Genomic DNA, 144179 nt, shown 5'->3' with positions numbered 1-144179 from the left:
TAGCTAGCTATCTAGCGTAGCATCCCGTGTTATCGGCCTATTCAACAGCGTTTAAAAAATACATTACCTTCAACAGTGTTATGTTGTAATCAAGCCATCAACGTTTTGTGATTATTGGTCCGTTAAAATGTTAGCTAACGGGTTAGCAATTAGCATGTTTAACATTTCAGTGTAAATACTATATTCTTGTCCACAAACTGTGATGACACAGAGGACCTTTTTGTTGAGCAAGAGCAGTGGCAGCCAGGGAAAGTGTTGGGAAAATACATTTGTGACATCTTGTGGTTAATCATTGTTTAATAGTGTTTAATTTTTAAAAAATGAATTTTTTCAACTAGGCAAGTCAGTTAACAACAAATTCTTACAATGACAGCCTAGGAACAGTGGTTTAACTGCCTTGTTCAGGGGCAGAACGACAGATGTCAGCTCAGGGATTTGATCTAGCAACCTTTTGGTTATTGGCCCAAAGCTTTAACCACCTGCCGCCCCATTTTGTGTTACAGCCTGAATTAAAATGATCAAAATCTCAAAGTTAAAAGTACACTTTTGCTAGATCATCAACCTCTGCCATATTGACACATTGATACAACGTGATAAATTGCCGGCCATTGCTCTTTCACACCAAGGATGGTTGATTGTCGAAGGGGAGATTGTTGGAAAGATGTTTCAAATAGCTTACTAGCTATTTGAAACATGATCAGGACAGAGAAACAAGACATATGCTCATTGCTCACATGCACTCAAAACAAAAGACAATGAAAGCATTTACAAATCTAGTAAATGATGGTTATGAAATAAATCAAGATTTGCTTTGTTGTGAACTCTGAAACCAATGTTTCCATTCCAAGAATGAGAACGGTAAATTACTAAGTAATACATGCATTAACAGAAATTTATATAACCAAACAACTGGGATTAACAGTATTTACAGTGCCTTCAGAAAGTATTCAAACCCCTTGTCTTTTTCCACATTTTGTGTTACAGCCTGAATTTAAAATGGATTACATTTAGATTTTGTGGCCTACACACAATACCCCATAATGTCAAAATGGAATTATGGTTTTCGAAAGTTCTACAAATTAATAAAAAAATCAAAAGCTGAAATATCTTGAGCCAATAAGTATTTAGTCCCTTTTTTATGGCAAGCTTAAGTAAATGTAGGAGTAAGAATTTGCTTAACAAGTTACATAATAAGTTGCATAGACTCACTCTGTGGGCAATAATAGTGTTTAACATGCGTTTTTAATGACTACCTCCTGTACCCCACATAAAATCTGTAAGATCCCTCAGTTGAGCAGCGAATTTTAAACAGATTCAACCACAAAGACCATGGAGGTTTTCCAATTTCTCGCAAAGAAGGGCACCAACTGGTAGATGAGTAAAAATAAAAAAGCAGCCATTGAATATCCCTTTCAGCATGGTGAAGTTATTAATTACACTTTGGATGGTGTATCAATACACCCAGTCACTACAAAGATACAGATGTCCTTCCTAACTTGCCAGAGAGGAAGGAAACCGCTCAGGGATTTTCACCAGGCCAATGGTGGTTTTAAAACAGTTAGAGTTTAATGGCTGTGTTAGGAGAAAACTGAGGATGGATCAACAAAAGTGTAGTTACTCCACAATACTAACCTAAATGACAGAGTGAAAAGAAGCCTGTACAGAATAAAACATGTTTGGAAACATGCATCCTGTTTGCAATAAGGCACTAAAGTAAAACTTCCAAAAATGTGCCAAAGAAATTCACTTTATGTCCTGAATAAACAGAGTAAAAACTGGTTTAGTCTGCCTTTCACCAGACACAGGGATATGAATTTACCTTTCCGCAGGATAACCTAAAACAGAAGGAATTCAGTCTGTAACACAGCGAAATGTGGAATTAGTCAATGGGTATGAATACTTTCTGAAGGCACTGTAATACTGGTGAAATACAGTGCATTCGGAAAGTATTCAGACCCCTTGAATTTTTCCACATTTTGATACATTACAGACTTATTCTAAAATTGATTAAATAATTTTTCCCCTCATCAATCTACACACAATACCCCATAATGACAAAGCAAAAAAAGTTAAGACTTTTATGCTAATTTATAAAAATTACAAAAATGAAATCCAATTTACATAAGTACTCAGTACCTTGTTGAAGGACCTTTGGCAGTGAATACAGCCTCGAGTCTTCTTGGGTATGACGCTCCAAGCTTGGCACAACTGTATTTGGTCTGTTTCTCCCATTCTTCTCTGAAGATCCTCTCAAGCTCTATCAGGTTGTATGGGGAACACCACAGCACATCTATTTTCAGTTCTCTCCAGAGACCTGAACCTGTTCAATCGGGTTCAAGTCTGGGCTCTGGATGGGCCACTCAAGGAAATTCAGAGACTTGTCCCGAAGCCAATCCTGTGTTGTCTTGGTTGTGTGCTTAGGGTCGTTGTCCTGTTGGAAGTTGAACCTTTGCCCAGTCTGAGGTCCTGAGCGCTCCGGAGCAGGTTTTCATCCAGGATCTCTCTGAACTTTGCTCCGTTCATATTTCCCTCAATCGTGACTATTCTCCCAGTCCCTGCTGTTGAAAAACTGCATTTATGCTGTCACCACCATGCTTCAATATAGGGATGGTGCCAGGTTTCCTCCAGACATGGCGCTTGGCATTCGAAGAGTTCAATCTTGTTTGCAATCAGACCAGGGAATCTTGAAACTCTGGAGCTCTGTCAGAGTGACCATCGCGTTCTCCCCCGATTGCTCAATTTGGCCAGGCGGCCAGCTCTAGGAAGAGTCTTGGTGGTTCCAAACTTCTTCCATTTAAGAATGATGGAGGCCACTGTGTTCAAGGGGACCTTCAATGCTACAGAAATTTTCTGTGCCTCGACACAATCCTGTCTCGGAGCTCTATGGACAATTCCTTTGGCATCATGGCTTGGTTTTTGCTCTGACATGCACTGTCAACTGTAGGACCTTAAATAGACAGGTGTGTGCCTGTCCAAATCATGTCCAATCAATTGAATTTACCACAAGTGGACTCCACCTGTTTTCAATGAGTTAATATGGGGTATTGTGCGTAGATTAATGAGAATGTATTAGTATTTCATCGATTTTAGAATAAGGCTATAATGTAACAAAATGTGGAAAAAGTCAATGGGTCTGAATACTTTCTGAATGCTCTGTATATAGATAATGGTGTGAAATAGACAGTATATGAATAGAAAAGGTGTGTACAGCAGTAGTTATATAAGATGAACACTGACTAGAAAACAGTATATACGTGGGTAAAACAGTATGTAAAAATTGACCAGTGTTGAATGACTACATACATAGGACAGCAGTCTCTGTTGGCTAGTATCAGTGATTAAGGTTCAGGGCAGGGTACACTAGGCTAATGTTGACTATTTAGGGTGGCAAGTAGCCTAGTGGTTACAGCATTGGACTAGTAACTGAAAGGATGCAAGATCGAATCCCTGAGCTGACAAGGTAAAAGTCTGTTGTTCTGGCCCTGAACAAGGCAGTTAACCCACTGTTCCTAGGCCATCATTGAAAATTAGAATTTGTTATTAACTGACTTGCCTAGTTAAATAAAGAAAAAATAAATGTAACAATCTGATGGCCTCGAGAGTCTTTTTTCCAGCAATAGTCATTTAGTTCAGCTACCTTTGCTTTCTTGGGTACAGGAACGGTGGACATCTTGAAGCCAGTGGGGACAACAGACTGGGATAGGGAGAGTGAATTGATCCGTAAACACTCCGCCAGCTTGTCTGCACGTGCTATGCGGACACGGCTCTGGAGTCCCTGCCACATACATCTTATGTCTGAGATGTTGAATTGCAACTCCACTTTGTCCGCGTTCTGTTGTTTTGGCTTCAAGATGTCCACCATTGTTTCTGTTTGTATACGTGTTCCCAGTCAACTTATCGTGTTTAAATACGTTGGTTCAGACTTTCAGTTTTGTGCGAATGCTGCCATCTATCCACGTTTTTTGGTTTGGATAAGTTCTAATCGTCACAGTGAGAACAACATCCTCTACTCACTTCCTGATGAACTCAGTGACAGAGTCAGTATATACGTCTATACTATTTTCAGAGACAAACCGGAACATTTTGATTGGTCAGACCAATGTTGAACAGTCCTTACTACGGGTACTTCCTGTTTAAGGTTCTGGCTGTAGGATGGGAGTAGAGAATGAAGGTGCGATCTGATGAGGGCGGGGAAGGTCCTTGTAGCCATCGCGGAATGGCGAGTAGCAATGGTCAAGAGTGCTCGATGCGTCAGTAGAACATGAGATGGGTTGATAGAACTTCGGGAGATTTTTCCTCAGATTTCCTTTATTAAACTATATTAATTTATCTACACAATAACTTCAACTATCAAAAACAGACTTTTATCCAGCTGAAGAAATCTATGATGTGTATGATATGGTGTGAGTTTTATAGTAGATCCATCTACATAAGCTGTATGGTGTCCCTTTTGCCCTCAGAACAGCCTCGATTCGTCGGAGTATGGACTTACAAAGGGTCGAAAGCTTTCCAGAGGGATGCTGGCCCATGTTGACGCCAATGTATCAAATGCCGAATGCGCCGAATACCGTGAAATGCTTACTTACAAGCCCTTAACCAACAATGCAATTCAAGAAATAGAGTTAAGATAATATTTACAAAATAAACTAAAGTCAAAAATAAAAAGTAACACAATAAAATAACAATAATGAGAATATATATAAGGGGTACCGGTACCAGTTAATCGAGGTAGTTAGTCCCACAGTTCAATCGAGTACAGGCTTAACTGAATGGTAAGAGAATGACATGAGACAGTATATAATAAGGAATTTTATTGAATAGTTTGGGGTAGGCCTCGTCTCTGAGGAATGCTCCTCCGAGTCAGATGCTGATGACAGGTTGCCCTATGCTGGGCAGCTGGAATCAAAACCCCCTCGCTGGGGGAAAGGTGTTCCAATGTCAGGCCTTAAGGTTATTATGCTGGTGGTAGTGGGGAAGTGGAAGGTCATTGGAAGACTGTTGCTGCAAAACAACAAGTGGGAGGCAAGGTTTGAGTTGACATATAAATACTCCTCTAGATTCATGCCCATTGGTTGAAAGAAAGGATAGTGATTATTGCACGAGTGAGCCAATTGGTTAATCAGCAACCATGGTAGAATTGCATTAGTGTGCCATTGTCATAGGCTGCAGTTTATTATGTGAATGACATTCCACACGCTTGCTAATAGGAAAGAAGGAAGAGAGACGTGATTCTAAGCTGACGAGGTAACATTATAGACACTACCATACAAATACCAGCTATGCTGAAGAGTGAAATAGGAAGTCATGTAAATTATGAGTTTTACGAGATTAATGAAAAGTGACGATCCATTCAGACCAGCCTTACTGATTTGAACTTTCGTAACTACACTGAACAAAAATATAAACATAACATGTAACCGTTTGGTCCCATGTTTCATGAGCTGAAAGAAAAAATAAATGTTTCATATGCACTAAAAGCTATTTCTCACATTTTGTGCACACATTTCTTTACATCCCTGTTGGTGAGCATTTCAATCAAATGCATTTATAATCAAATGTATTTATAAAGCCCTTTTTACATCAGCCAATGTTACAAAGTGCATTTCTCCTTTACCAAGATAATCCATCCACATAACAGGAGTGGCAAATCAAGAAGCTGATTAAAAAGTATGATTGTTACACAGGTGCACCTTGTGCTGGGGACAATAAAAGGCCACACTAAAATGTGCAGTTTTGTCACACAACCCAATGCCACAGATGTCTCAAGATGAGGTAATGTGCAATTGGCTTGCTGACTGCAAGAATGTTCACTAATAATGTTGCCAGAGAATTGCATGTCAATTTCTCTACCATAAGCCGCCTTCAACGTTGTTTTAGAGAATTTGGTAGTACGTCTAAACGGCCTCTCAACTGCAGACCATGTGTATGGTGTTGTGTGGGCGAGCGGTTTGCTGATGTCAACGTTATGAACAAAGTGCCCCATGGTGGCGGTGGGTTTGTGGTATGAGCAGGTATAAGCTTTGGACAATAAACACAATTGCATTTTATTGATGGCAATTTGAATGCACAGAAATACCATGATGAGATCCAGAGGCCCATTGCGAGGCCCATTTTTGTTTAGGAATCTGTGACCTGCAGATGCTTGTCTGTATTCCCAGCCATGTGAAATCCATAGATTAGGGCCTAATTAATTTGAAATTGACTGATTTCCTTTGAACTGTGCCTCAGTAAAATCTTTGACATTTTTGCATGTTGCGTTTATTTTTTTGTTCAGTATAAAGTACCAACTATACAGTACCAACAATTTTAATGTGTATTTACCAACGTTTCAGCATCAGGATCTGAGGAAGGCACAGTGATGCCAAAACGTTGGTAAATACCCATTAAAATTGTTGGTACGTATAGTTGGTACTTTATACAGAACAAAAATATTGTTACACATCTGTGGCATTGGGTTGTGTGACAAAACTGCACATTTTAGTGTGGCCTTTTATTGTCCCCAGCACAAGGTGCACCTGTGTTAATTTAATGGGTATTTACCAACATTTCAGCATCACTGTGCCTTCCTCAGGATCTGAGGAAGGCACAGTGATGCCAAAACATTGGTAAATACCCATTAAATTGCTGGGAGATTATACATGGAGTGAGTGACTTTATTTTGATAGTTTATAGTTTATTCACCGTTAGTCTGCACCTTCAACACAAACTATTATTCTGGGTGTTTTTTTTTTGTTATTCAAAAGTCTACATTGTAGAATAATAGTGAAGACATCAAAACTATGAAATAACACATATGGAATCATGTAGAAAGCAAAAAAGTGTTAATCAAATTCTTCAAAGTACCCACCCTTTGCCTTGTTGTTGTTCTGTTGCAATGAACAGTCGTTCTGATTGGATATAAATGGGAAAATTAAATAAATGGGAACGAGACGACACAACTAGACATAGTGCCTGACTAATGTGATTCGCCTAGTGTGTGATATGCTGACACTGGGCCTATGAGTCAGGACCCCTAAAGATGAACCAGTTATCCGTAACCTAAAACCGATTAACTGCAGACTACTAGTCTAAAAATTCCCCTAAATGTACATTGATGGGAAGCGTCTGTAGTAAAACCGTACTCAGAGCCAAACTAGGGATGTCAAACTCATTCCACGGAGGGCCGAGTATCTGCGGGTTTTTACTTTCACTTAAGACCTATCAATCAAATGTATTTATAAAGCCCTTTTTACATCAGCAGATGTCAAAGTGTTATACAGAAACCCAGTCTACAACCCCTGCAAGCAATGCAGATGTGGAAGCACGGTGGCTAGGAAAAACTCGCTAGAAAGGCAGGAAGCTAGGATGTAACCTAGAGAGGGACCAGGCTCTGAGGGGTGGCCAGTCCTCTTCTGGCTGAGCCGAGAAGAGATTATAAGAGTACATGGCCATTAAGGCCAGATCGTTCTTCAAGATGTTCAAACGTTCATAGATGACCAACAGGGTCAAATAATAATCACAGTGGTTGTAGAGGGTGAAACAGGTCAGCACCTCAAGAGTAATTGTCAGTTGGCTTATCATAGCCAACCAGGTGAGGGGAGTTCCTTACTAATTAGTGACCATTATTCAAGTATAAGGGAAGAGAGAGAACCTGCAGACACTTGGCCCTCCATGGAATGAGTTTGGCACATGTGGTCTAACCCATAATGAGATCTGAAATCAAGCGATATTGCAACATGATCATAGAAACTGTGGGACCAGCCTTAAAAAAGGCACTTGAGTAAAGGTGATATAAAAAAACGGAGTGCTACCCAAACCCGTGCAGGTGCCAGATGAGCGGTAGCAGTATAGGAAACAGAGTGGTGAACCCATTGCTACATAGCCTTAATTTTTAAGGTGGCGGCTATGGGACCAAACCGTTGTTAGTAGGGCAGGATGTTTGAAGCTTGTATAAAGAAGCATTTCCCCCTGATCAGTTCGGCAAGGTGTCACCTGTTCTTACGGGACTGAAGCTCCACCTGTAACAAATAATGACAAAACCGTGAAATTGAATTAGTAAGCTACGCGCAACATAACTGAAGCTGTAAGCCACCGTTCTTAATTGACATATTACTGTTGATGACCACCCTGCCACATACATGTATAGTAGTTTGCTGCTAAAGAATATTGCCATTATTCGAGATAGAACTGATTACACGACATATCAAGTAAACAGAATACATTTAGTTTATGAGGAGATGAAATACAAATAAAATAATAATGCCAAGAGTGAAGAGTTTTAAAGGCAGTAGTAGGTCTACTGAGCTCATAAAGCATGGATGACATATTCCATATAAATCACTGACGAATCAATTGATAAAATTACTAATGTTGCGAAGCATCACTTGAGCAAGGCTACGATTATGTAAGCCAAATTAATATCAAATATAAATTACTAGCTTACAGACTTATGAAACATGTGGTCTCTGATTATTATACATGCAATGGATTGTTGGAGAGGCCATTCCATATGAGCTCTCGAGATCACCTTAGTAGAGTTCAAACGCCATTGTTATATGGCATTCCATATGTGACCCACTGCCAACAGCATAGATGTGCCCTTGTCCCTAGAGGATAGCTAAATTGCAAAAGAAAGTTTGACACAAGACAACATGTTGTTCAGCAAACAGCCATATTAAAGCTGCAATATGTAACTTTTTGGGCACCCCGACCCAATTTACATAGGAATGTGAGTTATATTTAGATGGTACAATGATTCTTTACACTATAAATTGCTTGTTTTTTCACACTCCCATTTGGCTTACTATTAGAATTTGAACAACCAGGAAATGGCGGAGCGATTTAAAGATATTCATTGTAATGGTGTTGATTTTGCCCGTCTTGACCGCAGAGGGCACACTTGTTATTTTAATGGCCTTAGTTAATTGCCGCACCCTAGTTGCAAGTCATTCGGTGGGGGGGCTCAGCTCCCCTGAATGAGATGTTACCTCCCCTAAATGCAACAAAAGTTTAACTTTGTGGAGTCGCTAAATAATGCTAATTTACCTATTCTCCTACTTCAAAATACAGTGGTAAATATGAAAATAAAACCTCTCAATTGAAACGCACACCCCCACTTCATTCCAATGCATTAGATTTATATGTTGATTTATTATTCTTTGCTTTTGTCAATCAGCTGTTTAGAGCACTCATTTGTTATTCAGGTGCGCGCAGGTACTGGTGTTCTCCGTGCCATTGTTTTCTATCAATATTTGTTTTCTTTCCTGGATCAGCTGATGTTCGACAATATCACTAGACAACTAGGCTACAGCTTGACACCAATTTTCATCCACCCCATCCAACAAGTAGACTACTGTATGTTAATGACAGTAGGCCTAAAGAGCCCTACACAATAGAGTCACACTCGAGTCCACACCTCTGTCAGATACCCTTGCAAGTGTTGTGTGATATGTTTGTTGGATATGTAATAGTGAAACAAAGGTTTTAAATATGCTTCAAACTACAGATTTAAGGGCTTTGACATGGTAAACAATGGTTTAAAAAGCATTAAAGAGGAGAAAATATATTTATAATGGTTCTCTGTATTAGTATTACCCACATCCGCCCATTAAACCACCTAGGTAGAGCAGAGAGGACTTAGAGCATATGGCTTTGCAACACACATGTGTTTCATCTCAACACGGGGATGATTTTAACAATGCAATACCACGCAGGTTGGAGGGTACCAGAAATAAATAAATAAATAAAAGCAGAAACTAATGAAAGAGTAAACAGACACAAAAAATATCCTTGGCATCAATACTTTCAACTGACTCGGCTCGTTATTACAGCACCACCAATTTCTATTTATTAAAGGTGGATAAAATTCCTATTGAGAAAGGCTGGAAACAACTGACAAATTGACCCAAGTCTGCCAAAAGTTCCAGTTTGTTTGTTAAATTGAAAATCAGTAGATACCCCATTTGTTTGAACTCATTTGCAAAAACCTGTTACTGTCTAGCCGCGTGGTGGTGGTGAAGATGATGATCATGTTGAAGTAGAGGATGGTAGTGGCAGCACTGATGATCTGCAGTTATCGAGAAGAAGTAGTGCATGTCATAGACCAACAGGTAGACTGCCATGAAGAGATGTTCAGGAAGGAGTGCCACCACCAGTGAGTCCTATACAACACACTCTTTAGGTTTGGCTCAATAGACATTTTTGACATTAGTGAGGTCTAAGTGCTTGGATCAATGAGCAGAGAAATTGGAGTGATATGAGAAAGAAACAGTTGCATTATTTGGTATGTTTTCAAAAAAACTAAAATAGATTTACTGTTAACACGAAGACTTCACACTTGGTATCTTAAATAAAATGCACAGATAATCTGGAAATGTTGGAAATCCATTTTACAGGTATTACACAATGAATTTACATGCAAAGAGAGCACAGCATGCCAATATTGTGATAACCATATCCATGCATGTATGGCTCCACCCACAAGTGGAAGTAGCACAGCAGGATGGTGCCCTTGGAGTAGGTGATGAGGAAAATTATGAACACCAGGAACAGGAACCCAAACCAGATACTGTTGAGGATGAAGATGTAGCCGAAGGGATGGATGTCTCCATGACGATACTGGGCACGGGCTTGGTAAAGAAAGAATGTTCATGGACCTGCCAAGGGATCTCCTTGGTTCTCAATGGCTGCTCAATCGTCTTGAGCACAGGGAGTAGCATAGAAATACATTAGACGCTTTTTAGTGTGCCATGTTTTCTCTGTTATGCCAGTTTGAAAGAGGTTGCAAACACGAGGGAAATGCACATGATGTAAGATGACCTGAAAGAGTTATTCATACAGACCTATTAATAGGTGAAACTCACAGGCCTCTTGATGCCAAAGTAGGCTAGCCGCCCACAAAGTAAAGGGCACGGAGATGCCAAACCACAAAGCCAAGATGGCCTCCAGCGTGCCGAAGGGGATGGCTGCCTTGAAGCCCTCCACCCACAAGATCAGGTTAACCAGGAAGAAGTCTGCAAACAAGATCCTGAGAGGGAAAGAAAATGGTTGGGATAGGGGTGGGACAGTCAACATCTCACTGAAAAAATGGGCAACCACATCACCCAGTGAAGCACATTGCCATGATGTCTAGAAGCTGTTATTGACGAAAGGGAATATGAATCATAAATACATGGAAAACTTTGTTGTTCCATTTACAAGAGATCGAGGTCTATTTCTTAGAAAAGGGAGGGGCGGCTTCAAGGGGGAAAAAAAGGTCACGCCAACATAACACAGACCAGCCGCAAACACAGGACCAAACAGTCCGGAGAATACAAACATGAAACCACAACCAACAACAGAGTAACAAAAAACAATTCCGTCAAACTACTACTTATAGGGAAGCTAATTAAACCAAAATACACACAGGTGAAACTAATAAGAGAAAACCAACAGACAAACGAAAAAGGGATCGGTAGCGGCTAGTAGGACGGTGACGACGGCCGCCAAAAAAAGCAATACTCCCCATCCAACCTGACAGAGTTTGAGAGGATCTGCAGAGAAGAATGGGAGAAACTCACCAAATACAGGTGTGCCACGCTTGTAGTGTCATACCCAAGAAGATGAGGCTGTAATCGCTGCGAAGGTACTTGAGTAAAGGGTCTGAATGCTTTTTCTATTTTTTCTATTTGTTAAAAAAAAGTTTTTACTTTGTCATTATAGGGTATTGTGTATAGATTGATGAGGAAAACAGAACAATTTAATCCATTTTTGAATAACGCTGTAATGTTACAAAATATGGAAAGAGTCAAGGGGTCTGAATACTTTCCGAATGCACTCACCCATTGAAGTTTAAATTTAAAATGGGTAAGGCAAGGTTTAAGGTTAGGTTATGGTTTAGGGTAGGGACGTCCCACGGATTTCCAATAGCACTAACCCTTGAGTGAGTGCTCGGCTTGTTCTTGAAGCTGTGGGCACCCGTGTGCGCATTGAAATCTACACCCACCGTGAGGTATAGCACAGCCCACTGGGTGAAATGGCATGGAAATTTTGTGTCCCCTGACTTAACTGTGAGCATGGCAACCGCACTCTTGCCATGGTGATGTGGGGGAGGAGTGTGGAGGCAGGGACGGACTACAGCGTACTCCCAACATTCCTCCATCTAAACCTCTTGACATAGAGGATCAGAGGGCTATCAAGGATTCACTCTTGACATAGGCTACGGAGATTAGTTAATTACCTTTATTTATTCCTCCACAATTCCCATCGAGAGACTGTTATGAGTACCCTGCTTCAGCAGAGCTCAAAATCTGTTAATTAGCCCCAGTAAGCCAGAACAAAAGTTAAGGTATTTTGGAGGATTCAGATTACTTTTTTAAATAACCCCTTTAGGGCATTACAAAAATAAGATTGTTTAATTAATTTTAAAATAACCTCATCTCCAACTCAAGTGTGTAACCTGTGTGTGGTGTGAAATGGGAAATGTGTTTTTTGCATATCCCACTCACCTTCGGAGAGTGGGGTCACAGCCAGGGATCAGCCATTATTTAGACCCGGGAGCAATTAGGGTTAAGTGCCTTGCTCTCAAGGGCAGATCAACATATTTTTTCACCCTAGTCAGCTCGGGGATTTGAACCTTTCGGTTCATATTTAACATTTTGTGAAATGTAGAGATGTTGTCCTTTGTCTTATTATCCCTATTATTAATGCTGCAGAATGATACTAAGGCCAAGATTCAATCCGATCAGTGGTAGATCCACTTAATAACACGTTGACAGCTCTCACTGCTCAAGGTTAAAGGCACCTTTACTTTTGGAGGATTAGTTGGAAGTGCAGTAGATCCACATTCAGAGAGTTGGGAGAAAAGACAGGTTGTTTTTGCAAAGGTGAGGTTCGGGTCACTTGTGGTCTTAGGTGATCAATGATTATTTGACCCATGGACTTAACGCTCAACAATGATTTTAAGGCAATGTGACAGCTTTGTAAGTCTTATGTACAGTATACACACAGTTTACACCGTACGTACAGTATATCACAATTGTATCTACTAATGCCCTCACAAACCAGATTGACTCTTCACACACAGACATAAATACTTTACACAACACACAAATGTTCTTTGGTCAATATAACACTATAACAATGTCCTATGGTTGTAGCAACACCATAAGTGCTGAAGTAGTTTATTTCACCCTGAAAATAGTTTAGCATGGAACAGAAGATAATACTGTCAAACATTGGAGAAATTATCACATAGTACCGCATACAAATACTGGGTATTAAGACAGGAATGCTAGAAAAATACAATAGTCCTTTGAAATTGACTCTCCATAAATATCAAAACACAGACTCTATACTCTCTCTACTAGTACCACATCGGAAGACTTGATTGACACTTTAGAATGGTTTAAATTGGCTAGTATACATTACACATGTACAGGCAACTTCCAAAATAAAGGAAACACTTGAGTAAACTAGGGATTTAAAGTATATTGAAAGCAGGTGCTTCCACACAGGTGTGGTTCCTGAGTTAATTAATAAGCAATTAACATACCATCATTTGTATTTGTATTTATTAGGGATCCCCATTAGCTGCTGCCAAGGCATCAGTTACTCTTCCTGGGGTCCAAACACACCAAAGCAAAATTATATATAAAACAAAAGATAAAACAGTGAACTATGTTTGTACTGAATGAGCTAAAGATAAAACAGTGTGTCATTTAACATCCCTACACCATCACATATCCTCAACACAAAATGTTCAATACCACCATACAACAATATCACAATGTATGCATGTCTCTTCACAGTCCCTGTTGTACCAAGGTGAAATTTTTACCTGTTTTTTAAAATATAATTCTACTGCTTGCATCAGTTACTTGATGTGGAATAGAGTTCCATGTAGTCATGGCTCGATGTAGTACTGTGCGCCTCCCATAGTCTGGTCTGGACTTGGGGACTGTGAAGAGACCTCTGGTGGCATGTCTTGTGGGGTATGCATGGGTTTCTGAGCTGTGTGCTAGTATCATGCTTAGGGTCATGTAGAAAAAATGACCAGTTGCCTATTATTTTGGCTACCATGGCTCGAAGATATCTCAGTGACTTTGAAATAGGGGTCTCAAAGGAGCATAGGGGTTTTAAAGTGTGAAGTTCTGGCAGTTCCTGGTGGCCCAACGTCCTTTATTTTTGCTGTTACCTGTATATTGCGATACTCAAAACAACAATGGACAGTTACTCCTATTTTCTTACATATAAATTAAATATTGCAATAATTAAAGGATTATAATGAGTGTAAACACTGATATGCATGTGTTAGTGTGTATTAGGGGAAAGCAGAATATTTTAAGTGGCATCTAGTCAAATTACTTATTTGTTTGAAATTGCATTACAATCTGTTGACAAACATCTCATTGTCGTCAATTAATGTTACACAATAGTTTATAGGGGCAATCTGTGGTTGTATCCATTTTGGGACTTTTAAATGAATGATATATTGGTTTTAAAAGAGTTTAACTTACAAATGGCCCATTAGCTTAGTTTGACTGTCATACCCCTTCAGAACCCAAAATATAAGCTTGTTTTACTACATTGCTTGTCACAATGTAATTGTAAACAAACACTCTACATCCTCAAAACATGGTTAAAACTATAATTGTGATATCATGGATGGTCAGTCCTTGCATCTGTATCCCTGTCTATGAATTTGAGTAGAGGGGTGGAGGGGGATGTGCTGCAATCGTTTGAACTGCAGATTTCCCCTTGTTTGTTTATAGGGAGTATACATAGAGTAGTCATATTGAAAATGTACCTGATATGTATCCCAATAGTTTTAGGGATTTTTTGGCTTGATTCTCAGAAAGCCCAAAGGCTTTTTCTGTCATAATACATTTACCCATTTTGTCATGAGTGATGATGTAGGCTGGACTATGGTCAATTGGGAATATGGGGGCAATACAATAGGTAACATATATGGGTCTTTTTCTTTTATAAACTAGGGCACCAGTGAGGATTTCCTACACTGGACAACTTGTTACAGCTGTTGATAAGTCATTGATAATAATCTGCCATTTTTTCCCATGCCATTACATGAAGATATAAGGGGGAATCATAGCTATATTCAATACAATTAACGAGTTGATTTAAAACCTATGTTTAACCCTTTATGGTTGGTGTCTTGACGGATTTGTCCAAAATCGTGTGACATAAAACATTACTTTTCTGGCCTTGCATTTACGGCTGTGTATCATATATTGAGAATTAAGCAGTTAAGTGGAATTTTGAACTTGAATCCAGGATCCAGCTGTCTGACAGTTTCTTCTATAAGGATTTCAGAAATGCAGTGTAACTATGTAACATTTTGTGTCTCTTTATGTTAGGGGGTGAACAGTTTATGGGCACATAAATCCAAAATAATGTATGCATTGCAAAATCAAATGCTTCTAACCAAAAGTATCCCCTTACCTTGATACTTAAAACCTAAATCGATACTGTCATTAATGTGATTATTCAATAATTATGCAGCTGATTAGTTACCCCATGATATTTTCACACATCATCTGATCCAGGAAGAAATGTTCAGAATGACAGTCAAGTGAAAACTGATGTTGTGATAGGGCATGTGGTGCAACAACAGCCCAAGTGCTGGAAAAAAGGTGTTTGCGAGGAATGTCCAGAATATTTTTTTGTCTCATTTGTTACACCAGTGATTGTGCCTGGATCCACATTGGATCTAATATCCCTAGTTAATTGATGTTCATCATCTGTTGTTGTCTGCTTGATTTTACAGCAGGGTCTCGTTAGATTTAACAGAGAAAGAGTCAAGTTAATGAGTTCATGTTTTTACATGTTTTTGTGCCATGGATTGGACACTGAGTCTACTGTGAGCAATTGTATAGGATAGATTATTGAGCAACACGCAACATTATTAATTATTCTGGATATAATGACAAAATGACATAGCCTAGTGGGCTTATTCACAAAATGATTTGGTAATGAAATAACATGGCAAATACATGTGCATGTCTAATTATGTGTGCCTACGTCAGCCACATACTGTAGGCTACAGAAAAAAGCCTACTTTTTTAAAACAATTTTTGCATGCTTTTTGTGGGGAGGGGGAGTTCTATATTAGGCCCTATATGTACAATTATATAACATTGAGGTCCTTGAAAATAACAATGAAGTGCATGAAAAAGTCCATGAAAATCCTTGAATTTGACTTGCCAATGTCTGTAAGAACCCTGCTTAGGATGCATAGGCCTATGTTGTTGTATAGGTGGAGTTGTGGGCCAATTTCTTCTAAGTACCATTTTTTTTTTATATACCCCAGGTTACCAGGACTGAAGATTAACTATATACACAAGAGGAGAGGCAAGGCAGGGAAACATGTTCCAAAAGCATTAGGGAAGTAAAACATTTCATTAAGCAGCTTAAGTTGCCAAACATGTCAGGATGCGTTCATAACAAGTAAAAGGTCAGACAATATACATTATATTTGGAGCTTAAAATGGAGTTGCCTTACACGCAATACCTCACACAGCCATTTTAGATCAAGTTGGATGAATGGAAAACACATTTTGGTTAACGATTAAGTACATTATTGTGATTGTTTAAATTAAAATGGTAAAAAAAAAAAAAAAAAAAGCTTCTTAGAACTGTCTGGGGGTGGTCTGAGTTGGGAAGGGAAAACTAGCTGTTATTGGCAGAGAGGTTTGGAACTCTTTCTTATTGGTCTATTACCAAATTACGACCTGGTGACGTCACCAGGCAGGCCAAAACTCCAGCCTACCAAAACAGGCTGAAATTTCAAGGAGTCTTTTCAAACAGCTCTTACGCTAAATGAGCAATATCATACTTTTCACAATTTCACAGTATTATTCCAACCTTAGAGTGTGTTATTAATATATATAAAACACTATATCATTTTTGACTGCACTGGGTCCTAAAAAAGTATCAGATGTAGTCCATAAAAGACATAGTATTTCTGTTGTATTTTTATATTGTTATATGTCAACTGTGAAATGTACACTACGTACAATTTGTCTCATAAGTTCATTCAACTAGAAATTATTATTTTGGCATCTTACCTAAAAAAAGGCGGTGGAACTAGTTACACACACACACACACAGTACCTTTAACATATTTTCAACTTACATATTTGACACATTGACGTACAATGCATTCGGAAATCTACACACAATACCCCATAATGACAAAGCGAAAACAGGTTTTTAGAATGTTTGCAAATACCTTATTTACATAAGTATTCAGACACTTTGCTATGAGACTCGAAATTGACCTCAGATGCAGCTTTCTACAACTTGGAGTCCAATTGATTGGACATAATTTGGGAAGACCACACCTGTCTATATATGGTCCCACAATTGACATTGCATGTCAGAACAAAACCAAGTCATGAGGTCAAAGAAATTTTCCAGGAGCTCTGAGACAGGATTGTGTCGAGGCACAGATCTGGGGAATGGTACCAAAATACTTCTGCAGCATTGAAGGTCCACAAAGAACACAGTGGCCTCCATCATTCTTAATTGGAAGACGTTTGGAACCACCAAGACTCTTCCTAGAGCTGGCCGCCCGGCCAAACTGAGCAATCGGGGGAGAAGGGCCTTGGTCGGGGAGGTGACCAAGAACCCGATGGTTACTCTGACAGAGCTCCAGAGTTCATCTGTAGAGATGGGAATGTCCTTGAGTGGCCCAGCCAGAGCCCGGACTTAAATCCGTTCAAACATTTCTGGAGAGACCTGAAAATGTCTGTGCAGCGACACTGCCCATCCAACCTGACAGAGCTTGAGAGGATCTGCAGAGAAGAATGGGAGAAACTCCCCAAATACAGGTGTGCCAAGCTTGCAGCGTCATTCCCAAGAAGACTCAAGGCTGTAATCGCTGCCAACGGCACTTCAAGTTCAAGTTCAAGTTTTTGTTTGTAATAATTTTGCAAACATTCCTAAAACATGTTTTTGCTTTGTCATTATGGGGTATTGTGTGTAGATTGATGAGGGGATTTATTTTTATGCATTTTAGAATAAGGCTGTAACAAAATGTGGAAAAAGTCAAGGGGTCTGAATACTTTCTGAATGTACTGCACATGCTTACATAGTGCATGTTCATTTATACATGAACTATTATTCAACATGGCATTCCGATATTCCTGCTATGCCACCATGTTTGTGTCAGTTATCATTTAATCTGACTATTCTCTCATCATTAATTTGATTTACTTATTTAAGCAATTGTAGGTTTTCTGTATAGTTGTCAAATGTTGGTAGGGCATATTACTCTGTTTTGATGTTATTCCTTAATCAGTATTATAAATAAAATAGTTTTTCTTGTGTACTATTAACAGAACATTACAATAAGGAGAGGTTATAATTTTTGTGGGGGTATGATATTTGTGCATATGTAACTTTGTCAATCATCATTATTCACGATACATTCAGGATTATCCGTAGTCATGGTAGCATCTATTATTATTTACAAGTGACACATAATAATCTGAAACACAACCAAAAGAAACAGCAAGTGCATCCAACAAATTTGAGGGGTTACAAGCTTGATATAGTCATTGCATGCTATGAATATGGAACCAAATACTTAACTTTTTCACTACTTTAATACACATAAGTGAGTTTGTCGCAATACTTTTGCTCTCCTAAAATGGGGGGACTATGTACAAAAAGTGCTGTAATTTCTAAATGGTTTATCTGATACGGATAAAAAATAATGTCAAATTAAAGCTGACTGTCTGAACTTTAACCCTAGTCAGTGTTTGATTTTAAATGCAAACTTCTGAAGTATAGAGCCAGAAGAAACAAACTTCACTGTCCTAATAATTACAGTAAGTACAGTAAGTTGAAAACATTGTATGTTAAAAGCACAGTGTGTGTGAGTGTACTTCCACAGCCTTTTTTTTCAGTAAGATGCCAAAATAAGAATTGTTAATTGAATGAACATATGAGACAAATTGAGAAAAAATTTTGATTGACAAACATTGACAAAAAAATGTACATATGTTTTCGCAAGTTTGGGCAAACTAAAAATGTTACGTTCACTGACTGAAAAGTGAAGTAAACCAAAAAAAGCTGAGGAGCAGGGTAGCCTAGTTGTTAGAGCTTTGGACTAGTAACCGGAAGCTTGCAAGTTCAAACCCCCGAGCTGACAAGGTACAAATCTGTCGTTCTGCCCCTGAACAGGCAGTTAACCCACTGTTCCTAGGCCGTCATTGAAAATTAGAATTTGTTCTTAACTGACTTGCCTAGTTAAATAAAGGAAACATAAATAAAAACTTGATAATAATTAGGTGAAACTAGATTTTCTTTTAGTGTACATTACACACGTGTTGAATTGAACACCTGCTTATAACTTCAACATAGCCATATATTAATAAATATTTTCTAAATGAGTAATTGCATTTCCCTGAGCAAGCTGCATAGCAATATTCATGTTGAGCTTATGTATAACTGAGATCTGAGGCCTATATGACTATACACAAGTTCAGGAATGTGTAACACGTAATAAAAAGTGCTTGATAAATACAAAGTTAACCTGCTTTTATATTTACTGATATCTACTGATGTACAGTTATAAGTAGAGATCCCGCCTAGACTGTACTTCTATGATTGGTGGCTTATTATCCAAATCAGAGAGCCTTGAAGTTGTTTGTTGTGAACTGAAGCGTCAGTTGACAGTACATATTGCCCAGCACAGAACCTAGCTAATTACTTGTACTGGGTCTAGTCAGTCTGTATTGTGTTGCAAAGTGTTAAAGGGATAGTTCACACAAATTACATGTTGCTAAGTAAAACCAAAGCATGGATTGCTGTCTTACCTTGGTCAATGACTGCTTACAAGGTATGTGAGTTTGTAATTTGGGTGACCCTGAAAGAGAGAAGATCATGGGGACCTTCTTCCCAAGCCATCCATCTACATGTAAGTTGACAAAATAAGGAGCAATTAGTCAGCTACAGTACCATAGCTAAGTGTGAGCTAACTGGTAAAGCTACTAATGAGGCTAATGTGTGTCAACTACAGCAGACCATGACTATTTCCCTTGACTTTAAATCAATGGCATGCTGATCTTTACACTTCAGGTACGTACTGTGGATAGAAACCCATCAGACAGAAATGGGCAACTTTCAGGCTTCTAGTAGCCTTCATATGTTACCCTAAAACATTGTAATTGGCAGTTTTATTCTGAAATTCAAAACACACAGAATAAAGACATGATTCAGAGGTTGATCCATTATCACAGGTTTTCAGCGAGCACCCATAGTTCACTGACATCGTGTTGCTTTTCGATGAGCCATGGTGGAGCCAGGATGGTAGGTAGGAATGGTAGCTTTTGCCTGACTCATGAGCCATTATAATCATGACTCTCTCCTTCAGGTTACATATGGCTGCTGATTGCCCTCTTCATCCCTCTCCCCACGATGCTGCACATTTTGTTTGATCATTTAGTCTGAAATGGAAGAGGAAAAGAGGATTAGATGATACAGTGGGGAAAATCAACATCTGTGTTACACAACAAATGCAAATTCCATTGTTTCAGTATGAAAAACCGTACATTTTGCTCACCCACTGCTGTTGGGCAGAAGGTAAAACTGGGTCAAATTTCCTAGTACATCAAAGAACATCAAATTCAGCCATATGGACAATAGTGGATTTTCATTGCAAATGGCATGAATGACTTGTCGCTCTGCAGCTGCGAACGTGTTGGAATGTTAACATCGGGTCAAAGCCATAAAATTAAGTCATTTTTGCTCATATAATGAATTCACTGAAAGCTGCATATTTGAAAATGGACCCCCCCCCCCCCCCCCGACGGTAGTTATTCAAATGGCAAAGGAGTTTTAAACCTTAATTAAGTGCATTATTACTGCATTAAACAAAACCTACAGGGCAGACTTTCGGGGGGGGGGGGGATTTGAGGAAAGGTGAAACATGCTGAAGTGTTTATCAATAACATTTGAGGAACTATGTCTCTTTGCTGGACTCTTTAGTTGGTTTCAATTGGAGATTTTGTAGGGGCACAGATGGATAAGGTCTTGCCTTTGGCTGTTAAATACATACCAATAATGCTAATCATCATGCCAATCATTGGGTGAAAGTGGAGACCTAGAGGACTGAAATAAAGATTGTTCATTTAAAAAAAAAATACAGCTGTATATAGGGCCCAAAGTTTTCCCTTGCATGTGACGTGACCAGCAAAATCCCTAGTTCCTAATCATCACCAATCCTACATTACTATTAATACTGTGAAGAGCCCACTAATGGTACACCCTAATGAGAAAACCATTATACACTTAGCTAATCTACACACCAAAGTACTAAATCTACACACCAAAGTCCACAAAGGACTTCCTGCCTCAATACCAAGGGTTGGAACCGGTTCAGGGAACAGAACCGAAAACTGTAAAAGAACGTCATTTTGATATACAGAAACGAAAACTGGGAACGAAAGTGACCTATACTGTTACAAAACAAAAATTCAGTTGACTGCCTAGGCTAAAAAAAACTATAAGTTGCCCCCTGCATAGCAAGCTGCTCTACCTGTACTGACTGGTGAAGTAATTTAATGTAGAGCTAATAAAATAAATTAGAGGTTTAAAAAGGAATGAAAAAAAATTGTACTTTCTTTGGGTTCGAACCGGTTTAGACATTTATTTTATACCTCGGAATAGTGGAACGGAATGAAAAAAAAGAATGGTTCTGTTCATAACGAAAAGATTGGAAAATAATTTTGGTTCCAACCCATGCTTAATACAGGTAGCAAACCACTATGACTTTGCTAATTACAATATGCTTCAATAAAAGCCGTATTTGAATAGGAAGACAATAACTATGGCATTGTAAAAAATAAAAACTTGATAATATTCTATTTTCACCTTGGGACCAGGACATTGCAAAGATACTTTCAGGGCTACCGGAACAGAGGTTTGAAATTTGCCTGGAGTGATGAGAAAAAAACATGTCACACACACACTTCCTGAATTCGTCTTAGAAAAAAAGCTACCTATACAGAAATACGATACAGAAGCCACACTTCATGTCAACTTCAATTTCATGCACACAAAAGTTTTCTGACAGATAAAGGTGCCAAGAACATAACACATATCAGTCGTCGGGCCATTGAATATCTAACCTTTCAGCAAACTACGGTACAGTGAAGGGTGTATAAAGATTTTTTTTTAAGTATTCTGCTGCTATTAAAACAACAAGACATAAGGCAGAAACTGTTCATAATGAGCAGTTCTGTAATAGTCTAAAACAGTGTGTGGGTGATTCTGCAACTTTGGCTACTTTGGCCCTACAACCACTCAGAAATTAAAACTTATTGAAACCATTTTACCAGTATTATAATTGCTTTAGATTTGTCTGATAATGACTGCGATCGTACTATTCAGGAATGTATATATTTTTGTCATTTTTGTCAGACAGCCATAGACTAATTTTATTTCCATTACGTCATTGAACATTCATTATTGTTGAAAATTAAAAATATCATACAATAATTTATAAAATTTCTTATACATTTGTACATGAACTTGTATAGAATGTTATTTTTAGGGATTTTTAAGGTTTTCCTAATATTAATAATTCAGTATGACCCATAAATGTATAAACTTGACTTTGTGACAGCTGAAAACATTTATTTATCGTGAAAAATAAGATATTTCCAGCCAACCATATGATTTCCATATCTAAAACAAATCAAATGTAAATTATACATAATATACAAATGTACCTAAAATTATGGGTGTGGTGGAAATTACATGTAAAATAAAAAAGCATGATTTTACAGTACATTTTGAACAACAACCATTGTCTTATATTAATTAAATGTTTAACAAAGTTCGATTCCAAAAGTAGCCGATGGGCAGAGCTCAAGGACGTAGGATAGTGTTTTTGAAAGATGGACCCAGATAGCAATGAGGGTCATCTGCATAGAAGAGCTCAGTGAGCAAAGTGAAACTGTATAATTTGTGACTTACCACCTGGATTCGTTCTTATGTAGCAACATTTCTGTTTTTTACATTGGATAAAAGTAGAGACTCAGAGCTACAAAATGGTATATCATACACTGTCTTTGAGGAAACAATGGGAAAGTAATTCTGCTTTGAAAGTTGATCAACTTGTAAACTCACTTTTGAGAAAACCGTCTTTCAATGTTTTGGTACAACTATTGGAGAGCCCTTCTTTGTCTACACCCATTCAGCATTGTTCACACCCTCTTAACCTTTAGCCCCACCCATCTCTTTAAGGGTTGATCAGTGAGTTCTGTACTAACTTCCCAACTACTACCAGACATTTAACCCTTGTGTTGTCTTAAGGGTCAAACATTACCCGCCACTATGTTTAACAGTAGAGAAAACCCCCTAAATTATACTTTTTCAAGTTGAAATTTGATGACGTTTCCTAGAGTGACCTCAACATTAGAAAAAGTCGCCATTATTCATTTTTCCATGAAAGCTGAACATCACCAGGGTACAAAGATTGTCTTAGGGTCATATTTGACCCGGCAGTTATAAAATCATTTACACACCACAAAAACCACAAAGACACACACACAATTAGAAATTGAGATTGTGTGCCACTGATTGAACTGAGACAAAACTAAAACGTTCTTGTGCATGTGCAGCATCTACTCTCCATGATCCCACACATGACTCAAGTTCACTGACAAAATAAACAACATTTCAGATAAAAGAAACATTTCTTGAAAGCATTATTTACTAATGGGGAATGCAGTCAGAGGCTATAAAGGTGCTGCAGATGACAGTCCCCCCAGTTCTCTCTTTGCCGAAGTTATGAGTGCACGTTTCAGTGCCCAAAAGGTCGTAGATTTGATTTTTTTAAATCTCCAGAAGTGACAAGGGAACAATGATTTAGAAGAGGAGGAGGTATTTGAAGAAGAAGATGGGGAAGAATATAACCTAGAGTACGATGAAGAAGAAGTCCCCCAAGCTGAAAGAGAGACATTTTTGTCAAAGAACAGCAAAATAACATGGTCCTTGTCACCATATGACAATCAGGTCAGGATTGCAGCACAAAATGTCATAAGAATTACCCCAGGACCCACAAGACATGCAGTTGCCCATGCCCAGCACATCTCCTCAACATTCTACTTGTTCATCACGCCAGCCATCGAAAAAATCATCCAGGAGATGACAAATCTGGAGGGTTTCCGTAAATATGGAGACAATTGGAAAGGAAGGGTGAGATTGACCTGCGTGCCTACATAGGGCTGCTAATCTTAGAGGGTGTGTATAGGTCCCGAGGCGAGGCTATATGTAGTCTCTGGGATGCAGAGAGTGGAAGGGCGATTTTTCCATGCCACAATGCCACTGAAAGTCTTTCACACTTTCGCAAGAATGCTCCGATTTGATAACCGTGAGTCAAGACCTGCAAGACGTGTGAGAGAGAAACTGGCAGCCAGAGGTCTGGGAGAAATGGGGTGGAGCATCTGCCACACCTCCACAACCCTGGGCTTGAAGTAACAGTGGATGCTCATTGTAACTGGTTCCATTCAGAGGTGCATTTTTATTTTCATATCTGTAATGTAAGTGATTTCCACTGTTCCACAATTTTATTATGTATTGCTGTAATATCATTGATGTATGTGATTTGTTTTCTGTGACACTGATACTAATCTCTTTTTTCAAAAGTTCGCTGTCCTTTCCGGCAGTATATACCAGAAATGAGGCCCAGAGAAGAACCATGGGATTTGTGCTTGATGAAATAGATGGACTGAGGGGGCACAATGTCACGTGTGACAATTTCTTCACCTCTTATGAACTCAGCCAGTTCCTGAAGTGGAAGATCCCCATGGTTGACACAGTTAGAAAGAACAAGCCTGAGCTCCCCCCTGCACTCCTCGCAACAAAGGGGAGACATCATCAAAGTTTTCCTTCACCCCCACCACTACTCTAGTTTCTTACTGTACCTCCCAAAGAGGAACAAGAATATGGTCCTCCTGAGCACACTGCACAAAACGGCTGCAGTCAGTGATCGTGAGAACAGGAAGCCAGCATCATCCTGGACTACAAGAAAGGAGGCGTAGACAACCTGGACAAGGTGATTGGAACTTACAACTGCAGGAGAATGACTGCCCTCTGGCCATCTTCTATAACATCATTGATGTGTCCTCATACATTGCCTTCGTGATATGGAACAAGATCAACCCTACCTGGATCACTGATAAGCGGAACAAGAGGAGGGTGATACTGGAGGAGCTGGGAAAGGCACTTGCAACCACACACATTCAAAGAAGGGAGCGCATCCCCTGCACAGCAGCCTCTGCAGCACTTGTGAAACCTGTTCAGGGAGCTGAATTTTGTCCTGATCCACCCGATGCTGCAGCTAGGGCAGGCAAGAGAAGGAGATGCCTATTCTGCCCCCCAAAGAAGGACTGTAAAACAAATACTCTGTGCTGCACATTTGAGAAATACATCTGCAAAGTCAGTGCACACACACTTGCATACTGTCCTACATGTGCTAATTAGAGTTGAATGATTTATGTTCTTCATATTTTAGTTTTGTATCTATTATCTAATTTTATTCTTATTTATTGTTGTTGTTTATACACCATGTGGGTGGGGGCAATGGTTTAAAAAATGGGGGAAGACTAGTAATTTGTAGTTGAATTCCTCAGTATAAGTATAAGTATATACTTATATATAAGTATAAGTACAGTATAAAAGAGTATATCACTAAGACTGTTATTTTTTCCCTTCAATAAAATGCATTCAAAACTACTTTCTGCACATTTCTGCTACTTTCTTAAGCCATACAAGTGCTATATCTTGCTAAAAATATTATGTTTACACCTATGCAGTACCTTTAGCAATAATAATAATAAATAACAATAATAAACCTATATTTTAGTAAAGAAAACAATTATGACAGGTGTGTTGTAATTGAAACGAGTTGTGTCCACTGATTAAATGCAGTCTTTCTGTATTGTGAAGAGGGAAAAACCAGATATTCACAAAGTTTGTGATGAATGGCTGGTTATTTCTTCATGCAAAATAGATTTGGGGTTTATTTTACATAGTGAAGGCAGGTCATTTTTTACCCTTAGGACAAGGAGAGTATGCAGACTGTTAAGACTCCACAAGGGTTAAGAGAGAGAGCGTTCAACTCACTGAACATTACTCGCCCTTGCAGAGCTGGTTAGGCTGTTACTGTATGTTATCCAGAGCATTGGTGACTGTAACTGTGCTGTCAGATTGTCCGTTCGTAAATGCAGAGTGTTCCGTGTTTAGAGCACACACTGGACCTCACAATGACAGTCAAGCATCCAAGCTAACTGGCTAACATTGGCTAGCTACTTCCAGACACATAATGAGAGAACACCCCACTCTGACCCCACTCTGACCACCCCACTCTGACCACCCTAGCAGAGCTGGTTAGGCTGTTTTCATGTTATCCAGAGCGTTGTTGACTGTAACTGTGCTGCTGGCAACAATTTAATTACGCTTTGTTGACGTTTACTGACACCAGACTTATTCAACAGGTGTTGAGCGTTCAATAATTAATCTGTTATTCTGCGCTCTGGCACACTAAAATGAGAGTATTTTGTTTTAAACAATGTAGATAGATAGCTAGCTAGGTAAACAATGAATCCCAACGCATGACGTAACGTTAGTTAGCGAGCTAGCCAGCTAACATTAGCTAGCTAGCTAACAGTACACTAACTTGGCATGAAAATACTCTAAATTAGAAACGCGTAATATCTGAACATGTAGCTAGCTAGACTATGGTCTGAAATCAGAGTAGATAGCCAGAGCGAATTTACCAGCTAGTACGCCTTATCAACAGTTGCAATGACATTCTATTGGAATGGATACTTGCATAGTGGAGTCTTTTGCTAAGACATGTAGCTAGCTAGCTACCACTTTCTGTCAAAATTAGAAATGTGTAATATCTGAAAATTTTGCTAGCTAGACTATCTTACATCATGGTTGGATGCGTCTCATGTCTGATGCCATGCATGGTTTCCCATAGTTTGAAGATGTAATCCAGACTGGTGTTCTCTCCATCTCCTTAGTTATCATACTCGAATTCCACTGATTTCAAAACTCAGTCCTCCAGAAAATGGAGAGCATACACATAACGTTAGATAGTGAGCCAGCCAGCTAACGTTAACAGTACACTTTAACTTGACATTAGGTTTATGCAGTTTTACTACATGATACATTTAAAAAGGAAGCTGTGTTTGACACGCGTGCTATAAGGCAGACCAATCCAAACCCATCTCTCGGCATGTCCAGACCACTCATTATCTCAGCCAATCATGGCTAGCGGGAAGGTTACTCTCGTTTTCTGTGGCTAAACCAACTAGGCTTGTAATTTAGCAATTTTATCAGTCTTTACAGATGGCATACAAGTTTGATATTAAGGTTCACATGTTCGAGAAGGCATTTCTGCCATTTTTTTTTATAAATACACATTTTTTACATTCAAACGGCTCTCCTGTGACGTCGTGAATTGCGACATACCCCTAGTTTCCTGAATTGGGTCACATTTGTGGTATATCCAACACAGGTGTGGAGGGTCACCTACTTGTGAGAATCACCTAAGTGAGTTGCCTGGATTTCACTGGTGTGTTTACACAGGTTGTCTCTGCAAAATCCAATATGCATGATGATCTCCTCTTTCCGCAGATTATCTTTTAATTCTCTCAGTTTGGAGTATTGGTGTCAATTGTTGTACACGTGTTTCCCCAACTTCTTTTTCAATCATCTTACATTTGAGTCATTTAGCAGACACTCTTATCCAGAGCAATTTACAGTTAGTGCATTCATTTTAAGATAGCTAGGTGGGACAACCACATATCACAGGCATAGAAAGTACATTTTTCCTCAATACCTTAGCTGTCAGTAGTCAGAGCTACTGGTGGGGTGGTCTAGTGCAAGTGTTGGTGTTATTTTCGAGGTAAGGAGGAGGATTATTTAAGATACTGTTTGAAGAGGTGGGGTTCCAGATGTCCTAGCTTCAGGGGGAAGCTGGTTCTACCATTGGGGTGCCAGGACAGAAAAGAGCTTGGACTGGGCTGAGTGGGAGCGGCCCTCCCGTAGGGGTGGCAGAACAGAGTGCTCGGTTGGAGAGTGCTCGGTTGGGGTGTAGGGATTGAGTATGCTGTTCCGTAGGTAAGCACCATGGTCTTCAAGTGGATGCAAGCTTCAACTGGAAGCCAGTGGAGTGTCAAGGAGCAGAGTGACATTAGAGAACATGGGGAAGGCTGAATACCAGGCGAGCTGCTGCGTTCTGGATAAGTTGCAAGGGTTTTATGGCACAAGCGGGGAGCCTAGCCAACAGTAGTCCAGAAGGGTGAGGATAAGTGCCTGAATTAGGACCTCTGCCGCTTCCTGTGTGAGGTAGGATCATACTCTACAGATGTTGTAGAGCATGAACCTACAGGACTGAGTCACTGCTTTGATGTTTGCAGAGAACTATCCTCTCCACGTCACCTGGTAGGAGCAGCCTGCCAGGTAGGATGCAATCCAAGAGTGTGTATAGCCTGAGACACCCAGCCTTTAGAGGGTAGAGAGGAGGATCTGATGGTTCACGATGTCAAAGGCAGTGGATAGATCTAGGAGGATGAAAACAGAGGGGAGAGAGTCAGCTTTGATAGTGCGGAGAGCCTCCGTGACACAGAGAAGAGCGTCCATCCTGAAGCCTGACTGGTTAGGGTCAAGAGAATCGTTCTGAGAGTGATAACGAAAAAGTTGATCAGAGACAGCACGCTCAAGTGTTTTGGAAGGAATACAGATCTATCATTTTTGACGTCAGATATGTCTAGTGTTGGTTTCTTGAGGAGGGGAGTAACTCGGGACATTTTGAAGTCAGAGGGGACGTGGCCAGTGGTCAGGAATGAGTTGATGAGGGAAGTGAGGAATGGGAGAAGGTCTCCAGAGATGGTCTGGAGAAGGGAGGAGGGGATGGGTTCGAGCGGGCAGGTTGTCGCGCGGCCAGGCCTCACTAGTTGCAGGATGTCATCTGGAGAGAGAGGGGAGAAAGAGGTCAAGGTGTAGGGTAGTTCTGTGTGAGTGAGACCAGTGCACTCAATAGGCTGAATGAATGAGCAGCAGATGTGGTCAACCTTTTTTTCAAAGTGGTTGACAAAGTTGTCTGCAGAGAGGGAGGGGTAGAGGATTAAGGAGGGAGGAGGTGTAGGAACTAGTGAGAAGTATAATATTTTTGTTATCTGTTGTGGTAGAGTTCCAACTCTTTGCTAGCTAGTGCCATGTACTTTAAGTGCTGCCTATTTTCCCAGTGGTCTACTTGGTGTGTAAACGGCTGACTGCTCATAATTTGCAGATAGTTGTTGACACATCAACCAGGATCAAGGGGCAGGGCATTTTGTGACTTTTTTTTGGTAACCAGTGTCTGTATTGGGGGGTGAAGGGTTTCACCTCTCCTAGGCAATCAGCAATTAGTACAGGGAGGTGTGCTCTCCACCTCTGCTAGGCAATTAGCAATTATTGTTAGTTCTTCAGTCTCCCCTCTACCCTTCTAAGGTTACATTTGCAAAACCCTTGGTTAACATAGAGATTCTGGGAACGTCAGAATGTGGGAGGAAATGAACTATATTCTGGTAATCCGAACAATTGAACATATGCGGTGGTACTTAATGAATATGATTTCAGTTCCGTTGTCATCTGAGACATTTTCATCAATGATAAGATGACATAAACTCTACAGTGGAAAATCTACACATCAGAGTTATCGGATTCACATGGAATTGTTGTTCAATTTAAATGTTTGAATATGAAATTATTTGTGATGGGATGAACTGTGATTTTAGCTTCTAAAATGTGACATTTGGGTTTTCATAAGATAGGGTACTCAATCAGTGGCCCTCCCCTGTGAATGGACAAGGGCTATAAAACTTTTCAAACACACCCTCCTCTCCCTTCCTATATAAGCCCTTGATGACAACATAACTTCCTGTTCCGATGATATGAGGATGACGGTCCTATGTCAGAATGGTTCAGATAATAACTACAGAATGAAGCCAACATCAGTGAGCTTTGGTTGCGAATGGTATGAACTTTGAACTCTTATTCACTACAGAAGTGATACCTCCTAGCCGTTGAGTTAGCAACCGCAGCTGCAAACGCAGGTTAGGAAGGAACAGACAGAGTATCCCGTCTATCACACAACGACGTTACTACAACTTTTCCAATTGACCACCAGAGACATTCTTCAAAGGACTCGGTTTGGCAACACTGTCTTCCATCTACCACCAACCTCCTGAAGAGCAGCTCAGAGTAAATATGTATTGCATTTTCCTTTTCCAAATGGGCGGTAATTTATAATGCATAAGATACTGTATTTACGATAGCACAGCTTTTTCCCTTTGTTCCTCAGTCTCCCGCTCTTTCACTCACCCTTTTCCTTTGTGTAACAAGCTGTCATATCTGTTCTGCCCGCTAGGGACGTTTTCCTTTATGACATAATTTGTAATAAAGTTATGATTAATTGTGTGTATGAGTAATTAGTTAGGTATTTAGTAAATAAATAATTAAACCCAATTTGTATTGCTGATTCAACTTGTTAGCCAGGGTTCGTGCAGATAAAAGGATTTACAACTTTCAGATGAGACTGAATTAAGATTGATATTGACTGCTATTGATGTAAAATATTACTAGGTCTTTAAGAGTTTATTCGGAAGATAACAGCTCTATAAATATTATTTTGTGATGCCCGACTCTAGTTAATTACATTTACATGATTAGGTGATATTAATTACGGATAAATTATTTTGTAGAAGAGCATGTTATATCACTTAATCTGGCATAGCAAAGACACGGCACTGCTTTCAAGAACAGTGAGTTAATCTCAGCCTATGCTACCCTTCTGTCCCTTGACGTTTTGGCCCTGAGGAAGACATGGATCACCCCAGAGAACACTACTACTCCAGCTGCTCTTTCTCTCATAGTCCAAGAGCATCTGGTCATTGCAGTGGTGGCACGTCTACTAATTTCTCCGAAGTGGAGATTTTCTTTTCTCCCTCTGAGTCAAGACCGGGAGGGGGACAAGGTGTTTATAAAACATATGGATGAGCTAATTAAGAAGCTGAGATTGAAAGTAGGCTTCTTTTATAGAAAAATAATGCCTCTCCCTAAACAGCAGGAGGAAGATTGTACAGTCAACTTTCCTGACATTTCTTGACTATGGTGACACCATTTATAAGAATGCAGCAGACCTTAAACCTTTGGATGCCGTCTACCATCAGGGTTGAGGAGTAACAGATTACATGTAATCCTCTACGTTAAAACAGCTAAAATATTGTAATCAGATTAGATACTTTTGAAAACTGATTACTTTTACTTTCAGATAGGAAGTTTCCTATTGAAAAAAGTGGGGCTTTTATTGCTCAATCAGAAAAGCACATTCTTTTGTCCATTTAAAATAACATCCAATTCATCAGAAATAAAGTGTAGACATTGTGTTGTAAACAACTTTTGTAGCTGGAAATGGCTGATTTAAAAAAAACGATAATAATAACACAACGTGCCATTGAAACACAGGAGTGATGGTTGCTGAGTTTACTTGTTATCTTTGTGTACTATTTAAATGAGTTTGATCTGAAACATTTAAGTGTGACAAATGTGCAAAAAAATAAGAAATCAGGAAGGGGGCAAATACTTTTTCACAGCACTGTATATAGTACCAGTCAAACGTAATAGTACCAGTCAAAAAAAAAGAAGCTGTGTTCGACACGAGTGCTATAAGGCAGACCAATCCAAACTCATCTCTCGGCATGTCCAGGCCACTCATTATCTCAGCCAATCACGGCTAGCGGGAAGGTTGCTCTCGTTTTCTGTGGCTAAACCAACTAGGCTTGTAATTTAAAATTTTTACTATAGAATAATAAAAGGGGTGTTCAAAGAAAATAGTCTTGAGGCCATTTGATTAGTTGTTCAGCAGTCTTATGGCTTGAGGGTAGAAGCTGTTAAGGAGCCTTTTGGTCCTAGACTTGGCACTCCGGTATCGCTTGCTGTGCGGTAGCAGAGAGAACGGTCTATGACTTTGGTGACTGGAGTCTTTGAAATTCTTTGGGGACTTCCTCTGACACCACCTATATAGGTCCTGGATGTCAGGAAGTTTGGCCCCAGTGATGTACTGGGCCGAATGCACTACCCTCTGTAGCGCCTTACAGTCAGATGCCGAGCAGTTGCCATACCAGGCAGTGATGCAACCGGTCAGGATGCTCTCGATGGTGCAGCTGTAGAACATTTTGAGGATCTGGGGACCCATGCAACATATTTTAAATCTCCTGAGGGGGAAAATGTGTTTTCGTGCCCTATTCACAACTGTCTTGGTGTGTTTGGACCATGATAGTTTGTTGGTAATGTGGACACCAAGGAACTTTTGACCAGCTCCACTTCAGTCCTGTCGATATTAATGGGACCTGTTCGGCCCTCCTTTTCCTATAGTCCACGATCAGCTCCTTTGTCTTGCTCACATTGAGAGATATGTTGTTGTCCTGGCACCACACTGCCAGGTCTCTGACCTCCTCCATATAGGCTGTCTCATCGTTGTTGGTGATCAGGCCTACCACTTGTCGTCAGAAAACTCAATGATGGTGTAGGAGTCGTGCTTGGCCACACAGTCGGGGGTGAACAGGCAGTACAGGAGGGGACTAAGCACGCACCCCTGAGTTTCCCCAGTGTTGAGTGATCTCTGTGGCAGATGTGTTGTTGCCTATCCTTACCACCTGGGGTCAGCCCATCAGGAAGTCCAGGATCCAGTTGTAGAGGGAGGTATTTAGTCCCAGGGTCCTTAGCTTAGTGATGAGCTTTGTGGACAGTATGGTGTTGAATGCTGAGCTGTAGTCACTGAGCAGCATTCTCACATAGGTGTTCCTTTTTTCAAGGTGGGAAAGGGCAGTGTGGAGTGCGATTGAGATTGTCATCTGTGGATCTGTCATGGCGGTATACGATTTGGAGTGGGTCTAGGTTTTCTGACATGATGGTGTTGATGTGACCCATGACCAGCCTTTCAAAGCAAGTCATGGCTACCAACATGAGTGCTTACGAGCCAGTAATCATTTAGGCAGGTTACCTTCGCTTTTTTTGGGCACAGGGGCTATGCGTGGTCTATTTGAAACATGTATGTATTAGAGACTCGGACAGGGAGCGGTTGAAAATGTCAGTGAAGACATTTGCTAGTTGGATTACCAGGATGTGGACTGTCTGGCCCCGCGGCTTTGGGAATGTTGACCTGTTAAAAGGTCTTGCTCACATCGGCTACAGAGAGCGCGATCACACAGTCATCTGGAACAGCAGGTGCTCTCATGCATGCTTCAGTGTTGCTTGCCATGAAGCGAGCGTTAAAGGCATTTAGCTTGTCTGGTAAGCTTGCATCACTGGGCAGCTCGCGGCTGGGTTTCCTTTTGTAGTCCGTTACAGTTTATGCCCTGCCACAGCCGACGAGTGTCAGTGCCGGTAGTAGGATTCAATCTTAGACCTGTATCGACCCTTTGCCTTTTTGATGGTTCGTCTGAGGGCATAGTGGGATTTCTTATAAGTGTCCGGATTACCCTTTAGCTCGGATATTTCCTGTAATCCATGGCTTCTGGTTGGGATATATACGTACGGCCACTGTAGGGACGACGTCGTCAATGCTCTTATTGATGAAGCCAGTGACTGAGGTGGTATACTCCTCAATGCCATTGGATGAATCCCAGAACATATTCCAGTCTGCTAGCAAAACAGTCCTGTAGCATAGCATCCGCATCATGTTCCCTATTCACCTAGTCACTGGTACTTCCTGCTTTAGTTTTTGCTTGTAGGCAGGAATCAGGAGGATAGAGTTATTGTCAGATTTGCCAAATGGAGGGCGAGGGAGCGCATTGTATGCGTCTGTGTGTGTGGAGTAAAGGTGGTGGTAGAAATGAGGTAAAAACGGATTTAAGTTTGCCTGCATTAAAGTCCCCGGTCACTAGGAGTGCTGCTTCTGGATGAGCATTTTTTGTTTGCTTATGGCTTTATACAGCTCGTTGAGTGCAGTCTTATTGCCAGCATCGGTTTGTGGTGGTAAATAGACTGTTATGAGTAAAATAGATGAAAACTCTCTTGGTAGATAGTGTGGTCTACAGCTTATCATGAGGTATTCTACCTCGGGTGAGCAATACCTCGAGACTTCTTTAATATTAGATATTGCACACCAGCAGTTATTGACAAATGCACACCTCCACCCTTCATCTTAACAGAAGTAACTGCTCTGTCCTGCTGAAACACAGAAAGCCAGCCAACTCTATATTATCTGTGTCGTCGTTCAGCCAAGTCTCGGTGAAACAAAAGATATTACAGTTTTTAATGTACCGTTGGTAGGATAGTCTTAATCGTAGATCATTCAGGTTGTTTTCCGATGATTGCATGTTGGCCAATAATACAGAGGTTAGTGGTGGTTTACCTACTCGTCTGCGAATTCTTAAAGGAACCCCGCCCTCCTCCCCCTTTTTCTGTCTTTTCTTTACGCTGATGACTGGCATTTGGGCCTTGTCTCGACAAAGCAGTCGGACTATTTAAATAAAACATCTTTGTCCAGTTTGAGGCGAGTATTCGCTGTTCTGATGTCCAGAAACTATTTTCAGTCATAAGAGACGGTAGCAGCAACAAAATGAGTTAAACAATGCGAAAAATAAATAAATAACACATTTGGTTAGGAGCCCGTAAAACGTCAGCCCACTCCTCCAGCGCCATTATGTGTTGTCTCTGGTCTCAATGGGTTCTCCTCAATAAATAAAAGTAAAATAAAAATGAAACAAAATACTAATTGTTGCTGATATTCCAATCAATACATGTGACTTTTAAACTGACCCACTGGAATACACAGAGTAGATTTATGGTCATTATTTCATCAATCTTCCAGGGGACATTCAGTGAAATAGGATAGTTAGAGGCTTGACAAATAGCTTAGACCTGTGGGGTTGTATTGTGATGGTCAATATTCTCAATCCTGACAGAGACATCAGGCTGGCCCCAGTCTATAAGTGCACAGGACATTGTTAAATGACTCCCCATGCTCCAATTTGGCAAGGGAATTGAAGAGAAATAACCAAGAGAGCTGTTATGGTGGTGGTCGAATGCAACCAGGAAACAATATAATACTTTTCAGACTAAATTAATTTATATTAATTGATATTAATTGACCCACTCGTTTGTTAAAGAGTTTGCGTTCTCAAACCTAACAACCCCACCTTTTTCAAAATAGATAAGACTCCTTGAACTTTCTTGAAAAAAATAATCAATTCCATCTGTATTTGATATCCACCAAAACAAAAAAAAGGATATACAAGACATTCTCTTATGCTGTGAAGGATTACAAAATATGCCTTGGGCATTTTATACAATTAACATAAATTGTATGATTGATTGACATGTCAACCATCGTGAATACTTTTCAGAAGACAATTCTTATTAATCTCTGGATTACAAAAAAACTTGTAGTGACCATCACATTGGAAATCCTTGATTCATTATAGAACATGACAGGATTGGCCATTTGTGGAAACCATGAAAATAAATAGTAATCATTTTAAGCATTAAGCAATTTAAAAAAATTATACAAATGTACGTGAAGAGAGATTTCAGGTTCCTAATAAAATACCGAATGAGGCCTCTTGAGCATAGTGCTTATTCATTGGAACTTAACATCTGCTTTCACATTATCAACATTATCAACCATGACTCACGCACTTCATCAGGCCTTATGCATGGTTTGCCAATGGATTCAGAGCTCATCATCCCACATTTGATTTGTTGTGTGTAATTTTGTATTTAAACTGGCTCCACAGAACCCAACCTTTTACATATCCACTCCTGTAAGTGCATGCCTATGGTTGCTCAACTACAGTGGATTTAAGAGACTTTTATTTTATTCAGAAAACTGCTTTGCATTACTAGATTGATATAATCAATTAATTGGATATAAAACCGGTTCTAACAGTGCTAAAACTGGAGTATTGACTGCTCTCTCTGTTGGCTCTTAGCAGGGGTAGTCTTTGATTTGAAATGGTTAAATCTTGTTGGTCACATTCCACCTACCAATAAAAGCAACAATCATTTAAAAAATGATGGCTTCTTAGCAGTCGTCCTGGTCATTCTTTCACGATCATGTTATTCTAACTGCCGAGAAAAGAGGAAAAAGAGCAGTAGCTGAGAGCACTGTTTTAAATTCTAAGAAATTCTAAGACCGCATTATAACAGCAGTGTCAAGTTACCTTGCTCTTACAACCTTAGGTTAACAGTATCTGCAGTGCATACGAATTTGGTAAATTGTGACACTCCATGTATAAAAAGTACATTTTTTACATTAAGTTGGTTTATTACGTTAAATTAAATCACTTGATATATGAAGAGTGTTGTGCCTTACATCCATTCCCAGTAGTTAAACATTTTTCTGCAGCACCTCTATTTGTTTGAGCACAACATTTTTTGTTTCAAACAAAATCTGACAAACAATCCTTGCTGTTGCGAAAAAAGTATTATTGCCATGGCACTGTCGAGTGTCATTACACACAAAATGAACCTCATACAGAAAATAAGTTGAAGGAATATGTCCTGTTGAAGGAGTTGAAGGAATATGTCCTGTTGAAGGAGTTGAAGGAATATGTCCTGTTGAAGGAGTTGAAGGAATATGTCCAATATGTTGAATTGCACACAGTAACAGGAGAGCAAGACAGTTGTAGAATAAAACATCTCTAGAGCCTCTTTCACTGAATCTGGTGTTCGGTAATCAAAAAGGTTTGCTAGTGTCCCGTCTTAAGGCATGGTCATCACTTAACATTGGTGATTTTGTTTTGTTTTTCCAGTTGACAGTACACCCCACCTCAGAAATTGTGCCAACCAAAAAATACAGCATTCTGGGCCACCTGATCACCCTCTCTGCAATGAGGTATGAATTTAAATGACCACCGATATTATTTATTTCTGTGAAATTACATCTCCCCTCATGACAGGATAATTTTGTGTCTATTTGGCAGAGTCTAAACTGGGGCTATCATTTGCATACTAATCTGGGCAAGCCTCTCCTCTGCTCATTAAAAAGGTGATCGTCTGCCTTGATGCTGGCTTTAGTTGTAGTAATAACAGGGCCTGATCCCTGTCGCCTCCAGGACTATATTTACATCGAGTTATTGCATTTATAGGACCCTATTTCTATTTTACTGGCACCCTAGTGCCATAAAAGTCATAATACGGGCATGATGGGACATTGAAGTCCCCAGGCACACTTCAATAATACTTCAGTCAATATTGAGATAATGATTAACCTATTGTGATTGGCAATAGGTGATTATGATTGGCATGATATGATTGTGATTGGCATGATATTATCCCTTGATACTGCCTTCCATTGAAACTAGCATTTTGGGTCCCCTAAGTGAGATTTGATTAGCCCCAAATCGAATAATTAAAAGTTTCAATTTGTAATTTGTCACTGCCGTACACACAATACCCATAATGTCAAAGTGGAATTATGCTTTTCTAAAATTGTACAAGTTAAAAGCTGAGCGAGTATTCATACCCTTTGTTGGGGCAAGCCTAAATAAGTTCAGAAGTAAAAATGTGCTCAGTTGCATGGACTCTGTGTACAAGAAGTGTTTAACATGATTTTTGAATGACTACCTCATCTCATTAAGATCCCTCATTAAGATCCCTCAGTCAAGCGCTGAATTTCAAACACAAAGACCAGGGATGTTTTCCAATTCCTCGCAAAGAAGGGCACTTTTGGTGGACGGGAGGGAAAAAAACACATTGAATATCCCTTTGTACATGGTTATGATATTAATTACACTTTGGATGGTGTATTAATACACCCAGTCACTACATATATCAGTTGCCGGAGAGGAGGGAAACTGGTCAGAGATTTCACCATCTCAACAATGGTAACTTTCAAACAGTCAGTGTTTAATGGCTGTGATAGGATAACATTATAGTTACTCCATAGTACTAAACTCATTGACAGAGTGAAAAGGAAGCTTGCACAGAATAAAAATCTTCTAAAACATGCATCCTGTTTGCAACAAGACATTAAAGTAATACTGCAAACAATGTGGCAAAGCAATTAACTTTTGTCCTGAATATAAAGTGTTCTGTCTAGGCCGTCATTGTAAATAATAATTAGTTCTTAACTGACTTGCCGGGTAAAACTAAATAAACAAATGTTCAAACATAGTGGTGGCTGCATCACGTTACGGGTATGCTTATAATCGTTAAGGACTGGGGAGTTTTTCAGGATAAAAAAATGGCGCTAAGTACAGGCAAAATCCTAGATGAAAACCTGGTTCAGTCTGCTTCCCACCAGACACTGGGAGATTAATTCACCTTGCAACAGGACAATAACTTAAAACACATGGCCAAATCTACACTGGAGTTGCTTACCAGAAGAAAGTGAATGTTCCTGAGCTACAGTTTTGCCTTAAATCTGCTAGAAAATCTATGGCAAGTTTAGTAATTAGTTTAGTAATTTAGTTTAGCAAGTCTAGTAATGACCAACAACCAATTTGACAGAGCTTGAATAATTTTGAAAATAATAATGGGCAAATGTTGCACAATCCAGGTGTGGAAAGCTCTTAGACTTACCCAGAAAGACTCACAGCTGTAATCGCTGCCAAAGGTGCTTCTGCAAAGTTGACTCAGGGGTGTGAATACTTATGTGAATTAGATATTTCTGCATTTCATTTTCAATAAACTTGTTACAATTTCTAAAAACACGTTATAACTTTGTCATTATGGGGTAATGTGTGTAGATGGGTGAGAGAAAATATTTGTAATCCATTTTGAATTCAGGCTGTAACACTACAAAATGTGGAATAAATCAAGGTGTACGAATACTTTCTGAAGGCACTGTATCTCTGGACAAGATATCTCTGGGCTTTACCTGAGGCTAGTCTGGGCAGCCTGCTCTGAGTATCACATACATTGGCACAGGTCACAAGGGGCTCAGACAGGGATTGGATGGGCTGAAGGAAGGCCACAGTGGGATAAGGCACTGATTGGACACAGGTCACAGTGGTGTCGGATAACGAGGAGTTGACAAGCTCTGGTTGGCTGCAGGGATGGTCCTTTGAGCCGGCAGGCACTCTCCACCTGGGTAATGGGGAGAGCGACACCTCTGCACTAGAGGAACTGGGCACAGTGGGTGGGCTGAGGGAGTGACCCCGGGCCGATGGGGACTTGGGAAGGAAGTGGAGGAAGGAGGAGGAATCAAGGAGGGTGAACGTTCCAATGCCGCTGTCCAATGTTCGCATCTTGCAGCCGGAGCCTGAGACACAAGGAGAAAAATGATGGGGCTTGGGGATGCAGGCAATGACAGGAGTTACACACAACAAAAGGAAAGAGATAACGGAATGACACATTTTTATATAATTGGTTGAAGAGGAACCAACAAAAGACAAGCACATGCCTATTGTAGTGCATCAAATTAAAACGAGATACAATAATACTGCAACAATTATTTATGCCCTAAGAATAATCTAAACTTCCTCATGACCAGTTTAATAATCTAGGAATGAATGTGTTTCTAATAACATTGGGTATATGTCTCAACAACATGAACTGCAATCTCAAAGTGCAACACTATCCACAACATTATCCATCAAATTTCATGCATTTTTTTCTCTCCAACCTGATTTGATTGTATGTTTCCTCCTTGCCCCTGTCCTACCTCACCTACATGATGTTGTGCATGAGGGCGTCTTAACCAGCTGTGGCTGCTGACACCCAGGCAGCCTTGTAGAATTTCAGTGCATTAATGCAACAGATGGTCTGGTTATTTCATTCTACCACACTCAACAAATGTCCTCTAAGAACCAAATGGATGGCAGTTCAGTACAATTACATGTAACTGTGACGCTGGCTTATGATTCCTCGCTAATTAGCACATGATGCCATTGTTTCCACCAGAGAAAATTGGCTTCACCCATAGAAGAGTCAGGTGGAATAAGATTAGGGAAAATCAGGCACATTAACCATTGATTTGGTGTCAGTGTCAAATGAGGTGAATATATGCTATTGTACAGCACTTTGAGATATCAGCTGATGTACGAAGGGCTATATAAATACATTTGATTTGATTTGATATTGTACTTGTTGGTAGCAAACCTATTGCTAATGAATTACTGTTCAAGCTGTATTGAATACGTATACATTTAAAATGTAATACAATTAACTGTGCACATCATATAGTATGCTGGCCTACATAATAGTTCAAGTACAGTAATTACTTATTTTTCATTCTCATACTTCTCGCTTTGATACAATGAAAAAAACAGCAGTTTCAGATCTTATGTGAACTTTTTGAAAGAATTGGGGGAAAAAAAGGTTTTATTCCTGCTGTCATGAAATCGATGCTTTATTCTGAAATGTTTCAACTATCCCTCCAATGAACTGACACAGACAAACACAGCTCAGAACAAGATATCCTGAATTCAAACATCAAAGTCTTTGTCATGCTAACATGATTTTTGACATAATATCCAGTAGATTTCTTTATCAACGGAAAATATTGTCTCCTCTCCAGTGATCCAGAGAAAAGCTTGACTCAAAACAGGTGGGCTGTTAACTGACAACTTCTTTGATAATTGGGTGTCTTCATTTAGTGTGCATTTTATTCATACATCAAGATGATTAAACTTAAATTATTCAGGTGGTCAGTTTCAAATTGTGATAAACAGCTCTAGAAATAAATAACGATGAAAGTAGCTCTTACTTGCCTGTCACACAAACAGGAGTAACTAATAAAGGTAAGAGCGCGATACACATCGCAGACGTTGATTGATTAGTGTTCTTGAAGGCAAAAATGAACAAGCACCTTAGTGACACTTCCTTGCATGGGCAGGCAGCATCAGAGGGGTTGACCATTGATTGCCCTCCACAAACCCTTTGGCACTAGCTAAGGATCATGTCCTTGTCTGATCTGAAAAGACTGAATGATGACTAATAAGCTAACACCTAAAAAGTTCAGGGGCTACAAACAGCCGAAGATGCACAAATGGAACAGTATGACAATTGAAATTCATAAAAGGACGACTATAGTCCCCAACTGTTGTTAATATTCATGAGAAGGAGCCTAGTATTATACATGGCATGATGTTTACAGTTCATCCATATTCAAGCGTTCAAGATAATGTTTGAAGTTCAATGCACAGCAGCATAGTTCAAAGTACTAGTCTAACATAGTCACATGTTCATACTAAAGCCTGTCATGTCATTTCAGTCAACTATACACCAATAAGCCAAAATGGATGAATCAACATAGTTTCTTCATGATTTCAACTGACTTATCAACTTTGCGTCATTGTGGCTAGGTGGTTGAATTTGCAAAAAAGTCAACCTAGTCAATACAGTCTTTGTCACATTCAGCTAATGAAACTCTTTAAAAGTGTGAAAGAAATTTGATCTGTGTTATTTCCTGATAGTTTCTGGTTGAAAATACAATCTACACAGGACCAGCAGGTTTGCATGGGTGGGAGTTTCCGCTTTCCAAGGTGACATCACCATGCGGTAAATTGGTTAATTGACCAATAAGAAAGAGTTCCAAACCTCTCTGCCAATAACAGTTTTTGCTTCCTCACTTAGACCACTCCCAGACAGTCCTAACAACATTTTAGCTTGAGAAATAGTTTTTTGCTAAAAATCTATTTCTGACCATTTTAATGGAAAGCCATTACAGTTAGGTTTGTTACCCAGAAATTACGTAATGTTGAATAAAAAAAATGGCTGTCATGGGCCTTTAAGCACACAGTGCCATAGGGTTTCAAGGTTTGGTATGGGTTGATAGGGGTAGGGGTTCTTAGCCTAAACAGTTAGAAAATCACTTCAGTACAGACCAAAGATCTTTATGAGTATATGAATTAATTCCGAGGAGTCCTAAATGCATTTGTTACATGCACACTTTACAGATGTCTTGGCAGACCGATTTTACAAGTAAATTAATTCAAAAAGCCAAATATTTAAAAACACATCAGCATATTCTCCTCAAATGGCACAAAGAAAATTGTTCAAATGTACTGAGTGACATTTAGACCTCCACTCACTTGGAAGTTGATTCTAGTTGCCTTTAAATTGGATACTGGCATGGGTTTTTGTATGTGGTGTGTATGTATTGGGATTGTAGCTTAGAGGGGTGTTCTAGTTAAGTCTATGGCTGTCTGAAGTGGTTCTCAATCAGAGGCAGGTGTTTATCGTTGTCTCTGATTGGGAACCATATTTAGGCAGCCATATTCTTTGAGTGTTTTGTGGGTGATTGTCCTTAGTGTCCTTGTTCCTGTCTTTGTTAGTTTATAAAAGTATAGGCTGTTTCGGTTTTCGTTTCATTCATTACGTTCTTTGTTTTGTAGTGTTTGTATTGATTCGTGTTTACGTTTGTTTATTAAACATGGAATCTACACGCTGCATTTTGGTCCGACTCTCCTTCACCACAAGAGAACCGTTACAGAATCACCCACCACAACTGGACCAAGCAGCGTGTCAACAGGCAGGAGCAGCCCAAAGAGGAGATACGTAATAAGGATTTCTGGACATGGGAGGTAATCCTCGACGGGAGAGGACCCTGGGCTAAACCAGGGGAGTGTAGCCGCACCAAGGTGCAGCAGGAGAAGAGGCAACAGGAGCAGCCCAAAGAGGAGTACAGTATGGACTATACTTCTTGGGAGGAGATAGACAGGTGGGCGGTCGACCCAGGGAGAGTGCCGGTGCCCGCCTGGGATTTGATGGAGCAGTGCGCTGAAGGTTATCTGAGAATGGAGTTGGCGAAGCAAGCACGGCGGCGTGGACGGAAGCCCGAGAGACAGCCCCAAAAATGTTATGGGGGGGGGGCTCACAGGGAGCATGGCGACGCTAGGTAGGAGACCTACGCCAACTTCCTGTGGTTACCGGGGGGCTAGAGAGACCGGGCAGGCACCGTGTTATGCAGTGGTGCGCACGGTGTCCCCAGTGAGGGTGCATAGCCCGGTGCGGTATATTCCAGCTCCGCGTATCGGCCGGGCTAGAGTGGGCATCGAGCCAGGTAAGGTTGGGCAGGCTCGGTGCTCAAGAGCTCCAGTGCGCCTGCACGGTCCGGTCTATCCAGTACCACCTTCACACACCAGCCCTCCGGTGGCAGCTCCCCGCACCAGGCTTCCTGTGCGTGTTCTCGGTCCAGTACCACCAGTGCCAGCACCACGCATCAGGCCTACAGTGCTCCTCGCCTCTCCAGCGCTGTCGGAGCCTCCCGCCTGTTCAGCCCTGCCGGAGCCTTTCTCCTCTCCTGCGCTGCCGGAGTCTCCCGCCTGTTCAGCGCTGCCAGAGCCTTCCTCCTCTACAGCGCTGCTGGAGTCTCCTGCCTGTTCAGCGCAGCCAGAGCTGCCAGCCTGCATGGAGCAGCCAGAGCTGCCAGCCTGCATGAAGCAGCCAAAGCTGCCAGTCTGCATGAAGCAGCCAGAGATGTCAGTCTGCATGGAGCAGCCAGAGCTGTCAGTCTGCATGAAGCAGCCAGAGCTTCCAGTCTGCATGGAGCAGCCAGAGATGTCAGTCTGCATGAAGCAGCCAGAGCTGTCAGTCTGCATGAAGCAGCCAGAGCTGCCAGCCTATATGGAGCAGCCAGAGCTGTCAGTCTGCATGGAGCAGCCAGAGCTGTCAGTCTGCAAGGAGCTGCCAGTCTGCAAGGAGCTGCCAGTCTGCAAGGAGCTGCCAGTCTGCAAGGAGCTGCCAGTCTGCAAGGAGCTGCCAGTCTGCACGGAGCTGCCAGTCTGCACGGAGCTGCCAGTCTGCAAGGAGCTGTCGGTCTGCAAGGAACTGCCAGTCTGTACGGAGCCGCCAGAGCTGCCAGTCTGTAAGAAGCCGCCAGAGCTGGCAGCCTATATGGAGCAGCCAGAGCCGCCAGTCAGTGTGGAACAGCCAGAGCCGCCAGTCAGCATGGAGCAGCCAGATCCGTCAGTCTGCCAGGATCCGCCAGTCAGCCAGACTCTTCCAGATCTGCCAGTCAGCCAGACTCTTCCAGATCTGCCAGTCAGCCAGACTCTTCCAGATCTGCCAGTCAGCCAGACTCTTCCAGATCTACTAGTCAACCAGACTCTTCCAGATCTACTAGTCAACCAGACTCTTCCAGATCTGCCAGTCAACCAGACTCTTCCAGATCCACCAGTCAACCAGACTCTTCCAGATCCGCCAGTCAACCAGACTCTTCCAGATCCGCCAGTCAGCCGGGATCTGCCAGGACTGCCAGTCGGCCAAGATCTACCAGTCGGCCAGGATCCGCCAGTCAGCCAGGATCCGCCAGTCAGCCAGGATCTGCCAGATCCGCCAGTCAGCCAGGATCCGCCAGTCAGCCAGGATCTGCCAGTCAGCCAGGATCTGCCGAAACCACCAGCCAGCCAGGATCTGGTAGATCCATCAACCTGCCTGAGCTTCCTCTCACTCCTGAGCTTCCTCTCACTCCTGAGCTTCCTCTCACTCCTGAGCTTCCTCTCACTCCCGAGCTTCCTCTCACTCCCGAGCTTCCCCTCACTCCCGAGCTTCCCCTCACTCCGAGCTTCCCCTCAGTCCCGAGCTTCCCCTCAGTCCCGAGCTGCCCCTCAGTCCCGAGCTGCCCCTCAGTCCCGAGCTGCCCCTCAGTCCCGAGCTGCTCCTCAGTCCAGTGGGGTTCTGGGTGAGGACTACTAGGCCATGGTCGGCGGCGAGGGTGGACTATCCAAGGATGCGAGGAGAGGGGACTAAGACATTGATTGAGTGGGGTCCACGTCCCGCGCCGGAGCCGCCACCATGGACAGACGCCCACCCGGACCCTCCCTAATGTTTTGAGGTGCGTTCGGGAGTCCGCACCTTAGAGGGGGGGTTTGTATTGGGATTGTAGCTTAGTGGGGTGTTCTAGTTAAGTCTATGGCTGTCTGAAGTTAGTTTACACAAGTACAGTGCCTTGCGAAAGTATTCGGCCCCCTTGAACTTTGCGACCTTTTGCCACATTTCAGGCTTCAAACAAAGATCTAAAACTGTATTTTTTTGTGAAGAATCAACAACAAGTGGGACACAATCATGAAGTGGAACGACATTTATTGGATATTTCAAACTTTTTTAACAAATCAAAAACTGAACAATTGGGCGTGCAAAATTATTCAGGCCCTTTACTTTCAGTGCAGCAAACTCTCTCCAGAAGTTCAGTGAGGATCTCTGAATGATCCAATGTTGACCTAAATGACTAATGATGATAAATACAATCCACCTGTGTGTAATCAAGTCTCCGTATAAATGCACCTGCACTGTGATAGTCTCAGAGGTCCGTTAAAAGCGCAGAGAGCATCATGAAGAACAAGGAACACACCAGGTAGGTCCGAGATACTGTTGTGAAGAAGTTTAAAGCCGGATTTGGATACAAAAAGATTTCCCAAGCTTTAAACATCCCAAGGAGCACTGTGCAAGCGATAATATTGAAATATAAGGAGTATCAGACCACTGCAAATCTACCAAGACCTGGCCGTCCCTCTAAAGTTTCAGCTCATACAAGGAGAAGACTGATCAGAGATGCAGCCAAGAGGCCCATGATCACTCTGGATGAACTGTAGAGATCTACAGCTGAGGTGGGAGACTCTGTCCATAGGACAACAATCAGTCGTATATTGCACAAATCTGGCCGTTATGGAAGAGTGGCAAGAAGAAAGCCATTTCTTAAAGATATCCATAAAAAGTGTTGTTTAAAGTTTGCCACAAGCCACCTGGGAGACACACCAAACATGTGGAAGAAGGTGCTCTGGTCAGATGAAACCAAAATTGAACTTTTTGGCAACAATGCAAAACGTTATGTTTGGCGTAAAAGCAACACAGCTCATCACCCTGAACACACCATCCCCACTGTCAAACATGGTGTTGGCAGCATCATGGTTTGGGCCTGCTTTTCTTCAGCAGGGACAGGGAATATGGTTAAAATTGATGGGAAGATGGATGGAGCAAAATACAGGACCATTCTGGAAGAAAACCTGATGGAGTCTGCAAAAGACCTGAGACTGGGACGGAGATTTGTCTTCCAACAAGACAATGATCCAAAACATAAAGCAAAATATACAATGGAATGGTTCAAAAATAAACATATCCAGGTGTTAGAATGGCCAGGTCAAAGTCCAGACCTGAATCCAATCGAGAATCTGTGGAAAGAACTGAAAACGGCTGTTCACAAATGCTCTCCATCCAACCTGTTTTGCAAGGAGGAATGGGAAAAAATGTCAGTCTCTCGATGTGCAAAACTGATAGAGACATACCCCAAGCGACTTACAGCTGTAATCGCAGAAAAAGGTGGTGCTACAAAGTATTAACTTAAGGGGGCTGAATAATTTTGCACGCCCAATTTTTCAGTTTTTGATTTGTTAAAAAAGTTTGAAATATCCAATAAATGTCGTTCCACTTCATGATTGTGTCCCACTTGTTGTTGATTCTTCACAAAAAAATACAGTTTTATATCTTTATGTTTGAAGCCTGAAATGTGGCAAAAGGTCGCAAAGTTCAAGGGGGCCGAATACTTTCGCAAGGCACTGTATAGGCTGTTTCGGTTTTCGATTCGTTCATTACGTTCTTTGTTTTGTAGTGTTTGTATTGATTCGTGTTTACGTTTGTTTATTAAACATGGTTCGCAATCTACACGCTGCATTTTGGTCCGACTCTCCTTCACCACAAGAGAACCGTTGCACTTATATTACTTCTTAGACTCGTGCACAGTTGAAACATTTCATTTTAGCATGCTTGGCAGGGGCTTTGATACTATCTAAATCGTCCTTAATTATAGAGACAGAGTGAAAGAGCACTGTACTTCAGTATTTCTCTGTGAAGTTAAATGCACAGAAGGAAATCAATAAATCTGAGTGAGGGGGTGTCACGTACAGTCAAAACACAGTGTTTGCCCGCAACCTTGCTCTTTCAACTGTGGTTCCATCTCTTTCACTCTGGTTCACAGGTTAAACTGACATGTCAGAAAAGAGGTCAGAGAGCTAGGAAGTAAATCTGCCAGTATTAGCAATGCCTCAGTAATTTGATGGCTGAAAAATGTAAAAGGTTTTCGGAACCAGGTTTGAAAAATACTATATTGGGGTTTAAACAGAGGGTAAAATTGGCCTTGACTGATGTAAAGAGTACACTTGTGTAGATCTAATAGGATTGGATAGGTGCAAGTTGGGCTTATGACCATGAAACACCTATCTAATTCTTAAATCTACATTAAGTTCCTATGGGTAGGAGCAAAAGGTTGCTTCTCGACAGGTCCAATCTACCAAGTTCAATACAAATAGTTTTCTTAAATCCCTTACCGGTCACGTGATCTTGACTGGGGCTCTTTAATGCAGCTCCATTGTCGTTATCAGTCCTGAGGTTCATCCTCTGTGTTTTTGTCTGTTTATGGGAGCAAGAAGAGAGAATAATTATACCTGTATGGAACAGAGGACAAAATTTGGCTCTGTGAATTGTAAAGAAATAGATGAGGCGGCAGGTAGACTACTGGTTAGAGCATTGGGCCAATAACTGAAAGGTTGCTAGTTCAAATCCCTGAGCTGACAAGGTAAAAAGTAATTCTGCCCCTGAACAAGGCAATTAACCCACTGTTCCTAGGCCGTCATTGTAAATAAGAATTTGTTCTTATCTGGCTTGCCTAGTTAAATAAATCAATAAAATGAGTTCTCTATACTTGATTGATTACATATTTTATATTTAATTTGTGGTTTGCATGAATCTATGATTATAAAGTGGTATGAATGTATTCCTTACAAACGCAGACTGATTGGCTGACTCAAATTTCCTCTTTCATGCAATCCTCTATGTTAAGACATGTTTTGAGTTCTTTGAAAAGCACAATCTCACAGAAATTGGCATTGTTGACTTATTTTTACCCCTTGGTAATCTAATTGAACAGCGGCAGTCAGACTTTCTGTTGAGTTTGGTGGGAAAAACGAATTTAATAAACTAATTCAATTGCCATTTTAGTTGTCTAGATTATCTATTTGTGCAACAGGCTAACAATATTTATCTGAATCACATCAGGACAATGATGGACTGTCATTGAAAATGCTTTTAAGCAGTGTTCATTCTAATGATCACTCCATTATCAAGACTGCCTGTGTGTCACGGTCTGACCATCGTTCGTATGTGTTTTCCCTGTTTTAGTGTTGGTCAGGACGTGAGCTGGGTGGGCATTCTATGTTGTGTGTCTGGTTTGTCTATTTCTATGTTTGGCCTGATATGGTTCTCAATCAGAGGCAGGTGTTAGTCATTGTCTCTGATTGGGAACCATATTTAGGTAGCCTGTTTTGTGTTCGGTTTTGTGGGTGATTGTCCTTAGTGTCTTGATGTCCTTGTTCTGTGTGTATGTGCACCAGTATTAGGCTGTTTTGGTTTTCGTTACGTTTATTGTTTTGTAGTGTTTGTATTTAGATTCGTGTTACTTCAGTTTAATAAACATGGATCGCAATCTACACGCTGCATTTTGGTCCGACTCTCCTTCACCACAAGAGAACCGTTACACTGTGAATGTTTGTAGATAATAGTCCATAGATTTCCCTCAGTATCTACATGAAGTATCTCCAGTATTCCCTGCATGTTTGTGTGCATGTATGTGTGAAAGCATGTGACATGCGTGAACGTGTGTTGGAGTGATTCACACAATCTGTGAAACACAAAGTTTTGTTCTGGTTATTTGTTTCGTTGGTGTGTCTTTATTTATATATCTTGTTACACATTTCTCTCTCCGATTCCTCTCCCATCTCTCACCCTAATTCCATATCCATATGATCTGCAACATATCTTCCTGGTTCCTTTAAATTCTTCTCATATTTTCCTTTCTTTCGGTCACCCATCCCTTTCTCACATTTCTACTTTTGAATTAGATGGGACCTTGCGAGGTCAGTTTTGATAATACAGTATTTGTTTAGCTTCACTTCCTTTTTGTATAGATTGTGGTATTATACAGAAATACTACCATTCAGAAATTGTGTTTTCTAGTGTTAGTGAAGAGATTGCAAGTCTTTCAGAGGATCAAGGCTACTGACAGGTTGAAATGAACTAGCACAGTTAAATGTTAATATAATTTCCTTATCTTACTTATGGTACATGCAAAGTGGTGTTGGCACAAATTGTCATACACAGAAGTACAGTTCTCTCACTGGCCATGCAGACATGTATATTCAATAAAAATCCTTAGACATTTAATTGACACGTCGTAGAGTTATGGTCATTTAATTGTCCAGTCAATTCAGGAAAGTCATTGAACATAGAATGTGTATGGGAAAATGCCCATAACATTAATTGAGCAGTTCTCAATTGTAGTTCCAGTTCCAATTGAATCCCTGCGCTGAATCAAATCTACATGAAATTGGCCCTAAACCGACAACACAGTCCTTCTCTGCATTCTGGGTCAAATGGAATGTACCTTTGTGTCCCCACAGATGCCAGTTTGTCCTTGCATGTTGCTGTTAACTGAGGCTCCTTGGGAGGCCATCGAGAGGCAGAGGAGAAATGCATCTTGGGAGTCTCTTTTCCCCACCGAGCTGAAAAAAGAACAGGTTCACTCGACCACTATAATCTACGTATCTTTCATATTTATGCAACATGCCCAGGGTGTTCCAGATAATAAAGTATAATGTGCAGCCGCTTGAATTCTCACTATTCTAAGTGTCTGAAATGTGTCAGAACTGGTCTCAGGACTTAGAAGTATTATAAATGTTTCTAACAGCGCTTAATAAAAAATAGCTTAAGATATCTGGGGCAATAAATCACCTCAAGGAAAGATATGAAGAGATCTGTTTGATAGTTCAGTCAAGTGGTGATGGTTAAGTGTACATGATGAATGACTTAAAATGGAGAACTCAGTATCTTTAATTCTTCAGACTAAGATGTTGGGATGGTCCAAAAGTTTTAGAACACCTACTCATGCAAGGGTTTTGCTTTATTTTTACAATTTTATACATTCTATAATAATAGTGAAGACATCAAAACTATGAAATAACACATATGGAATCATGTAGTAATCAAAAAAGTGTAAAACAAATCAAAATATATTTGAGATTCTTCAAACAGACACCATTTGCCTAGACAGCTTTGCACACTCTTGGCATTCTGTCAACCAGCTTCATGAAGTAGTCACCTGGAAGTGATATCAATTAACAGGTATGCCTTCTTAAAAGTTAATTTGTGGAATTTCTTTCCTTCTTAATGTGTTTCAGCCAATCAGTTGTGTTGTGACAAGGTAGGGGTGGTATACAGAAGATAGCCCTATTTGGCAAAAGACCAAGTTCATATTATGGCAAGAACACCTCAAATAAACAAAGAGAAATGACAGTCCATCATTACTTTAAGACATGAAGGTCAGTCAGCACAGGACATTTCAAGAACTTTGAAAGTTTCTTCAAGTGCAGTCGCAAAAACCATCAAGCACTATGATGAAACTGGCCCTCCTGAGGACAGCCACAGGAATTGAAAACCCAGAGTTACCCCTGCTGCAGAGGATACGTTCATTAGATTTACCAGACTCAGAAATTGAAGCCCAAATAAATGCTTCACCGAGTTCAAGTAACAGACACATCAGGCCTTCATGGTCGAATTGCTGCATAGAACCCACTACTAAAGGACACCAATAAGAAGAAGAGACTTGCTTGGGCCAAGAAAATGGACATTAGACCAGTGGAATTGTGTATTTTGGTCTGGTGTCCAAATTGGAGATTTTTGGTTCCAACCTTCGTGTCTTTGTGAGACGCGGTGTGGGTGAACGGATGATCTCCGCATGTGTATTTCCCAACGTAAAGCATGGATGAGGTGGTGTTATGGTGTGGGGGTGCTTTGCTGGTGACACTGCCTTGAATTCTAAATAAATCACAGACACACTTAACCAGCATGGCTACCCCAGCATTCTGCAGTGATGCGCCATCCCATCAGGTTTGGTTTTAGTGGGACTATAATTAATTTTTCAACAGGACAATGACCCAACACACCTCCAGGCTGTGTAAGGGCTATTTTATCAAGAAGGAGAGTGATGGAGTGATGCATCAGATGACCTGGCCTCCACAATCCCCCAACCTCAACCATATTGAGATGGATTGGGATGAGTAGGCTGCAGTGTGAAGGAAAAGCAGCCACTAAGTGCTCAGCATATGTGACAAATTTGTCAAGGCTGTTGGAAAAGCATTCAAGGTAAAGCTGGTTGAGAAAATGCCAAGAGTGTGCAAAACTGTCAAGGCAAAGACTGACTATTTGGAGAATATCAAATATCAACTATATTTTGATTTGTTTAAAACCTTTTTTGGCTACTATATGATTCCATACGTGTATTTCAAAGTTTTGATGTCTTCACTATTATTCTACATTGTAGAAAATCTCAAAAAATTAATAAAAATCCTTGAATGAGTAGGTGTCCTAAAATTTTTTGACCGGTAGTGTACAGTCGTGGCCAAAAGTTTTGAGAATGACACAAATATTAATTTTCACAAAGTCTGCTGCCTCAGTTTGTATGATGGCAATTTGAATATACTCCAGAATGGTATGAAGAGTGATCAGATGAATTGCAATTAATTGCAAAGTCCCTCTTTGCCATGCAAATGAACTGAATCCCCCAAAACATTTCCACTGCATTTCAGCCCTGCCACAAAAGGACCAGCTGAAATCATGTCAGTGATTCTCTAGTTAACACAGGTGTGAGTGTTGATGAGGACAAGGCTGGAGATCACTCTGTCATGCTGATTGAGTTCGAATAACAGACTGGAAGCTTCAAAAGGAGGATGGTTCTTGGAATCATTGTTCTTCCTCTGTCAACCATGGTTACCTGCAAGGAAACATGTGCCGTCATCATTGCTTTGCACAAAAAGGGCTTCACAGGCAAGGATATTGCTGCCAGTAAGATTGTACCTAAATCAACCATTTATCGGATCATCAAGAACTTCAAGGAGAGCGGTTCAATTGTTGTGAAGAAGGCTTCAGGGTGCCCCAAAAAGTCCAGCAAGCGCCAGGACAGTCTCCTAAAGTTGATTCAGCTGCGGGATTGGGGCACCACCAGTACAGAGCTTGCTCAGGAATGGCAGCAGGCTGGTGGGAGTGCATCTGCACGCACAGTGAGGCAAAGGATTTTGGAGGATGGCCTGGTGTCAAGAAGGGCAGCAAAGAAGCCACTTCTCTCCAAGAAAAACATCCGGGACAGACAGATATTCTGCAAAAGGTACAGGGATTGGACTGCTGAGGACTGGGGTAAAGTCATTTTCTCTGATGAATCCCCTTTCCGATTGTTTGGGGCATCCAGAAAAAAGCTTGTCCGGAGAAGACAAGGTGAGCGCTACCATCAGTCCTGTGTCATGCCAACAGTAAAGCATCCTGAGACTATTCATGTGTGGGGTTGCGTATCAGCCAAGGGAGTGGGCCTACTCACAATTTTGCCTAAGAACACAGCCATGAATAAAGAATGGTACCAACACATCCTCCGATAACAACTTCTCCCAACCATCCAGGAACTGTTTGGTGACAAACAATGCCTTTTCCAGCATGATGGAGCACCTTGCCATAAGTCAAAGTGGCTCGGAGTACAAAACATTGACATTTTGGGTCCATGGCCAGGAAACTCCCCAGACCTTAATCCCATTGATAACTTGTGGTCAATCCTCAAGAGAAGGGTGGACAAACAAAAACCCACAAATTCTGACAAGCTCCAAGCATTGATTATGCAAGAAAGGGCTGCCATCATTCAGGATGTAGCCCAGAAGTTAATTGACAGCATGCCAGGGCAGATTGCAGAGGTCTTGAAAAAAAGGGTCAACACTGCAAATATTGACTCTTTGCATCAACTTCATGTAATTGTCAATAAAAGCCTTTGACACTTATGAAATGCTTGTAATTACACTTCAGTATTCCATAGTACCATCTGACAAAAATATCTAAAGACACTGAAGCAGAAAACTTTGTGGAAATTAATAATTGTGTCATTCTCAAAACTTTTGGCCACGACAGTTTACAGTTACATACACTTAGGTTGGAGTCATTAAAACTAGTTTTTCAACCACTCCACAAATTTCTTGTTTAAAAGTGCTCTAGCATAGGGGGCAGCATTTGGAATTTTGGATGAAAAGCATGCCCAAATTCAACTGCCTGCTACTCATCCCCAGAAGATAAGATATGCATATTATTAGTAGATTTGGATAGAAACACTCTGAAGCTTCTAAAACTGTTTGAATCATGTCTGTGAGTATAACAGAACTTATTTTGCAGGCGAACCTCCGAGGACAAACCATTCAGATTTTTTTTTTTTAGGTCACTCTTTTCTAAGGATTTTCATTGGGAATCCAGATTGCTAAGGGACCTTCTTGCAGTTCCTACCGCTTCCACTGGATGTCAACAGTCTTTTGAAATTGGTTGAGGTTTTTTCTTTTGTGTAATGAAGAAGTAACACTGTTCAGAACGAGACTAGAGTGAAGAGGACTCTTTGTTAGAGACGCGTGACCTGAAAGCTAGCTACAGTTTGTTTTCCTCCTGTATTGAACACAGATCATCCCGTCTTCAATTTTACATTTACATTTAAAAATACCTAAAGTTGTATTACAAAAGTAGTTTGAAATGTTTTGGCAAAGTTTACATGTAACTTTTGACATATTTTGTAGTCACATTGAGTAAGTTGGAACCAGTGTTTTTCTGGATCAAACATGCCAAATAAATGGACATTTTGGATATATATCAACGGAATTAATCAAACAAAAGGACCATTTGTGATGCTTATGGGACATACTGGAGTGCCAAAAAAAGAAGGTAAGGAATTATATAAGGAATTATACCTTTATTTCTACGTTTTGTGTCGTGCCTGGAGGGTTGAAATATGCTTATCAGTGTTTGTTTACTATGGTGCTATCCTCAGAGATAATTGCATCGTTTGCTTTCACCGAAAAGCCTTTTTGAAATCTGACAATCTTTAATTTGATATCTTGCATGTGTGATTTCATGAAAGTTAGATTTTTATAGTAATTTATTTGAATTTGGCACTCTGCATTTTCACTGTCTTTTGGCCAGGTGGGACGCTAGTGTCCCACATATCCCAGAGAGGTTTTAACAAACTATAGTTTTGTGCATGACACATGCCATTTTTCCATCAATTGTTTAAGGACAGATTATTTCACTTATATTTCACTGTATCACAATTTCAGTGGGTCAGAAGTTTGCATACACTAAGCTTCTAAACAGTTTGGAAAATTCGAGAAAATGATATCATGGCTTTACATGCTTCTGATAGGCTAATTGACATCATTTGAGTCGATTGGAGGTGTACCTGTGGATGTATTTCAAGGTCTACCTTCAAACTCAGTGCCTCTTTGCTTGACATCATGGGAAAATCAAAAGAAATCAGCCAAGACTGCAGAAATAAAAATTGTAGACCTCCACAATCTGGTTCATCCTAGGCAGCAATTTCCAAACACCTGAAGGTACCACTTTCAACTGTACAAACAATAGTACACAAGTATAAACACCATGGGACCACGCAGCCGTCATATCGCTCAGGAAGGAGACGCGTTCTGTCTCCTTGAGATGAACGTACTTTGGTGCAAAAAGTGCAAATCAATCCCACAACAACAGCAAAGGACCTTGTGAAGATGCTGGAGGAAACAGGTAAAAAAAGTAGCTATATCCACAGTAAAAATGAGTCCTATATCGACATAACCTGAAAGGCCGCTCAGCAAGGAAGAAGCCACTGCTCCAAAACCGCCATAAAAAAGCCACACTACGGTTTGCAACTGCACATGGGGACAAAAATCCTACTTTTTGGAGAAATATTCTTTGGTCTGATGAAACAAAAATAGAACTGTTTGGCCATAATGACAATCGTTATGTTTGGAGGAAAAAGGGGGAGGCTTGCAAGCCGAAGAACACCATCCCAACCGTGAAGCACGGGGGTGGCAGCATCATGTTGTGTGGGTGCTTTGCTGCAGGAGGGACTGGGGCATTTCACAAAATAGATGGCGTCATGAGGGGGGAAAATTATGTGGATATATTGAAGCAACATCTCAAGACATCAGTCAGGAAGTTAAAGCTTGGTTGCAAATGGGTCTTCCAAATGGACAATGACCCCAAGCATACCTCCAATGCTGTGGCAAAATGGCTTAAGGACAACAAAGTTAAGGTATTGGAGTGGCCATCACAAAGCCCTGACTTCGATGCTGTAGAAAATTTGTGGGCAGAACTGAAAAAGCGTGTGCGAGCAAGGAGGCCTAAAACCTGACTCATTTATACCAGGTCTCTCAGGAGGAATGGGCCAAAATGAACCCAACTTATTCTGGGAAGGTTGTGGAAGGCTACCCGAAACATTTGACCCAAGTTAAACAATTTTAAGGCAATGCTACCAAATAATATTTTAGTGTATGTAAACTTCTGACCCGCTGGGAATGTGATGAAAGAAATTAAATAAATAAATAAGAAATAATTATCTCTACTATTATTCTGACATTTCACATTCTTAAAATAACGTGGTGATCCTAACTGACCTAAGACAGGGATTTATTACTGGGATTCAATATCAGGAATTGTGAAAAACTGAGCTTAAATGTTTTTGGCTAAGGTGTATGTATACTTCTGACTTCAACTGTATATATATTTATATATATATTTACACATATTGAACCTCTTTTTTGGTCAAGCACAGACTACTGTACCTTCATTCTTTCATTTGTTTTTCTTAACACTTGTGGGGGCCGTGGAGTAAAACTGAGTTTGTCGGCCAAACCATTCGGATGCAACAGACATTTACGTGAGAAGACTAATTTTTTTGAATGTCTCATGGTCTGAATAACACAGCTCTAGCTCTGCTATCTTAGACTGCAGATGAGGAATTGCGACACTAGTGGTTTTGATGGATTGAGACACATCCAATGCAAAACAAACAGATCTCTAGATAAAACTGACGGATTTTGATGGGGATTTTTTTGTAATGCAACTTAGATTGATGCACAGGTGCATCAGTCGACTCTAGGGGGTTTAAGCAGAGATACTGATGTTGGATTTCATTGATTTTAATCATTACTGCATCTCTGGTTACGAATATCAAAAGCTACTTTAAGTGAAAAGTGACAGTATATTTCGGCCTTTGTGGTAAGTATGACAAATGCATTTCAATAAAGCAAAGCATTATTTTGTAATTAATGAGATGTTACATTATCTTGATGCCTCTCAAAAACATTATTTTCCCAGCAGTAAAACAGTCAACATGTCTTCTCAGCTACCCAACCTAAACAATATAAAAGCCTTACCTGTCCATTCGATGACCTTCACTTTTCCTCCTCTCCTTTTTGTCGGACTTTGCCTGCTTCCCACCCAAGAGAGATCCAAGCTTAGGCTCCTTCTTCTCCTCCTTTCCCTTTTGAGTATCTACGTTTTTGCCACTCGGAGCAGGGAGCTTGTTCTTGCGGAATCCGAACCAGTTTGCCAGGGATGAGACGGATTTCTGCTTAGTTTCAGTTGTCTTCTCCTGCTCCTGAGATTTCTGCAAATTCTCCTTGATTCCCATCATGACCTTCTCCTCGATGGTGGACTGCCTTTCTGGTTTCCCATGGATGGGTTCACAGAAGGTGCTAGAGAGCTGTTTCTCAGTCTGGAGATGTGATGTTGAGTTTAACCTCTTGTGTTTCAGATCAAATCGATCACTGGAAGCCCCCAGATGTGGAGGTAGTGGTAAGCCTTCCTCAATCATGAAATTGTTAACGTGGGATCTGCTCATGGGACAATGGTAGCTGTTGGAGCAACTCATACTGCCCCAAAATACATCACCAAGAGAGTTCAAAGAGCTTCCTGAGTTAGTTTTGATGTGAGTACGGACTTTTCCTGATCTGCTGACGTTTGGTCTGTCCATGTAACGTGCTCCGAAGCTTTGACTGCGAGCCTTTGCTCCGTTCATGCCCATTACTGGGTGGATAGGAGGCCGGGTAGAGACTGAGACTGAGCGCTTGAATAGCCAGCCCTCTTCATCAAATCCCCAGTCCAAAGTTACATCATTCTCTGCTGCTGTATGTGGGAGTGTAGGCTCCTCTAGTGAGCTATAGCGGGTCTTGAGATTTCTCCTAGCATTGACCTTGGCTACAGCTGCATTGACACAGTGCATCATTGGACGTGTGTAGGTGTCCTGGTAAAGGTTTTCAAAAGTCTGCACTCCCTTTGTAGCAGTGTTAACTGTAGAGTTGTTGCCCGGCTTTGAGGTTGAATCATTTGTTTTGGAGCCAAAAACAATGGATGACTTCACTACCCTGGTCATAGAATGTTGAGAGTTACTAACTATGCCATGGCAGAGAAGAGATGCTGAGGCCTGAGGTAAGAGCTCTGTACTTTGTAGCTCATCATTGCTTTGCTGGGACACAGGTAAACAGCCCTGGTTTGGCACCACAAAGGGGGCACTATTTTCCTGATGGGAAGCTTGTGCCACAGTCCAGCTCAGTGAGGATTGGGAATAGGCTGTTTCCTTAGATTCTTGAATAGGGGTAGAAGTTGGTAAGGTATGGTGAACTTTGGTAGGGACCAGTTTCGGAGACTTTTTCATCTGAGAGCCCATTTTGGGATCCATATGATGAGTGTCTTGCATTTTGATGGGGGCTTGAGTTTGCTTTTGTAAAATAGATGAATGATGACTTGACTGAGATTTGGTGCTATTGGTGGTTGCCTTCACAGTGCTAGAGGTTTGGGGCTGAGTCACAGGCTTATGCGCCTGAGGTAATGAGTCATGACCAGATCGTATTAGTAGGGAGGTGGTCCGACCTGGTGGGGGTGGAGGAGAAAGGGACCTGATATCATTGCGAGGTGGATCGGAGTGCTGGTCTTGCTGTCTCTGTTTGAGTGGAAAGCAGGCTGAATTGTTGAAGTTGGGGGCTTTTGCTCCACTTGATGGGAGTTTGGAGACTGGTTGGGATACTTTCGATGGTCTCTTGGGGTAATCATTCAGCCCAGGTGGCTGAAATACCTTGACCAGTTTCTGAGGTGAAGAAGAAGGGGAGCTTTGTACCCTATTCTCAAGTGGCCCTGAAGTTCTTGCACCAGTAACATTCTTACCTTTCTCAAACATTTGTACTGATACCTTTGCTGGACCCGGTGCCTTTCTGAGGTAAGTCTTTGTGCCAGGGCCACTGGACCCAGGAGTGTTCATGTGGTTCTTGGACCTTTGATTGACTTTTATCAGCTTCTGATGTAGAGGCTGGTGCAGCTTGGCCTGGTCTGAGCCTCCGTCCGCACTCTTGCTTCGGAGGAAAAAGGCCTTCCTTGCTGAGTTGCAGGCCTTAGGCTTTGCTTTCCTCTGTCGGGACTCCAAAATGGTGTGGTCCTTGGTATCAATTTCACCCTGGCTGTTTGGCTCTCTGTAATGCTTCGTATCCATGGAAGCACTGCGCTGTCTGACCTCACTAACCCAACTCAGAGCTCTGGATGCTGAATGATGAATGGGTTGTCTCACTTCCCTAGCCCCTGTCTCTAGTTGTTTGTCTGTAACTTTCTCTTGTGGCTGTTTAACACTCTCTGGCCTCAAATTGCAACTGTCCATAACATTCCAGTTTGTAAAGGCAGACTGCTTGTCTTTTTCTATCCAGTTTGTATTCTCAAGTCCACTCACAGTGGTAGGGGTCGCTGTTGGGCTAAGTCCAGGCTGCAGTGTAGGACCCTTGAGCAAGAAGACGTCTTTGATAGGTGAGGGGGAGTTGCTGGGACTTCTTACGAGTCTTACAGGCTCCTCTTGGGAGTTGTAGTCCGTAAAGCTCTTTTCCCCTTGTGCCATTTCCAATTCAGACGCAGGCTGTCCTTCCAGATGATGTGTGTCTTTGATGGGTGGGCAGCAGGACTCCCTGACTGGGGATTGAGGCGACTCATCATCTGCATCGTCCGAGTCAGAGATTAAGGTACTGACTCCTGCACCTGGCTTGAAAGGCTTTCCCTTTGCCAATGCGGGCAGTACCCCTATTGGACAACACTTGACCCCTAGAGAGTATATGCCCTCGTTGGAGGTCATGCAGTTCTTGAAATGTGACGTGGAGGCAAGTGAAGATGGCTCCTGGGGAGCTGGGCTGCGCATTTGGAGCCTCTTTAGGCCCTTCAGAATGTGGCCCTCTTTCCAGCTTAGGTCCGGCTGCTCTGCTGAGACAGAGCAATAAGTTGCACTCATCCTCTTCTCTCGATTTATTGCAGACTGTTAAAAAAGAGAGAGACAATTTAGTCATCAACAAGAAAAAAGAAGACATGGAATTTATTGATGAATGTTGAGGAACCTTCCTGCATAGTAACTTATTACAAGTTTACTTCACTGTATGCAACAGCAATTTGTTTAAGATCAGACTGGGAGACTCACCTGCTTGGTGGAGCCACGTCCTTCCGCCCAAGTATGTGAGCCACTGGAGTACTCACTACAGGCACTGGATAAGGAGGCCTCACTGCCACTGCAGCTACTGCGTGGACAGGTCAGACTCAGCAGGCTGGGCCACCTCACTGCAGGAACACCGGCCTTCCCATTCCGTTGGACCTCCTGAAAAATAAGGAGTGTGTTCAGAAATTCAATTCAATCTTTACTGCCTCTGGAGAGTAGATAGTGATCCAGGCACCTACTGCTCAGTACGATACAAAGTAAAAACTAATGTGCAGCAGAAGAGGCCAAAAGTACTATCTACAGTTGAAGTCAGAAGTTTATATACACTTAGGTTGGAGTCATTAAAACTCGTTTTTCAAGCACTCCACAAATGTCTAGTTATTAACAAACTATAGTTTTGGCAAGTCGGTTAGGAAATCTACTTTTCTACTTTGCATGACAAGTAATTTTCCCAACAATTGTTTAAAAACAGATTATTTAACTGGGTCAGAAGTTGACTGTGCCTTTAAATAGTTTGGAAAATTCCAGAAAATGATGTCATGGCTCTATATGCTTCTGACAGGCTAATTGACATAATTTGAGGCAATTGGAGGTCCCCCCCCTACTTTGCTCTACTTTGTAGAGCAAATGTTTGCAGAAATTACAGCTGCAGGTCTCTTGGGGTATGTCTCTATAAGTTTGGCACATTTAGCCACTGGGATTTTTTCCCATTCTTCAAGGCAAAACTGCTCCAGCTCCTTCAAGTTGGATGGGTTCACTGGTGTACAGCAATCTTTAAGTCATACCACAGATTCTCAATTGGATTGAGGTCTGGGCTTTGACTAGGCCATTCCAAGACATTTAAAAATGTTTCCCCTAAAACCACTCGAGTGTTGCTTTAGCAGTATGCTTAGGGTCAAATCTCTGGAAGACAGGTTTCCCTCAAGAATTTCCCTGTAATTAGCTCCATCCATCATTCCTTCAATTCTGGCCAGTTTCCCAGTCCCTGCCAATGATAAACATCCCCACAGCATGATGCTGCCACCACGCTTCACTGAGGGGGATGATATTCTCGGGGTGATGAGAGGTGTTGGGTTTGCGCCAGACATTGCATTTTCCTTGATGGCCAAAATGCTCAATTTTAGTCTTATCTGACCAGAGTTCCTACTTCCATATCTTTGGGGAGTCTCCAACACGTGTTTGCTTATTTTTTTCATTAAGCAATGGATTTTTTCTGGCCACTCTTTACATAAAGCCCTGCTCTGTGGAGTGTATGGCTTAAAGTGGTCCTATGGACAGATATTCCAATCTCCACTGTGGAGCTTTGCAGCTCCTTAAGGGTTATCTTTGGTCTCTTTGATTAATGCCCTCCTTGCCTGGTCCATGATGTTTTGGTGGGCGGACCTATCTTGGCAGGTTTGTTGTGGTGCCATATTCTTTCCATTTTTTATAATGGATTTGATGGTGCTCTGTGGGTTGTTCAAAGTCTCAGATATTTTTTTATAAGCCAACCCTGATCTGTTCTTCTCCACAACTTTGTCTGTTTGGAGAGCTTCTTGATCTTCATGGTGCCGCTTGCTTGGTGGTGCCCCTTGCTTAGTGGTGTTGCAGACTCTGATGCCTTTCAAAACAGGTGTATATATACACTGAGATCATGTGACACTTAGATTGCACACAGGTGGACTTTATTTAACTAATTATGTGACTTCTGAAGGTAATTGGTTGCACCAGATCTTATTTAGGGGCTTCATAGCAAAGGGGGTGAATACATATGCATGCACACTTTTCCGTTTAAAATGTTTTTAAACCTGTTATTGTTTTCATTTCACACCAATCTGGACTATTTTATGTTTGCATGAAATCTCCCAAAAATCCATTTAAATTACAGGTTGTAATGCAACAAAATAGGAAAAGCGCCAAGGGGGATGAATACTTTTGCAAGGCACTGTACCTCTATTAACATGTTAACTGAAAGATTGCATTCTTTTGTCACATCCTGATCTTTGTGATTGTCTCCAACCCCCTCCAGGTGTCGCCCATCTTCTCCATTATCCCTTGTGTATTTAAACCTGTGTTATCTGTTTGTCTGTTGCTAGTTCGTCTTGTTTGTTCCAGTCAACCAGTGTCTCAGCTCCTGCTTTTTCCAGTCTCTCGTTTCTCGCCCTCCTTGGTTTTGTCCCTTGCCTGTCCTGACTCCGAGCCCGCCAGCCTGACCACTCTGCCTGCTGACCGGTACCTATGCCCCACTCTGGATTAACAACCTCTCTCTTACCCTGAGCCTGCCTGCCGTCTGGTACCATTGCCCCACCTCTGGTTTACTGACCTCTGCCTGCCATTTACCCAACTGCATATTCATCTGTTCAGAGAAGAGAAACAGACTTCTGAAGTTGTTGAGTATTGTGAGGTTGACAGTGTTTTGATATGCAGTTGGGTAAATGGTTAACAGCACAAATGTTTTGCATGTTTATCCATGTAATGTTTCAGAACATTGTTGAACATTGATGGTCTGCATCTGGGTCTTACCTTAGTTAGGTTCTTTTTTTTCAGAGTAAATAACTCACGGATACTTGAGAAGCTTAACCAAGTTATAGTATTCCCAAAGGGTCATTACAGCTGTAATTCAGACAAAAAACACTTATTTAACCCTGGCCATGGACCCAAAATATCAATGTTTTGTTCCCCGAGCTACTTAGTTATCACTTTTGCCTTATGGCAAGGTGCTCCATCATGCTGGAAAATGCATTGTTCGTCACCAAACTGTTCCTGGATGGTTGGGAGAAGTGTCTCTTGGAGGATGTGTTGGTACCATTCTTTATTCATGGCTGTGTTCTTAGGCAAAATTGTGAGTGAGCCCACTCCCTTGGCTGAGAAGCAACCCCACACATGAATGGTCTCAGGATGCTTTACTGTTGGCATGACACAGGACTGATTGAGGCGCTCACCTTGTCTTCTCCGGACAAGCTTTTTTCCGGATGCCCCAAACAATCGGAAAGGGGATTACCCCAGTCCTCAGCAGTCCAATCCCTGTACCTTTTGCAGAATATCAGTCTGTCCCGGATGTACCCTTCTTGACACCAGGCCATCCTCCAAAAGTCTTCGCCTTATTGTGCGTGCAGATGAACTCACACCTGCCTGCTGCCATTCCTGAGCAAGCTCTGTACTGGTGGTGCCCTGATTCCGCAGCTGAATCAACTTTAGGAGACGGTTCTGGCGCTTGCTGGACTTTCTTGGGTGCCCTGAAGCCTTTCTCACAACAATTGAACCGCGGTCCTTGAAGTTCTTGATGATCCGATAAATGTTTGATTTAGGTGCAATCTTACTGGCAGCAATATCCTTGCCTGTGAAGCCCTTTTTGTGCAAAGCAATGATGACGGCACATGTTTCCTTGCAGGTAACCATGGTTGACAGAGGAAGAACAATGATTACAAGAACCATCCTCCTTTTGAAGCTTCCAGTCTGTTATTTGAACTCAATCAGCATGACAGCGTGATCTCCAGCCTTGTCCTCGTCAACACTCACACCTGTGTTAACGAGAGAATCACTGATATGATGTCAGCTGGTCCTTTTGTGGCAGGGCTGAAATGCAGTGGAAATGTTTTTTGCAGGGATTCAGATCATTTGCATGGCAAAGAGGGACTTTACAATTAATTGCAATTCATCTGATCACTCTTCATAATATTCTGGAGTATATTCAAATTGCCATCATACGAACTGAGGCAGCAGACTTTGTGAACATTAATATTTGTGTCATTCTCAAAACCTTTGGCCACGACTGTACAATTCACTGTACCTGTAGCCCCCTGGGTTTTGGAGTTCTATCATATCTCAAAAGGTAATGCATAATACAGTATGGGCAATGATCAATAATCACGCAGTGATCTATTACTCAGCTTCATTCCTCCTCTCTTAGCCTCTGCCTCACTGTTTCAAAATGTCAATCACATAGTCTGTGAGCAAAGAGAGAGTGTTTTCAGCCATACTTGATGGGTGAGAAGTTACATCAGTAGCAAAACAAGTATGTAGCCCTCTATTTTCAGTAGTCTTTCCACTATTATTTAGCAAGTATCAAATTGTATGTGGGATAAACCTATGTTTATCCATTCACAACTAGTCCCAAAGTTGGGCATGCATACATACACACACACACACACACACACACACATACGCATACATACATACATACATACATACATACATACATACATACATACATACATACATACATACATACATACATAAATGACTTAAAGATGCTGCGTCAAAAGCGTGCTATAATTGCTCAATGCGGTTCTGGGTCAAATCCAGATAGAAACACCCTGAAAGATGGCAAGTGTTGTGTGCGCTGTGACTCCTCTTTAAGTAGCATTGATCTCTAGAAGGGCTGCCATCGCCAACTTTCGCTCAAAATCATTAGTGTCGTCTGTTTGCAATAATTGATGTGAATAGTAAATAATTGCATCAGGGAGCTGGGGACGAGGTCAATTTGGTCCATTCATTGATATTCACCTAGTATTTGATGATCCGCTCTATTCTTTATTTCCCATGCGCTGCGGCAGAATGCCAAACCAAAGCACGTTCCAGCGGACAAATCTGGGAGCTAATTGCCGTTGGCAACTCCAAGAGTTTCTCCGAGATTTTACATCACTGATAAAGTCAGATAAAAACATTGAATTTACAGCAGCAACTAGGATTCAAGGGTGACGTCAGTGCCAGTGCTGGGAGAATTTTTCCTCCTTTCATTATCTCAAGGACTTTAAGGGAGGTTTACTGTACAATAACTCAAATGTTTGTGGTTTTTTTGCTACTGAGATTACTTTTGAAAGTGAAACAAGCATGGGATAAGCAATGTCACCTTAATTGCATCGACACAATTACAATTTGGAGGAACTACAGAGCAATTGAATGTAACACAACAATTGCTTTAGCCATGAAAGATTGGCCTTCATTGCACAACACTTTTTTTTTACCTAAAGGCTACAACACTTTGGAGTTGGCACAAAAACATTAGTGCCCTGGACCTTAACCTAGACCATTGATTCCCAACCAGGGCTTACTAGGACCCCTGGGGGTACTTGGCTTATCCACAGGGGGTACTTGAGAAGACTCATGAGACCATAGGCCCACTGGTAAAATGCACGAGGGGTACTTTAGGGTTATTCCAGGCAGAGCAAAAGTCAGTTTGTGGTCCAGTAACTGAAAAAGGTTGGGAACCACTGACCTGGACAATTTAAATGTCTTTCCTTTTGCACATTCCTCAAATAGTGGTCCACCCTCTGTACAAGCAATGTAATGTATTATTGATATAGCCTTTTGATGAAAACTGGACAAACTCCGCGTGGACAGTAATTACTACAGATTTCGATCAGACTGATTTCTGTGCAACATTGCTTATTAAGTGACTTTAGATGGAGGGAGATGGAATATTCAAGCATGCCCTGGGATTTTATATAATTAGGGACATTGTCTTGACGGATGAGCAGGTATTTTAGTGAACATACAATGAGAGTGGAAAGATTACAGATTTCCTGTTTATTCGATCCTGATATTGGGAGTCCTCCAACCGGGATTTCGGGAAAACCAGGGAATTTATTGAAAGTTCCTGGAATTTTGCAACCCTACTCAATAACAATCAAATGTCAATCTGAGCAGGTCATTAGCCTGCTTACTCTATGCCCCTCTAAGAGCTGAGTTAACATTGGTTGACATTACCTCATTCTTATACAAAATTGACAGGAGTTGGATTCCAATGTTGAAGGACATTGGAGGATTACACATATTTAAATGTGTGCTGTAATTTGTGCTGTGATTAATGTAATTGCAAAAGGTCCGTTTAATCGTATAGTGAAACCCTATAAGGCTGACTCATTTAAACTTTCATTCCATTCTAAATTAAAGCAGTCAATTCAGTAAGTGATGCGAATTCAAAATTAAAACATGAATCTTCTACTTATCAGTTAGAAAATTTCAGTTTACTTCCTGCATTGACACAAACAGTGGGGGCCAGAATTATGGACACCATTGATAAAGATTATCAAAAATATCTGTATGAATTAAATAATTTAAATACTGAGCTATATTCTATTTGCCAAAAAATTGGGAAATTATATTGCTCAGAGAAAGAGATTTAGTTTAAGAAGTAATACTTTTTTCTCAAAAAGGTATGGGTCAAAATGTTTGATTTCAATGGTTTTCAATACCTCGCCATGCGAGGATAACAGCACAGCCATTTTCTAAAATGTTTTATGAGTTGGAGAACACATTGGGAGCAATCCTTCCAGATCCTTCTTGAGAGGTTATTTTCCTGACACCACACTCTGAGAGCCCTCACCTCCTCCCTGTAGGCTGTCTCATCGTTGTTGGTAATCAAGCCTATTACTGTTGTGTCGTCTGCAAACTTCATGATGGAGTTGGAGGCGTGCATGGCCACTTAGTCATGGGTGAGCATGCAACCTTGTGGGGCCCCAGTGTTGAGGATCAGCGAAGTGGAGATGTTGTTTCCTACCTTCACCACCTGGGGGCAGCCCGTCAGGAAGTCCAGAACCCAATTGCACAGGGCAAGGGTTGATACCCAGGGCCTCAAGCTTAATGATGAGCTTGGAGGGTACTTTGGTGTTGAATGCTGAGCTGTAGTCGATGAACAGCATTCTTACATAGGTGTTCCTCTTGTCCAGATGGGACAGGGCAGTGTGCAGTGTGATGGCGATTGCATCGTCTGTGGACCTATTGGGGCAGTAAGCAAATTGAAGTGGGTTTAGGGTGACAGGTAGGTGGAGGTGATATGATCCTTGACCAGACTCTCAAAGCACTTCATGATGACAGAAGTGAGTCATTTAGTCATTTAGTTCAGTTACCTTTGCATTCTTGGGTACAGGAACAATGGTGGCCATCTTGAAACATGTGGCGACAACAGACTGGGATAGGGAAAGATTGAATATGTAAACACACCAGCCAGCTGGCCTACGCATGCTCTGAGGACGAGGCTAGGGATTCCGTCTGGGCCGGTGGATCTTTGATGTCATGGGGCTATTTTGCTTCCACTTGTCCTGGGGCCCTTGTTAAGGTCAACGGCATCATTATTTTTACCCAGTACCAGGACATTTTAGCCAAAAACCTAGTAGTTACTTCCAGCAGGCCAATAACCCCAAGCACACATCAACCCCCCTCCCCCATTCTATTTTTTTAAATAATTGGCTCCAAAATGTACATTTTGCAATGGCCATCTCAGTCTGCAGACTTGAAACCCATTAAAAACCTGTAGTTTGAATTGAAGAGGGCAGTCCATAAGAGTAGACTAAGGATATCAAGGATCTGGAAGGATTCTCTATGGAAGAATGGTCCATACAGAATGTTATGTGTTCTCCAACTCATAAAACATTTTAGAAAAAGGCTCAGTGCCATTATCCTCACAAGGTGAGATGTTGAAAGGTATTGAAACCCCTACCTTTTAGCTTCTCAGAGATATTGTATTGGTATAAAATTACTTAAAAAATGTCATACAATATAGCTTAGTATTTTAATTATTTATTTTATACAGTCATATTTGCTCATCTTTATCAAGGGTCTCAATCATCTGGACCCCACTGTATATGTGCATTTACAATCAAGCAACGTATATCAGGAGTTCTCATTGGTAAAACGTACACTCTTTGCATGTGGAGGATATTGCTCAGTGATTTTTTGAAAGACTCCACAACACTACAAAAAAATTGCATATTGAAGACTTTCTGGAAACTTGTTTGGAGAATAATTACGCTTCAAAGCCCTCAGAACATTGAAGATTGCGTAAAAAATGCCACAAGAAAGTTAAACAATATCTGTGTTTGTGTCACACGTGTACAGTAGAGACAACTCTTGGAGAAATTGTTGATGCTTCTCTACTGATGCCACTTTGTCTCAAACATCTATTATTCTGACCACGAACGCTGAAATGGGAGCAAAGTAAACATGATTTATTGACATGGTTCTCTTTGCAATTAATCGTTTGTAGCAAACATTTCCAAATATATCTCTATATCCCCTCCACTATATCTCTATATCCCCTCCACACACTACCCTAGCTAAGGTGACACACTACCCTCACCTGTGTCTTATGGCTTGAGGGTAGAAGCTACAGTATTTGGGAGCCTCTTGGATGTAGACTTGGCTCTCTGGTAATCATTCTCCTCAGTGCTCTTGTCCCTCTTGTTTCCCCTGCCCACCTTCTTTCCCTCTCCATTCCCTGACCCCCACTGCCCCACCCTCAGCTAATCACCCTCTCCCCCTTTTCTACATCTTCTTTTACCTCTTCTCTTCCTCATCTCTCCTATTTCCTCTTGGTTGCTGAGCACCATGCCTTGCAGCCCACACAATAATTAGGCTGTACTGCTGTTCACTTTCATTTTCACACTAGACAGAGAGATGGTGAAACCAGCACTGGTGGCCTGGAAAGCCAACAGATAAAGCTAGGTTTTGTAGCGTAACGTAACCCTGAGGGAAAGAATCTCCTGTGTGCCTCTATGTGACCTTTCTACAGAGCCTCAATATGACTACCTTTCTAAAGTGACTTTTTGTCTTGGGGTGAGTTTCCCAAAACCTTGGTATGTTAAGGGGATTCCAAGTGGCGCAGTGGTCTAAGGCACTGTATCTCAGTGCTATAGAGGCATCACTACAGACACCTTGGTTCAAATCCAGGCTGTATCACAACCAGCTGTGATTGGGAGTCCCATAGGTCGGTGTACAATTGGCCCAGTGTCATCCTTGTTTGGCTGGTGTAGGCCTTCATTGTAAATAAGAATTTGTTCTTAACTGACTTGCCTAGTTAAATAAAGTTCCACCCTCCTGTTGTGTTCGTTTCATGTTAATTAATTCTGTGTACCCGGTCCAAATTGACTGCCCCAATATATTTGATTATAAAAACATATTATTACCTAATGTTGTGTTAGATTGTTTTATCAACTTAAGTTCTTGTGAACATTACAAGTTTTGAACTTCTATTTGCTATTTATGGCCTGAACTCTTTTTTGAGATATAAAAAAAAGCATAATGCCTGGATTATTTTGACTATAACAAATATTCAGTGGAAACATATTGTGCTATTTATCAGACTACTTCACTGTCAGTTTCCTAGCCTCTCCTCCTCCTGGCCTCTCCTCCTCCTCCTTCCTGGCCTCTCTCCTCCTCAAAGATATGATCAAGAGCCTCACATACAGTATATAATTTGGTCAATGTGCTGCCACAGAAAGAATTGTGAGGAAGGCCTCAAAAAAGCTGTGTGTGTGTGTGTGTGTGTGTGTGTGTGTGTGTGTGTGTGTGTGTGTGTGTGTGTGTGTGCTCAAACACACATGCAATGTGGGGGTCTGAGAGAGGAAGTGTGTCCATCTGATGAATGAGCATGTGGCTGAACTCAATTTTATACACTAATTGTAGTCTCACCTATTCATTTCAAATGACTGGTCATTTTTGACCCGGAACACAACAGGAGGGTTAAATAAACAATAAAAAAAAATGTTTGAATCTTCATTGCTCTCCACAACCCAGCCACACTTCTTGAGACAGTAACAATAGTAAAAATAGATGTTTGACAATCAGCCTTCTGTGCCTGAAGGAACGCAAGTCGTTAAATTAAGCACTGCTGTTTTATGTGTGGTGAGCATCTGGTTCGTTGATATGTACGAAATACCACTTTAGCTACAAAGGTTTTGGGAAACACCCAAAATACTTCTACTCTCCATTGTATTATTAATCTTGTTGCGGGGCCTTGTTTGATTTATTGTTTGTGTGTCTGAACAGGCAATGGTTATAGCCACAATCTCTAGTATGTGTATGTCTGCTTTAGCTATTTGGGGAATTGCCAGTGATAGGTATAATAAGATGACCTATGTTTCAGCTCTCTGCAGCCGTATAGAGAAATCACAACCTCTAATGGAACCTGGGCACTTTGCTCCAGCACTATTGCAGTCCTAAGGCCATGGACCCTTGTCTTGAAAATCACAGGCTTCATTGTTGCTCATTAGAGAGACAGGGACTTGAGACTGTTGTAGTAATGCATTAGCAAAGGCTTCTACATCTAATATGTCTCGGATATAATACAGTTCTATACAAACTTAATGTCTAACATTTAACTGAAAACAGTGAATACTTTTAAAATGTAAATCACAAGGTACATAATTCCAACTCCAACCCTTTCCTTTCTCTACTGTCTTCATCAACCCCTTCTTTCACTCTTCATCTATCTCTGTCTGAGTGTAAAAAACGTTATGGACACCTGCTCTTTCCATGACAGACTGACCAGCTGAATCCATGTGAAAGCTATGGTCCCTTATTGATGTCCACTTAAAATCAGTGTAGATGAAGAGGAGGACAGAGGTTAAATAAGTATTGAGACATGGATTGTGCATGTGTGCCATTCAGAGGGTTATTGTGCAAGACAAAATATTTAAGTGCCTTTGAACGTGGTCTGGTGGTAGGTGCCAGGTGCACTGGTTTGTGTCAAGAACTGAAATGCCGCTGGGGTTTTCATGCTCAACAGTTTCCCATGTGTATCAAGAAATTGTCCACCACCCAAAGGACATCCAGCCAACTTGACACAATATTGGGAAGCATTGGAGTCGACATGGGCAGCATCCCTGTGGAATGCTTTTTCGGCACCTTGTAGAGTCCATGCCCCGATGAATTGAGGCTGTTCTGAGGGCAAAAGGGTGGGGTGTAACTCAATATTAGGGAGGTGTTCTTAATGTTTTTTACACTCAGTGTATGTACTGAATGAGCTTTTGAGGCTCAAGTGAGGCAGATGTCACCGATGGGTAGAGTGACTCACTCAACAGTGTCAGCCAACCTCTAGAAGGGACGGGTGACACCGAGCTCTCCCAGTTAAGTGATTTCAGAACACATCAAATCACATCACATCACTGACACTCTGAACTGAGAAAACCTCCAGTGACACTTTCATGATACAGGAATCAAATTCTTGGAATCAAATAAACAGGACATTTATTCAACTGTCCAGTGTCATGTGGATAGAGTAAATGTGGATTGTTATTGGAATCTAAACGTAAGTACCGTAAAACTTCAGACCCCTATTTTTTACAGTGGTGAGGGTGTACCAAGATGGAGGAGTGGTGGCTTCAAAACAGCACCTCCCTGTCAGTCATCTAGTGTATACAGTGCCTTCAGAAATTATTCACACCCCTTGACTTTTTCCACATTTTGTTGTGTTACAGCCTGAATTTTTTTTTTTTTGTCACTGGCCTACACGCAATACCCCATAATGTCAAAGTGGAATCATAATGTCGAAGTATAAAAAATGAAAAGCTGAAATGTCTTAAGTCAATAAGTATTCAACCCCTTTGTTATGGCAAGCCTAAATACATTCAGGAGTAAATATTTGCTTAAGTCACAAAATAAGTTGCATTAACTCACAATAATAGTGTTTAACATGATTTTTCAATGCCTCATCTCTGTACCCCACACATGCAAATAATTGTAAGGTCCCTCAGTCGAGCAGTGAATTTCAAACACAGATTCAAAAGACCAGGGAGGTGTTCCAACGCCTCGCAATTAAGAGCACCTATTGGTAGATGGGTAAAAAAAAAATGAAAAAGCTGACCGGTGGCTTCAAACGCCTATCATTGGCCAGTACATAGCATCAGAGATCCATGGTTGAAATACATCAGGATGGGCAACTTTGATGGGGGTGGGGGCCACAAAAAAACTGAACTAATTTTATTACTAATTTCATGCAATTATACCAATTTTGTCATGGGGCGGAGAGGAAAATTAGCTGTTTCCTGCAATTCTACACATTTTGCCATAGGGTGGTGAGAAATGTTTGCAGCTGTTAATTTGACCATGATAACAAGTTTAGAAAGCTGACTGCTAAACTAACTTAGTCTAAAAAGACTTCACTGACATGGGCTAATTGACTGATTATCAGTGACTGACATAACAAGAGAAAAACTGCTGATGGAAAAGCACATGTTGAAATGGTGTATTTTACTATTCTAACCTTCAACAGTAAGTTGAAAGCCTGACTGAGTTCCAAAATTGTTATTATCGTTTTTTGGGTAAATTGACCTGAGGGCCTTCAAAAGGGGAGCCACGGACCGCCAGTTGCCCATCTCTGATATACACTATTGGTTCTACCCTGTCGGATCTGTACCAATATAACTCCCTGCTTCAGTACCACTGATCTCCGGCAGGAAGAAGTGCAGTCAGTTGCTCCCTTAGTGAGTGAATTTGACCTTTACAGAAAAGGCCAGGGATGTGGGACAACGTTTTACTGCCCTTTTAAGCTCAGAGTAAACTTAATGAACTGACAGGGGAATCAAACATTTCATGTTCAAACCATGACCATTTCCAGTGAGGTCAAAAAAGGAAAAGAACAAGACAGAGACCATAATAATTGTAATCTGTAATTCTCTCCTTCTATTGCATTTACTTTTTCTTAAAATTAAATACCAACATTTAAATCGTCAAAGATTTTTTACTCCCTTGTGGACCTGTGTAGCCTCCTAACTGGCTTTGCAAAAAGATAAAATGATCCACCGTACAGTAGATGTGAAAACATCTACAAGACTGCACAGGGAGTAGATGTGCTGAATCCCCCACAAGACAGAAATATTAAAAGTGTCTAATACACCTTTCAAACCAAGATGTTTTTCCGCCAACTTTAGCATCCCGCCAACTTTTTGCCCCACAATACTAACCTAACTGACAAAGTGAAAATAATGAAGCCTATACAGAGTACAAGTGTTCCAATACATGCATTCTGTCTGTAACAACACACTAAAGTAATACTGCAACGCAATTAACTTTTGTCCTGAATACGAAGTGCTAATTTTGTGGCAAATCCAATAGAACACATTACTGAGTACTACTCTCCACATTTTCAACCATAGTGGTGGCTGCCACAAGGCCAAATCTACACTGGAGTTGCTTACCAAGAAGACGAAGTGAATGTTCCTGAGTGGCCGAGTTGCAGTTTTGACTTAAATCTACTTGAAAATCTATGGAAAGACCTGGAAATGGTTGTCTAGCAATGATCAAGAACCAATTTCACAGAGCTTGAAGAATTTTGAAAAGAATCATGGGAATCCAGGTGTGGAAAGCTCTTAGAGACTTACCCAGAAAGACCCACAGCCTTAATCACTGCCAAAGGTGCTTCTACAAAGTATTGACTCAGTGGTGTGAATACTTGTTGTAAATCAGATATTTCTGTATTTCATTTTCAATAAATTAGCAACATTTTCTAAAAACACGTTTTCACTTTTTCATTATGGGTTATTGTGTTTAGATGGGTAAGGAAATATAAATATAAGACATTTTGAATTCACACAACAAAATGTGGAATAAGTCAAGGCGTATGAATACTTTCTGAAGGCGTTGTGTGAAAATTATTGCCACAAGAAAGCCACCACTTTCATTTCCGCCAACCAACCTAGTCATGATTGCGGTAAAGTTCTGCCTACGGCTTAGTGTGAAATGTAACCTTAATGCTGAGGCGGAATTGGCACTCACTACGCTCTTAAGCTCTTGATGGTTGCTAGGCAAGGCCTGTTACTACTATCCTCCTGGTAATACTAAACTTTGTGAAGCATGTCACTTCACCCATCTCTTCGCATAGCCCACCATTTGCATTGTTTTCTTAACCACAACTGGATAGATCCATAAAGAATTACTGTGGGAATAAATATAACTGAATGACAAAAATATTGGACGAAAGTAGGTCAATGCAATTGAAGGCATCAAATTGTTGCTTTACTCAAACTCCAAAAGACATCCAATTGTTATAATTAATTTTAAGCAATAAGCCTACCTGCATGTGTTCAACTATTTCGGCACTGTTTCGAGTTGCTTTGAGACAAGTGTGTAGACTCGTCTTAATAAATCAATCGTCAGATTTTTCTTTTCTGAATATTGGTTGGGCTACAATTTGGCCGTAGAAATATTAGCTAAATTGGGTTGAGTGCTGATCATTATCATCTTTCCCAGTTGGTTAATTTATTAGCACTAATCAGAACATTTTTCCAGCATGTTATGTAGCTTAACAAGTGGATTATTTTGTTCTTCACTCGCAGTCACTTTGTAGCCTAGGCCTACTCCCAACTAAAAGCCTCTGACTTATCTTAATGTGATTTTGTTTCACTGAATCGCCTTCTGTATATTTGGTTAATTATCTGGCTGATCAAATAAGTGGTGGTATAACTCATTTATTAATTTGCTCAATTATTACTGATTAGAAACATTTAGCATGCATTATATAATGGCATTGAATACTCCTTTCCGATTGGCTTATATTTGCACGGTAGAATTCAATTGCTATAGTTCAGTTTACACGTTTTGTTTGATATGCTTATGAAAGCAAAAGTCGAATTGAAAACAGTATTGGTATTGTTGAAATAGATTTTCATGGTTGGCTAAACTATCAAGTCTGTTTGTTTTGTTACCACAGCAACTAATGTAGCTATCTAGTAAACTTGCTAGTTATTTCAGTGGATGTTGAACACATTTCTACCAACAAATTAACACATTTCTAGTGGCAAATGTGTTAAATTATAGCCATGGTATAAAAGGGATTATCAACTCAGGGCTCTATGTGTTCCCTGGAAAATAATACAACTCTGTGGTAGGTCAGGTTCCACGTCGTTCACTATTTTCCATAGAAAGCATATCCCGTGTTGATTATCCCTTGTATAATGTAGACTAAATAAAGTATAGGTCTATTATTTTGCTCGATTGTGTAAAGGCGACTCCAAAAGCCCACAGAAGACACATGCTTTTGAAAATATATATTGCTATTATTTTCATTCGGTATGATGATGAAGATAGCCTACTCTCAATGTAATGTTCCCTAACAAAGAGGAGTGAGGGTAGGAAAGAGATGAAAGGATTTTTTTTTAAATGCATGGACTTGCCTTGGGCTCTGTTTCACTTTCATGCAAGATGTGTGGGAAAAATATATTATTTGCATTTTATTCTGTTATATTTAATTATATTCTTACAAAAAAATTTTTGTGTTGACTGTGGTCAGGGTAGGTTTTTGTCTGTTTAATGAACAAAATAATGAACTATTGACTTCATTCATTTGGATGTAACAAACTCAAAATATACTATTCTATTGTTCTGAAAATAAATTATATTAGTCTTGTGTTTTTTAGGACCTGCCTAAACAATAGACGCCCAACCACATCTGCACACCACTACTACCACTTGTCACTGGCATGCACACGCGAGGTATAAAAGGTGTATCCAGACAAGAATGTGGTTAAAATGGGCCTGTTTGTAAGGGGGTCATATAAACATTGCCCATTTTTTTTATAGGCAAAATACCATAAATCCTATGTGAAAACACTATAAGTTCGGCTGATCAACCTCGAACTTTGGGGTATTAACAAAGTAGCTCCTAGGAGTCTTGAAAGCAGCCACACCCTGAGATGACAAAGTTAGCTGTTCAAGGAAATTAAGGTTGGTCTTGGATCTGCCGTTAGCTATCGTGAAATCAATATCATTAACAACTGTTTTTGAATATCGAAATGGGACAAATAACAAGATACTGTAATTGGATGTCATAACACTAAATTATTATTCGGAAATATCATTTAAATTACATGATTAGTCTGTGTGTATATATATATACACACACACACACACACACACACACACACACACACACACACACACACACACACACACACACACACACACACACACAGTAACAGTCACAAGTTTGGACACACCCACTCATTCAAGGGTTTTTCTTTATTTTTACCCTATTCTACATTGTAGAATAATAGTGAAGATATCAAAACTATGAAATAACACATATGGAATAATGTAGTTACCAAAAGAAGTGTTAAACAAATCAAAATATATATATTAAATATTTATTTATTTATTAATGTGTTTGAGCCAATCAGTTCTGATGTGACAAGGTAGGGTTGGTATATAGAAGATAGCCCTATTTGGTAAATCAAGTCCATGTTAAGGCAAGAACAGATCAAATAAGCTAAGAGAAGCGACAGTCCATCATTACTTTAAGACATGAAGGTCAGTCAATGTGGAAAAAGAAGAAGTTTCTTCAAGTGCAGCCGCAAAAAACATCAAGTGCTATGTGACCAAGAAGAAGAATGATGGAGTGCTGCATCAGATGACCTGGCCTCCACAATCACCCGACCTCAACCCAATTGAGATGGTTTGGGATGAGTTGGACTGCAGAGTGAAAGAAAAGCAGTCAACAAGTGCTCAGCATATGTGGGAAAAGCATTCCAGGTGAAGCTGGTTGAGAGAATTCAAAGAGTGTGCAAAGCTGTCATTAAGGCAAAGGGTGACTACTTTGAAGAATCTCAAATATGAATATATTTTGATTTGTTTAACTCTTTTTTGGTTATATGATTTCATATGTGTTATTTCATAGTTTTGATGTCTATTATTCTACAATGTTGAAAATAGTAGAATATAAATAAAACCACAATGAACAGGTGTGTCCAAACTTTTGACAGGTACTGTATGTAAGTCATTGTCTTCAATAACTTCTTGATGCACCCATCCCATTACCGGGATCATTTTCGTCAACATCCGCTGATTTGCAGAGCGCCAAATTCAAATTAAATTACTAAAAATATTTAATTTTCATGAAATCACAAGTGCAATATAGCAAAACACAGCTTAGCTTGTTGTTAATCCACCTGGCGGGTCAGATTTCAAAAATGCTTTTCGGCGAAAGCATACCAAGCATTTATGTAAGGACATCTCTCTCAGTAGACAAAACATTACAAACAGCTAGCAGCCATGTAGATTGGTCACGAAAGTCAGAAAAGCAACAAAATTAATCGCTTACCTTTGATGATCTTCAGATGTTTGCACTCATGAGACTCCCAGTTACACAATAAATGTTCCTTTTGTTTTTATTTTTATTATTTATTATTATTATTTATTTATTTGTTTTTATTTTATATCCAAAATACCTCCATTTGGTTGGCGCGTTATGTTCAGAAATCCACAGGCTCGAGCGGTCACGACCACGCAGACGAAAATTCCAAATAGTATCCGTAAATTTCGTAGAAACATGTAAAACGTTTTTTATAACCACTCCTCAGGTTGTTTTTACAATATATAATCGATAATATTTCAACTGGGACTGTAGCTTCTTCAATAGGAGAGAGAGAGAAAATGTCTGCTCCAAACTATTGCGCATGCAAAACGCTGCTGGCACCCAGCCATCCAATGAGGCGATGTGATCTTTCTCGCTAATTTTTCAAAATAAAAGCCTGAAACTGTCTGTTCACACCATGGGGAAGCCATAGGAAAAGGAATCTGGTTGATGTCCCTTTAAATGAAGCGAAGGCAGGCAATGGAACAGAGACATTTCAGGAAAAACAGCACCTCAGGGTTGGATTTTCCTCAGGTTTTCGGTTGCAATATCAGTTCTGTTTTACTCACAGACAATATTTGGACAGTTTGGGAAACTTTAGAGTTTTTTTTATCCTAATCTGACAATTATATGCATATTCTCGATTCTGGGCCTGAGAAATAGGCAGTTTCATTTGGGTACGTTTCTCATCCAAACATCAAAATACTGCCCCCTACACTCAACAGGATAAGCAATGTCTATACACTGAATATACAAAACACCTGCTCTTTTCATGACAGACTTACAGTACTCATAGAAATCCACTCCCAGGTGAAAGCTATGATCCCTTACTGATGTCACTTGTTAAAAATCCCCTTCAATCAGTGTAGATGAAGGGGAAGAGACAAGTTAAATATGGAATTTTAAGCCTTAAGACATGGGTTGTGTATGTGTGGCATTCAGGGGGTGAATGGGCAAGACAAAAGAGTAAAGTGCTTTTTGAACAGTGTGGTAGTAGGTGCCAAGTGCACCGGTTTGAGTGCGTCAAGAATGGCAACGCTGCTGGGTTTTTCATGCTCAGCAGTTCCAGTGTGTATCAAGAATGGTCCACCACCCAAAAAACATCAGCCAACTTGACACAAATGTGGGAAGCATTGGAGTCAACATTGGCCAGCATCTCTGTGGAATGCTTTCAACACGGGCCAGCATCCCTGTGGAAAGCTTTTGACATCTTGTAGAGTCTATGCCCCAACAAAGTAAAAAAAATGTTGACCAATCACATGAACCTGCTCAAATGCTAATATAGCTTACCTTTAACTAGATTTATTGTTGGTCTTTATCCAGTCTATACCAAGCCAAGCCTACCTGGGAGACAGGGTTGCTGGATATTTTGACCCGCTGCTGGAACAGAACGTTCAGTATGCGGTTCTGCTGCTCCAAGTCAAACACGCGTGTCCTCAGCTTCACACACTCCTCTCTTAGGTCCTGGACATTCACCCACACAAGCACAAAGAAGGTGGGTTAAACGTTGTATAAACCGGCTTATAATTATACATGTCCAGTGTGCCTTCCATTATGATTTATGTAGCGCTAGGAGTTTTTCCTGACCATGTGACCTAACCCAGAAACACTTAGGGCCCTATAAGAGAATCTTCATACATTAAAATGGTAGTATGCATTCATAATATTTTACATACACACGACTCATAGAAAGTATCCCTATAATATTAATTCCCAAGCATGGCACATAAGCAGAAAGTTGATAAGCATATACCATACTACTGTTCCAGCTGGCTGATAGCAATTCTTACTTAGGTAATGTAAAGCATAGCACAGAGAATTTTCAGCCAACCTTACTTGGCGATATGTTACTTCCTCAATTCCTGAATTGAGTTCAGACATTTGTTCTAAACTTCCATGGCTACTTGCAGGTGGTTCATTTTAAATTGACAAAATGTTACCTTATTAAATTAAATCATTTTTTTGCTCCATGAAGTATATGCCGCTATATTACCTATTTCAAATCTTCTCATTGATCAAGACAGGTGAGTGTCATTGAAAGCAAAGCATGATTTGAGATAGATGTGAAATAGAATAGACTTCATGGAGCAAAACCTTGATTTTGCAACTAGCAACTAGCAACCTGCAACTAGCAATGGAAGTTTAGAAGACATGCATTGCCTTCCAAGTCGGAAATTGAGGAAGTATCGCCAAGTAAAGGGTTGGTTAAAAATTCTCTGTGCTATGCTTTACATTATAAGTAACAACGGCAATCAGCTAGCTGGAACAGTAGTAATGGCCTGACTAGCCAATGTACTAACTAGTAGTGAGCATGTGGTTTTTCAGTTTCAATAGACATGACGTGCTAACTAGAACACAACTAATTATATTTATCATTATTAGCATTCCATCATTATTTATTTTATAGCCTTAGACTTGACTAATGATGCTTTAATCAAACAAAACAAAGACAAACCTTTTGAGTGAGGAGTGCTTGAACAACCTGATTAGCCACCTTCAAGCAAAAGAGAGCAGAGAGAGAGAGGAGATAAACAAAAGAGAGACCTTGCATAAACACAACACTCAAAGAAAAGTTTAGACAATGTTCAGTCAGCATGTCATGGATAAAGAAATCTTTGTCTTTCAGGCTTGTTGTACAACGTTTGTGTGAAGATGCAGAGACATATACCTCCCCGATGTTTTCATTTTCCCCCATGATGAAATCGGGGAGGGGACTGTAGATCTGTCTCCCTCCGTTTGTTTGTACTTTAGTCACACGCGATATCTCAGACAGCATTGGGATGATTTTGACAAAATTTGGGTGAATGATGCGTCCTGCTATAGAGATCTGGTATATCCAAAAGTACACGGATTGACCAAAGGCGGGAGCGATAGTAATGAACTGAAATTAGTTAGTCACACTCAATATCTCAATTGGCCCAAGGGGGAGCTGCATCATTCATGGGGGACAACAAGTATACTGTTGCCTTGTTGTTGTTTGTTTGTTTCAAGGGCCCTAGTTGTTACTTTCATTACATATATATAAAGCTTATACTATCATCTACATCTCTACAGTAGATTGTGTGTGTGTGTTTAGGACAGCCAGTGGAATGTTGTAGATGGTAAATCCCCACACGCCCCTCATTAAGTTCTGATACAGTACAGTTGCATATTAATCCATGGCTAAAATCTAGTGTTTGTTGATCGGGAAAAGAGCGATAAAATAGATGCCAGAAGATTCAAATCAAATCAAATTTTATTTGTCACATGCGCTGAATACAACAGGTGTAGGTAGACCTTACAGTGAAATACTTACTTACAAGCCCTTAAAACTTATTAAAGCACTGTAGATTAAGAAAAAAAAGTGTTAAACAAAAAATAGATAAGTAGAAAATAGAAAATAGAAAATATAAGTAACTAATAATTAAACAGCAGTAGTAGAATAACAATAGCGAGGCAATATACAGGGGCTTCCGGTACAGAGTCAATGTGCGGGGCACCGGTTAGTCGAGGTAATTGAGGTAATGTATACATGTAGGTAGAGTTAAAGTGACTATGCATAGATAATAAATAGAGATTAGCAGCAGCGTAAAGAGGGGTCTGGGTAGCCCTTTGCTTAGCTGTTCAGGAGTCTTATGGGCTTGGGGATAGAAGCTGTTAAGAAGCCTTTTGGACCTAGACTGGCGCTCCGCTACCGCTTTCTGTGTGGTAGCAGAGAGAACTTGGGTGGCTGGAGACTTTTTAGGGCCTTCCTCTGACACCGCCTGGTATAGAGGTCACGGATGGCAGGAAGCTTGACCCCCAGTGATGTACTGGGCTGTACGCACTACCCTCTGTAGTGCCTTGCGGTCGGAGGTCGAGCAGTTGCCATACCAGTCAGTGATGCAACCAAATGTTCTCGATGGTGCAGCAGTAGAACCTTTTGAGGATCCGAGGACCCATGCCAAATCTTTTCAGTCTCCTGAGGGGGAATAGGGATTGTCGTGCCCTCTTCACGACTGTAGTGTGTTTGGACCATGATAGTTTGTTGGTGAGGTGGACACCAAGGAACTTGAAACTGTCAACCTGCTCCACTGTCCCTGTCGATGAGAATGGGGGAGTGCTCGGGACTCCTTTTCCTGTAGTCCACAATCATCTCCTTTGTCTTGATCACGTTGAGGGAGAGGTTATTGTCCTGGCACCACACGGCCTGATCTCTAACTTCCTCCCAATAGGCTGTCTCATCGTTGTTGGTGATCAGGCCACTGTTGTGTCATCGGCAAACCTGATGATGGTGTTGGAGTCGTGCTTGGCCATATAGTCATGAGTGAATAGGGAGTACAGGAGGGAAATGAGCGTGCACCCCTGAGGGGCCCACATGATGAGAATCAGTATATCGGATGTGTTGTTACCTACCCTTACCACCTGGGGGCGGCCCGTCAGAAAGTCCAGGATCCAGTTGCAGAGGGAGGTGTTTAGTCCCAGGGTCCTTGGCTTTGTGATGAGCTTTGAGGGCACACGGTGTTGAATGCTGATTTGTAATCAATGAATAGCATTCTCATATAGGTTTCCTTTTGTCCAGGTGGGAAAGGGCAGTGTGGAGTGCAACAGAGATTGCATCATCTGTGGATCTGTTGGGGGGGGTATGCAAATTGGAGTGGGTCTATGGTTTCTGGGATAATGGTGTGTGAGTCATGACCAGCCTTTCAAAGCACTATATGGCTACAGACATGAGTGCTACAGGTCAGTAGTCATTTAGGCAGGTTACCTATGTGTTCTTGGGCACAGGGACAATGGTGGTCTGCTTGAAACCTGTTGGTATTACACTCAGTTTTTGAAAATGTCAGTGAAGACACTTGCTAATTGGTCAGCACATGCTCGGAGTACAGCCTTGTGAATGTTGACCTGTTGAAAGGTCTTACTCACATCGGCTACGGAGAGCGTGATCACACAGTCGTGCGGAACAGCTGAAGCTCTCATGTATGCTTCAGTGTTACTTGCCACGAAGCAAGCATAGAAGTTTTTTAGCTCGTGTTGCTGGGCAGCTCGTGGCTTTGCTTCCCTTTGTAGTCTGTAACAGTTTGCAAGCCCTGCCACATCCGAGGAGCGTCGGACCTGGCGTAGTACGATTCAATCTTAGTCTTGTATTGACGCTTTGCCTGTTTGATGGTTCGTCGGATATGATATGAGATATGACCAGATCCTATTTTTGCCGCACTAACAATTGAAATAAATTTCTTTAAAAATGGAAGGCAGTTGTGATGAGGCAAGATCAGGTGGTACCATTCTAGCCAAATGAGAGGGCAGATACGTGTGTGAACAACCACAACGGTCCTTGCTATCCTGGATCCTTAGATTGTTCCTACCCCACTGAAGTTGAAATTTAAAATGGTTAGGGTAGGGTTTAGGGAAGCGACATCCCAAAGACCCTGGATAGCACTAAGAGGCACAACTCCAATATAGAGTATTTCTTTCTCAAAGTTGCCGTGATGTCACGTGTCCTACTTATATCAGTACACTCATAACAACCTAATAACCTAAGATTTACAAAATGTGTATTCGATCAAATAAGCCTCAAGTAGCAAGTAACCAATTACATTTTTTGTTGACCAATTTCAACACTCTCATTGACCTCCTTGCAAAAACTCCTCACTTGAAGAAGACAGATTTTGGGCCGAGTTTGCTTCGCCCCTTTCTCTCTGATGTATCTCAATCCAGGGATGAGAAATGCGATGTACTCACAATTGTCACATTATCCCCACTGTTACATCGATTACACAAGCTGCCCTTTTTGTCCTCATTCTAGGTAACAGAAGCATAGAGAATGATAGAAGCATCTAGTTGTCAAAAGGCCATATTAACATGGGCAGCACCATCGAGGGCTTCTGCCATTTTATTGTAGTCAACTGGGTGAGACTTCCAACTACATTGACTGATCCCCCCCTGGTGACCCTGTTGGAATCATGTCCAACAGGATCATCAGGAAGGATCAGCCAATCGTGAAGAAAATTGACTACTTCAAAATGGAGATAGCCTCAATAACGCTCCACATAGTGTCACAGATGCTATAATGGCACAGATACAAAGATGAGTCCTCTATATATCTCTTTGAGCAGAAATGATGTTAGGCATTTTGTAATGGCACTAGAACGTGTGTTGAACAACAAAGGATATTCAGCCAATCAGGCTCCATGCAGACTACGTCGTCACGCTATGGAAATGGCAAAATAAAAGTACAGCGTGGTTTATGGCTTAGTATATGTCAAACTCTCCCAAAACTATGGATGCTCTTCCAGTACAATAATTGCTAATCACATCGACGGCGCTGTAGTGGAGCAGGTCGAGAGCTTCAAGTTCCTCTGTGTCCACATTACTAAGGACCTTTCATGGTATGAATACAGTTATGAAGAGGGAACAACAATGCCTCTCCTCCTCACGAGGGTGAAACGATTTGGCATGGGCCTTCAGATCCTCAAAAAGTTCCACAACTGCACCAATGAGAACATCTTGACTGTCTTACCGACCATAGGACGCTACAGAGGGTAGTGTGTAAAGCCCAGTACATCACTGGGGCCGAGCTCTCTGCATCCAGGACCTCTATACCAGGCGTTGTCAGAGGAAGGACCTAAAAGTTGTCAAAGACTCCACTTCTATCTGCTATCGCACGGCTAACAGTACCGGGACCAAAAGGATTCTAAAACCGCTTCTATCCCCAAGCCATAAGACTGCTTAACAGTTCATCAAATGGCTACCCTGACTATTTGCATTGACCCCATTTTTATTTGCACTGACTCTCTTGCACCGGCTCTATGCACACTCACTGGACTCTACCCTCACACACTCACACATACTACACTGACACTCCAACACACACATACACCTACATACGCTCACACACACAAAACACACAAGCAAATTGATGCCACACACTCACACACTCAGTGGTACAAAAAGTACCCAATTGGCATATGTGGATAAAAGTAAAGATACCTTAATATAAAAGTATTTGGTTTTAAATATCCTTAAGTATCAAAAGTAAGCATAACTGCAAAAATATACTTATGTATCAAAGTATGAATAATTTCTAAAATGCTTCTAAAATGCTTCTAAAATGTATGGAGTAAAAAGTACATTGTTCTTGAAGAATGTAGTGAAGTAAAAGTAAAAGTTGTCAAATATATAAATAGTAAAGTACAGATACCCCCCAAAACTACTTATGTGGTACTTTATATTATTTTTACTTAAGTACTTTACACCACTCACACATAGAAACACTTACGTCCGGGTTAGGGAGGGCTTGGCCGGTAGGGATAACCTTGTCTCATCGTGCACTAGTGACTCCTGTGGCGGGCCGGGTGCAGTGCACGCTAACCAAGGTCGCCAGGTGCACAGTGTTTCCTCCGACACATTGGTGCGGCTGGCTTCTGGGTTGGATGCGCGCTGTGTTAAGAAGCAGTGCGGCTTGGTTGGGTTGTGTTTCGGAGCATGGCTTTTGACCTTCGTCTCTCCCGAGCCAGTACGGGAGTTGTAGCGATGAGACAAGATAGTAACTACTAACAATTGGATACCACGAAATTGGGGAGAAAAGGGGATACATTTTTTTTAAATCTCACGCTGGCTCCACTGTGTATTGATCTACACTGTCATGCTGTCTGACCCTAGTGCAGCTACCTAACTAGGAGAGTAGCTTGCACATTTGTTACTCCAGGATATTTTTATCCTCTTTGACACTGTTTAAAATCTGTCTGTTTAAACTGCTGTACTTCTTATAACTAAAACAAACTTTTACGTGACAATCTCAAATCTTTTCAATAACGTTTTAATATGAGAGGCCCTCCGTCCTCTTCCTCAAAGCTAGATTATTATTTTTCTGGGGATACATTTATTTTATGGTAGCATTGAATATGAATTAAGGTAGCAGAATATCATGAAAGGCTTGAATTTATATAATTGTGCAATTATGTTGTTTAGTTTCAGAGATCATTCAACATTTTCTAGTGTGATGTTGAATGCATTACATATTGCCAACTGTGTGAGCTGGTAGGGGGCAGAAGATAGTGGTGCTTTTGGAGGGCACTTTGAAAGGTGATGCTACTAATGACAAAGATGAGCTGGTCAAGAGTTGCGTCACAGTGACCACGAATTCACAGCTATACCATGGCATAATTTTATCTAATGAGTTACGCTAACCTTATGTAATATCAATAAGAGCTGAAGGATGGGAGGAAGGTTGGAAATTGATGTACAGCAGTAATCTGTAAACAGAAATATGAACACAGACAGATTATTCTTTGTCTGAAAGACAATTGCGCCTCCCCCTAACATATCATGCTGGCTCAGATAATTTCTTTCACATTGTCCATTTCAGCAGATCCTGAAACTATGGTAGATGAGTACCCAGGCTAGCTCAGACACAATACAACTAGATTACAACTAGATTCAGTCGCAGGTCTATTTTTTTCTTTAGCGGATGGTCTGGGGGCTTGGAACATAATTAAGCAATAAGGCCCGAGGGGGTGTGGTATATGGACAATATACCACGGCTAAGGGCTGTTCTTATTCACGAAGCAACGCATAGAGCCTGGATACAGCCCTTAGCCATGGTATATTGCCCATATACCACAAACCCCTGAAGTGCCTTTTTGCTATTATAAAGTAATTAGATAAGTAAAAATACATGTTTTGTCATACCTGTGGCTGTCAGCCAATCATCATTCAGGGTTCAACCCACCTAGTTTATAATAACAAATCATTTGTCGACTGCAAATTGACTGCAAGAAGCAAACATATGTTTGACTAAAACATAATACTTTCAAACATTGCTTATATTTTTATACAATCAAATGTCTCTTTATTTATACGTGGGAATAGTAGGGAACAGATTTCTTCAATTAAAATCATTTGGAGCTCATTCCCTTGTGTCCAACAAAAATAGAAAATACATGCACATACAGTGCATTCGCAAAGTATTCAGACCAATTGACTTTTTCCACATTTTGTTAGATTACAGCCTTATTCTAAAATTGATAAAATAGTTTTTCTCCCCTCATCAATCTAGACACAATACCCCATGATGACAAAGCAAAAACTAGGTTTTAGAAATGTTTGCAAATGTATTCAAATTAAACTGAAAAAATCACATTTACATAGGTATTCAGACCCTTTACGCAGTACTTTGTTGAAGCACCTTTGGCAGCAATTACAGCCTCGAGTCTTCTTGGGTATGAAAAATAAGCTTGACACACCTGTATTTGGGGAGTTTCTCCCATTCTTCTCTGCAGATCCTCTCACGCTCTGTCAGGTTGGAGGGGGAGCGTTGCTGCACAGCTATTTTAAGGTCTCTACAGAGATGTTCGATCACATTCAAATTTGAGCTTTGGCTGGGCCACTCAAGGACATTCAGAGAGTTGTCCTGAAGCCACTCCTGAGTTGTCTTGGCTGTGTGCTTAGGGTTGTTGTCCTGTTGGAAGGTGAACCTTCACCCCAGTCTGAGGAACAAGTTTTGTTCAAGGATCTCTCTGTACTTTGCTTTGCTCTGTTCACCTTTGCCTCGATCCTGACAAGTTTCCCAGTCCCTCCCCACATCGTGATCACCACCGTGCTTCACCGTAGGGATGGTGCCAGGTTTCCTCCAGACATGACGCATGTCATTCAGGCCGAAGAGTTCAATCTTGCTTTTATCAGACCAGAGAATCTTGTTTCTCATGGTCTGAGAGTCTTTAGGTGCTTTTGGCAACCTCCAAGCAGGCTGTCATGTACCTTTAACTGAGGAGTGGCTTCCGTCAATAAAGGCCTGATTGATGGACTGCTGCAGAGATGGTTGTCCTTCTGGAAGTTTCTCCCATCTCCACAGAGGAACACTGGAGCTCTGTCAGAGTGACCATCAGTTTCTTGGTCACCTACCTGACCAAGGGTCTTCTCCTTCGATTGCTCAGTTTGAGCAATCTTCCATTTTGGGGACCTTCAATGTTGCAGAAATGTTTTGGTACCCTTCCCCAGATCTGTGCCTCAACACAATCCTGTCCCCTGAGCTCTCCAGACAATTCCTTCGACCTCATGGCTTTGTTTTTGCTCTGATATGCACTACCAATTTAGGGACTTTTATATAAACAGGTGTGTGCCTTTTCAAATCATGTCCAATCAATTCATTTACCACAGGTGGACTCCAAACAAGTGGTAGAAACATCAAGGATGATCAATGGGAAACAGGATGCACCTGACTCCTGACTCCTTATGTAAATAAGGTATCTGTTTTTTATTTTTGCTTTGTCAATATGGGGTTTTGTGTGTAGATTTTTTTTATTTTAAATATATATATTTTTTTAAATCCGCCCCAATTTTGTGGTATCCAATTGGTTGTTACAGTCTTGTCCCATCGCTATAGTTCTCATACAAACTCGGGAGAGGCGAAGGTCGAGAGTCATGAGTCCTCTGAAACACAACCCAGCCAAGCCGCAATGCTTCTTGACACAATGCACGCTTAACCCGGAAGCCATCTGCACCAATGTGTCGGAGGAAAGACCGTACACCTGGCAACCGTGTCAGCGGCACTGCGCCCGGCCTGCCACAGGAGTTACTAGTGCGCAATGGGACAAGAACATCCCTGCCGCCCCAACCCTCCCCTAACCCGGACGACGCTGGGCCAATTGTGCGCCACTCCATGGGTCTCCTGGTCGGGGCTGGCTGAGACAGAGCCTGGACTCAAAACAGGATCTCTAGTGGCAAAGCTAGCACTGTGATGCAGTGCCTTAGATGACTGATTCACTCAGAAGTCTTGAGTGTAGATTTCCAAGGAGTTTTTTATTTAATCAATTTTAGAACAAGGTTGTAACGTAACAAAATGTGGAAAAAGGAAAGGTCTGAATACTTTCCTAAGGCACTTTATATATATACAGTGGGGAGAACAAGTATTTGATACACTGCTGATTTTGCAGGTTTTCCTCCTTACAAAGCATGTAGAGGTCTGTAAGTGTTATCATAGGTACACTTTGAGAGACGGAATCTAAAACAAAAATCCAGAAAGTCACATCGTATGATTTTTAAGTAATTAATTTGCATTTTATTGCATGACACAAGTATTTGATACATCAGAAAAGCAGAACTTAATATTTGGTACAGAAACCTTTGTTTGCAATTACAGAGATCATACGTTTCCTGTAGTTCTTGACCAGGTTTGCACACACTGCAGCAGGGATTTTGGCCCACTCCTCCATACACACCTTCTCCAGATCCTTCAGGTTTTGGGGCTGTCGCTGCGCAATACGGACTTTCAGCTCCCTCCAAAGATTTCCTATTGGGTTCAGGCCTGGAGACTGGCTAGGCCACTCCAAGACCTGAAGATGCTTCTTACGGAGCATAGTTCTCACTCCTTAGTTGCCCTGGCTGTGTGTTTCGGGTCGTTGTCATGCTGGAAAACCCGGCCACGACCCATCTTCAATGCTCTTACTGAGGGAAGGAGGTTGTTGGCCAAGATCTCGCGATACATGGCCCCATCCATCCTCCCCTCAATACGGTGCAGTCATCCTGTCCCCTTTGCAGAAAAGCATCCCCAAATAATTATATTTCCACCTCCATGCTTCACGGTTGGGATGGTGTCTTGGGGTTGTACTCATCCTTCTTCTTCCTCCAAACACAGCGAGTGGAGTTTAGGCCAAAAAGCTCTATTTTTGTCTCATCAGACCACATGACCCTCTCCCATTCCTCCTCTGGATCATTCCGATGGTCATTAGCAAACTTCAGATGGGCCTGGACATGCGCTGGCTTGAGCAGGGGGACCTTGCGTGCGCTGCAGGATTTTAATCCATGACGGCGTAGTGTGTTACTTATGGTTTACTTTGAGACTGTGGTCCCAGCTCTCTTCAGGTCATTGACCAGGTCCTGCTGTGTAGTTCTGGGCTGATCCCTCACCTTCCTCATGATGATTGATGCCCCACGAGGTGAGATCTTGCATGGAGCCCCAGACCGAGGGTGATTGACCGTCATCTTGAACTTCTTCCATTTTCTAATAATTGCGCCAACAGTTGTTGCCTTCTCACCAAGCTACTTGCCTATTGTCCTGTAGACCATCCCAGCCTTGTGCAGATCGACAATTTTATACCTGATGTCCTTACACAGCTCTCTGGTCTGTGAGAGCCGTAATTCTTACTGGTTGGTAGGTGATTAAATACTTATGTCATGCAATAAAATGCTAATTAATTACTTAAAAAGTCATACAATGTGATTTGTTTTAGATTCCGTCTCTCACAGTTAAAGTGTACCTATGATAAAAAATAATAGACCTCTACATGCTTTGTAAGTAGGAAAACCTGCAAAATCGGCAGTGTATCAAATACTTGTTTTCCCCACCGTATATATTTTTTTGCCCAGAAGACTTGGGGGGCCAAATAAAACCACCCAAATTCGGCCAGCAGACAGTTGGGGAACCCTGCAGTACAGCTTGGCTTGACATGACTCGGTTATGAATTAACCAATATAGTTGAGTCGGTTGTTCCATTTCAATTCAATAGAAAATATAGCCCTTTAATATGGGTCTCCCAAGTGGCGCAGCGGTCTACGGCACTGCATCTCAGTGCTAGAGGCGTCACTACAGACCCTGGTTCAACTCCAGGCTGTATCACAACAGGATGCGATTGGGAGTCCCATAGGGTGGCACACATCGTCCAATTGGCCCAGCATCGTCCGGGATAGGATTTGGCCGGGGTAGGCCGTCATTGTAAATAGGAATTTGTTCTTAACTGACATGCCTAGTTAAATAAACAAATAAATAAAGCTATCATGACAAATCTGATGTCATCATGACACAAAGCACCCTGAGAGATTGCCTGAGTTTGTAACATTAGTTTTTGATGGGATTTTTTGGCAGAGTGAATTACTCTCACTACAGTTGTGTTGAAACATTTTGTCTTCTACCTGAATACTTAAAATTCAAGAGGGCAGCAATTGCCATGGTAACTGCCTCATTAAGGAAGCCTCTTCAAAAATGGAGAGGGAGATGGAGAGACAATCAGCCCGTTGTAATGGAGGAGAGGAGGAAAGGAGCACACTCAACCCACACTAGCTCGCTCCTGGCCAGTCTCTGAGCAGGAGGAGAGGTCTCATCCCTTAGAACTCCCATGCTTAAATCTCATTAGATTCAAACCCTGTATAACTACACTCTATACTTTATGGATGTTTCTGTAAGGAAACTACAGGAATTCCTAGTCCTTTCCAGACCATATCAAGGATTTCAGCTTAGAGTAAACCAAGTGAACTGTGTGTCTGTGAGAGATAAAGAGAGAAATACACACTCACCTCATCCAGACAACGTTCATACTGCTTCCTCTGGTTGTCGTTCTCCATCGTCAAGGCAGAGTTCTCCACCTGTAATAGCAAACACCTCCAGATAAACTGAATATGTACACAAAAAACAACTTCACATGTGTCCATATTCTAAATATAAATCTGTGAACAATTCCAGTCTTCCAGATAAAGATACCACGTGTATACAACGTATACACATTGTCTCTTGACTGAGCTGAAGGTAACCCCGGTGCTTCTTAACATGGTCATGCCATGAGATTTTACTTCTAACCAAATGAATTAGAGCAAGCCTTTCATCTCATTAACTGTCCACCACATTAACTGTCCATAACATATACTAACAGAATTCTGACCAGAGTTACATGCCCGTAACTTAGACATTCATGTGAATGTCCCATCTCGCTCTAGTGACTCCTGTGGCGGGCCCGTGCGCAATGCGCGCTGACACGGTCTCCAGGTGTAGTTGTTTCCTCCGACACATTGGTGCGGCTGGGCTTCCGGGTTAAGCAGGCATGGAGTCAAAAAGCAGTGCTGCTCGGCTAGGTTGTGTTTCGGAGGACGCACGGCTCTCGACCTTCACCTCTCCCGAGTCGTACGGGAGTTGCAGCGATGGAACAAGATTGCAACTACCAATTGGATACCAAGAAATTGTGTTAAAAAAATGAAAATAATAGGAAAGACAAAGAAAAGAAGAGAGCGATTTTTAAATAACCCTTGACACAATGCTGTAAGTTCAAACGGCTCATTGCTGGCTTTTGCCAGGTTGTTTAGTTCTCCAGATGTGTTCATATGACCTACTGTGTGGAGTTATTGCCTAGCACTGGTTCTGGAATGGTGAACGTCTGAGCAACACTAATTTAAAAAGAGTGGCAATATAAATCACAACAGTGTCTGAAAAGAAGGCAAAGTTCTTCTGAGGAGAAAGAGATCGTAGGACACTGATTCAGAGGTGTTGGGTTATATGCGGATGACACATTCAATTTGAATGCAATCAGTTGTGCAACTGATTCCCTTCACTTGGAGTTAAAAAGGCCAACGAAGTCATAGAGCCTATAAGACTATCCCATTTAAAGGTCACGGAAATCCAAGTTATGAGCTTGAACTTTAAGAGGTAGGTGCCTTATAAGATATGGGCTGGATGGGGCCTCAATCTGCTATTGATGTAATATCACTTCACCTTTCCAAATGAGTCTTATTGATTTACAAGCTGTACTCATTTGCCGATCATTCCACTACTTTCTGCCGTTATCCAGGCCTTCCATTTTGATTGACATGCAGTTAACACAGTTTCAACCCAGATATCTGTCTCACTCCTTTGACTCCTCAGCAAGCAAATGTGAAACAAATGACTTTTTGGTTGAGGTTGTGAAGGGAATCATATGAGAGGCTTCTCCAGACAGTGAGCACATTGGGCTGGATCTGTGTTCATTTGTTTATTGACTCACTTTCATATGCAGCAAATTGTTCATTGCATATTACACATGCTCTCAAGTGTGCCTTCACGGCTGGAAAACTAGGAAAGTAGTTTGAAATTAAATGGAAAAACATGTCAGGTCAATGAGTTTCAGTCTAAAAGTGTATTTACATGTAGAATTTAAAGGGATAGCATCCACCATGAAAATATGAGTCTGAAAGTCTGAAAATATCCAATAGGGTCTACAGAGGCAGACAAGTTAATCAATGTAATTCAAGAAGCCAGTTCATCTAATGGCATTACTAAAGAAGTCAAGGTCATGATTGCATGCTAAATGGAATTTGGATATCGTCCTCCTGAGATGTCCTCAATTCCAGATGAATTTCATTATAATAAAATGAAAACTATGAAGGCTATTGCTGAGTTAGATGACAATGTTTGCATTAATCCAGTCTAATTCATTGATGGATATAATAGTTCATTACTCCTGCTGATCCCTTGATCATCAATATATCTGATTGGGGTATAGACTTAAATCACAGTCACACGGGGTGGGGCACATTTATGAAATCCTTTCTGTATGAACTGGTAAAGCAAAGGTAGACCTTTTTTTTTTTTAATTGTACTATATATCCTAAAAGTAAGTGTTTTATGTAGTGCATGAATCTCTATCTTTTCCTGGTTCAAAAAAAGACTGGTAAATTTGGATTAGTTAGAGCATCACTATTCCACATGAATGTATTTCAGGAAAAAAACAGATCACTATTGCTGATCTGGGGTCTGCAGACAGATGGTAAGTTCTATTAGCTTTCTGTAGAACAGGTGTGATTGAGGAATACTATCACAGGATCATGTGCATGGAATCATTTCTGGGTAACAATTAAGTACCATACTGTGATTGTTTTCAATTAAAATTGTCATAAATAATTTAAAAAACATCTTATCAAAGAGCAATTTCTCAAGCAATTTTGCTAAGACTGTCTGGCAGTGTTTTCAGGTTTGGAACTCACTTTCTTATTGGTCTATTAGCCAATTTAATCAAGTGTTTCTGCTTGGTGGGAGAGAAAGCCTCCAAGATTGTCCGTCCCTGAACTACATACAAGTAACATCGTTGTGACTGGCACTGTATTTACTTTTCATTTATGCTTAAATCATGATCTTAATGATATAATACAAATGAAGCATGTGCCAATGTGAGTGAGCTTCAAATTCCTGACCAACTTCGATTATAACCAAGTATATGGTATTACAGCAAAAAAATAAACCATGGTAAATCACCCTATGAAGTAATTATTATCCATAATTGAGGATGGAGAGAGGTACTGAAGTGGAGAAGAGACCCTACAGTGCCTGAGCTTACCTCCAGGGCCCGTAGTCGCTCTAGAAGTGGCTTGGCCTCGTGGGAGTCCTCCTCATGTCCCCTAATGCTGCATCCTGGAGAGTTGGGCCTCCTATCTATCAAAGGGGGTGTTGGGCCCTCCAGACTGTTCTGCTGTTTCCACATCTCCTCCAGGAGTTTGTTCTAAACCATTGAAAGAGGGGTTGGAGAGAAACACAGAGCTGTTGAAACAGTTGCATTGCCTATTGGAACTAACGGGGTATATGCCTCGTCAATTTTCTCCAACCTACAAGATACACAGTATTAATGGAAAGATCTTGAATTTGGCCATCATTTGTGGATTTTATTTAATCATGTACAGTAGGTGAACAGCTATTCTGTATTAGACTTCCAATTCATTGTATTTTGACTCCTTCCAAGAAAATGTTATATTTATGTAGCTGCCTCTTCACAATTATAGTTAGTTTGATAGCCACCACTAATACTGTAGGTTACTTCTTATTTTTCTGGCTGCTCATTTGACTGGTTTTCCACCTGAACTCATATGGGTGTCTTTGGTTGACCCCCCAATATTTATTGATTGAACCATAGAGATAATTCATCCCAATTTTTCTAACATTATGAAAAATGGGACCCCAGATGTTACAAAAACATCAACATTTACGAAGGTCTCCTTCCTTGCATCAATCCATGAAGTCTTGTGAACTGCTGTTTAAAAATACATTGTGAATTATGAGGCTTATTTGCATTTGTAATACGCTTCGTTGGTTTTTATGTCAAGCACTTTGACCCTCGCTACCTACACCAATCAATTGCATCTCACAAGTGCTAAAGGTGAGGACTAATCGAAAAGATAGAGGCGTGTGGGTGCATAGTGTGCCGTCTAGTCTTCAAAACGTCATGGCCTCAAATCGATTTAGTGTTCATCACATTGCAACTTTCTCAGAACCAAGCACCTCCAGGCAAGCATAGTTGGCTCATAATGACTTGCAGTGTAGTAATGAAATGTAGTGTAGTCCTGTGTGGTTCAGTTGGTAGGGCATGATGCTTGCACCGGCAGGGTGATGGGTTCGTTTCCCACAGGGGAACCGTATAAAAAAGTATAACAATGCTTGCATTCAGTACTGTAAGTTGCTCTGCATAAGAGTGTCTGCTAAAATGTATAATGTCAATGTTTTACATAATCGTGCACTATAATGCACCATTTTCTCATTAATCCTGATTAAGATATGTTACATGTACTTAAAACCGGAATATTTGCTGAAGACCTCACATTGGGTTAATCTTACACAGATGTGTAAAATGTCACCGCATTGTATTTGAATGAACCTGGCCTTTTGAACCAGCACTCCCCAGCTATTTCACTTCTTTGGGACTGTGGTTAGCATACTCACCTTGGGGACAGGTGACCAAGGTTCAAATACCACCAGTGGTGGTACTTACTCCTGTTGGTAGCTGCATTCGTGTCAGAATGTATGACAGGCCTAAGATGCTGTATGACAGTTGTCAGGAGATTTGATAGCATCTAACCTAAGGGTTGCCACTCTTCCCTCTATCTCTTCTGAATGCCCTATCACCATGCTACTGTGTACAGTACAACATTTCAGGGGATTGCCAATGATTGGACATATATTTTTTATGGATTTTTCACAGCCTTTAATCTAACACTGTTTATAAAGGAACCTGTAGGATGATTTATCAAGGGTTGCATACTTGCACAATAAAATATTTTGTTTATTTAATAAAATAAACAGAAATCAAGTAAGAACAAATATGGTCAATGTTCTACCTTGTAGGCTTTCATAAGGTCCAGTGGATCCACGCTGGGGCCCTCCAGTGTATCCTGGTTCTGTAGCAGGCTCCTCACAGTCTCCTCCATACTGCAGCAACACAGAGCATTGGGACCAATCAGAACATAGACCATGCAATAAACAAGCCGGGAGGGCATGCAACAGAAAATGGTTGTACAATAATAGTGAAGACATCAAAACTATGAAATAACACATATGGAATCATGTAGGAAAAAAAAGGATGTAAATAAAAACATTTAGATTCTTCATGATTCTTGATGACAGCTTCGCACACTCTTGTTATTCTCTCAATCACCTTAATGAGAAATGCTTTTTTAACAGTTTTGAAGGTGTTCCCACATTTGCTGAGCACTTGTTGGTTTCTTTTCATTCACTCTGCGGTCTAACTCATCTCAAACCATCTTGGGTTGAGGTCGGGTGAATGTGGATGCCAGGTCATCTGATGCAGCACTCCATCACTCTCCTTCTTGGTCAAATAGCCCTTACACAGCCTGGAGGTGTTTTTTGGGTCATTGTCCTGTTGAAAAACAAATGATAGTCCTACTAAGCGCAAACCAGGTGGGATGGTGTTTCGCAGCAGATGGTAGCCATTCTGGTTAAGTGTGCCTTGAATTCTAAATAAATCACAGACGGTGTCACCAGCAAAGCACGCCCACACATCACACCTCCATGCTTCACGGTGGGAACCACACATGCAGAGATAATCAGTTCACCTACTCTGCATCTCACAAAGACAAGGCAGCTGGAACAAAAAATCTCAAATTTGGACTCATGAGACGAAAGGTCAGATTTCCACCAGTCTAATGTCCATTGCTTGTGTTTCTTGGCACAAGCAAGTCGTCTATTCATATTGGTGTCCTTTAGTAGTGGTTTCTTTGCAGCAATTTGACCATGAAGGCCTGATTTTAAGCAGTCTCCTCTGAACAGTTGATGTGTCTGTTACTTGAACTCGGTGAAGCATTTATTTGGGCTGCAATCTGAGGTGCAGTTAACTAATGAATGTATTCTCTGCAGCAGAGGTAGCTCTGGATCTTCCTTCCCTGTGGCGGTCCTCATGAGAGCCAGTTTTATAATAGCGCTTGATGGTTTTTGCGACTGCACTTGAAGAAACGTCCAATGTTCTTGAAATGTTCCGCATTGACTGACCTGTCTTACGGTAATAATTGTGTTTCTCTTTGCTTATTTGAGCTGTTCTTGCCATAATTTGGACTTGGATTTTTACCAAATAGGCTATCTTCTGTATACCAGCCCTACGTTGTCACAACACAACTGATTGGCTGAAACGCATTAAGAAGGAAAGAAATTACACAAATTAACTTTTAAGAAGGCACACCTGTTAATTGAAATGCATTCCAGGTGACTACCTCATGAAGCTGGTTGGGAGAATGACTATTTTGAAAAATCTCAAATCTCAAATATATTTTGATTTGTTTAACCCTTTTTTGGTTACTACATGATTCCATATGTGTTATTTCATAGCTTGATGTCTTCACTATTATTCTACAAGGTAGAAAATATAAATAAAAGAAAGAAAGACTATTGATGAGTAGGTGTGTCCAAACTTTTGACTGGTACTGTATAAATATAATTTATTTGTATTTACACTACCAATCAAAAGTAGGTCGCTTAGAAATGTCCTTGTTTTTTAAAGAAAAGCACATTTTTTGTCCATTAAAATAACATAAAATTGATCATAAATACAGTGTTATAAATTACTACTAAATTACTAAGCACAAGTCATGAGGCTGATATTGGATGCGTTTCAGATCGACACCCAGGATAGTGTGTCAACCAACACAACAAAGTAACACTTTATTCTAAGGGACACATAAGGCATGACTATTTCCCAGCTGACTTAGCCATCATATAAAAATTATGAATGCATAGTGTAACCACATTATCAAAACCCCCTAACTAACAACAAGTAGCCTACAAAGGGGCCATCAGTCGCCCATTGTATCCATGCTTTAAATTTCTCTACTGGTGAATGCTTTGCCCATCAGTTAGTAACCTTTGCAAACAACCATCATGCTAGCTGACATTTGCACTCTTACTCCTCATTAAACTGGCAGATCCTTGTTTACTGATTTATAATTGCTTTCCCTTAGAGCAATGGATGTTTGAGAGACACTGACCGCGTTTCCCATAACGCTGTACTCAGTGACATTTTGCCCAGTCATTTCCATAGCAACCCTTCTCTGCTTAATGCATGTGGCACGGATATTAGTCCAACCCAGCTAACTGTGACCAGGCCTTTGACAGTCTTGCTAGGCAACACTTTCAGAGAGGGTCTTGGATATTGGAAATTAACACTGTCATTGACCTGAAACCCACCCAGCAAATGAAAAGGAGAAGTGAGGCCACTAACAGTATGCTTGACTAGGAGGAAATGACAAACAAATTACATGAATTTTAGCTAGAAAGAAATGAAGGATTGAAATAAATAAAACAATAAAGGAAAGTAACGAAATTCATCAATGCAACAATGCTACACAGTTGTAGTTTCACAGTACTTTATCCTAATAGATACATTTAATTCAATTTATTAGAAAAAAGTATTAAGAACAACAGATTCACTGTATGATATTTTGTGGTTACATAAGCATAGAAATTGCTGAGCTGTATCAAAGGTTTGCATAATACTGTACTATACTAAAATAATTTTCACACTGCTCTCCCTCATTGATTTCTTACCATGACGTTTAGCCATAACCTCTTCTCAATCCTGCTGAGGGAGCCCCTCTTCTCAGAGCTTGTCTAACCATCATACTGGACACTCCATCCCCCCTTTCCCTGCTCTCCATTCACTTGTCACACTGACTGACCTTGACACTCGGGCTAACCTATGGCAGCCTGGTGCTTTGTGTCACAAAGTTTTACATCACTGTTTCATTCACAGATATCACTGTTTCAATCAATGTATTCTATACCAGTCTCACTACATCTCAGCTATGTCTCATTCAGAATATCATTCATATCCCCATCTCAGTGCTATTCCATTTATCACAGCGTTTTAGTTTTTTTTTGTTTTTTGGGGTGGATCAGCTTTAATAGTGCAAATAGATTGTGGCTTCTATCAATGTAATTGTCTGCATTATTTCCAATCCCACATATATATTTGTTTTATAAATATACTGTACCAGTCAAAAGTTTGGACACACCCACTCCTTCAAGGGTTTTTCTTTATTTTTACTATTTTCTACATAGTAGAATAATAGTGAAGAAACAGCAAAACTATGAAATAACACATGGAATCATGTAGTTACCAAAAAAGTGTTAAACAATTCAAAATATATTTTATATTGGAGATGCTTCAAAGTAGCCACCCTTTGCCTTGATGACAGCTTTGCACACTCTTGGGATTCTCCCAACCAGCTTCATGAGGTAGTCACCTGGAATGCATTTCAATTAACAGGTGTGCCTTCTTAAAAGTTAATTTGCAGAATTTCTTTCCTTCTTAATGTGTTTGAGCCAATCAGACGTGTTGTGACAAGGTAGGGGTGTTATACAGAAGATAGCCCTATTTGGTGAAAGTCCAAGTCCATATTATGGCAAGAACAGCTCAAATAAGAGAAACGACAGTCCATCATTACATGAAGGTCAGTCAATCAGGAACGTTTCAAGAATTTTGAAAGTTTCTTCAAGTGTAGTTGCAAAAACCATCAAGCGCTATGATGAAACTGGCTCTCATGAGAACCGCCACAGGAAAGGAAGACCCAGAGTTTAAGTTCATTAGAGTTACCAGCCTCAGAAATTGCAGCCCAAATAAATGCTTCACAGAGATCAATTAACATACACATCTCAACATCAACTGTTCAGAGACGGCGTAAATCAGACCTTCATGGTCGAATTGCTGCAAAGAAGCCACTACTGAAGGACACCAATAAGAAAAATAAACTTGCTTGCACCAAGAAATACGAGCAATGGGCATTAGACCGGTGGAAATCTGACCTTTCGTCTGATGAGTTCAAATTTGAGATTTTTGGTACCAACCGCCGTGTCTTTGTGAGATGCAGAGAAGGTATTCATTGATCTGGCCAAGGCTTTCGACTCTGTCAATCACCACATCCTCATCGGCAGACTCGACAGCCAACTACCAACTACTTCTCTGATAGAGTTCAGTGTGTCAAATCGGAGGGTCTGCTGTCCGGACCTCTGGCAGTCTCTATGGGGGTGCCACAGGGTTCAATTCTTGGACCGACTCTCTTCTCTGTATACATCAATGAGGTCGCTCTTGCTGCTGGTGAGTCTCTGATCCACCTCTACGCAGACGACACCATTCTGTATACTTCTGGCCCTTCTTTGGACACTGTGTTAACTACCCTCCAGACAAGCTTCAATGCCATACAACTCTCCTTCCGTGGCCTCCAATTGCTCTTAAATACAAGTAAAACTAAATGCATGCTCTTCAACCGATCGCTACCTGCACCTGCCCGCCTGTCCAACATCACTACTCTGGATGGCTCTGACTTAGAATACGTGGACAACTACAAATACTTAGGTGTCTGGTTAGACTGTAAACTCTCCTTCCAGACCCATATCAAACATCTCCAATCCAAAGTTAAATCTAGAATTGGCTTCCTATTTCGCAACCAAGCATCCTTCACTCATGCTGCCAAACATACCCTTGTAAAACTGACCATCCTACCAATCCTCGACTTTGGCGATGTCATTTACAAAATAGCCTCCAATACCCTATTCAACAAATTGGATGCAGTCTATCACAGTGCAATCCGTTTAGTCACCAAAGCCCCATATACTACCCACCATTGCGACCTGTTGTCACGCCCTGGTCTTAGTATTTTGTGTTTTCTTTATTTATTTGGTCAGGCCAGGGTGTGACATGGGTTTATTTTGTGGTGTGTTTTTGTATTGGGGTTTTAGTAGGTATTGGGATTGTGGCTTAGTAGGGTTGTCTAGAAAAGTCTATGGTTGCCTGAGGCGGTTCAGAGGCAGGTGATTATCGTTGTCTCTGATTGGGAACCATATTTAGGCAGCCATATTCTTTGAGTGTTTCGTGGGTGATTGTTCCTCTCTCTGTGTTTGTTGTCACCAGATAGGCTGTATAGGTTTTCACGTTCCGTTTGTTGTATTGTCCCAACATGTATGAAAATTACCACGCTGCATTTTGGTCCGACTCTCCTTCGACGGAAGAAAACCGTAACACCTGTTGACTGGCCCTTGCTTCATACTCATCGCAAAACCCACTGGCTCCATGTCATCTACAAGACCCTGCTAGGTAAAGTCCCCCCTTATCTCAGCTCACTGGTCACCATAGCATCTCCCACCTGTAGCACACGCTCCAGCAGGTATATCTCTCTAGTCACCCCCAAAACCAATTTTTTCTCTGGCCGCCTCTCCTTCCAGTTCTCTGCTGCCAATGACTGGAATGAACTACAAAAATCTCTGAAACTGGAAACACTTATCTCCCTCACTAGCTTTATGCACCAACTGTCAGAGCAGCTCACAGATTACTGCACCTGTACATAGCCCACCATAATTTAGCCCAAACAACTACCTCTTTCCCTATTGTATTTAATTTATTTATTTTGCTCCTTTTCACCCCATTATTTTTATTTCTACTTTGCACATTCTTCCATTGCAAATCTACCATTCCAGTGTTTTACTTGCTATATTGTATTTACTTTGCCACCATGGCCTTTTTTTTGCCTTTACCTCCCTTATCTCACCTCATTTGCTCACATCGTATATAGACTTGTTTATACTGTATTATTGACTGTATGTTTGTTTTACTCCATGTGTAACTCTGTGTCGTTGTATGTGTCGAACTGCTTTGCTTTATCTTGGCCAGGTCGCAATTGTAAATGAGAACTTGTTCTCAACTTGCCTACCTGGTTAAATATAGGTGAAATAAAAAATAATACAAAAAGGTGAACGGACGATATCTGCATGTGTGGTTCCCACCATGAAGTATGGAGAAGGAGGTGTTATGGTGTGGGGGTGCTTTGCTGATGACATTGTCTGATTTATTTAGAATCCAAGGCACACTTAACCAGCATGGTAACCACAGTATTTTGCTGCGATACAACATCCCATCTGGTTTGTGCTTAGTGGGACTATCATTTATTTTTCAACAAGACAATGACCCAACACACCTCTAGGCTGTGTAAGGGCTATTTGACCAAGAAGGACAGCGATGGAGTGCTGCATCAGATGGCCTGGCCTCTACAATCACCTGACCTCAACCCAATTGAAATGGTTTGGGATGAGTTGGACCGCAGTGAAGGAAAATAAGTGCTCAGCATACATGGAAACTCCTTCAAGACTGTGGGAAAAGCATTCCAGGTGAAGGTGGTTGAGCGAATGCCAAGAGTGTGCAAAGCTGTCATCAAGTTAAAGGGTGGCTACTTCGAAGAATCTCAAATATAAAATACAAAAACGTTTTTGTTTACTGCATGATTCCATATGTGTTATTTCATAGTTTTGATGTCTTCACTAATATTGTACAATGTAGAAAAAAGTAAAACCCTTGAATGAGTAGGTGTGTCCAAACTTTTGACTGGCAATATATTTTCCTTTATTTGTCCTGAACCCTATCACACCTCCCCTAAAGGGGTAAACTATTGGACAACAACACTTATGCGTCTCCTTCCAGCTTATACAGTACATACTGTATACATTTTACAGACACAGTATATTTTACATGAGTTATCTTTTTTTGTTTTTAGTCCTGTCCTTCAGCTATCTCTCTGAAGACCATCCAGTTTTGATTTCAATTTGCCATATATTTTTCAACTGAGCTTTGATGTTTCAGAACTTCTGAACCTTTCTATTCTCATAGTTTCTGTAGGTTTTTACATTAAAGATAAATAATATAATAATACTCTTAGCAAAAAATGTTTATCGATTGACTATGACTTTTCAGATCACCCAGCAGTGTTCTTTGTAGAGTTAACTCCAGGTAAATGTTGCAATTCTTCAGCCATTCCTGAACCTGAGACCAAAAACAGTACCAAAATAAATTATCTAATGATTCGGGTCTCTTCATAGCAAATTCTGCAGAGCTGGGATGGTTGTATCCCCAATATATAAAACATTCTATTTGTTGCAAGAATTTTGTATAATTTAAATTGAAAAACTAAGACTTGAATCCAGCGTTGTTTTGTGTATCAGTTCATAAATCATGCGCCATGGAATCGGTACGTTGAAAATCTCTTCCCAACTATTTAGCAATCTGTATTGCAAATCTGTATTTTTTTGTCCTTAAATGAAACTGCTATACTTTTTTTATCTCACAATTTTCTTTAACCATTTCAGTCTTTAACACAGGGAAGACAGACAAGTTCCTTACTTTCCCCCCCTTCCACTTGCCTCTTCCATTTTTGCAGTAATGCTGTAATTAGTTGGTTGTAATTTTGGACAGAGTAGACATGTCCATATATTTTGTTCACTTCATGTGTGACAACTCCACCCGTCCTGTTTAGGATTTAATTTACAAAGATTATATCGTTTTTAAAACAGTTTTCCAAAAATAAAAGTTTATTTGATCAATTAGTATATTTGAGTTTAACCATAATATTTATTGTAATATTTGTTCTATCTTTACTGGTGGATTAAACTGAAATTGCAACCAGTTTTCTATGGCTTGTTTTAAAAATGGCTATATTTTGGAGATTAAATCATTTTCAAATAACCAAAATAAATGGTTTCAGCAATCTGAATAAGGGAAAGGGTCATTATTGAGCATGGGGTGAGCCATTCTTACTTATTTGCTAGAGAACCAGTTCGGATTTAAGTATAACTTTTGTATGACTGAAGCCTTTAGTGAGTTGTGATGTCTTCACTAATGCTTTAATATTAAATCATTTCTGCCCTCCGAATTCATATTCATTATATAAATAGGCCAGTTTAATTTTGTCTGGTTTACCATTCCAAATAAAATAGAATATGTTTTGCTCATATACACTGAACAAAAATATAAACGCAACATGTAGTAAACAAAGTATTGGTCCAATGTTTCATGAGCTGAAATAAAATATCACAGATATTTTCCATATGCACAAAAAGCTTATTTATCTCTGTGTGCACAAATTTGTTTACATCCCTGTTAGTGAGCATTTCTCCTTTTCCAAGATAATCCATCCACCTGACAGTTGTGGCATATCATTAAACAGTGTGGTAATTACACAGGTGCACCTTGAGCTGGGGACAACACAAGGCCACTCTAAAATGTGCAGTTTTGGCTCAGTGACACAGTTGGTACAGCATAGCACTTGCAACGCCAGGGTTGTGGGTTCGATTCCCACAGGGGACCAGTACCAGAAAAAGTACAAAGATGTATCTACTGTATACATTTTACAGACACAGTATATTTTACATGTGTAACCCCTCCACCCCAGGACCTCCACATCTGTCTTATTCAGCTGCAGGATCATCTGAGACCAGTTGCGCGAACAGCTGATTAAACTGATTAGTATTTCTGTCTGTAATAAACTCATTCTGATTGGCTGGGCCTGGCTCCCCAGTGGGTGGGCCTGGCTCCCCAGTGGGTGGGCCTATGCCCTCCCAGGTCCACTCATGGCTCTTCATCGACCCTATCCTCGCTACATATTCGTCGCCAGACCCACTGGCTCCAGGTCATCTACAAGTCCATGCTAGGTAAAGCTCCACCTTATCTCAGTTTACTGGTCACGATGGCAACACCCACCCGTAGCACGCGCTCCAGCAGGTGTATCTCACTGATCATCCCCAAAGCCAACACCTCACTTGGCCGCCTTTCCTTCCAGTTCTCTGCTGCCTGTGACTGGAACGAATTGCAAAAATCGCTGAAGTTGGAGACTTTTATCTCCCTCACCAACTTTAAACATCTGCTATCTGAGCATCTGAGCAGCTAACCGATCGCTGCAGCTGTACATAGTCCATCGGTAAATAGCCCACCCAATTTACCTACCTCATCCCCATACTGTTTTTATTTATTTACTTTTCTGCTTTTTTTGCACACCAGTATGTATCTCTACCTGCACATGACCATCTGATAATTTATCACTCCAGTGTTTAAATTGTAATTATTTGCCTACCTCCTCATGCCTTTTGCACACAATGTATATAGACTCTTTCTTTTTTTTCTACTGTGTTATTGACTTGTTTATTGTTTACTCCATGTGTAACTCTGTGTTGTTGTCTGTTCACACTGCTATGCTTTATCTTGGCCAGGTCGCAGTTGCAAATGAGAACTTGTTCTCAACTAGCCTACCTGGTTAAATAAAGGTGAAAAAATGGCTGTGCCCCTGCCCAGTCATGTAAAATCCATAGATTAGGGCCTAATGAATTTATTTCAATTGACTTATTTCCTTATATGAAGAGTAACTCAGTAAAATCCTTGAAATTGTTGCATGTTGAATTTATATTTTTGTTCAGTATAATTTTTTTAACAAGTAATTAGGTGTTGGCAGGGCCATAAGCAAATGGATAAACTGGGATATGACTAAAGAGTTAAATTAGGGTGATTTTTCCACAAATAGTCAGGTATTTTCCTTTCCTTGGTAGCAAGATCTATTTCTGCTACCTTTCTATTAAAATGTATTGTAGTGAGACCATTTTTTTCTTTTGGGATATGAATACCAAGTTTGTCCACTTCACCATCAGACCATTTTATTGGTAAACTACATGGTAATGATCCAACATGTAATACAGTACAGTATAGTAAACACCATTTGGTTGTAATTCAGAGAGTTTAGAACAATTATCTAGATCCTCTACGAGGCTTTGGAGGGATCCAATTGTGGATTTAAAAGAAAACATCTATCATCAGCATACAATGACACCTTTGTTTTTAAGCCCTGGATTTCTAGCTCCTTGATATTATTGTTCTGATTTTAATAGCTAACATTTCGATGGCCATAGTAAATATGGCTTTGGGGATGACCAGTGAAATATACCTGCCGGAGTGGGGGGTTACTATACATAACTTTAACCCATTGTATAATAGATTCTCCAAAATGGAAATATTCCAGGCATTTATATTTAATGTCCAGTCATACTTCATCAAAAGCCTTTTCAACAACAGCTTTGTCTACTAAGCCTGGTTTCACAGATTTTTCATAGTGTTCTAGTGTTTCCACTACTTGTCTTATATTCCCTCCAATGTATCATCTATGTAAAAAAGAGTTCTGATTAGGATGAAAAATCTCGTACAGTAGCTTTATAATTCTATGCACTAAGTGTAAGGAGCCTCCAATTTTTTTTGGGGGGGGGGAATATCAGACTTTCTTGTTGAGTATTGGATAATCTACCATTTTTATAGGAGTGGTTAAAACTTAATAATGGTCCTCTGAGTACATGAAAAAAAGGTTTGGTATACCTCCACTGGTATGCCATCCAGCCCTGGAGTTTTCCCCAGCCTTAAAGGTTTTAATTGTATCAAGTTCCTCACCTGTAATTTGGCGTTCACATGAGTCTTTCTGTACAGCTGTTCATTTTACATGATGAATAGAAAACAAATCTTTACAATTAACTTTGGTTCGTGGAGATGGAGTAAACTGTAATGAAAACCTAAATTTAAAGTACTTTGCTTCCTCTTTCAAAATATGGTTGGTGAATCATGGGTGACTCCATTTGTAACAGGTTATAGTAAATTATTTTGATAGCATTTCTATGTTGAAGATTAAAAATAATTTGGTGCATTTTTTTCCAAAATTCCATCCAGTTCACTTTATTTTTTAATAGTATATTACACTTGATCTTTCTTGAATAAGTTAGTTATTCACTGCCTCCATGGTACAGTTTTTATTGCTATCTGTACTGTTAGTCTCTCTATTTCCTTTGTTAATATGAACTCTTTTGACCTAAATTGCTTTGGTTTTAAAGATGAGTATTGCATTGGCCTCTAAAGGCACATATAAAAGCTCCCATAGAATAAGGTGATCTGCTCTACCTATGTCATGTTGGAAAAGGTCAGTTATAAATGCGTCTGTCCTGGTCAATAACAAGTTGTCATCCAATAGGCTTTGATTCAATTTCCAACATCCTCGTCCACTTGGTAATTCTGTCAGAGTAATGTATATGCCAATTATTGGATGGTCCTAGCGCATTTAGTCCCGTATCAACACAAGGTAAAAATGTCATTCTGCCCCTGAACAAGGCAGTTAACCCACTGTTTCTAGGCCATCATTGAAAATAAGATTTTGTTCTTAACTGACTTGCCTAGTTAAATAAAGGTAAAATAATAATAATAATAATAATAAAACATATCCACAACTAACTAATAATATGCGTAATAATGTAGGCACTTCATACAAAGGATTGTTACCTATAATTAGGACCAGCATTACAAAAATAACATTGTTTGGCAAGCAATTAATATTTTGTGAAACAGTTATTGTAATTCATCCTATACTTTCCCTAACATCATTACCCCTTAGCAACAGATGTGGGATACATACACACACTCTCCCCACCGTTCCCCCTCAAACAACCACAAGCTCAGATGTTCAACAGTTGTTCCATCCCTGAGCCAAACTCAAGAGAATAATTGATGCGCAAATGCATATACAGTTATAGCTGTTTGAGAAGGCATGCAAAATTGAGCAAGAATGGGGAGATTTGCTTAACTTCATATGGCTGCAAGGGCAGTATTGAGTAGCTTGGATGAAAAGGTGCCCATTGTAAACGGACAGCTCCTCAGTCTCAGTTGCTAATATATGCATATTATTAGTAGTATTGGATAGAAAACACTCTAATGTTTCCAAAAATGTCAAAATATTGTCTGTGAGTATAACAGAACTGATAAGGCAGGCGAAACCCTGAGGAAAATCAACCAGAAGTGGCCTCTATTTTGAAAACTCCATGTTCCATAGCCTCCCTTTGCTGGATTTAAAGGGATATGAACCAGATTCCTTTTCCTATCGCTTCCTCAAGGTGTCAACAGCCTTCAGACATAGTTTCAGGCTTTTATTTTGAAAAATGAGCCAGAACGATAAAATCGCTTCAAGTGGTCACATGAGTTTTGCTCACGCAACAGAGTTTGGGCAGCCATTGCTTTTCCCTCTCCTACTGTGAAAGACATTTGCGGCTGATATATTATCGATTATATATTTTAAAAACAACCTGATGATTGATTATAAAAAAACGTTTGACATGTTTCGGTGGACATTATGGAAACTATTTGGAATTTTCGTCTGCGTTGTCGTGACCGCTCTTTCCTGTGGATTTCTGAATATAACGCGACAAACAAACGGAGGTATTTTGGATATAAAATAATCTTTATGGAACAAAATGAACTTTTGTTGTGTAACTGGGAGTCTCGTGATGTGAAAACATCCGAAGATCATCAAAGGTAAACAATTAATTTGATTGCTTTTCTGATTTTCATGACTAAGCTTCCTGATGCTAAGTGTACCTAATGTTTTGTTGTGCGATCGATAAACTTACACAAACGCTTTCGCTGTAAAGCATAATTTCAAAATCTGACAGAACAGGTGGATTAACAAAAGGCTAAACTGTGTTTTCCTATATTGCACTTGTGATTTCATGAATATAAATATTTGTAGTAATATTTATTGAATGTAGCACTATGCTATTCAGCGGTTGTTGATGACATTTATCCCGATAGGGGGATTGCAGCCATAACAAGGTAACCAATGTCAAGTCCTAGCTGAAGGAGCACAGATACACCCCTTTCCCCTGAAACACACACAAGCTGGTCCCCCGTTGTGACCATTTTCCCAAGCATCTCTGGGCAGTCAAAACTTTTGATTATTTTGTGCCGACCGGGCCACAATAATTTGCTCCCTCTCTGATTGTCCGAGTTTGACCCTCTCCCCATGGGTTACTGCAGCTAGTGTTGCCAGCACTGCCACTACCTGGGTTGAGGTCTCCACTGGAATTCCCACCACCTACATTGCCTTGCGAAAGTATTCGGCCCCCTTGAACTTTGCAACCTTTTGCCACATTTCAGGCTTCAAACATAAAGATATAATACTGTATTTTTTTGTGAAGAATCAACAACAAGTGGGACACAATCATGAAGTGGAATGACATTTATTGGATATTTCAAACTTTTTTAATAAATCAAAAACTGGAAAATTGGCGTGCAAAATTATTCAGCCCCCTTAAGTTAATACTTTGTAGCGCCACCTTTTGCTGCGATTACAGCTGTAAGTCGCTTGGGGTATCTCTATCAGTTTTGCACATTGAGAGACTGACATTTTTACCCATTCCTCTTTGCAAAACAGCTCGAGCTCAGTGAGGTTGGATGGAGAGCATTTGTGAACAGCAGTTTTCAGTTCTTTCCACAGATTCTCGATTGGATTCAGGTCTGGACTTTGACTTGGCCATTCTAACACCTGGATATGTTTATTTTTGAACCATTCCATTGTAGATTTTGCTTTATGTTTTGGATCATTGTCTTGTTGGAAGACAAATCTCTGTCCCAGTCTCAGGTCTTTCTCAGACTCCATCAGGTTTTCTTCCAGAATGGTCCTGTATTTGGCTCCATCCATCTTCCCATCAATTTTAACCATCTTCCCTGTCCCTGCTGAAGAAAAGCAGGCCCAAACCATGATGCTGCCACCACCATGTTTGACAGTGGGGATGGTGTGTTCAGGGTGATGAGCTGTGTCGCTTTTACGCCAAACATAACGTTTTGCATTGTTGCCAAAAAGTTCAATTTTGGTTTCATCTGACCAGAGCACCTTCTTCCACATGTTTGGTGTGTCTCCAGGTGGCTTGTGGCAAACTTTAAACGACACTTTTTATGGATATCTTTAAGAAATGGCTTTCTTCTTGCCACTCTTCCATAAAGGCCAGATTTGTGCAATATACGACTGATTGTTGTCCTATGGACAGAGTCTCCCACCTCAGCTGTAGATCTCTGCAGTTCATCCAGAGTGATCATGGGCCTCTCGGCTGCATCTCTGATCAGTCTTCTCCTTGTATGAGCTGAAAGTTTAGAGGGACGGCCAGGCCTTGGTAGATTTGCAGTGGTCTGATATTCCTTCCATTTCAATATTATCACTTGCACAGTGCTCCTTGGGATGTTTAAAGCTTGGGAAATCTTTTTGTATCCAAATCCGGCTTTAAACTTCTTCACAACAGTATCTCGGACCTGCCTGGTGTGTTCCTTGTTCTTCATTATGCTCTCTGCGCTTTTAACGGACCTCTGAGACTATCACAGTGCAGGTGCATTTATACGGAGACTTGATTTTACACACAGGTGGATTGTATTTATCATAATTAGTCATTTAGGTCAACATTGGATCATTCAGAGATCCTCACTGAACTTCTGGAGAGAGTTTGCTGCACTGAAAGTAAAGGGGCTGAATAATTTTGCACGCCCAATTTTTCAGTTTTTGATTTGTTAAAAAAGTTTGAAATATCCAATAAATGTCGTTCCACTTCATGATTGTGTCCCACTTGTTGTTGATTCTTCACCAAAAAATACAGTTTTATATCTTTATGTTTGAAGCCTGAAATGTGGCAAAAGGTCACAAAGTTCAAGGGGGGCGAATACTTTCGCAAGGCACTGTAAGTAAAATGTTGTCAAGGTTCTCATTAAGCAGCTTTAAGAAATTCCTTGAAAATTATGCTCATCCACCCTCGGGCTTTGATGAGGCAACCTCAAACTCTTGAGGGGACAGTGCTGCTTTAGTGGGTCTCTGAACGCAATTTATCTTGTTGTCTTGGTTGTCTATAGGATACTTTCAGTAGGCCTATAAAACAGTGAAGGACTTCTCCTTAGTGTGTGGGTCACTAAGGTTCTGTGTTTAGGGTATTGGGTTGGGGACGGTTCCATCGTGATAGGACAATAAATAGACTATATTTGTAATTTATTTTAAAATGTATATCCCATATCTGCACAAAATTACACCACAACCATACTTCCCCCACAAACCGTGCCTTCTATGTCCTCTGTTTGCTGAGTTTTTATCCCTACCGTGCCAAACCAACTTTGGACTTTTTACTACTTCTGTGTTCCGGTTTCTTATATTTGAAGATGTATTATTTCAATAATTGTCCTTTCTTCTAATGCTGCATTTATCACAGCTTTGTCTCACTACATCTCAGCCCCGTTATTCAAACACATATAGTATGATCCTCAGAACATCAAAGCAATGTCTCATTCATTATATCGCCATCTCATTACATTTCAGCTCTGTCTCACTTCATACATTGCAATTCATATAAAATGGCATATTCTTAAACCAAACTATTCTTTATCTTTAACATAAATAAAACCTTGCTTTAGACTCTTCTTCTCACACATGTTCAACCACTCACCCCATGCTGTTTTTCCAATCCAATTTCAGGGACGTTGTTGTTCCCTCTAAATAACGCTACAAACATGGTGCACAGATTCCTCAGATCGATATTGTATCTGGGAGTCAGTTTGTATTTTGTGTGTATGAGTGGGCATTTCGAAAAAATGGGTCGTCGGCCTCTTACCCTAACTATGTTATTATTTTCCTCATACAGGACTTACATTTCTTACAGTTAAAAAATATCAGAACTGCTCACTGCTTTTAACAAGCATGCATGACACACTATAGAAATGTTGCTAAGATACCACCTAATCACAGTTATCATTACAACAATTGCTTTGTTTTCATTGAGTACATGAAACTGTCATCTTTCCAGGCAGATGGACAGTTCAGACAGGCAGGCAGACGGAAGGCAAAGGAATTGGGGGACTGCCAGAGAGACAATGTACACATGTAAAAGCACAAACAAATTCACACAGACATATAGCTGGCCTACTGTCACACATATAGGATAGGAGGCAGGTAGTAACATACCTGGCTTGCACGGTCCTAGTACAGCACCCTGTTCAATTATTATTAAAATGTTTTACTCCATTACTGTTATATGTGACAGCATCAAACCATGACAGCTACAAATCACCTTAGAGACAGGAAAACAATCAGGTGCTTGTTTCTTCATGAATAGGGGTCACGCAGGTCGACCTCGTGCCTTATCTTGACCAAGATTCAAAAACACAGCCTGGTCACACAGTGCTTTAACTGTGTTTTCATTGTTGGCCTTTTGGTGAGCTCTGTCTGCCCTGGCTTTCACATAATGCGTCTATTGTGAAGTCATAAGATCACTTACACACATGGGCAGTAGCTCATGAGGAAAATCCACCTTAAAAAATGCATGGAAAAGATTAAATCACAGAAGTTTAAGTTCTTCTGTAACGCTTCTCGTTGGTGGAAGGAGAGGAGGACCAAAATGCAGCGTGGTAAGTGTTTGTTGTGTTTTAATTGAACAAACTGAACACTACACAAAATAATAATGAGGAGAAAACGAAACAGTTCTCCCAGGTGAACAGACACTAAACAGAAATTAAACACCCACAACCAAAATGGGGAAAACAGGCTACCTGAGTATGATTCTCAATCAGAGACAATGAACGACACCTGCCTCTGATTGTGAACCATTCCCAGGCCAAACACATAGAAATATAACAACCTAGAAAAAGGAACATAGACTACCCACCCCAACTAACGCCCTGACCAACCTAACACAAAGACATAACAAAGAAACTAAGGTCAGAACCCCCCCAAAGGTGCGGACCCCAGCCGCAAAACCTGAACCTATAGGGGAGGGTCTGGGTGGGCGTCTGTCCACGGTGGCGGCTCTGGCGCGGGACGTGGACCCCACTCCACCATAGTCTTTGCCCGCTTAAGTGGTGCCTTTTGGAGCGGCGACCCTCGCTGCCGACCTCGGACTGGGGACCCTTGCAGCGGGCCCCGAATAGATGGGAGACTCCGGCAGCGCCGTTGTGAAGGGCGACTCCGGCAGTGCCGGAGTAACAGGCGGCTCCGGCAGCTCCTGACTGACGGGCAGCTCTGGCAGCTCCTGACTGACAGGGGCTCTGGCAGCGCAGGACAGACGGGCGGCTCTGGCAGCTCAGGACAGGCGGGCGGCACTGGCAGCTCAGGACAGACGGGCGGCTCTGGCAGCGCAGGACAGACGGGCGGCTCTGGCAGCTCAGGACAGACGGGCGGCTCTGGCAGCTCAGGACAGACGGGCGGCTCTGGCAGCTCAGGAGAGACGGGCGGCTCTGGCAGCTCAGGTCAGATGGGCGGCTCTGGCCTGGAGAGAGAACCTGGAGGGAGGAGACGGAGAGACTCTTGGTCTTGGGAGACCTACAGGAGGCCTAGTGTGTGGAGGAGGTACCGGATGTACAGGGCTGTGGGGGAGCACTGGAGCTCTGGTGAGCAGCCTTTGCACCACTCCTCTAGGCTGGATGACCACTTTAGCCCGAACCATCCAGAGTGCAGGCACAGGTTGAACCGAGCTGTGGGTGAGCACTGGAGATCTGGTGCATACTACTCGCACCTCTCCCTTAGGCTCAATGCCCACATTCGCCCCGGCACGGGCGGAGCGCAGTCATAGGACACACTGCCCCCTCCTAGCGCCCCGGAGACACAGCACGCAGAGCCGGCGCAGGATACCCTGGGCAGAAACGGCGTACAGGAGACCAGACACGCTGAGCCGGCACAACACGCCCTGGCTGGATGCCCACTCTCGCATGGCACTTGCGGAGGGCTGGCCTATAGCGCACTGGGCTATGAGCGCGTACTGGCGACACCGTGCGCTTAACCACATAACACGGTGCCTGACCAGTACAACGCTGCTTTCGGTAAGCACGAGGAGTGGGCTCAGGTCTCCAACCTGACTCTGCCACACTCTCTGTGTGCCCCCCCAACATTTTTGGGGGGCTGCCTCTCGTGCCTCCTCATATCGCTGCCGCTCAGCTTTCGCTGCCTCCAGTTCTTCCTTGGGGCGACGATATTCCCCAGCCTGTGCCCAGGGTCCCTTGCCGTCCAAAATCTCCTCCCAAGTCCATGAGTCCAGAGAACGCTGCTCGATACCACGCTGCTTGCTCCTTGGTTGGTGGGTGTTTCTGTAACGCTTCTTGTTGGTGGAAGGAGAGGAGGACCAAAATTCAGCGTGGTAAGTGTTCATCATGTTTTAATTGAACAAACTGAACACTACACAAAATAATAATTAAGAGAAAACAAAACAGTTCTGCCAGGTGAACAGACACTATAAACAGAAATTAAACACCCACAACCAAAATGGGGAAAACAGCCTACCTAAGTATGATTCTCAATCAGAGACAACGAACGACACCTGCCAAACACATAGAAATATAACAACCTAGAAAAAGGAACATAGACTGCCCACCCCAACTCACGCCCTGACCAACCTAACACAAATACATAACAAAGTAACTAAGGTCAGAACGTGAAATCTTCACCTTAAATGGTACATGGTCGATGGTGGGTGCTGTGCCACCCACACAACAGACACGGATTCCCCTCATTAAATTGGAAAAGTCTAATGGTTATGTAAAGCACTTAGTTTTCTCGATTACTTGAACACTGAAGGAAACTATTTGGGAAATATTGGATCTTTATTCAGGGATTAAGAATCGTCTCACTTCTATTAAATGTTTCATTACCATCTTATTCCATGTACTCTTTTCCACAGAAATTTTTTTCCTATTGATGGTTATAGTTATTGTTATTATAGTTATAATTTGTTTTAGCCATTATCTAATGAGTGGTGAGATTACCTTCTAATTTGATGATTAAATATTATATTTTGACAAAGTTAGCTGATTTCGTAACATGTACTGTAATTTAAATTGTGATAGTGTTAGTTAATTTTGCAAAAGTGCGTTTGCAGTTTAGGTCTGTAAAGTTGTTTGCAGTTTAGTTGTTTGGATCCGCCTTGATTAGACCAAACAAACTTTCTGTAGGCCAACACCTCATTTACTTTTGTGGGGGAGCAATCCTTTGTGTGCCTGTTAAACTGGGTTTATTCCTGTTCATAGTTGTAAAATGTCCGATTTTTAAATAACTAAAAAATAGCATTACCGCTACAGCTATCTCTGTCTGTCCTCAAACCAGAGGAGTTAGGACCCAACTAAGGAACTCTAACAAAAAGCAGACCCTTTTTTTCAGGCTATAATAACATAATTCTATATCTACTACCTTAGGCTCAATGCCCACAGTACCTTGTGAATTATTATGTAATTTGAGATAAAAGTGAACTTCTTCTTCATTTGTTAAAGTAAGTTATTGAAGACAATTGACCACTTTAGCCCGAACCATCCAGAGTGCAGGCACAGGTTGAACCGAGCTGTGGGTGAGAGCACTGGAGATCTGGTGCATACTACTCGCACCTCTCGCTTAGGCTCATTTAAAATACTTGAATCGTTAGTACTCTACAATCATAACAATGAATCCAAATTAAATCATTTAAAAAGGAGCATAAACATCTCTCTCACACACACCATATGATGTTCATGTTCAGAGGAGCAAGTGTCATGAAAATAGTGAATGTGAATGTGTTGATTGGATGTGCTTTATAAAATATTACATTTTCCATGCTTTGAAATCAACAACATTGCACAAACCGGCAAGCTCTACTGTGTATCATACACCATCTGAGAAATGTTATGCAATTTGGGAAGAATTACTCAATAAACACTATTGTGTGAAGAAATACAATTTACAATATAATTATGTTACCCCCTTATGTTGAAGTTGTCCATTCAAAGCCAGATAAAATCATGTGTCACTTGGCCCTATAGAGCGTATAATACCCATTTAGCCTATCTAAAATAATCTAAAGTACTAATTCTCCACATCCACCTGATGATATGCTTGTCACTGATAGGTCATACAATTAATGTCAGTTTCCATTGCAGGCCCACACATCGTTCCACTTTCCTCTACTACTTACAATGACAGAATAATTTGTGATAACAATAATATTTTTTCCAATTAGCTTGGTTTTACTCAGTGGCAAGCTTCTGAGTGATGTGTGTAATATCTTGAGCTCAACAGGGTGAGTTCATTTACAGACAAAAATCATTTGAGCCTAATCTCACACCTCGCACACATAGATGGGATCGGACCCTTGGAGCATGCATGCTTGTCACTGGTCTAATAGTTGGTAGGACAGAATGCAGCAACAACAGCAGTCAAATTTTCCTTTCTAATGCACTGAGAAGGCGAACGACATAAAATAAATGCAGTGCTGGCTTTTTGCAAATGGTTAACACTTCATATTACGTTTTGGAGAAAAGTGTTCACACCTGGCTGTTGTTCATTGAAAAATGTCTAGTCCACATTGATTCAACATCATTTCATTGAAATTACTTGGAAACAACGTTGATTCAACCAGTGTGTGCCCAGCGGGTGTCTTCATATAGATTTATTGCGGTGATAGACAGTTTGATATTGAGGTGGAATATCAGCATGATGGGGTGGCATGTAGCCTAGTGGTTAGAGCGTTGGATTTGTAACCGAAAGGTTGCAAGATCGGATCCCCAAGCTGACAAGGTAAAAATCTGTTGTTCTGCACCTGAACAAGGCAGTTAATCCACTGCTCCTAGGCTGTCATTGAAAATAAGAACTTGTTCTTAACTGACTTACCAAGTTAAAGAAAGGTAAAAAAAAAAAAAAAGTGATATGTTGAATAGGTTATGACAGTGTTTGGTTTGGGTTACCTTGTCTGGAGTCTGTATAGTTTGCCATGGGATTTTTCCATAACTTATTGTCCGCACCCTTTTTTAAAATTTGAATTAAACTACATATTTGCTCATGGAAGTGGGCAGAAAGTTACCTTTTGGACCTGAATGTCAAAACATTTATAAGATAAAGGTTGATCCATTCTACATACTGTGGGACATCCATGTCTTCGTCACTGGAAAAGATAAACGGTTGAGTTTGATATAATTTATAAGCTTACAAACAGGGTTGTCAAACTACTGAATTAGTTGGCAAGTAGCCTAGAGGTTTAAGAGCATTGCGCCGGTAACCAATTTGTTGCTGGTTAGATTCCCTGAGCTAACTAATTAACAATCTGCCAATATGCCATTGAGCAAGACACTTAACCCTAATTGCTCCTCTGGATAAGATTGTCTGCTAAAATGTAAACGTGAACAACAACAAAATAATCATACAAATTCGGTTATTTTTTACCTTTAAAGTCAATTATCAAAAAACTTGCAAACTCAGATTTTTGTTTTTCATTTTCGCATATGTTGTAGCTTCCGTTATTTGTACTGACTGATACCAGGAGAAAATCGGACCTCTGAAATCAAAATGGATGGCCCTCCCTTCAATAAAATATCATTTTACCCGACCCTCCCTGAACCCTTGAAAAAAAACAAGTGACCTTTCTCTAGACCCAAAATAATAATTAAAACATAAAGTCGATAGCAGAGAACATGCCTACCATTTACTCTCACTCCTAGGACAGACCAGAGCCTTATATAGGCCTATGCAGTTTCAGAAACTGTTCATTGTTTTGTAAGCATCAGAAGTTTGTGGATTCGCAGACCACCCCGGACAAGGGTAGACGTGAAAAGATCTCCATTATAATAAAAGCACCTCATGAATCTATCACCTTATTTGCGGTCTGAGAAACTACATTTTTTTATAAACGCATTTTATGCATTTTACATGACTGGAGACAAGCAGAATATATTTTTTTAATACCACAACAGAGCATGACAACAAATGGGTGCATGCTGCAGCACCATATATATTTTTATTTCTATACATAGTCTAAGTTTGAAACAGTGCTAAAGTTGTGTATTGACTGTAAAAATAGAGCACAACAGAACCAACTGAAGTATCATACATGAATTAGAGAAAAGGCCATTTGTTTTTTAACATTGCAGTTGCATATCATCATCAGGCCTGTACGCATTTATAACTTTTTTTCATTTGGAAAACTATAATTTTCTAATTTATTCTATTTTATTGGGGGCTGTGCTTCGGCAAAGTGGGTGGGGTTATGTCCTGCCTGTTTGGGCCTGTCCTGGGGTATCGTCGGACGGGGCCACAGTGTCTCCTGACCCCTCCTGTCTCAGCCTCCAGTATTTATGCTGCAGTAGTTTATGTGTCGAGGGGCTAGGGCCATTCTGTTATATCTGGAGAATTTCTCCGGTCTTATCCGGTGTCCTGTGTGAATTTAAGTATGCTCTCTCTAATTATCTCTCTCTCTTTCTCTCTTTCTTTCTCTCGTTCTCTCTTTCTCTCTCTCAGAGGACCTGAGCCCTAGGACCATGCCTCAGGACTACCTGGCCTGATGACTCCTTGCTGTCCCCAGTCCACCTGGCTATGCTGCTGCTCCAGTTTCAACTGTTCTGCCTGTGGCTCTGGAACCCTGACCTGTTCACCGGACATGCTACCTATCCCAGACCTGCTGTTTTCAACTCTCTGGAGACAGCAGGAGCGGTAGAGATCCTCTGAATGATTGGCTATGAAAAGTCAACTGACATTTACTCCTGAGGTGCTGACCTATTGCACCCTCGACAACCACTGTGATTATTATTATTTGACCCTGCTGGTTAACTATGAACATTTGAACATCTTGGCCATGTTCTGTTATAATCTCCACCCAGCACAGCCAGAAGAGGACTGGCCACCCCTCATAGCCTGGTTCCTCTCTAGGTTTCTTCCTAGGCTCTGGCCTTTCTAGGGAGTTTTTCCTAGCCACAGTGCTTCTACACTTGCATTGCTTGCTGTTTTGGGTTTTAGGCTGGGTTTCTGTACAGCACTTTGACATCAGCTGATGTAAGAAGGGCTTTATAAATACATTTGATTGATTGATTGATTCCATGCTATTGTTGTTACAAAATAGATTTGTGTTGACTGTGATTGGGGCATAGGAATATACTGTAAAGGCGTCTTCTAGGCTAAATTAACAAACTAGGCATGCATAGCTCACCGCATGATCCTTAAACCAAAGGCAATGTAGAATGACTGTATAGCCTAATAAGGCATTTTTCATTTCAAAATTACTTAATTGTAAGTCGTATTTTTTTACAGATAATTTTATACAGCCTAAATAAGAAATGTATAGACATGTTGTTGAAATGCTGTTGTTGATGTGTTGTTGAGATGCTGAGTGCTCCTCCCAGCCTGTTGCATGTCACAAATGCATCACAATTTATTTCTTAAATGCCAAGCTTAAAAAAAAAGAAATCTTTATCCTTTGCGTCAGACTCATTAAAGAAATCAATTCGGCCAGTTAGGTGAGTAATCGCTGTTCTGATATCCAGAAGCTCTTTACATTCATAAGAGGCGGTAGCATCAACATTATGTACAAAATAAGTTACAAACAATGCGAAAAAAAACACATAAAATAACACAATTGGTTAGGAGCCCGTAATATGGCAGCCATCCCCTCCGGTACCATTCTTCCAATCTTTTCCACCTGAAATTCCTCAAACATACCAGTAAATGTCATGGATGTAAGTTTGTTGTGGGTTGTCATGGTGTTTTTGGGGGTTGGTGAGGTGTGGTTTGAGTTGCCATTTACCATCTATCATCTACAGGCGTAATTCCCTCACACATAAGGAAAGGGAAATCATATATGCTGCATGGCTCCCTAAGGTGGAGTGGGTGGATATGAAGTTGCGTTACAGTACCTGACAAAGTGTTGTTGTAGTGACACCATCTGCTAATATCCTTGCTGAGCCTCGTCCCTCTCCTCTCTCCCCACGGCCAGATGTTGTTTGTTCTCCGGCTAGACTTTCAGATCGCTCAGGCTGTAAGAGGAATGAATAGCATAATAATTTAATACAATTAAAAAATATAGTAGGCTACATATGTTCACTTTTTTCATCAACATAAGAAAATAACTACTGTTGATACTGTAGATGAACTCCAAAAAATGTGTAAAAGACCCATAGTTTACAGGTTGAAGGTATGACAAGCAAAACTAAAAGCATGCTCTTCAACCGATCGCTGCCCGCACCTGCCCGCCTGTCTAGCATCACTACTCTGGACGGTTCTGACTTAGAATATGTGGACAACTACAAATACCTAGGTGACTGGTTAGACAGTAAACTCTCCTTCCAGACTCACATTAAGCATCTCCAATCCAAAATTAAATCTAGAATCTAGAATTTCGCAACAAAGCATCCTTCACTCATGCTGCCAAACATAAGTGACTATCCTACCGATCCTTGACTTCAACGATGTCATTTACAAAATAGCCTCCAACACTCTACTCAGCAAATTGGATGCAGTCTATCACGGTGCTATCCGTTTTGTCACCAAAGCCCATATACTACCCACCACTGCGACCTGCATGCTCTCGTTGGTTGGCCCTCGCTTCATATTCATTGTCAAACCCACTGGCTCCAGGTCATCTGTAAGTCTTTGCTCGGTAAAGCTCCACCTTATCTCAGCTCACTGGTCACCATAGCAGCACCCACCTGTAGCACTCGCTCCAGCAGTTATATTCACTGGTCACCCCCAAAGCCAATTCCTCCATTGGTCGCCTTTCCTTTCAGTTCTCTGCTGCAAATTGACTGGAACAAATTTCAAAAATCACTCATATCTCCCTTACTAACTTTAAGCATCAGCTGTCAGAGCAGCTTACAGATCATTGCACCTGTACATAGCCCATCTGTAAATAACCAATCCAACTACCTCATCCCCATATTGTTATTTTATTTAATTGTTTTGCTCCTTTGCACCCCAGTATCTCTACTTGCACGTTCATCTTCTGCACATCTATCACTCGTGTTTAATTGCTACATTGTAATTATTTCGCCACTGTGGCCTATTTATTGCCTTATCTCCCTAATCTTACCTCATTTGCACACACTGTATATAGACTTTTCTATTGTCAAATCAAATCAAATTTTATTTGTCACATACATATGGTTAGCAGATGTAATACGAGTGTAGCGAAATGCTTGTGCAGTAATATCCAACAAGTAATCTAACCTAACAATTTCACAACAACTACCTTAAATGTAAAGGAATAAATAAGAATATGTACATAAAAATATATGAATGCAGTAGATGGTATAGAGTACAATATATACATATGAGATGTTAAATGTAGAGTATGTAAACATTATATAAATTGGCATTGTTGACTGGCTATTGTGTTATTGACTGTACGTTTGTTTATTCCATGTGTAACTCTGTGTTGTTGTTTGTGTTGCACTGCTTTGCTTTATCTTGGCCAGGTCGCAGATGTAAATGAGAACTTGTTCTCAACTGGCCTACCTGGTTAAATAAAGGTGAAATAAAAAAATGACTACATCCCAACTCATGACATTTGGAAAAATTCCTTTACGGAGGATTGCAGATGTGGCCATATCTTAAAATAAGAGTTGTATCTGCCAGAAAAATTAGTCTTCCTTTGGACGTTTTATCGGAAAAACATGTCTAGTTTCCAAAAAGGGTTCTCCGGCTGTCCCCATAAGAGAACCCTTTTTGGTTCCAGGTAAAAAATATTTTGGGTTCTATGGACAGCCGAAAAAACGTTTTAAGTTCTAGATAGCACCTTTTTTCCCCTAAAAGTGTACAAACCAAACTATTTCCTGTGAAAATAACCTTGTAGAACAGATAAGTTTCAAGACAAATCACTGATGAATGCGCTCTTAGTAACCATAATTAATCTAATATTTGTTTTTAAAGAATCCGCCTAATTTGTTTGTGATTCACTCAGCAGCCTCCACTGATAGAAATACTAGGTTTAATTTTCTTTAGTCTATGTAAAATTCTCAGCATGCACATCAGGCTACTATGAGAAACACCAACTAACTCTTTAATTTGCCATTTTTAGGCTACTCTAATCTGTCAATCAGTCTAAGAGCAATGTGTAGGCCTATAATTTCAGGTTCTGGAACTTTAGGCTGCCATTTTTGTTTTATTCCAAAATGGAATACATTTACATTTGAACATTATAAGGGAAACAATGTATCCAAAACTGTTTGAAACAAGCAAACGTACAGAATACATATTAGAAACGTCCTCATTCCTCCTCCTCAATCTTCAACACACCCCTAGTAAAATATCAACCCTGCACAAGTCAAGTCTCACCCCTACTCCTTAACCCTCACCTTTGCACTCTTTTATTCACAATAATGAGCTTTTCCAATGGCTGAAATGATAGGTTACTGTCAAAAATTTTGGCCTCAATTTCATGATGTGTAGACCTAACAACATGTGTGCAACGATGTGTCAAATGTTACATTTAGTGCATAGCCTAAGCATTAGAATAAGCTGCCTCAATATTTGCAGCCATAGGTGATAATTTCTCTCTTGGAGCTGATCTTTCGTCAGTATCTAATGTTAAGGTAGGATTTGAATGGAGAACGCTGATCCGAGAGCAGCACTGCCTTTCTTTCGAACCTATTGGTTTCGACACATGCCTTAACAAGGCACTTACGGGAAACTGGGCCCTGGCTATTACTTTGTATAAATGGCTATTTACAATTATGTAAAGCATATGGATTTTCCCATTAAAGAGGGGAGGGGCGTGTATATCAACAGCTGCTTTACATTAAGCACATATCAGTTCCTGTTCCTACTCTCACAGTGAGTAAGTTGGCTGATTGAGCATTTGGAAATAAATACATTTAAACATCCAGGGTTGTCAAGCCAGACTCACCTCCAGTGTTTTTGACTTGTCAATGGCTACTTCCCATGAAGGGAACCTATGCCAATATCTTCTGGATGTCGTTTTTTTCCCTGTCTGGACTGGACTTGATTTCCACGTCCACGGATGGGACTCCCTAAAAACACACCACTTTGATACAAGTGACTTTTCATAGCAGGTTAAGAGAGCATTTCCTCTAACCTTAACCTAATTCTCCTAACCTGCTGCGTAATCTTTAACCTCATACGAAAAAAGTCGTAGCTCTGTCAAAGTGGCATGTTTTTAGGGAATCTCGTCCAACCACGTTGGATTTTGGTCCGGTCCCGGTCATATCTAACCAATCATAGATGTCTATGTTTGGTTCAGATTTGCTCAAATCCAGGACTGGCCTTGATTTGGCCCAAACATAGACCAAATCTGAACCAATCATAGACATCTATGTTTGACAAGATTGCACATCACCAGTACAGTACATTAGAGAAATACGGATTTTCAACATCCGGAAAATACTTTTGACATTTTATTTATTTATTATTTGTACTATTTTTTTATCTTCATTTTGTCAAGCATTATAAGTATTTCATATTTTTTGTGGTCCACTTAAAGGATTGCTGTAGATATGTACGTACTATTTATCTTTTTCCCATTGCCATGACTTGCCATTACATTTTTCCACATTACTTTTTTGTATTCTTAAAATATTTTTAGCTAGTGGGGCATTTTGCTTTCAATATTGGTCAGGTATATCAGGAGATCTGCAAATAAGTTTAGTTTATATTCATGTTTACCAATTCTAACACCTGTATGTTTGGGTCCTGTCTAATTCTTTCTGCAAGGGATTCAATTGCCAGTTCAAACAGGAGGGTGGAGAGAGGACTTCCATGTCTTGTGTGCCTTTTCTAAAAACAATTTAATCAAATAATGTATTATTTGTGTAATTTCTTGCCTTAAGACATTTATATAATATTTGTATTAAATGTTTTTTTGTTGGAAAGTTGAAAGCTTTCAAAGTGTTGAATTAGAATAGGCCATTCAAGATGGCCGACAGCCTTTTATGCATAAACAGCCATTATTGATACATCTGTATTTTGTTTTTTTGTGTATTAAACTGAAACATGTTTTTGTATTTGTTTGTGTCTATTTTATTTTGCCATTATATTGATTGTGAGCTTTGTTAATATTTTATTGTCACAATTTATTCAACTTATGGGTCTGTAATCAGCAGGGGACTCTCCAGAATTTCCTGGCTTTAATATAACTGAAATAACTGTTTAGGAAGCACTGAATTGAGTGACGTGTATTGTCATTTGTGTAGATAGTGGCACTACTTTGTCCCATCCATTCCTGATGCTTTCTCCACGCAAATGTTTTAACAGTGTCTAATATTTATACTGAACACAAATATAAATGTAACGTAAAGTGTTGGTCCCATGTTTCATGAGCTGAAATAAAAGATCCCATTTTGTTTACATCCCTGTTAGTGAGCATTTCTCCTTTGCCAAGATAATCCATCCACCTGACAGGTGTGACATATCAAAAAGCTGATTAAACACCATGATCATTACACAGGTGCAATATGTGCAGGGGAAAATAAAAGCCACTAAAATGTGCAGTTTTGTCACACAACATAACGCTACATCTCAAGTTCACGGGGCACGCAATTGGCATGCTGACTGCAGGAATGTTCATTTCTCTACCATATGCCACCTCCAATGTCGTTTTAGAGAATTTGTCCGTACATCCAACCAGCCTCACAACCACCACGTGTAACCACGCCAGCCCAGAACCTCCACATCCAGCTTCTTCATCTGCGGGATCATCTGTGACCAGCCACCCGGACAGCTAATGAATCTGAGGAGTATGTCTGTCTGTAATAAAGCCATTTTTGTATGTAGTTAAAATGTATGTAGTTCTGTCCTTGAGCTGTTCTTGTCTATTGATGTTCTGTATTATGTTTCATGTTTTGTGTGAACCCCAGGAAGAGTAGCTGCTGCTTTTGCAACAGCTAATGGGGATCCTAATAAAATAAAAACTAATTCTGATAGGATGGGCATGGCTCCCCAGTGGGTGGGCCTCCCAGGCCCACCCTTGCCCAGTCATGTGAAATCCATAGATTAGGGCCTAATTAATCATTTAAATTGACTGATTTCCTTACTGTAACTCAGTAAAATCATTGAAATTGTTGCATGTTGCTTTTTATATTTTTGGTCAGTATATTATTTTGTTGTCTCTGTTTTTAGTGATACATTTTTTTATGCTGATAATTGCTTCAAGGTTGTTGAGTCTAAGAAGGCTGTAGGATCAGTCCAACTGTTCTTTCATTCTGATTTATGTAGATTTTCATAGAAGCTTTTAAAATGTTCATTTTAATCGTGTTGTTTCTAAGTAACGTATTTGTATCTTTATCTTAAAAAATTATAACTGGTTTGGCATGTACAGAATTTGTTTTGTGAGGGCTGCCCGATGTTTAGCAGGTTTATTTTAAATGAAGTAGTATGCTTTATTTGAGTTTAACCATGAAGTTGTTGGCTCTCTTCAAAAGTTAAAGATCATAATCCTGCTTAAATTCAGAAATTGTATTTTCTTCTTTACCTTGTGAAGATTTTTTAGGGGCTTTTTCTAAAATACCGATATCTTTCATTTAAATTTCTAACTCAGATTTAACTTTAACAGTATGAGATTATAATTTCCTTAATGCATCCCAAATTTTATTGGGTCAGTATCCCAAATTATATCAGAGTCAATGTCTTTTCGAACCAAAAATTTACCTAACTTCAACGTCTGAAAAATAAAGCAAATTTTGCTTACCGGGTTCATATTTTTGGGAACACTGAAAATTACTTGACACTGTTAATCATTCAGAGAACATTTGGTTTCAAATTAAATTAAGAAAATTGCATTGACATATTAGAGTGTACTGAATTAATGAAGTGCGGTAGGTAGCCTAGTGGTTAGAGCGTTGGGCCTGTAACTGAAAGGTAAAATCTGTCGTTCTGCTCCTGACAAACAGCAATAGCCATGTTCAAGCATTGTACAAGTCTCTACATACGGGGTCTGGGGAACAGCCCAAATAGTTGATTCCCTATCAACTAGACGCCGTAACATCCTTTCAAAAGAAAGTGTGAACAAGGGCCTCCCGGGTGGCGCAGTGGTCTAGGCACTGCATCACAGTGCCACCAGAGACTCTGGGTTAGAGTCCAGGCTCTGTCACAGCCGGCCTTGACCGGGAGGCCCATGGGGCAACGCACAATTCCCTACCGGTTTGGCTTATCCTTATCCTTGCTTATCCTTGTCTCATCGCGCACTAGCGACTCCTGTGGCAGGCCGGGCGCAGTGCGTGCTGACCAGGTCACTAGGCGTACGGTGTTTCCTCTGACACATTGGTGCGGCTGGCTTCCGGGTTGGATGCGTGCTGTGTTAAGAAGCAGTGCGGCTTGGTTGGGTTGTGTTTCGGAGGATGCATGGCTCTCGACTTTTGTCTCTCCCGAGCCAGTACGGGAGTTGTAGTGATGAGACAAGACAGTAACGACTAACAATTGGATACCATGAAATTGGGGAGAAAAAGGGGGTAAAAAAATGAAATTGTGCGTTATGCCAACCATGACACAGGGCTTGTTAGGACTGGGGATGGTAGTCTTCAGACATCTGGACAGCTGTCCATGTTTTCGGTCGGTGCATTCCTCGACTGTAAAATGGTTGTTGCTGCCTTGAGTAACAGTCTTTTTGCAATCTTGACTGCCTTACCATTTGCCTTTGAGTGCCTTGGAGAGGAGGTCACGTGGTCAAACTCCCATTCTGTGGCAAAACACTTGAACTGTGCAGTGAATTTTGGGCCATTGTCCATGATGACCTTGTCAGGCTGGCCTTGCCTTTCAAACTGCGCCTTGCATTGCTTTATAACCGTCTCTGCAGACTGGTCAGGGAGCAGTTAAATTTCCCAAAATTCAGAGTAGTGATCAACAATTAGAAGATTGTCCTTTTGTCTGTTGCTGAAAAAATCCATGCTGACAATTTGCCAGGACCTTGTGGGAAGTTTGTGCAACATCATGGTTTCCTTTTGCTGTTCATGAGCGTACTCGATGCATGTGGTACAGCTGCGGACAAAGTCTTTAATTTCTGTTTGCCCAGTATATTGTTTCACGTGCCTGGTGGTGGCATGCGTCACCTCCAACGTGACTAGAGTGTATGCAGATTTGGGGATAATGACGTTCTGACCTCTGAACAAGGTGCCATTTTGCACACTGATCTCATCTCGAAAGGTTCAGTATTCTCTCACTGTAAAAGGTGTCTCCTCTTTCAGGTACGGCCAACCTGTGAGAACCATGGACTTCAGTAACTGTAGGTGTTCGTCCTTGTCAGTGTGTTGCTTAATCTGGGCTAGGTGGTGATCTGTGATGTTTAAGTAGTCTGCCAGGATCTGTTGAACCTCTTGCTGTTCCTGCTGTAGTGAACAGATGGCATGCCGCTAATGTGTAGTGCCTCTGCCTGCACATTGTGCTGTTGTCCTGCTCAAATTGTTGCTGATGTACATCTTTGGTCCTGGCTTGTAGACAACCATCAGGCTGTAGTTTTGGTGAAGAGTTCTCGACCATATAAGTAGTGATGGAAGAGCTTGCAGGAGAAGACAATGCTGAGGCACCCTTTCTCAAGTTGGCATAGTTTTGTTCGTTGGGGTGAGCGCTCTCGAAGCAAACGCAATGGGCTGGCCTTCCTACATAAGGCAGCATCCATGTCCACTTTGGCTGGAGTTGCAGGCTTAGTAACATTGTAGTAGCACAGCACTGGCATGGATGAAGCCAGAGATTTCATCTCCTGCACCGCGGCCTCGTATTTGAGTAGCCAGTGCCATGGAGTGTCTTTGTCCAGCAGCCGGCGCAGAGGCTCACAGACTGCTGATAGGTGTGCCATGAACATCTCGATGAGATGCTGCACTCCTTTGGCATCAGACGGGTTTGGCATGTTGAGGATCGCTCTGACTTGTGGCCATGGAAGTGGATGTCTTTCAACTTGAACTACAGTTTCTTCAGGCCAAGGTGCAGCTTAACTGATCGGCAGCACTCCATCAATGCCAGGAGTTGCACATCATGCTGCTTCTTCATTTCTGTCAACACAGCCTATGATCAGGACATCATCAGCGATGGGTTCAATGCCCTTGAGCCCAGCCAGTAACTGGTGCTGCTTGCGTTGGTATACTTCAGGTACCACGGAGTGTTTCAGTGTTTGGTTCAGATGCTATGGGTTGATGCAGTCCCTCAGCTTCTCTGGCTTTTGAACTATGACCATATTGCTGATCCCGTCAGTTGGTTCAGTCACAGATGTTGTGGCCATCAGTCTCATACTTGTCCAGCTGGGCCTTTACAGACACTTTATTGCAATGGGCACATTGCGAGGAGCGCACTGGACTGGAGTGACGCTCTCATCCAATTCAAAGTGTACCTCCCCAGGTACTGATTCAACGGGCACGTTGAATACATAGTCATATCTGCTGAGTAGTTGTTCTTTGGACAGGGGACCTTGTTGGACATGCTCCACGATGTGCAGGTCACTTGGTACGGTGAACTGTATCAGTCTCAGGCATTCGCATGTAGAGCCTGAGAGGAGAGGATTATCGCTGGTTTTCACAATCTCAAACTCCAGCTTGTGTTTGTGTCCCCAAATAACACATTTGGTCTCAAAGATACCCACAGAGCTCATTAGCTCTCCTGAGTACAGTTTTAGTCTAGTATCGCTGGGTAAGAGATGTGTCTCAGGTGCCAGATTGATTTTGAATTTGTAGCTCATATAACGTTGTACGTAGCAAAATAATCCAGTTGACATTGTTGCAGTTCATCTTTAACTTCTCTAGGGTAGGGGGCAGCATTGGGAATTTTGGATGAAAAGCAAGCCCAAATTATGACTGCTACTCAGTCATAAAAGCTAGAATATGCATTTAATTAATAGATTTGGATAGAAAACACTCTGACGCTTCTAAAACTGTTTTAATGATGTCTGTGAGGATAACAGAACTCATATGGCAGGCAAAAACCTGAGAAAAAATCCAGCCAGGAAGTGAGAAATCTGAGGTTTGTAGTTTTTCAACTCTTGGCCTATCGAATACACAGTGTCTATGGGGTCATATTGCACTTCCTAAGGCTTCTAAAGTCAACAGACTTTAGAACCTTGTTTGATGCTTCTACTGTGAAGTGGGGGCGAATGAGAGGGGAATGAGTCAGAGGTCTGCCAGAGAGCCACAAGCTCAGTCTCGGGCATTCACATGAGAGGTAAATTCTCTGGTTGGAACATTATTGAAGATTTATGTTAAAAACATCCTAAAGATTGATTCTATACTTCGTTTGACATGTTTCTACGGACTGTAATATAACTTTTTGGACTTTCCGCTGGACTTGCACGCGCGTCGTGAGTTTGGATTGTGTACTGAACGTGCAAACAACAAGGGGGTATTTGGACATAAATGATGGACATTATCGAACAAAACAAACATTTATTGTGGAACTGGGATTCCTGGGAGTGCATTCTGATGAAGATCATCAAAGGTTAGTGAATATTTATAATGCTATTTCTGACTTCTGTTGACTCCAACATGGCGGATATCTGTTGTTTTGGTCTCGGAGCGCCGTACTCAGATTATTGCATGGTGTGCTTTTTCCGTAAAGTTTTTTTGAAATCTGACACAGCGGTTGCATTAAGGAGAAGTGGATCTAAAATTCCATGCATAACAGTTGTATCTTTTAGCAATGTTTATTATGAGTATTTTTGTAAATTGATGAGGCTCTCTGCAAAATCACCGGATGTTTTGGAACTACTGAACATAACGTGCTAATGTAAACTCGTGTTTTTGGATATAAATATGAACTTTACCCGAACAAAACATACAGTGGGGCAAAAAAGTATTTAGTCAGCCACCAATTGTGCAAGATTTCCCACTTAAAAAGATGAGAGAGGCCTGTAATTTTCATCATTGGTACACTTCAACTATGACAGACAAAATGAGAGAGAAAAATTCCAGAAAATCACATTGTAGGATTTTTACTTAATATATTTGCAAATTATGGTGGAAAATAAGTATTTGGTCAATAACAAAAGTTAATCTCAATACTTTGTTATATACAGTGCCTTGCGAAAGTATTCGGCCCCCTTGAACTTTGCAACCTTTTGCCACATTTCAGGCTTCAAGGATTAAGATATAAAACGGTATTTTTTGGTGAAGAATCAACAACAAGTGGGACACAATCATGAAGTGGAATGACATTTATTGGATATTTCAAACTTTTTTAACAAATCAAAAACAAAAAAATTGGGCGTGCAAAATTATTCAGCCCCTTTACTTTCAGTGCAGCAAACTCTCTCCAGAAGTTCAGTGAGGATCTCTGAATGATCCAATGTTGACCTAAATGACTAATGATGATAAATACAATCCACCTGTGTGTAATCAAGTCTCCGTATAAATGCACCTGCACTGTGATAGTCTCAGAGGTCCGTTAAAAGCGCCTCTTCCGGTTTGTTGCTTCCAAAAATAAATGACGTTCCTGGCGGGTTTTAAACAATTCTCCAATGCATCCAGTATGTCCTTTGCATCACCCTGTTGTCGTGCTGTGAGGGTGAGATTGTGCCAGTAAATGTACCTTTATTCGCTGCCCTTTAAGCGCCTCAGAGTTGCCACTTCGACCTCGTTGGCTTTTTCATGTAGACCGGTCGCCGGCGCATAGTTCTCGAATTCATCCCTGAAGTTGTCCCAATTAGTTTTCCAGTCCCCTGTGAGAACCATGTTCGCTGCCACAGTGATGCAATAGGAGATCTCTTTGCCTTCAGCCATCGAGGTAGATAGTGATGCTAGCTAGCCAGCTAACAACAAGTTGATCAGTGGTGTGACTAACGTTAGCAGTAGGAAACAGCATGTTTGCATATGGAATGTAACTGTGCCTATACTGTACTTAGCTACAATAGTAACAAACGTATGGTTTTCAAGCCAATTTTGATAGTGTTTCTGTATGATATGTTAGATTAAAGACAGACACAAATCTCAAGTTCAATAGCCATGTTCAAGCACTGTACAAGTCCCTACATACCAGGGAACAGCTCAGCTAGTTGATTACCTATCAACGATACTCCGTAACAACTGCCTGCCTGTCTCGTCCCGACACATTTATTGCTGTGGGACAGCTGGAGATTTGAATATTGAAACAATGGTGCAAAAGTCGGAGAAACAAACAGCAAGGTTAATACAAATCTCTGTTGTTGAAAACTAAACGTTAGTCTAAAAGAAATGTGAGAATGTCCAGATGCTTTTATAGTGGAGATAAATATTATAAATTGCTTGGCTTGGCTGGGAGACAGTGGATTTTGAAGTCAGATGGGACAGCGTAATTAGGTATTTTAACGTCATAGATTTAGCGGGTGGTAACTTGTGGAATAGACCCCTTCTGGAATGCGATTTTAATCAATCAGCATTCAGGATTAGACCCACCCATTGTATAATGCATCATAAATTAAGACCTGGAATTTTTCCTGGGTGTTCGAAATGCAATGTATTTGTCTCTTGTGTTGATCTAGCTAATTAGCTGGCTAGCATGTGTACACACTACAATGCGCAGCCGATGCACTACTTGCATGTGCATTGGCCAGGTTTAGATTCAACATAGCTAACTGTTTCTTAGCAAGACAAATCGTTTTATCAGCAAAAGTTTGTGTTGTGGGAGGCTGGTTGAGGAAATGTAGGCTAGTGTCATGACTAGGCCTGGGGATAGGTTTATGACAGTCATAAATACCTCTTTCCCCCTTTTCCCTCTCTCTACCCTACTGATGTGACATTTGAAAACCCCTTGGTAAACATAGAGATTCTGGGAACATCAGAAGGGTGGAAATTAACTATATTCTGGTAATCCGACTAATTGAACATATGCGGTGGTACTTAATGAATATGATGTCAAGTTGGGTTGTCATCTGAGACATTCTCATCAATGATAAGATGACATAAACTCTACAGTGGAAAGTCTACAGATCAGAGTTATCAGATTCACATGGAATTGTTGTTCAATTTAAATGTTTGAATATGAAATTATTCGTGATGGGATGAAATGCTTTCCACTTAGCTTCTAAAATGTGAGATTTGGGTTTTCATAAGATAGGGCTCTGCTCAATCAGTGGCCCGCCCCTGTGAAGGGACATGGGCTATAAAACTTTTCAAACACTCCCTCCTCTCCCTTCCTATATAAACCCTTGATGACAATATAACCTCCTGTTCCGAGGACGTGAGGACGACGGTCCGATGTCAGAATGGTTCCGATAATAACTACAGAACAAAGCCAACATCAGCGTGAGCTTTGGTTGCGAATGGTATGAACTTTGAACTCTTATTCACTACAGAAGTGATACCTCCTAGCCGTTGAGTTAGCAACAGCCGCTGCAAACGAGAATTAGGAAGGAACAGACAGAGTACCCGGTCTACCACACAACGAAGTCACTACAACGTATTCAATTTACCAGCAGAGACATTCTTCAAAGGACAAAGGACTCAGTTGGGCAACACGGCCTTCCATCTACCACCAACCTACCGAAGCGCAGCTCAGAGTAAATATTTATTGCATTTTCCTTTTCCAAAAAGGCGGTAATTTAGAATGCATAAGATACTGTATTTACAATAGCACAGCTTCGCCCTTTGTTTCTCAGTCTTCCCGCTCTTTCACTCAAACCCAGCCCCTTTTCTTTTGTGTAACAAGCTGTCATATCTGTTCTGCCCGCTAGGGACGTTTTCCTTTATGATGTAATTTGTAATCAAGTTATGATTTAATTATGTGTATATGTAATTCTGTGTCATTAGTTAGGTATTTTACTAAATAAATAATTAAACCCAATTTTGTATTGCTGATTCAACTTGTTAGCCAGGGTTCGTACAGATAACCAAGAATGTACAACTTTCAGATGAGACTGAATTAAGATGACGATTAACATTGACTGCGATTGGTGTGAAATATTACTAGGTCTTCAAGAGTTTATTCGGAAGATAACAGCTCTATAAATATTATTTTGTGGTGCCCCGACTCTCTAGTTAATTACATTTACATGATTTGCTCAATCAGGTAATATTAATTACGGAGACATTATTTTATAGAATAGCTTAATCCGGCAGAGCCAAAGACACAACACTAGCTAAGAGCTGTCTGTGCTGAAACTGACATCTAGCTGCATATGAAGCTAGCTAGCCAGTTTGACTGTATTATGCTAGATGAGTAGCTAGATGAGCAATGCCCATTGCATGTATTATAAGTTAGCAGCGTGGCAGTTTCTCAAAGTTCGGTGTTGATTATATATTTTACTTAGCTAGCTAGTTAGCTAGCTATGCTTTATGGAAGAATGCAGCAAGCTGGGATATATTGTCAACATTGAGTTGTTGTTGCAGGATCTATAGCATTACAACTATGTTACAGTCTTGTTGGCCTGTAGCTACGTTAGTTGGCTAGCTAACTGGCTATAATAACAGCCAAGGAATATTGCTATCTTATTAGTTTGTGCTCCGATTTATACACAGATGACTTCAGCCTTATTTGTTTTTTTACCTTTTATTTAACTAGGCAAGTCAGTTAAGAACAAATTCTTATTTACAATGACAGCCTAGGAACAGTGGGTTAACTGCCCCAATATGAAAAACCTTTCATAGAAAAATATAACTAACTAGCTAGCTTCTTTCGCTTGTAGCTACCTTCTCATCCAACTGTTGTTAGCTAGCTGGCTAGCTACAGCTGCTCGCCTGGTACTAACTAGCTGGTGCTGTTGCGGAGTAACCGAGTTGCTTGTTAGATATAACTCAAATTCAGATTCAGCTGAAAAGATGTTAGCATTGTCAGAAATGCTACAAAAAGGTAGTACATCGTTGATTCTCAATTGGTATGTGAGAGCGATAAATTATAAATGTAAATCAAAACTTTTGACCCTACAAACTTATTCAGTCCAAAAGGTGGCAAGTCTAATGGTCACTTAATGGACGCTGTAGTCTCGTTCTTATCCGATGCTTAGATATTGAGATATTTCCTTATGCTAACAACCCTGTTAAAAATCTGGTTATCGTTAATGGCTGCAAGGTTCATGACGAGAGGGGGGGAGTGTGTTGTGTTTCTCCTATCAAGGTGTTCCTAGGCCATCATTGAAAATAATAATTTGTTCTTAACTGACTTGCCTAGTTAAATAAATGTTCTACATTGGCATCATATTGAGTTAGATATGATGGTAGGGAAATTTAAAGTTAACATTAATCTTCAACCAATCTCATAATTTAGGCTATGAGGAAAGGGGCAAGCGTTATTAGCCTAGTGCATAGCAGATCAGAAATGGGTCTTGACAAAGCTGTAATTACTGAAGGTCATAACATTCGATACAATTATATTATTTATGCGGTCATTTCAAGGCCTACTGAAAATGACCAACAAAACCCCCAAAGGTTAATTTAAAGGGGCAATCAGCTGTTCAAACAATAAAGCAGACACCCCACCACTGTTTTGGTAAACTACTGACCATCCATGACATCAAAATTATAGTTTAAACCATGTTGAGGCTATACAGTGTTTGTTTACAATTACATTGCTTATCAACTTTGGAGCAAAACAAGCTTAGATTGGGGCTCTGGTGGGGTATGACAGTTGAACTAAGCTCCTGGAGGAATTTCTAAAAGTTATATTCTTCAAGAATAAATGGGTATATATCATTAACTGAAAAGTCCAAAAATGGATGTAACAATCACAGAATTGTAATTGTAAAGATCCAAAACCAATGTGCCTCCAAAACCAATGAGTTACATGTAACAACCTAGTGTGTTCCAGACAATGTCAGCTCTGTGATAGTATGTATGAGCTAACTGCAGTAAAATGTTGGTTCATTGACTCACTCAATCTTTCCCAGAGTGAAAGATATTTTCATTATACCTGTATGCAATTTAAAATTATGCAATGATTTAATTTTGTTGGATAGGAAGCAATTTCATCTCTGGAAGTATCTACCAAAACATTTTAAAGTCTAACTACAAATGTGCGAGACATACATTTGAATGTCAATTTTGTATAATTTTTCTGTCTCTGTGTTGCCAAGATCAGGTGCCTGGCAATATTGACTATAACCTGGGTCACCACTCCCATCTAGTGGTGAACACCAGTTACTAGACCCTTATGGCTCCATGTCATGTGACACGTTTGATTTAATCCCAGCATGTTTCTTCTTGTATTAGCATTATGTCTGTGTGTTTGTCACTGTTATGGATGTTCTGTGTATTGGAAATATACATAAAAAAGGACAAATATTCATCTTAAAAATGCACTATACTGGTTATTAAACGCAGGCTTATATAACAGGTTGCCTCATAACATTATCAATTATCTTTTTGCTCTATTATCCCCTGCAGAGGGAGCGCTCAGTCCAAGAGCATGAACTTTTGACATGCAATTATGAATGACCTGGAATTTACCTTCATGTCCCATGTCCACAAATTCAAGGAAAAGTAAAGTATTATACTGAGCCATGAGTGCATGGAACTCCCTTCCATCTTATATACAAGTGAATAGCAAAACTTGTTACAAAAAACTAATAAAGTAACACCTCACGGCATAACGCCTCTTCCCCATGTGACCTACTTGTGTGTATGTACGAGTAACTAATAGATGCACACACACTAGATGTTGATGTTTTTAAATGCATGTAAATTGTAAAGTCTTTTGTCTGTAATGTCTTTTTAGTTCTCTGTCGGATCCGAGTAAGACTAGCTGTCGCCATTGATGTCGACTAATGGGGATCCTCATTTTTTTTTTAAATGCCTTAGTTGATACGTGCCATGTGTATCTGCACACGGTTACAATAACATCATTTTATAGTTCGTGGATTCATGGAGATGGTTCATAAATCATAACACCAAGACAGTTCTAAAAAACCATTATACCTAGCTTGAAATCAGCTAATTTATCTTTTTTAATGCACAGACTCTGCATTTAAAATACAATAGGCGATATCGATCAAAGAGATTGTGAAAGCTCAGAGGCTACAATAACATCATCTTATTCCACAAAATAAATTAAGATCCTTGATTTGTGAGAGAGTTCACTGAATTAGGATCTGCTGGAATTCAGGACAAGTGACCTAGGAGTGTCACGCTAGGATGTTAAAGGTGTCACGTCCTGTCACAAACCGGCTCAAAGCCCGTAACAAAAGGGAGACAACGTGGAGATAAGGAGTAACAAAATATATATTTATTAAAAAAGTATAATAAATAATTGTGTGTGTAATCAGTAGTGTGAGTGTTTTGCATGCATGAAGGTGATAATGCAGGGTGTTGAAAGGTGCCAAAGCAAACAACCAAAAAGCCACCAAGAAACACAACAATCTAGAAACGTGTCTACATGGAGAGTCTCCTCCATGAATGTGGAAGAGGTCCATTTATCCTGGGACACACCTGGCCCAGTTGTTTGCCATGTAGCTGATGACCCTCCCAACTCCTCCCACCGGCATCCTAATAAAGAAACAACAAAGAGAGAATACGGCAGACAGAGTGGGAGGGTCGTCACATTCCCCCCTATAAAACCGGGGACCAACAAGGGCCCCTGCGTCCCAAATCGACACAGCCCCTGCGTCCCAAATCGACAAGGGGTTACGTGTTCACACTTACAATTTGCCCCAGCCAACCTCCTCCCCAGACCTCAGCAACCTTCGCACAGGAAGCAACATTTAAGAGGAATGTAGAAAACAAGACCAGCAGGGAGCAGACAGGACAGACAGAACATGACAATACGAAACAATGGTCAGTCACGTAAACATTTAGGAACAGGGCGCACGAGAGAGCGCATCAGCAATCACGTTTTCAATCCCCCGGATGTGCCGCAAATCGAGATGGAATTATTGTAAAAATAAACACCATCGCACTATCCTCTGGTTTGGACACATCATGGATCTCAAAAAAGTGAAGACCACAATAGGTACTACCCCCGACCCGACATACACTTCGAAGTGTTGTAGCGCCCAAATGAGTGCTAGCGCTTCCTTTTCAATAACCGAATAGTTCAACTGATAATCGTTAAACTTCTTAGAAAAGAAACAGGCCTCTCAACCCCAGACACATCTGCTTGCAGCAAAACTGCACCTGCCCCGACATGACAAGCATCCACCTGCAAGGTAAATGACAAGTCCACACAAGGAGCAGCCTGCACCGGAGTTGAGGTAAGCTACCTCTTTGAATCTTCAAAAGCGTGTTGACAAGAGTAGACCAAACGTACACAGCCTTAGCTTTCAGCATATCTGTCAAGGGAGCGACCACAGTAGAGAAGTTATTACAAAAACTACGGTAATAACCAAATCATGCACAAGAAACGCATCAGTTCCTTTTTAGTAGTTGGTGGTGGAAAAGCATCAATAGCCACCACTTTAGCCCGAACAGGATGCACTTCACCCTGCCCAACCACTTTTCCAAGGTATGTAACGGTCGCCTGAGCAAACTCACATTTTGCCCGATTGCGGGTCGCCTCACAATCAGCCAGACGGTCGAACAAGGCTTGAATACGGGACAGATGTTCTTCCCAAGTATCTGCATATATAACTACATCGTCCAAATAAACAGCGCACCCGGTCAGACCTGCGACAACCCTTGTTCATAAGTCGCTGAAAAGTGGCAGGTGCATTACGCAGACCGAAACCGAATATGAGTACAGACCAAAGGGTGCAATAAAGGCAGAGATTTCACGTGCCCTAGTCGTCAGTGGCACCTGCCAATAGCCTTTTAACAGGTCAAATTTGCTCACAAACTTCGCTGCACCGACTTGATCAACACAGTCCTCCATTCGAGAAAGAGGATATTAATCTGGCTTTGTGACACTGTTTACCTTACGTACAAAATCGGTTTGTTCCATCCGATTTACTGACAGGGAGAAACCCAACTGGAGAAAGAAGGCTCTGCTATCTTACTCTCCAGCATGTACTTGACCTAAGCATTCAGACAATGTAGTTTCTCTGAAGAAACGCTATAGAACCACTGACGAATGGGGTCAGCATCTCCAATGTCAATATCATGTTCTATTAAGTTTGTATGTGTAGGTGTATCAGAAAACAAACCTGGAAATATGTATCAGACCAACCATCTCTTTCCGCCCATCAACAGGTAGGTGAGGGAGAAGACTGTCTAAAATATCCTGTGTTTCTGAATTTCAGTCTACACTGCAATATACAATCGTCAGGACCAGGAACATCTTCCTCCTCATGCACAGATCTAGCACGACAAGAACCAAAGGAAACAACGGTATCAGCCAAAAGAACAGGTTTTACCATCCTCTGTAGACTCCCACTGTTCTGTCTGAGGAACGTGCATAATAGGGTTAACAGATTTACATGGCACAGCTGGTGTGCTTTCCTCTGTTCTGGAGTGGCAACTAGATAATTTTGCTCAGTGTACTGGCGCACCACTGTATATGGACCTTGAAACTTGGCTTGAAAAGGAGAACCAACAATTGGCAGCAGAGCAAGAACCTGGTCACGCGGACTAAAGTGACGAGGCTCAGTTCGGCGATCAAATATGCCCTTCATCCTCTCCTGTGAAGATGATAACTTCTCTTTAGCCATTTCACCAGCGGCGTACAGGCGTCGCCGGAAATCACACATACGTTAACAGGGACTGAGGAGGCTCGGGAGACTTCCAGTCATGTTGGAGAACAGATAAGTCCACACACCCTATGTCCAAATACAAGGTCATTTGGACTGAAACCCGTGCTCTCCTGTGAAACTTCCCTAGCGGCTAACAGTAACCAAGGCAACCCCCCCTCCCAATCCATCTAGTACAATAAGCTCTCAACAAAGACTTAAGTGTTTGATGGAAACGTTCCAGTGCTTCTTGACATTGCGCGTGATAGGCGCTAGACAAATTGTGTTTAATATGGAGCTGTTGAAGAACCTGACTAAACAGATTAGAGGTGAAATTAGATCCTTGATCACTGAATGACCTTAGGGATTCCAAACAATGAGAGAAACTGAGTCAAAGCTTTTACCACAGACTTAGTCGTGATAGATCGGAGAGGATAGGCAGCAGGAAAACTAGTGGTCTGACACAGTGAACAGGTAACTGCTACCCTTTTTAGAACGAGGCAGAGGACCCACAGTCAACAATCAGATACTCAAAAGGTTGGCTGAGTACAGGAATAGGAAACAAGGGTACCGGCTTAATAGCTTGATTAGGCTTACCAGTTAATTGACAGGTGTGACAAGTTAATAAAATCAGAAACATCCCTCTTTAATCTAGGCCAAAATAAATGTCTTAATATGTTTTCCTCACCCCCATATGTCCAGCAATGTCGCTGTGAGAAGTTTCCAACACCAACTCACAAAGCTTAACTGGTAAAACAAACTGACTAATTGCTACCCCCACAAAACAACTATCATGACTACCTACTTTCTCATCAGGACATCCTCTTGGAGAAAATAGCCATGGGCGACATCTCCCAACTGTTCTACATGCACAATTTGGTCACGCAACTCTTCTAACGTGGGGTCATCCCGTTGCGCATTGATTAGATCTGAACGGGTTACAGAACGGGATAACAGGGAAAAAAGTGACACTTTGTATTATTATCATTAGTCGGCGCAGTGACCAGTTCACCACGGCTCATAGAACGTGTCACTGCACACGCAGAGAACACCTCTGGGAAACTCTGTACACTCATCAGGAAACCCAACAAATGACGGCTTAGTGGAAACCACTAGAGATGGAAACACGGCAAGCCATACACGCTCACCAGCCAAGTTATTCCCAAGGATAACGTCGATACCCTCAATAGGCAACGAAGGACGCACCCCCACAACAACTTCACCAGCTCACAATCCAACATCAGTTTATGCAATGGAACTGACATAGTGTTCAAACCTACTCCCCTAATTAGAACACTATTCCCCGAATCAGTCTCAGCAGTAAAGGGTAACACAGACTCCAACACAAATGATTCAGAGGCACCTGTGTCTCTCAGGATCTTCACTGGCACAAAACCTTCCGTAATGAACGGTAAATAGTCTGGATCAATATGGACTTTCACATTCTCCTGGGCTTGAGGAAATGAGTCATGAGTGAACTGATGTGGAACAGGTGCAGCTAACGCGGTAGGCCTAGATTTAGCGTAAGCACCCTTTGACCTGAGAAGTGGACATTCGTTTTTCCAATGACCTGAACCTTGACAGTAGTGACACTCCTGCCCAAAGTCAGCTTTACCATGGGAGTTAGGCTCAACCCTAGTTGAATAGAACTCTGCCCTTGAACCAAAGTATCTCGGTGAGCGAAGCCCAAATCTACCCGAACGCCCCCACTCTTTCCGAATATGGGGCTCTGCAAAGATACTTGTGAGTCAACACATACTCGTCTGCCAAAACCGCAGCTTCAGCGACATTCTTTACTTCCGTTCGTTAATATACGTGGCAATACGATCAGGAATTGTGTCCTTAAATTGCTCTAACATAATCAGATCACACAGCCCTTGGAAAGTCACAACAGCAGAGGCGGAACACCAGCGATTAAACTGTAAAGATAATTGTCACGCAAACTCAACATGAGTCTGCTTATCATCCCTTTTTAAAAGTTCTAAATCGTTGGCGGTAAGCCTCAGGGACCAATTCATAAATCTGTAACACAGCTGTTTTAACTTTATCATAACTGGCACTCTCGTGTACACTAAGAGCTGAATATGCTTCCTGCGCTTTACCAGTCAGCACACACTGCAACATTAAAGTGCGGTCAGAATCAGGCCAACTCCTAGCGTCAGCAACACACTCAAACAATGAAAAGAATGTCTCAGGGTCCTTTTCATTAAAAAGTTCCCAACAATATCAAATGTCTCTGGGGCACGACCAAAAGAGGAACTACCCCTAGGTAAATCTGGGTCACCTTCCCAGAACAAACTCTCCCCTGAGATCTTTCCTTCCCTAACCAACTCTACACGTTCTTGTTGCAACTTGATTTTATTACGCTCCATAGCTTGTTTAAATGCCAATTCCTTTTCGAACTTTACACGATCATGCGCTAGCTTCTCACAACCTAATGCTGCCGATCATGCTCTCTTCTCATGTTCATGCTGCCGATCATGCTCTAGCTGTAACAGTAGCAGTTCTTTCTGCTGTTCAAAAAAGGCTACTAGGACTAAACGATGGAATGGCCATTGTAACGTTATGGGGAGAAGACAAGTCCTCAGCAGAGGCTGGCCCAGTGGTAACTTCAAAAATACCACTCCATCAGATTGGCCTTCAATATACACCTAATATAATTCTTTAAACGTTTATCACTCATTTCAACCTTGTAGTGTTCAGCGACCTTCAACAGCTGTTTTTTAGTACCTAACTCTAACAATTCCGAATGAACTCATTTTTTGTGACTATGGCGTCTTATGTATAAGACGCCATAGTCACAAAAAAAAAAATCGCGCTCTTCCCCTCTGCTGAGCACACCAGACCACAACCCGAGAATTGACACTCACCCTGAGCACCACAGGAGAGATAGAGCTTCCCCAAAACCTACAATAACTCAACCCTAATCTTCGTGCGGTGGGAATTTATGCACTGTAGCCTGCTGGCAAGGAAAAACTCCCCAGCATGCTGGCAAGTTCCACCAAGCCACGGATGTGCCCGAGACAACTGCTCAGTCCACAGACACCACACAAAAAAAAAACATTAACCATGCCCAACATATTCCAAAAAGTGAAACGTCGCTAAGCCTATCAGGGGAAAAAGGCTAAAGCTCCGTGTAAGCAAGTTCCACTACCCTACCCAAATCTTCCAGAGGTACACAGCCGATTACTCACCTCAGACTGATGTCCCAACAGAAAGTAGAACAAGAATTTCCAGGCTAGGCAGGGCCTGGAAACTAACCTTTATACGCTCTCCAATGCAGCACACAAACCAAACAAAAGCAACCAATACTGGGCCTATCAAACTCAAAAATATGCAAACCAAACACGTACCTCCACGGTCTCCCAAACCAATACATTCAAATATCCCAGATGAGCCGGTTCGTGACAAGTGGGGGCTCAAAGACCATAACAAAAGGGAGACAACGTGGAGATAAGGAGTAACAAAATATATATATTTTTAAAAAGTAACTAAGTATAATATACGATAGTGTGAGTGTTTTGCATGCATGAATGTGATAATGCAGGGTGTTGAAAGGTGCCAAAGCAAACAACCAAAACACCACCAAGAAACACAACAAAATCTAGAAAGGTGTCTGCATGGAGAGAGTCTCCTCCATGAATGTGGAAGAGGTCTATTTATCCTGGCACACACCTGGCCCAGGTGTTTCCCATGTAGCTGATGACCCTCCCAACTCCGGCCACCGGCATCATAATAAGGAAACAAGAACAAAGAGAGAATACGGCAGACAGAGTGGGAGGGTCGTCACACGTCCTGACATAAGTTCCTTTTTTATGTCTCTACTTTGTTTGGTCAGGGCGTGAGTTGGGGTGGGCATTCTATGTTTTGTTCTATGTTTTGTACTTCTATGTGTTTGGCCTGGTATGGTTCCCAATCAGGGCAGCTGTTAATCGTTGTCTCTGATTGAGAACCATACTTAGGTATGGTATGGTTCCCACCTGTGTTTGTGGGTAGTTGTTTTCTGTTTTGTGTTGTTTCACCTGACAGGACTGTTTAGTTTCTTACATTCTCTGTGTTATTTTTGTTTTGTTTTGTGTTCTGTTATATTAAAATATTCTCATGGACACTTACCACGCTGCGTATTGGTCCCATCTTGACTACTCTTCCTCAGACGGAGGAGAATTGTTACAAAAGGGCTGTACGAGTGCTGCTGTACTGTGGTTGTTTGTTGCATAATTACATTACCAAGTCAAATGATTCACCCACTGTTGGGATTTACTGTGAGGACAACCATGATAGGCCCTCATATGCTCAGATAAATAAAACATCTACTGTATGGTGACCCGGGTAGAGCATAACATTGTAGCCAATGGTCATAGTGGATTAATACACACCAAATGATCCAATATAAAAAATAAGAATTAACACTGTGCGTTAAATCAACACTGAATATGTGGAGTCTGTGGACCCATATACACACCGGAACAGTGTTAAATTAACACACTGCTTAGTGTAAAGCCTTATTCAAAGATTTCCCAGAGTGCCTTTCAAGTAAATTGTAGACTTTACCACCCATGACTGTATTTGTTAGTAACAGAGACATCATTGTTGCATTCATCCATTTTTGGGTCCTATGGACTTCACCAAGTGAGATGCTAACTGAATATGTAATCATAAAAAAAACGAATTTAACACAGTACTGCAATGTTGAGACAGGCAGCCTGATATTTTTTTCAGTAATTGGTATTTTGACCAATCACAACAGATCTTTTCACAATCTGATCTTTTTCTGCGCTGATCTGATTGGTCAAAAGACAACTTAGTGAAAAAAGATCCGAATTTGGCTGCCTTTGTAAACACAGCCTATCATTCATAATTTGAGGGCCTAGTTTTACCCTAATAAAGGGGCCTGAATCTCATACACATCACTTTGAACCAAAACCACACCCATGATTTTCATATTTCCCTACATGCTCTATTGCAGGTTGATTTTTTGAATTGTTTGTGCATGTACATTGATTGATTTATTTAGTCGTTATTCTTATACTACTCAAATATAAATTACAAAAAATGTCTAAACTAATCCAATATGTTACTTGGACTTATTACACCCATTACTGAAATGCTTGTTCCAGTTTAGACGCTTTAGATAGTCTCATAGCATAGTCTTCCCAACCCTGGCAGTCATTCTAAATAAAGGTTGTGGGTGACATTTTGGGGGGAAATACCCACACTGGCTAGATTCCAATTGGAATCACCGTTTAATCCTGCATAAAGTGACTTGCAGGCCTGATGTGGTCTGTAAAACCATGAGTTTCAGTCCATTGTATTACACTCAGAATAAAAGGTTTAGATAAAAGGGGTACAAACACATTTCACTTTAGTGGTACCTTGTAACTTCTAAAACATTGTTGGTTAAGGGCTTGTAAAGTAAGCATTTCACTTCCTTCAACCAGCATTTATAGAAAATCTGGGCATTTTGCTATTTGCTACCTTTAGCTATTAGTGCATAATTGTACCCCAGTTCATATCTCAACCACATCAGGCCTGCAAGTAGGGTTGCAAAATCCAGTGACTTTCCCAAAATGCCCAGATTTTCTAAAAATGCTGTTTGAAGGATTTCAGATTTCCTTCTTCAGTTTCCAGGAAAATTCCAAGCAGGATTTGTGGAAAACCTGGGAATTTTGGGAAATTAAACCAACTTTTATTTGTCACATGCGTCAAATTCAACAGGTGTAGACCTTACAGTGAAATGCTTATTTTGCTAACTGATGTGTAATTCCTATTGGAATCCATCCAGAGTCAGGATATTCAACAGCTGGAAATTTTTGTCACCTGCAACGTGCATTCAGAATGAGTGCCAGGGTTAGGAACATTTTGAGGAGACTACCGAAGGCATTTAAACTGGAGCAAACATTTCAGTAACGGATGAAAAAAAAACTAAATTATTGGATTAGTTTAGAAAAATGTATGTTATTCATCTTTGTGTAGCATAAGAAAAACCTATAGAGTCAATTGACGCAGTAGTGTGTCAGTCTAATTAACATAATACAAAAATCCCCATCAAAATCTATCTGATTAAGCTAGAGATGGTTTTTATTTTATTTTATTTTTCATATCGGCCGCATACACTGATGTCGGCCTTCCGCATCTGCTGTGGTAGGTTTGTCAGACCAAAATCAGTCTTCCCTCTAATGTACCCTGCACACACAACCCATGTAAAATTCAGGGTTTCTGGCAGCAGTTGGAACCGGCAATCTGCAGTCAAGAACACAAAGTTCAGCTAAGCCTATGCTGCCCTTCAGCCCCTTACTTTTTGTCCCTGATGGATACATGGATCACCTCAGAGAACACTGCTACTCCAGCTGCTCTTTCTTCATCTGACTATGTTTTCTCTCATAGTCCGAAAGCATCTGGTTGTCGTGCTGGTGGCATGGGTCTACTCATTTCTCATTAGTGGAGATTTTCTCTATCTCTCACCTGTCCATCTCCTCATTTAAATTCCATGCTGTCACTGTCACTTGTCCACTCAAGCTTAACATTATTGTCATCTATCATCCACCAGGTGCACTTGGAGAGTTCGTCAATGAGCTTGACACCTTGATAAGCACATTTCCTGACGATGGCTCACCGCTCTTCATACTTGACGACTTCAACCTCCCGACGTCTGCCTTCGTTTCATTTCTTTCCAACTCTCTCTTTCCCCTCCTTGCCTCTTTTGACCTTACCCTTTCCCAATCCCCTCCAACTCAAAGCAGGCCATATGCTTGACCTCATCTTTACTAGAGGCTGCTCGCATACTAAACTCACTGTACCCCCCAACCAGGTCTCTGATCACTACTTTGTTTCCTTTTCGGTCTCCCTTTCCTCCAACCCTAACCACTCAGCTCCTACCCAGATGAATGCGACGTCGCAATCTTTGCTCTCTCTCTCCCACTACTCTCTCCTCTTCTATCCTATAATTTCTCCCTTCTGTTAAATCCTTTTCCCTCCGGTCTCCTGATTCTGCCTCTTCGACTCTACACTCCTCCCTTTCCACATCCTATGACTCGCATTGACCCCTTTCCTGCCGGCAGGCTCGGCCCTCCCCTCCTGCTCCGTGGCTAGTTGAATTATTGCGAGCTTACAGTACAGGACTGCAGGCAGTTTAGTTTCTACCTCTCTATATTTCAAGCATCTACCTCTAACCCTAGTTAACTCTGTGCCACTTAAAACTTCTTAGGGATAGCCCCCTTTTATCAATTTTCACCTAAATGACATACCCAAATCTAACTCAGGGTCTAGCTCAGACCCTGAAGCAAGGATATTCTTGGTACCATTTGAAAGGACACACTTTGAAATTTGAAGTGAACGTAGGAGAATATAACCCAATAGATCTAATAGAATAAAATACAAAGAAAAAAACAACCAGTGTTTTTTTACCACCATCTTTGAAATGCAAGAGTTAGGTCTCTGTTATAGCCATCACTCCGGTTGTAATGCCGATAGTGTCCACAAGATGGAAGCAGTGTATGTGCAATGTTTCAGATGGATACTTGGAGTATGCCTGAGTATACTACTGTATTATTGACTGTATGTTTGTTTTATGTTTGTTTTACTCCATGTGTAACTCTGTGTCGTTGTATCTGTCGAACTGCTTTGCTTTATCTTGGCCAGGTCGCAATTGTAAATGAGAACTTGTTCTCAACTTGCCTACCTGGTTAAATAAAGGGAAAATAAAATAATAAATAAATAAAGACTTTTAGTGTGAAGTCCCCATGTACATTTGGGCAAATTGTGAAGGAGACATTTGCATTCACATTCCATTTTTCTGCAAGAATATCATCAAATCTCTATACTTGGACTTTGTTGTAGGCTTTCCAAGTATTACTAGCCATATTATAAGTTCAACATTTGCAAAACAGCCAGTTTTCATAACTTCATAACTCTGAATATCCTTATAATTTTTGTCCAAAATGAAAATGCATTCTGTCATACAAGGTTAGAAGCTACATTTTACAACATATACAGGGTTTCCGGGTTCTCCCGGCTAGCTATCTAGCTAGCTTTGTTTGACCCCAAATGGTGCTTATTTGACAAAGATACAAGAGATGGCCACCCGTGTCATCGGTGTGCTATGAAGGCGTCGCTCTCTGACCAAATATGGTGTCCTATAGGATATAGTACACCCCTAATGAAATAGTGAAGTCTTGTTACCTTCTAGGATCTCTGAGGAATAGATACGAATGTGATTTTACTCATTGAAACTACATTTAGGGTGAGATTTTCACAGATTT

General features: G+C 40.9%; 1 protein-coding gene across 1 annotated transcript; it reads right to left on the bottom strand.

Moving 5' to 3' along the window:
* Positions 1-38753: 38753 nt before the first annotated feature.
* LOC116357684 (nck-associated protein 5) lies at positions 38754-117459 on the bottom strand. The gene is made up of 11 exons (XM_031805445.1): positions 117350-117459; positions 93909-93999; positions 92141-92302; positions 89358-89426; positions 78565-78603; positions 77454-77573; positions 59270-59443; positions 56202-59110; positions 49367-49484; positions 47256-47337; positions 38754-39253 (listed from the first exon to the last, which is right to left on the bottom strand). Exons 1-11 carry the CDS (start codon positions 117376-117378, stop codon positions 38775-38777), a joined length of 4272 nt encoding a protein of 1423 aa, XP_031661305.1. The 5' UTR covers positions 117379-117459; the 3' UTR covers positions 38754-38774.
* Positions 117460-144179: the final 26720 nt, after the last annotated feature.

The sequence above is a fragment of the Oncorhynchus kisutch genome, linkage group LG26 (genome assembly GCF_002021735.2).
Source record: "Oncorhynchus kisutch isolate 150728-3 linkage group LG26, Okis_V2, whole genome shotgun sequence".
Classification (NCBI taxonomy): domain Eukaryota; kingdom Metazoa; phylum Chordata; class Actinopteri; order Salmoniformes; family Salmonidae; genus Oncorhynchus; species Oncorhynchus kisutch.
The sequence above is the reverse complement of the archived record's forward strand: the minus strand, read 5'-3'. Positions and strand labels throughout refer to the sequence as shown.

Coding starts and splice junctions, on each gene's coding strand:
- LOC116357684 (XM_031805445.1), bottom strand. CDS start 117,378: ATGGTGTCACTACAACAACACTTTGTCAG. Junction 89,427..92,140: donor AGCGACTACGGGCCCTGGAG/GTAAGCTCAGGC, acceptor TTGCTATTACAG/GTGGAGAACTCTGCCTTGAC. Junction 49,485..56,201: donor GAAGGTCATCGAATGGACAG/GTAAGGCTTTTA, acceptor TTCTTTTTTCAG/CTCGGTGGGGAAAAGAGACT.